The following is a 142,685-nucleotide window of genomic DNA, read 5'->3' on the forward strand; positions in this document are numbered from 1 at the left end:
CTCTCCTGATTAGCACCAGTGATGATCATTAACACTTAAACCAGTTGGATTTAGGCTCTATCTATTGGAATCTTCCAAACCCCTCAGCATGTAGCCAGTGTGAACAAGCAGAGTGCTTCTGTGTTGCAAGTTCTAATAAGTAACATAACATGCGCAGAGTTAAGGTTTTTGTTTTTGTTTTTGTTTTTTTACAAATATTTGTTTATTTTTAAGTAATCTCTAGAGGTCTTAAACTCACAACCCTGAGCTCTACTGACTGAGCCAGACAGGCACCCCAACAAATATATATTTTAAAAAAGAAAAGAGGGGCGCCTAGGTGGCTCAGTCGGCTGAGCGTCCAAGTTCGGCTCAGGTCATGATCTCACGGTTCGTGGGTTCGAGCTCTGCATTGGGCTCTGTGCTGACAGCTCAGAGCCTGGAGCCTGCTTCAAATTCTGTGTCTCCCTCTCTCTCTGCCCCTCTCCTGCTCGAGTTCGGTCTCTCTCCCAAAAATAAATAAACATTAAAAAATAATTAAAAAATAAAAAGGAAAAGAACTTCTCTTTGTGTCAGGTACTCTGCTAGGTACTTTAACAAACATTATCTTACTCAGAAATTCTTCCAGAGAGGTTCTGTGATTCCTTTTTTCATGGTTGAGGAAAGTGAGGCTCAGAGGGATAAATCCTTTGCTCAGGGTCCCACACAGCTATTTGGGACTTGCACCTATGTCAGCCTCAGCCCAAAGTCCAAGTTCTTTTCATATTGTTCTGGGCTCCCAATTCCAGGCTCTCTGCCACGTGCTTGAACGGGGTGCACAGAACTTCAGAAAACGTCATTCTGACCTTGGATTTCATCTAAATGGGGAGAGAAGTCAATCACGCAAGCATACTTGACATGCGGCCTTGCATTGAGCGTTTGGTGTGGTGTCATTGGAGATATTTCTTCAGAGTCAGGGTGAGGGAGGCTCAGCAGAGTCTTCCAGAGAAGGTAGGACTTTAAACCATGCAGGCGAGAATGGTTAGGACCTGGAGAGAGAGGAGAACCTCCCAGGCAGCGATCCCAGGTGGTGGGACCAGTGCAACCGAGGCCAGGAGGCAGCCTCCGCTCAGAGGTTTCCCTCCACTCTTTTCACCGCTGAAATCCAACCTGTTCTTTCCAGTCCCGGTTTAAATAACCGCTTGACTCCTTCCGGCTGAAATATGTGTCCATCCCCGAATCACTCAGGACACCGCGGGATTATTTCTATCACTGCTATCACTGCATTGAAGGCGTATTTTGTGTGTTTCCTTCTTGAGGTCGGGGACCTGGCTTTGTCCACTTGTGGATCCCCAGAGACACCACAGTGCCTGGCACATAATGAGCACTTGATAAAAAATATTTTTGGGCTAACTCAATATTTTTCACCATGATTTTCCTCTCCTCCACGCCTCTTGCTTATTTGGTTTGTACCGTTCTATATCGGTTGGGATACACCTGAAACAGCAAAGGTCAATATGTCCTTGATTTCAGTAACCTTGCTTCCATGGAAGAATGAGAGTAGAAGCAATCCAACCTGATGTGGTGCCTTCATGGTGTGGGGGGTCCAGCTGGGGTCCGGCTAGTGAGTAACTCTGTCGTCCTCTGAGTATGTGGCTTCTATTTGTATGGCTGAAGTTGGCTCACCACCAACCACATCTGCATTCTCGCCAGCAGGAAGGGGTGAAGAGGAAAGGGAAGACACACAGCTCTCTTTTGAAGCGTTAAATACGACGGTAGCAACATCACATCCACCCACATCCCATTTTTTAGGACCTAGTCGCATGGCCAGATCTAGCCACAAGATTGTCTGGGAAAGACAGCTTTTATCTGAGCACCCAGTTAAGACTAAATTTCTGCCCAGAGAAGGAGAGAGCAGATATGGCGCGTGGGGAAGGCAAGGATAGGTAGCAGTGTCTGCCCTTTCCTAGGCTGCCCTGTCGCAGGTGTCCAGACAGTCCGTATGAGATGCTTCATCAATTGTTTTCTTTTCAAGGTACGTTTACTATAGAATTATCGCAATTGTCCCATCATGGGTTCTTCCCTCTGTAGCTTGCACAGCCTTGATCTTTTTAAAAAAGGTTTTAAGTTTATTTATTCATTTTGAGAAAGAGAGAGAGAGAGAGCACGTGCACACAAGTGGGGGAGGGGCAGAGAAAAGGAGAGAGAATCCCAAGAAGGCTCCACGCCATCAGTGCAGAGCCCCACGAGGGGTGAGATCACCACCTGAGCCGAGATCAAGAGTCGGACGCTTAACCGACTGCTCCAACCAGGCGCCCCAGCCTTGATCTTAAAGCATGCCTTACACCTAGTTGCCCAGTCAATAGTACTGAATGAATATACGGGTGCAGAAGAGAAGATCTCCATTATGCCATTACCTAGTCTCGATGGAGTGGGATTTATCAATTGCATTGAGCCAATGGCACAAATAAATCAGCATTGCCCACATTGAGGATTCACAAAATGTTGGAGCGGTGAGGGACATAGTGGGTCACAGTCCTCCTCTTGCCTTCCCTCTCTGGTGGTGCCCTTGAACCAGGGAAGTGTCAGATCTGAGACTAGGTGGCTTTACTCCCAGGACACGTGTCAATATCAACCGTCTATCACCATCTTCTCCCCCTTTCCTCTGACTCTCCTTGGCAAGGAGGACCCACTTCCCCTTTGTAATTTTGTTTTTTTTTTTAATTTTTTTTTTCAACATTTTTTATTTATTTTTGGGACAGAGAGAGACAGAGCATGAATGGGGGAGGGGCAGAGAGAGAGGGAGACACAGAATCGGAAACAGGCTCCAGGCTCCGAGCCATCAGCCCAGAGCCTGACGCGGGGCTCGAACTCACAGACCGCGAGATCGTGACCTGGCTGAAGTCGGACGCTTAACCGACTGCACCACCCAGGCGCCCCATCCCCTTTGTAATTTTGGAAACACTTCTTTTGAGTTAGAATGCCAATATTTGGAGAGAAAAAGAAAACAGTCACGAATATCAACATTTTGTAAGGAGTCCTGAAACTGACCTCCCTGGACGTTTTGGTCATCTGGTTTAGATGTAGAGGTGGAAATTGCTCATTCTTCTTATGAAACTGGGTTACGTTTTGACGATGCCAGGGCCAGCTGGCCCCCCGCGAGGTCTGTTACCATGGCAAACAGTAAGGTCACCTTGTGATTACCCACTTGACCTGAACTTGTTATGGCTAGACACTCACGCCAAGGGCAACATCACCCAGGAAATCAGAAACTCATAGACCCATCCCGATTTCTGGTTTGTCACATTTTCTCCAGCCTCACGGACCCAGACAGGGTTTCCAGCTCTTTTCATATTCATATCTGGCATTTCCTTGTTCTGGCTCTCCTGGGGCAGTGTTGCTTTCAGAGGATGCTCCCCTCCCTCCCCCAGTCCAGGAAGGGCCCTGGCCTCTATGACAGCAAATCCATTGCACCACTTAGGTTTAATTAGAGCACAATGACGGATGATTAGTTTACGCATCAAAGCACTGAAACAACTCAACAAATTGGCTCCATCCCAAAGCCCAGCATAGGAGCTGGCCTTGAACTCTGAGGCTCTGCCCGCGGGGGCTGGGGAGCTGGCCGATGAAAGCTCGGGAGCCCCACGCAGAGGCCCACTGACGGAGTTCTCTCTCTCTAGTGAAGAAACGGATCCCAGCTGTTTCCAACCTTCATTGTGCCGCTGTGCCCTCTCACCTCGGCTTTCCACCTCCAAGTCCTCTCTTGGCTGTCCCTTCCCCCTCCTGGGTCGTCGACTCTCAGTTATCTGGGGACCGACGATCAATCCAGGGGTGAGCCCAGCCCTTGGCTAATTCTCTTTTCTACCCTGTTACCCTCCAGGTGGGATTTTGACTGTTGATTTGGACACCTACCAAGGAGTGAGAGAGAACGCAAGTGAGCTGATCTTCAAACCGGGACACTTGACTACCAGCTGGTGGTGTTTTGATTGAGGTTTGATGGAGGAAAGAGAGAGAAACCACAGATCACAATGAGGGAAGCAAATTCTTCCTGGGTGTCCTTCATGCACACTCTCGCCATTCCTTTGGATGACCAAGAGCCACGTGAGCACGTGACAGCACTCGACCCGAGACTGTCTTTGCCTGCATTACGTATTTCGGAGCCCTTAGTGTCATGCTGGGGCTCCAGAGAGGCTGCTGATACATTGGAAGGCATAGTTTGGCTCCCCTGGCTCAAAAGAACTAACAATCACTCAATTCAGTGAAAAACAAAGCAGACAAAACCCCCCGAAAGGTCCACCCAGTAGTTGAACCGAATTGACCTTCTTGGTCCACACGCAGGCTCATCAAAACAACCGGCGTGTCCTGCCACAAGGTCATGCCGTCAAGTCAGTGGCACAGCGGACACTCGAATCGAGGTCTTCCTTCACAGCCCTTATCCCTCGGGATTATGTGATCCCTGTAATTGTTGGGAGAAAATGGGGCTGTGACCACAGAAAAATCTCATGGAGCACAAAGGCTCAGGCCTCTCCCCTGAACAATTGATGGAGACACAGTGCATGGTAGGAGTCCTGTTTCCTCGCTGGGGGCCTTGGGGGTGAGCGGGCATCAGCTTCAGCGCTGTGATGTGGGCAGACAGATGGATGCTGCCTGCCTCTCGCACAGGACAGTGGGCGGGAGCTGTACTGGGTTCAGAACGCTGTAAGCAAAGCACTTCAGAAGGAGGATTACGCCGCATTATTAGCATAAACCAGGAACCTATTGATCTGGCTGATTAGAAAACCCTTCCAAGGCACTGGGGTAATTAGCACAATTTACGGAGTAGCGGTTATCAGCTTCATTGCTTAATTAACAATGTAAATATCTTCCTAAATGACATTTTATAATCATGATCAGATCCTCCAGCGTTTGCCCCGGTTGCTGCTAATTCCTTCCCAGATGTACGGATAGCTGCCTGTTTTCCCGTGCCTAACCTCACTTTCCTGCAGTACATACGGTAAAGCAATTGCACCCGGCCCGCATCTCCTCTTTTGTATCTTACTGGGGGTCCAGTCTGCCTTCCACTTTCCAGCGCAAAATATACAGTCTGCCAATCGAATTGCCAATTAAAAGTACTTAATTAGACGTGAAAGGGGAGTTCTGTCATGTTCTGGATTCTGAACTATTTTTTATTTATGTGCTTAGCAGGATAAGTCATCTTGAATTAGCATCACATTTTTCCCTCTGAAGAACATGTGAGAAATGAGGCTATTAGGAGGAGAGGTTTAACACAATATTTGTGTATACCAGTCATGGGTGCAGAGAATCAGCCCCAACGCATATGTCGCTTTGGCAAGCAGGGTTACTCTTCGTATTTATTTTACTGCCTTATCATTTCTTGTTGAATTAATGTTTGCAATAGAATATTTGGCCTGTCTAATCAAGCATGTGTGCCGGGAATTTGATTGTTTCATTTATTTATTTATTTATTTATTAGTAGTAGTAGTATTTTTTTTTTTTACTTTAAATTCATCTAGTCTCTCGAACATCAAGGCCATACTGAAAAGATTCTTGTTCGACAACGAAGTTCCAAAATGGCATACACACAAATGCAAATCTTTACGGAGCCCCCGGGCGTGGAAAGGTCAGAGGCTCGCGTAACCTTTGCTTAGAAAGATGCCCCCAAAGCTCTCCATTACTGGAGGCCTGATGATTTCAGTCAGTGGGTTATCATTCACTTCTGATCTTTGTGCTCCCACTAAGCACACGGTGGCCAACGCAGATACACATATACAAAGTATGTGGTGGTTGGGGGGGGGGGTGTGTAGTCCAAACTGATGCCTATTACATTGGTAAAATGGTAGGGCAAAGATGAATTTTGGAGGAATTTGCAGTGGGGTTTAATCAACCCTCTTGCCCTTGCTCCCCATTATCATTGATTTGTGTGATAAGTGCCAATTATATGTGTCATAAGTATACTTCTTTTTGCTGAAGACAAGAGATCTTATGTGTGATGCAAATAAGGGTTCTCAGAATGCTAATTTCGTAATGAGCCCATGCATTCTTCAAGGAGTTTATAGTCTAGAGGGGGAATAAAACATGTGCATAAATAATTATAATGCAAAGTAGGAAACTGGCACGTCCTGAGACGGTACAGAAGGAATTATGGCCAAAAGAGGGTGGAGAAATAAATTATCGTTGAGAGATTCAGGAAGGCCTGCTTGAAGGTTGGGGAGAATTGGCATAAAAGCAAACTGAGAGTACTGGGTGTGGTTTCCAGACGAGGCGGAGAGCAGGAAGAAAACAGAGGTGGGATAGCATGAAATTTAAGCGAGGAACAAGATGTTTACCACAGCCATTGCAGGGCGAATGTGAAGGAGAGCCCCACAGATAAGGCAGTGGAGGCAGGACAGGGCTCTACCATGCAGAACCTGGAATCTGCACCGCTCTCTATAGACCAGAGACTGGCAAACATTTTTTTGCAAACGGCCAGAGAGTAAAGATTTTAGGCTTTGGGGAACGTGTGGGCTCTGCTCCAGCTAACTCAACTCTGCCACTGTAGCACAAAAGCAGCCACGGAGTGCGGCGCCTGGGTGGCTCAGCCAGTTGAGCCACCCACTCTTGGTTTTGGCTCCGCTCCTGATCTCTATCTCGTGGTTTCGAGAGTTTGAGCCCCGCATCGGGCTCGGCGCGCGCTGGCAGCACGGAGCCTGCTTGGGATTCTCTCTCTCTCTCCCTCCCCCACTTGTACGGTCTCCGTCTCTCTCAAATAAATAGACTTTAAAAAAAAAAAAAAAAAAAGCGGCCACAGACAACACGAAAAAGAATGGGCGGTTCCAAGAAAATCCTGGACACTGCAATGTGAGTTTCTTGCCACTTTCCCATGTCACAAAATATTCTGATTTTTTTCCTACTGTCGCCTGCTACTGAGATGGGCAGGGATACGAAGCTATAACGATCTTCTAACCTCTGAGTTTTTCTTTACTCCATAAGCAGAGAGCCAAGCGTTGATGAGCCCGCACCCACCCCGGGGCAGACAGCTATCAAGTCAGGGCGCCAGACCCTGATGGCGCATGCGTGCATCAGCAACGTGCTCTCCTCGCTGCTGTGGGCCAGGACTGAGCTTCAGCTCACAGCACTAGGGCATCTTGAGGGCTGTGGGCTCCCGGTAGGCTTGACAGTATTTGGTAATAAAAAACAAATACTTGGGTCAAGAGTTTTGACAATACGTGTGGGGGAAACACAGTACACAGACCGTCCTCTACTTTTATGAACCCACACTTTGGTATGCTACACACGGACATCCCTGAACCACCTTCCCGGTGCTGCATTAGGTCTTTCCGTACATCAGCAGGCTAATAATAACTTCCATCCATCTCTCGTGTGAGGTTATATAGTTTCCAGCAAGTGGTTTTCCTCCTCCCCAACCTCCTCCTGCCCCCAGTGCCCCTCTACGAACCCGACCTCCGGGACTAGCCTGGAGTGTAGACTGGTGTTCCTTCGAAAAACCCAGAGCCCCTGCCGGCTCTCCTTCCCACCCAGATTCCCCAAGAGCTAATGCAGGGCCCAGGGAAGCAGATCTGGAAGGAATGTTGAACTACCGTTTTCCTTTGTGAGCTGGATCAAAGCAGTGGTCTATCTCATTTCCACATACACCTGATATAACAAAGGGGTCTTAAAAACAGAAAATAAAATGTTTTTTCCCCCCTGATTTAGAATTACATGTTTATGCTGGAATAAAAGGGGTCTCATTTATCTCCTTCTCCTTCTGTTCTCTGCCCTCTCTTCTCTCACCCATAAAAGGATTTCATTTTTTCCCCCCGAACAATAGCTACATTGAACAATATATGGTAAGGAAAAGGTTACTTGGGTGACTCACTTAATTTTACAATGCTTCTAGAAGGTGTGGTCAGCTGACCCAAAGGCTGCTGGGAAGTTAGGGACAGGGAGAGGGCCGTTGCTTATGACAATATGGAAGCCATTGAAAGCCTTGTGAAGAGCAGTATCAGTGGCATGAAGGTGGAGACCAATGGAACATCCTGAAGGATGCATGAATGGGTGAGTGACTGAGGAGGTGAGACAGCCTGTGTAGACAACTCTAATGATGACTTCTCGTCATTTTGACCTCAGTTTAAGTGCCACCTCTTTGGAGTCAGCTAAAGTAGCCATCTGGTGACTATCATGTGCCCATATTTTATTTTTCTACAAAGCATTTACGATCTGATCCTATCTTCTTTCTTTCTTTGTTGTTCTCTGCCCCTAAGACAACACACATATATGATGGTAATGTGGGGTTTTGTTTTTGTTTTTGTTTTTTTGTTTTGTTGTTGTTGTTGTTGTTGTGTGTGTCTCCAGAACCTAAAAGTCTGCTTGGTACCTCATAGATGTTCTATACACATTTGTTGAATGGATGGATAAAAGTTTGGCTATCATGGAGAGCAGAGAAATAGCCCAGTGCTTTTCATATTGTCATACGCCTCCGAACCAAATATTGGGGATCTCGTTAAAATGCAGATTCTGATTCTGCAGCTCTGGGGTGGAAGATTCTGCATTTCCTAAACAAGCTCCCAAGTGAGGCCAGTGCTCCTGGTCCATGAATCACATCTGGAGTGGCAAAGCCCTTAGACCACATTGGGTGTCGCTTGGAATGAACAGGTGAAGCAAAGGACATTAATGGAGCAGGAGAGAGGGGATAACTGTAGAAACAAAGATTTTAGGAAGGCAGAGGGGACAGAATCCAGAGAACCAGCAGAGGGACTGGTTTTTCTTCCTTTTTTTTTTTTTTTTTTAAATTAATGTTTATTTTATTTTTGAAAGACAGAGAGTCAGTGGGGGAGAGGCAGAAAGAGAGGGAAACAAAGGATCCGAAGCAGACTCTGTTCTGACAGCAGACAGCCTGATGCAGGGCTCGAACTCATGGACCATGAGATCATGACCTGAGCCAAAGTTGGACGCTTAACTGACTGAGCCACCCAGGCACCCCGGGACTGGTTTTTCAAAGGCAGAAGGAAACTCCCCAGGAGAGAGGGAGAAGGGGAGAGAAGGAGAGGTAGCTCTCGACTGACGGTGTCTAACTTTTCAGTGAGGTCATCAGCTGAGAGCGAGGGTGGAGGTGGGCTGTGGGAGTTCCGAGAGACCGGCAGCATCCAGTATGCCTTTGCGCTGAGATCATAAATGTAAAGTAAAACCCGTCAACTCTGTGTCATTTTCTCAGCACCAATCTACGTGGGTGCAGGATGGGGAAGGAGGTAACTAACAGGAACTGGAGGAGAAATACCCTGGGTCCCATGCCCTTCGGTGGAGTAACTGAAGTGAGGTTCCACATTGGCTCCCCAGCGAGGGGAAGTTCAGTTGCCCATGGTGATAACTTGCTGGGCAAGCTTCTTTCTATGTATGGGCTGCCTTCCCTTCCCTGTCTCACTTCCCTTCCTGGATGTTTTCTAGGATCACCTTCCAAATAAATTACTTGCTCCCAAACCCTGGCTTCCAAGTCTTCTTCTGGGGGAATCCAAAGTAAGATATATGCCATTATAAGCTGTAACGAATCCCATGGAGCAGGGTACAGGCTACTCTTTAGGGGGGGAAGTGTTGTCTGTCCCAGTGCCAAATGGGAGTAGGGGCATCATGAAGGTTGAGAATGACACCTGTGAGTTGGGATCTAAAAAAGAAGCAGAAAGGAACATGGCGCATTTGAGGGTCAGAAAGGTCACTGTGGGGGGCGCCTGGGTGGCTCAGTTGAATAAGCGTCTGATTCTTGGTTTTGGCTCAGGTCATGATCTCACGGTTTGTGAGACTGAGCCCCGCCTCAGGCTCTGCGCTGACAGCGAGGAGCCTGCTTGGGATTTTCTCTCTTGCTCTCTCTGCCCCTCCCACCCTTGCTCTCTCTCAAAATAAAAAAATAAACTTAAAAAAAAAAAAAAAAGGCCATCGTGGCTGCAGCAGGGGACCGGGGCCATGAAGCGAAGCCTAAGAGGCCAGACCCTGCAGGGTCCTGTAGAACATGATAAGGAGGTTGGCACATCTATGCAGAGAATATAGAGAGGCCATTGAGAGGTCCGAGGCAGCCAGTGACAAGATCAGATCTGCCCCCAGTAAGAAACAGAGAAGGGAAGAAGAGGAGCAGTGGGAGAGAGGAGGTCCAGAGGCCTCTACGGGGACCCAGAGCTTGGCACAGAATTTTGCACATGGTGGAGTCTCAATAAATGTTGGTTGAAGTGGAAGGTAACTATTAACCACATATTTGATTGACCAGAACACCCTATTTCCTGGCCAAAATGAGTAATGGTTTTCCTTAATTAACGGTGCCCCGCTTAACTTTATCAAGCCTTTCTCTTCAGAACAGCATCGATCCAATGACTCCCTTCTACCTTTTCTCATTCTCCACTGTCCTGTGTTTCTCTCCTTTTCTCTCCTACCTTTTCCTCTACACCTCTCCGTCCCTCCTCTTCCCAAATAATCCTATTCAATAAAGTTCATTATATCTTCCACTCTCCATTTCTTCTTCCTTTCTTTTTTTTTAATGTTTATTTATTTTTGAGAAAAAGACAGAGTGCGAGCAGGGGAGGGGAAGAGAGAGAGAGACACAGAATCCGAAGCTGGGGTAGAGCTGTCAGCACAGAGCCCGATGGGGGGGTTTCGAACCCATGAACCGCGAGATCATGACCTGAGCCAAAGTCGGATGCTTAAACGACTGAACCACCCAGGCATTCCCCCCTCCCCCGCGCCCAGTCTCTATTTCTATTAAATGTGGCCTTAACTCTTATCTGTGGCCCTCTTATTCACATGCAGATTCATATTCAGAGATGACAAACATCTGATCATCAATGTGGTCTCACGTGTGGCCACTGTAAATATATTACCCCAGAACACACCAAGAGATATTGAATGATATGTAGCAGTCAGCAAGTTTAGATTTAGGGAGCGGCAGAAAGTAATACAAGATGGATAGAGGTCCAGGAAGGCGAAAGCCTAGGCTGTAAATTACTCTCCTAGTGTATGTTGTAAATAGTCACAATTGTTCTCTTTTCTCTCTTGTGTTCCTTTTTATAAAAACAATCTTGAAATCCTGGCTCATCCTCTTCTTTAACCCAGCAACTAAAGAAAAAAGACACGAGGTGTCTGAGATTTCACATAACATTTTATACCCAATATTTTTATTGTCTTAAAAACAAACCTTCAGTAGTCGGTGGGGGTTATGTTTTACACCAGCCTGGGGTGGAGAAGATGTATTCATTGGGCTTTCCGTTTTCACCCTGAGGTCCCGTTTTGGCACATTCACCAGTCACCCCATGCCCCTCACCCTGTGCTCTGGCAGGATTTGAGACATGCAAATTGCAAACTGGTAAATAGCAACTTTGCATATTTTGAATAGAAGGGAACAACACGGTACCACTCATTCCGTTCACAGGGAAATCTGAGATAATGGGAGTGAGAGCAAGGGCAGACCGAGGGTCCTAAGTGTTTTCTTCAAAGTGTTTATTATGCTTATTAAATCTATTGTACAGTGATGAATTAATTTGAATTATTTACATGGTCAACCTTTGAGACAATAACCTGATTTAACCAGATGATGCAAATGTATCATTTCTCTTTGAAATCTAAAAACAGGTTCAAACTGGAAGAAGCATCAGGACTTGTATCTTTTCCTACAAATATTGGTTACAAACCTGTAGTTGTCAGGTTAAATGACATAATGTCAGGAATCAAGAGAATGTGGGGATGTATTTCTTGGGAAAGTCGATAAACTCCCCTGTGAGAACATGTCCCCTGGACAGCCAACACTTGGGTGACAAATTTCTCAAGGAAGTCTTTCAATTCCATTTATCTGTAAAATATCCTGCACTGTCTGACGTGAGGGTGTTCATCTGCTAACATGTCAACGTAAAGGAAAGCGACATAGTAAGAATAGTTGGGATTTCATTAGATTATGGGCCTGGTGTCATTTTAGTGAGTTTGGACTTTAGTTATTTTACTACTGACTCTGTGAAGAATCTAACGTTGCTGTCAAGTCTAAAGTATTATAATCCAATTATTTTTTTTTAAAAACGAGGTTTTCCATTATGACTTGGACAAACATTGGGGAAAAAAATCGGAAATCATTGTCCAAGCCTATCTTACTTCGGATTATGTTTTTTTTTTTTCTTGTCGTTTGGATGTTTATAAGGCATTTTTGTGAACTGTAAAATCGTGATTCTGAAGGTGGTGTCTTTTGGAGGTAAAGTGAACAGCTTGTATCTTAAATATTTTATGAGATCTAGGTATTAGAACAATGTTTCAGCTGCAGGAACACAGCGATCTAGGAACAAAAGAGAGATGGGGCCAAAGAACGGACTGTGAAATTTCTTCAAAATATTAAGTGATACTGAGGCTGAAAACAGGAATGGATGGTGATACAGCAGATTGTTCCTAATAAGGGCTTTAAAAGCCTAATGATTTATTGATTGGGTCTTCACTTATGATGCGCCCCTGACTCTGCGTAACTCTGAGGGCGGATTTATGAGGGTGTACAATCATCTTTCAGCTATATTGGGTCCAAGGCTAAATATTGAAAATGAATGGAAGGATGGAGGCAATTGTCTGAATATTTCAGGGGAGGAACACCCACACGATTTGTGTGTTAGGTGAAGGCCAGTGTATTAGGTGAAGAGGAAAAACAAACGGGAGAGAGGAAACACTCGAAAGGGAGTTAGCAAAAAACAAGAGAGAAAAAGCCTAACGTCAAAAACCAAACCAAAAAAACCCAAAAAACAAAAAAAACCCCACTACTCCTGTGAAGAAATATCCCCTGCTTCTCTTCTTCTAAAAGGAGAAAAACAGATTCTCAGATGCCACCCGGGAGCAATATTTTCCTCTCAAAAAATAAGAAAGAAGAAGAAGAAGAAGAAAAAAAAGTTGTCCTGTTAAATCAGCTACACACGGAGTCAGTCTGTGTAAGGAAATCAGCCTTTTCATTACAAATGGGTTTAAAAAGCCCTAGAGAAGGGAGACGTGTACAGAAGCAATATCATCCGCTAACAACCCAACTCTCTTTCAGACAGCTTAGAGATCAGCAGCATCATTGAACAGGGGGTTTGTCTTAAGATAAAGACTCATCTTTCTTTCTTTCAGGATATAACACTTGTATTTAAATCAATTCAGAGAAGCACTTTAGCTTTAAACATTAGCGAGCAGGGAGAGCCTATTTAATAAAACAGCATTATTTCATTTTCAAAGAATGATACCGGCAGTAGCTGAGTTTAAATTCTGTATTCTTTTCCTCAATTATAATTACAGATGGGTCTGAAAGGAAGCATGCCTATTACTGTCATATTTATTCTTTTGACAGGTGTTATGGGACTGTAATTTGATGAAATGACTCAAAACGCAGATTCCCTTACAAATACAATGCCCGTCATCAACACGAGGGGTTTAGGGAAAGTCCTCCAGCAAGCCTCCTCGCAAATCTTGAACACCCCTAATGTTTTAGCAGTGATCCATGTTCAGGAATATGGGGGAGAGCCTGCCTTCGGGGCTTATATCCGAGGCAGCAACAGCCAGAAGGAAGAGTGGGTGTTCAAGGCTGTTAGCGAGGCAGCTTTTTTTTTTTTCCACTGGGCGGGGTCGGATCAGGGAAGGGGCACCCAGCGGGTCTTGCCTGTAGGGTTTCCTCACGAACAGACCCCAGCCCCTCCTGCCGGCCGGCAGAGGGCGCTCCGCGAACAGCCGACGGGCGGGGGCGGGGCCGCGCCGGGATCGGGGCGCAGGCGCACTTGGGGGCCGCCGCGTCCGCCGCGTCCGGGGTTGACGTTGCCCAGTGGAGGCGGGTGAGCCGAGCGGCGCCGGCGGAGGGCGGGAGACGAGACGCGGGCGGGCGGGCGCGCGCGCGCGCGCGGGCCGGAGCCGCCCGGCGCGGCGGGGCGGGCTGGGGATGGGAGGCCTCGGGCGTCCTCGGCTTTGCGCGGCCTGTGGCCGACCCGCGGGGACCTCCGCGGTCCCCTTTCGCTCCGCGTCGTCGGTCGTGGCCGCGGAGGGCCGGGTGTCCTGGCGCGCGGCTCGCGGAGGCGCCGGGCCCGTCGCAGGCCTGGCGGGCGGCTCGGAGGAGGGGAGAAGGCCCCAGGACTCGGGGAGGGTCGTGGGGCCACAGGGAGCCCAGGGGACTCCGGGCGCCTGTGCGAAACGCTCACTCTCTGGCACACACGTCCGCGCTCAGCCTCGGCTGGGCTATTTTTCGTAAAGGTTTTATTTCTAATCTCTACACCCAACGTGGGGGTCGAACTGACAGCCCCGAGATCAGGAGTGGCATGGTCCACTGACAGAGCCAGCCAGGCGCCCATTTTTCAAAGCGGGGGGTGGGGGGGGGGGGACTTCTCAGTCCGTCTGCCCCCATCAAACTCCCCCGGAGCTTTGCTTGCCTGCAATAACCTTCAGGTTTTGATGGATGCTTCTGCATAACACATCAAGTCACGCGGAGGCCAAAAGCCCTTGGTCCTCAGGACTATTTTTGTTTTTGTTTTGTTTTTACATAGCATACAACTCGTTTAAGGTGCACAATTGAATGTCTTTTAGCATATTCAAGAGCTGTGCATCCATGCCATAATCAATTTCAGAACATATTCATTGTCCCCAAAAGAAACCTCTCCTTTAGCTGTCACTTTCAATCTCCCATTTCCCCCAGCCCTAGGCAACCCCTCATCGACTTGCCGTCTCTGTGGATTTGCACGTTCTGCACACTTTGTGTAAGTGGGCTCGTATAATATTTGGTCTTCGGTGGTTGGCTTCTTTCACAGAGTGATGTTTTCTAGGTTTGCCCATATTGTAGCTTGTATCAGTTCATTTCTTTTTTTACTACAAAATAATATTCCGTTGTATGAATATTTTATTTATCCATTCATCAGTTGATAGACCTTAGAATTAATCTTAAAATTTTTTTTTAATGTTTATTTATTTCTGAGACAGAGAGAGACAGAGCATGAACAGGGGAGGGCCAGAGAGAGAGGGAGACAGAGAATCGAAGCAGGCTCCAGGCTCCGAGCTGTCAGCTCAGAGCCCGATGTGGGGCTTGAACTCACCGTGAGATCATGACGTGAGCCGAAGTTGGAGGCTCAACTGACTGAGCCACCCAGTCACCCCAACGTTAGAATTAATCTTAACTCCTCCCCTCCTACCAGGCCTTTCTGGATCTGACCCAGCCTTCCTGGACAGCATTCTGTTTGCTCCTGCTCTCCCTCTTGCCTCAGTCCCTGGGCTCCTTTGGGCCTGGCAGTGCCTTTCTCCCTCAGACCTTCATTCAAACTGCTGTCTGCCTTCACCACCCCATCGCCAACTCCTACTCCTCCTTGAGACCTCAGATTTAATGTCCTTGTCTCAAGAAACCTTTGACCCTTGACTGGGTGAGAGATCCCATGAGCCCATCTTTCAGGGACCTGAATTCCACCTCGTAGTAATTAGTTATAATTGAAGAATTAGTTTTCATTTGACGTTAATGTGTAAGTTCCATGGGTTCAGGGTCTTCTGTTTGTTTCTGGAACCCCAGTACCTAGCACCTTGCTGGTGCTCCGTGACTATTTCAGTACTTGCCCACGTGTGCTTACTATGTATCAGGCACTTTACTATACTAGGGACACGGTCATGAACAAAATAAATGGACGCCCTGCTTTCTGGAGTTTACATTCCAGTGGGGGGATACAATGAAATATATGTCAGGTGGTAAAGAGTGCCGTGAAGAAGGATAGCCGGGACTGCACAGTGGTCAGGGAAGTCTTAAGTGAGACCTGGATTCATTTGCGGGGGAGCAACATAAATGCTGGGAGTGGTTGGGTAAGGGAAGGCCGGAGGGAGGGAGAGCATGAGAGGAGAAGGATAAATCCAGAGCCTTCGGCTCAGCCATCCTCCGAGATGAGCCCTGTATGTGGGTAGGAGCTTGTTAGGAGGGTGGAGACCTGGGTACGAAGCCCAGCTGTGCTCTCACCTAGTTCTGTGTGAGCCTGAGCCTCAGTGTTCCTCCTCTGTAAAATGGGAGCAACCGAGTTGTAGATTCAGTAGCCCGTATGGAGTGCCCTGACCTGGCAGATGGATAATCGCTTCCTTCTCTCGCCCTCAAACCACGGTGATGCGTTGTGGCCTGCGTGGGGGAGGCCATGGCCACAGGGCAGCCTAACATCACAATGACTCACTGCAGGTTGCTGCTTGCTCTGCTCCGACACCGGCATGTTTGCCTTTTGTCTGATTTTTCCAGTTTGCTTTGGCCGGGATAGCTCAGCCGGTTCACTTTCAACTGCTAAAGGCTCAGGGGGGTTGAGCTCAAAAAATAGGATGTTCAGGGTGGTTCGCTGGCCTTTGAGACAGCAGGTGTGGGAGAATGAGCTGAGGATCCAGAGCCAGGGATTCAGGGCCTGAGTTTGAGACCTGGCTCTGCCACCTGCTGGCTCTGTGATTTCAGGACAGCCCCTGTCCTGGCTTTAGTTTCCTCCCTGGTAAACGGAGATCAATCAACACCCATGTTTTGAGCTTCTGTTATGTCGTGGGCACCGTTAACCGTGGAGGGATGACTCCTGTAATACAGTCTGTGTCCTCCAGGAGCTTACAGTCAGCAAGGAACAAATAGGCAGCTAGAGTAGGAAAGGGTATGATGTTCAAGCACCTGAGAATATGTGGCACTACCGTGCTGGGCACTGACGTCAGCTCACATGACCTTTACAACCCCCTCCTCCCCATGAGGTACACATCTTGTTCTTCAGTTTACAGAGGAGGCCGCAGAATATAGAGAAGTCAAACAAGTTGTGCAGGATCACGCCGCTCGTGAATGACAGAGGTAGGCTCCTAAATCAGGGTTGTTTGTCATCAAAACCCTCTCTTCCATCACACCGAGATAAGTGTGAGACCTTATTAGAGGAGTATGGGCAGCATGGGGTGTGAGCCTTGAGGGGTGACATGAGAGCTGAATCTGTAAGGGTAAAGAGGAATTCTTGAGGCAGGTGAAGGGGGAAGAGAGGTGTTGACGAGCACAGCACATTTCAGAGATGCTATTACCAATAGTTACTAAGCGCGTTGTATGTGCCGGGCACTGTGCCGGGTGGTTTAGGAGTTATTTAATCCTTACAACGATTCCGTGTAGGAAATACTGCCAGTTGCCCCATCGGCAGATGTGCCACTGCCTCCAGGGTGGAAGCTGAGAAACTTGCCCAGGTCCCACAACTGGCAAGTGGGATTTGCACGCAGACTGCCTGATCCCAAAGCCCGTGAACTTCGCCCCGCAGTTCAGCGTGTGGCTAGAACGCAGGGAGTGTGGGAAGGACAGCAGGAGATGAGCTTGATGAGAGAAGTTGGAACCAGATGTCGGAAGGTCGTGGGTAAAGAACACTCTGCAGAGGTTTCGGAGCAAGGGAACGACATGGTGTGTGTGTGTGTGTGTGTGTTTAGGAAGTATCCTTCAGTTGGACTGGAGAGAGAGATTTGAATAGTCTGAGCAAGGCATTGTTCCAAAGCTGAGAGCCAAGGTACTGCCCAGGTGCAGGACCTTGAAGGAGTGGGGGAGGCACTGAGGACCAGGAGGGTGAGGGGAACAGAGGGTGGGTCTTGAGAGCCTCGACCACGTCCACGTCGGAAAGGGACCAGAGGAGCAAGGACTGCTGCCCCGTTTCTAGCTCCGGAGAATGCGTGTGTGCAAGGCAAAGCCCCTGTGGTGGGGGAGCAGAACCACTCTGCTTCTGTAATTGCGACTTTCCCCATCCAGAGAAATAATTGCATATTTAAACAATGGCCTGTGCAGGCTTAATTTAGCCTTGTATCAGTGCCCAATAGGGCATAATTTCTGGTCATTTTCTGTAGTTCCATTCTTTTCTTTTTTTAAATATATGACTTTCCCCCACTTATTTTTAGGTGCCCTTTGTCAGGGCACAGGGTAGCGAAACCGACAGTGGGGTTAAATGAGGCCATAGGCCTGTTTCTCAGCCTCTGTACCCATGATACCACTTGGCTCCCAGGAAATTCCCTTTGTGGCTTTATTTTTCACTCTTTTCCTTTATTCTGTTATATTCTCCTTTGGGTTTCCTAAGAGCTTTTTTAGCATTTCCTTAGTTGCCCCTTTTCTTTGTCTGTGTAATTGACATCAGCCTTGTGACTTTTTTTTTTTTTCATCTTTGTGCCGCAGGAAGCTATAGATGGTGTCCTTGGGTTTCAGAAAAGCACAGAGCAAAGTTACATGAAGAAGGTTGAAAAAATAAGTAGTGAGTAATAGCACGGTCAAGTGCTTTCATGAATGCAGACCTAGTCCTGAATGAGCCCCAGGAGGGTTCTCTGTGGGGTCCTTAGCCCTGACCCGGGCAGCGTTTTGTGGATGGCTCAGATATGGACATAGCTGGTGTTAGAAGCACGTAGGGGCATGGGCTTTGGAATCAAACAGACGTAGGTTTGATTCCTGACCTTACCATCTAATTAATAGCTATGTGGTCTCTGGCAAGTTGCTTAACCTCTCAGAGCCCCAGTTTCATCATCTATAAAATGGGGCTAATGATATGTACCCCATAAGATCACACATGTAAAGCTCCCAACACCTACCTCGCACATATCGATCACTCCCTGAACGGTAGGTAGTAAGACGTGTCATCAGCTGTGCAGAGAGCTTGAGGTAGGACAACTAGGTAACATGTCAGGCTGTTCATCTCTGGTCCCAGGCCCGAGTCCAGAGCCACACACATGCTAGATGCTCTGAATGACACTGTATGGGTGACTGACACAGCTCACTGGGGCTAAAGTCTCTCTCTGTGTCCCCCGTTTGTGCCTGGTACGTGATTGTTTCTGTGCCTTTATTGTGCCGAATTGAGTTGAGTTGGATAACAGACAGGATCACGTACCCCAGCGATTGTGGCAGATGACGACTCTGGACTGAACTAATAGAATACAAGGTGGGAATTTAAAAACAGTTCATGGAAAAAAGGTTCCTCTGAGCTGAATGCCAGGGGCACATGGGGGCCTGAGCAGAGAATGCAGTCAGCAGCATGCCTTGAACTCCCAAGTAAAGGAGGTGACATTGCCACCTGAGCCCCAGGTGGTCAGAACAGAGCTGGCCAGAACACAGGGAAACTGCAGCTTTTCCACTGGACAGTATATCTAAGAGCGAGATCAGTAATGAGGGTGTGTGTGTGTCCAGAGGAGGCTGAGTGGGAAGGGGAAGCATTGGGAGAGGCTAGAACCTTCAGGGTGGGTATCTTGGAAAAGAATGGCTACAGGGCTGGGGTAATTGGCTGAACAGTGACAGACTGGACTTGGGGGCCAGTTAGGGAGACTTGAGCCCCAAAGGGCAGAGCTCAGACCAATGACTAGAAGTTTACAGAGCAGATTTTAGCTCAGACCCGAAGGGACTTCGTGACAACTCTGGCAGAATGGAAATGGGGAGCTTGGACTTGGGAGGTCATGAGCTCCTTGCCACGAGGGAGCGTAAGGGAGAAAAGCTGGATGACTCCCTGCCAGGGATGTGGAGAAGAGATTTTTTTTTACCCTGGATGGGAAAAGGTTGCCTTCAGAGCTCTGGTTTTGAAAGACTCCCTACTTTGGATGATTTTTCTGCTCGTTCAGTTAACACCTTTTACCGAGCACCTCCCATCAGTCAAGCCATGCCACCTTAGGTATTTTTATAACCCTTAATTCATTGAAGGCTACAGGATGAATAACCAGAACTCGGTTCTGATTTGGGAAAAAGCTAAATACATTTCACCTGCTCTTCAGTTTGATTTCAAAGAGAAAAAAAGATGGTTTTTTTTTTTTTCTCTCTCTCTCTCTCTCTGATGTCGGCAGAGGTAACTAAAATCAATGAAATCCATAAGCCTCTGCCAGTCTCAGTTTGCACGACCAGCTTCCTTCAGCAGGCCATTTTTATCTTGGGTAGAAGCCTCGAACGGCATCATAACATATTGTTTTCCCTTCTGCTTTCCCAGGGGCGGAGAAGGGCCGGGGAAGAGGGCCTCCTGTTTAGTGACAGCATGTGTGCTGTCTTACTTAATCCTCATGTCAGTCTTGCCATGATCTGGGGCCCGTGTTTTCACTGTTCCACCTCAGTCTTCAGGGTGCGGGAAAGTTGACTGAAGGTTGTCGCGGGGGAGGAAGGATTCGACCTGACACCCTTCTGTTGCGTGACCACTGCGTGCCAGGCACTCTGTAACAAAGCCCCTCCAGGAAGAGAGTAGAGGGCATGGGAAATTTGGTTGCAGATGGGATAGAGATTGGCAGTTGACTGGGGAAAGCCTTGAACAACCCCCCCCCAACACCACCACCCTACACACGCATACTGATGAGCTTAGACTTTGTTCTGTGGGTGCCATTAGAGGATATTAAGCAAGACACTCATAGATGAGATTTTTGTTGTTAGTTGCTCCGTTCTGGCTGAGTATAGGGAGGGAATGAAGAAGAGACATGTCAGAAGGGTGTTGGGTTAATCCAGGAGGGAGGCTCCAAGAGCCTAGAAGAGCCAAGGGAAAGGAAGGGCCCCTTTCCTTTAAGAACTCAGGGAGGTTAGGGTACCCGCGTGGCTCAGTTGGTTAAGCATCTGGCTTCAGCTCAGGTTATGATCTCATGGTTGTGGGTTCGAGCCCCACGTCGGGCTCTATGCTGACAGCTCCGAGCCTGGGGCCTGCTTTGGATTCTGTGTTTCCCTCTCACTCTGCCCCTCCCCTGCTCATGCTCTGAATTTCTCTCTCAGAAAATAAACATTAACAACAAAACAGAACCTCTTCAGGGAGGTTGGAGCACTGGAGTTAGGGGCAGAGTCCACATCTCGGCCCCACCATTTCCTAGGTGTATATTCACGATCAGCCTCAGTTTCCACATCTGCACAATGGGATGATAATGTTTTTTCTCAGAGGGTTGTTGTAAAAATGTCTAGCACCACGCTTAGCACATTGGTCAGCTCTCAGGCAAGGATGAATTTCTTGGGGGAAAGGATTTGAGGATATTCTTACCTGGTGGCCTCTCCAGACTGAATGAGGCAGGAGGCAGAAGCTGCCTGCAAGTGAGTTGGAGGGAAGCTGAGGGGACCGGAAAGGCTTGGCACAGATGGGTGGGGAAGGGGGGGGGGAGTGTTGCTGCTGGAGGTGATGGGTAGGAGTACCGGGGGCCTGGAGATGCCGAGGTTGCTCAGCCAGCAAGCATTGGTGGGGGGGGGGTGTGCTTGGTACCGTGCCGGCACAAGAGTTTGTGCCGGGCGAGTTTGATCTGGTTGGGGAGGGTGGGGAGACAAACACTCGGAGCCCCGGGCGATACCTGGTGACCTGAGCCGCCACAACAGGCTGTGGGCAAACAGATAAGGGAGCAGAGAGTCTGTGTGGGCGTGAGAGGGGATTGGAAGACCTAACCCAAAAGAAATTTCCTGGAAGAGTGTTAGGGACTCACACAATCAAGGGAGAAGGCTGAAGAACTGGGCAGGCATCTCGACGTTCCTGGAAGGCCAGGAGGCAGGAGCCACAAGGACAGTTCAGAACAGGAAGCGGCTGATCAGGGCACACCATTGCTGGGATGCATGAACTCATTTTCAGGCTCTGTCTAACCCTGTTCAAGAACCCATCTCCAGAGGTGGGGAGCACTCAGTTGGCCTCGCCTGGGTCTAATGCTCTCCTTGTGGCCAGGAGAGATGTAGCCATGGACAACAGTCTCAGCAGACCAGACTCAATGGGAGGAAGTCATCCCCTAAAAGGAAATTGGTGGGGCAGGTGGGGGGGAAGGGAGGGAAGCTGAGCTTAGGAAGAGTAACACCCACGTGGACCCTGGAGCCAGACCTCCCCGGGTGGAAATCCTGGCTTCTGCACTCATAGCTGTGTGTGACCTTGGACAAATTTCTTAACCTTCTTTTTGCCTCTGTTTCTGTATCTGTAAAAGGAGAGCATAATGGTCCCTTCTTGTAGGATTGTTGTGAAAATTAAGTGAATTCGCGTGCATGGTTTAGAATAGTCTCTATCACGTGATGCATGTTCAGTAAGGCTGTCGTAGGAATAACTGTATGTGCTTCTTATTATTATTTGTTGTCAGCACTAAAGGAACTACGGGGGTGTGTCAAGGTGCCTGGCAGGTGGAGGAGTGATGGGGGATGAACCTGGGCGGGTAAGAAGGCTTCCGGAATTGGTGTCAGCCTAACAAGTTTAAGACATTATCCCCTAGGTAAGGGGAAAGCTGTGGAAGAGTTTTTCTAAAATAACTTTTTGTTTCAAAGAATTTCAAAATATAGAGAAGTCGAAACAAGAGCGCACCGTCCACCCTTATCGCTGCCACCTGAACGCAATCTTAACGTTTTGCCACATTTGCTTTTCCTTTCTCACCCTACCTTTTCTCGTTTTGTGTTGTCTTCTGGGGAACCATGTGAAAGTAAGTTGCAGACATGATGACACGCGTCTGGATGCTTCCTTCCACTTGCTGAGAATGAGGACGTTCTCCCACACAACACATTGTCGTCGTACCTACGAAAATGAATAACCGATAATCAGAATCATGGCGCGTCCAGCTGTGGGAAGATTTTAAGTTAAGCGTTAGACAAGGCACTGTGGCCGCCATGTGGAGGGTGGCTGAAAGGGGGCCGAGGGCTGGTAAATACCCTTCCGGTTATCCAAGTAGCAGATGATGAAGACTGAACTAGAGTGAGGTGGGGTGATGAGGGCTGTTTGAGGTACCCACAGGTCTCCCATTGAACATGGTAGCAAGGATGCTGGGTCAATGAAGGCTTCCGCTGTGAGGTGCCAAACCTTAGAGCTGAGTGTTGAAGGATCCGGAGACCCGCAGGGAGCAGATGGTACGCAAGAGTAGGAGAATTCATTCAACACGTGAATATGGAACATCTACTGTCATGGTTATGTTTATGTGTCAAGTTGACCGGGCCATGGGGTGCCCAGTTGGTTAGCCAAACATTATTCTGGGTGTGTTTGTGAGGGTGTTTTTGGATGAGATTAACGTTTAAATCACCAGACTGAGTAAAGCAGATTGCCCTCCCTAATGTGGGTAGGCCTCATCGGAGCACTTGAAGTCCAGAACAGAACAATAGACTGACCCTCCCCTGAGTGAGAGAGGATTCTCCTGGCTGATGGCCGTCAGCCTGGGACAATAATCACGTGAGCCAATTCCTTATAAATAATATACATATATGAATATATCTGTATATATTCTCTCTCTATATTCTATTGGTTCTGTGTCTCTGGGGAACCCCAGTGCACCTACTAAATGCCAAGCATTCTGTCACGGTGCAAAGACTGTAACACGTGAACACGACACAGGCTGTCATGGAATGTGCCACCCAGAGCTCAATTTGCCTAGACGCTGCAGTGAGTGATAGGAAATGTGATGAGGGGTGGGCAGGGGCCAGATCAAAAGGGGCCTTGGAGGCCATGGGAAGGAGTATGGATTTTGTTCCATAGGCCAGTGCTTTCCAAACTTCAGTAGCACTTTCATGATTTTTTTTTTTAAGTTTATTTGTTGTGAGAGAAAGAGAGGGGCAGAGAGAGAGGGAGAGGGAATCCCAAGCAGGCTTCTCGCTCACAGCATGGAGCCCAGTGTTGGAGTTCCGTCTCCCAAATAGAGAGGTCATGACCTGAGCTGAAATCAAGAGCCGGATGCTTAATAGACTGAGCCACCCAGCCACCCCCACTTTCATGATTTTTGCCATATCCACATTGCAACTGCCTTCTGACTTGCTTGATAATTTTAAAATAGTGTTGCGGGGTGTCTGGGCGGCTCAGTTGGTTAAACATCTGACTCTTGATTTCAGCTCAGGTCATGACCTCACGGTTCACGAGTTTGAGTTGCACGTCGGGCTCCGCACTGACAGTGCGGGGCCTGCTTCGGATCCTCTGTCTCTCTTTCTCTTTCTCTCTCTCAAAATAAATCAGCTTGCATGATTTCTCTCTCAAAAATAAATGAACATTAAAAAACAAAAGCTAAAAAGTAAAAATTAACGAATAAAATCAGTTTTGTGCCCGTTCCTTTTTTAAACTGTCTTAAGCCACAAAACCAATGACATTATGGTATTTTTTGGTCATTACACATGAAAACAAATATAAAATCATCACAATAAAAAGGTATCGGTCCAGGGGCGCCTGGGTGGCGCAGTCGGTTAAGCGTCCGACTTCAGCCAGGTCACGATCTCGCGGTCTGTGAGTTCGAGCCCCGCGTCAGGCTCTGGGCTGATGGCTCAGAGCCTGGAGCCTGTTTCCGATTCTGTGTCTCCCTCTCTCTCTGCCCCTCCCCCGTTCATGCTCTGTCTCTCTCTGTCCCAAAAATAAATAAAAAACGTTGAAAAAAAAAAATTAAAAAAAAAAAAGGTATTGGTCCACATGCTGCTGAAAATAATTTCACATTTGCCATACATTTTGGGAAAGTTGTCATGAGCGGCAAGGGTAGGGGTGAATATCAGATCAAGGGTTTCGGGCAGGAGCATGCCATGTTGAGAGTCATGTTTTGGGAAGATTCACTGGCTGTCAAGTGGTGAATAGATTGGAAGATAGGGAGGCCTGCTGGGAATTCTGGCAGTTGCCCACGGGAGCTCTGATAACAGTCTGAAGCATGGATTATGCAGTGGGAACAGAGGAGGGAGCAGATTGGAGGGGGCATTCAGAGGTGGATTTGGATAAGACTTAGAGACCGTGGCATGGGATTGAGGCAGGAAGACGAGGCTAGGTTGGCTCAGTGCTGGTTTTGGGTTGGTTGCCTGGGAAGACCGAGGTACCGTCACAGAGGCAGGGAGCCTAGGAGAGGCCAAGGTCAAGAGCAAAGAGCAGGATGTGCCAAGCAGCTGTTTGGGGCCCCAGGGTTTGACTAGAGTTTTAGCGGCGATGCTCTGGAGTTCATTGCCCCTTAATAGCCAACCCACGCTTTAAATTAAATTAAAACATTTTTAGTTGAACTCTTCTGAGTGGACCCACACATGCATTCTCTGCTACTTATTACTGAGAATGACTAAGTATTATAATTGAGCTGAAAATAATCTCCCGCCCATACTTGCTGGGTTGGTTTCTAAGTATTGCTGGGGTTTTTAACTACTGAAACAAAGTTGTGCTCTTTCCAAATGTTAATCTGGAAGACTGCAGATGGTAACCATCTGTTCCACGACTAGCATTTTACAATATTTGATTAGCACTTTATATAGTTTGGGGAAGCCTGCCAGTGGAGTCTGCCCATCAGGTGGGCACTTTGGCGTTATGTCCTCCGTGGTGGCCCTCGAAGGTCTTTGCCCCCACTGTGTGGGGTTCCCCTGTTTTTTGGAGACTTTTAAGTGCAACTAGTCAGACTGGTGGGTTGATATTCATGGCAGGAGGATCTTAGGGGCCTTGCACCATTCGCACTCTTCCTTAGAGCTGGAACCATCAGAGCTCATCAGGGGAGCAGGATTTGGGAGGGTGGGATCTGTCCATCAGTTAGGGCTCTGGGTGCCAGGTAACAAAACAATAAATCTAAGCTGCTTTGGTAAAGGGGATCAGTTGGCTAGGACCCTTTTTTTTTTTTTCTTTTTAAGTTCATTTATTTAGAGAGAGAGAGAGTGAGTGGGGAGGGGCAGAGAGAGAGGGAGACCGAGAATCCCACACAGGCTCCGCACTGCCAGCGCGGAGCCCGATGCGGGGCTCCAACTCCCAAACCGTGAGATCATGGCCTGAGCCGAAGTCTGACGCTTAACCCGCTGAACGACTCAGGTGCCCCAGCTCAGATCCTTGGAAAGTCTAGAGGTGGGACTGCCTTCAGGTGGATGGTCTTAGGGTTCAAATGAATTCTTCAGACTTGGCATTTCCGCTCAGCCTGCTGCCGTGTGGCTTCAAGAGGAGGCAAGAGCGAATGCTTCCCGCAGCAAGTCTGGAGGGAAAAAAAGGAGGCCTTTCCACTCACCCCTGCAGAGGTGGTAAGATTCACTCTGACTGGGCCAGCTTCCAACATGTGCCCACATGTGAATGCAGGGCTCTGATTGGTCGGGCCTGGAGTGGAGCCCTGTCCAGGCCTGGGTGCAGAGGCCTGGGGAGGGGTGGATGGCCAGTCACACATCGGGGCCGCTGGCAAAAGGGAGGAAGGGTGGGTGCAGACAAGCACCTGTCCATCCCGGTGTCATGGCAGAAGCCCAGAGGAGCAGGGGGCATTGGCAAACTTAGCTGTGGAGACAGGTGGTTATTGTTGCCAGGAAGATAATATGCTGGAAGTGGAATGAAGGAGCCTCTGAAACTAGCTACTTAATGAATTCCCTTTCTTAGTTTAAGAACCTGTGATAGATTTAGTATTCTGGTTCTCTCTCTTTTTTTTTTTTTTTGAAGGGGAGGGAGTTGTCTCTCTTCTTTCCATGTTACTTTGAAACTAAGGGCAGTCACTTAATCTTGGTCTTTCAGCTCCTTCGTTTGGAACATAGTGAGCTTCCCTCTCGGAGAGGGGAGATCTGTACAGAGGAGATAACAGTTTCCATTCAGTCCAGTTCGACAAGCAGGGCACGAAGCCCCGGGGCCTGGGCTAGGCTGCACAGGCTTGGCAGCAGATGAATCCTCAGCCGTGTGGACAGCACTGTAACAGCTCTAGAGCAGGGCACTGCAGCCCCTCAGGCCGGGACAGTCAGGAAGGGCTTCCCAGAGGAAGGGACACTGAGCTGGACCTAGAAGGATGGACACGAGTTCCTCGCATGGAGGAGGAGGGGAGGGGAGCTTGACGCGAAAGTGACGGCAGGTGCAAAGGCACCAAGAGGGTGCCGATTTGGGGGAGCTGGGAGAAGTTCCATGGGGCTGACTGCGAGATGATCCCAGGACCCTGGTTCCAGAGCACATTCTGGCATCAGGGTGGAGGAGACTGGAGAGTGACAGGCTGAAGGCAGGGACACCTTCAGGGTGAGATGCTGTGGTAGAGGTCGAGGCAGGAGCCTAGCAGGTATGGGCAAGCTCCCGGGTGACGTCGATGCTACTGGTCCAGGACCACACTTTGAGTGGCGAGGCTCAGACCTCTGGACGTTCTCCCCTCTGTTGCCTGTAGTCAGCTCGTTTCTCAGTCTTGCAGTGTGGGGTCTTCCTGCTTGTCACCCCTACCCTGCCCGTTCGTGGCACCTCGTCCCCCACCAGCGGAAGTTGGCTTCCAGAAAGAAGGCACCAGGATGAGGCTGTGCATCTCCCTTCTGGTCCCTGCGGGCCTGCTCCGGGCTGAGACTTCTGTAGGACGGAATGCCCAGCCCGAGCTTGGGGTCTGGGCTCTGTGGAGCATGGCACAAAGGCGACCTGGCCTCCACGTTGTATCAAACCCGCTTCACAGAGCCGTGGAACGTGGGGGGTCAGGGCCAAGTACCGGCTTGATGCCTTAGAAGCGATGCTTTCTGTGTCTTCCAGGGACCGAGGGTCTGGAAGATGGCCCCACTCCCAGGGGCAGAGCTGGTCCAGAGGCCACTGCAGCTCTACAGATACCTGCTGCGCTGTTGCCGACAGCTGCCCACCAAGGGCATCCAGGAGCATTACAGACATGCGGTCAGGCAGGTGGGAGCAGTATGTACTGGGCTTGGGATGGGGGGGGTTCCCATAATAGGGGACCCATCTCAGGGCTGGGGGCAGGGAGCAGGGTGCAGGGATAGTCTCTCGGGTGGCAGTGAGGGGGAGGGGCGGCAGTCTGGTAAGAGCCACCAAAAACCACAGCCCAGCCCCTCTGTCTGATTTTCGCTCAAAAAACAGAAGATGTATCATCCAGCGCCTCAGCTCTGTACCAGGGCTCAAATAAGGCAGCTCAAATGGATACTTAAAATAAAATATGGGACACGACATCATGTTGACGGGCATTCCTGCCAATAATGCACAGCCTGACTTTACTCAGGAGAAAACGTCAGGCAAATCCATAACGGACGGGCCATTTCGCACACAACTGGCCTCTGCTCATCCAACCAATGTGTCAGTGTCATGAAACACAAGGAGAGCTGTGCTTTCAAGGGGACGAAAGAGACACGACCGCTCAATGTAATGAGTGGATTGGATTCTGGACCAGAAAAAAAACAAAAACAAAACAAAAAACACAATGATTCAAAAGGACGTTATTGGAGAAATTCGTGAGATTGGAATTTGGGCTATTGATGAGAGAGTAGTATAATATCAATGTTGAGTTTTTTGGATTTGACTCCCACGGTTATATAAGAGAGAATCTCCTTGTTGAAACACACTGAAGTGTTTAGGGGCTCGGGGCATGATGTCTGCAACTTTTAAATGCTCCCCCCATCCCCCCTCCTCAAATGGAGCACAAACCCATAAAAAAAGAGCATGATAAAGCAAATGTGGGGAGATGTTCACAATTGGTGATTCTGGTAGGGAATTCATTTGTATTCTTGCAGCTTTTCTGTGGGTTAGAAATGATTTCTAAATAAAAAGTTCAGAACTAAACTGAATGCAAATAGCATGTGGAAAGCATAGAAAAAATAGAGGTAGCAACAGACAGGCTGTGGAAACATGGAGGAGGGCGCAGCTGTCTGTCTGAGGGCGCCACGGAGGACTTCCCAGGGGCGAGCGTTTGAGATGCTCCTAAAGACCAATTGGAGGATGTGTGGGGTCGAGGGTGACCGGGCAGAGAGGGTACCAGTTCTTTGTAGAGGGCCCTGAGTGACACACCAATGAACTTGAGCCTCCCGTTCCGTCTCAAGGGTGAACACGTGGCCGGGAGCAAACAGCAGCCCTGCATTGCTCTGCATCGGGCCTGGCTGGATCTTCCAGTCACCCTCACCGCTGCCCTTCCCTCTGCTTGGCCTTGCAGCACGGGCCAGGGGAAGCCTGGCTATTGTGGAGCCTGGTGAAAGCGGCTTCCTGGGAGGAGCAAAGGAAACCGAGGGATGGAAGTTTCCCTTGGGCCCGTGCTGCCTGATAACCTTTGGGCCCAGCTTAATTGGGGGTAACTTGGGGGCCAGTCTTCCATTTTGTAATTGCTCTGCTGGCCGGAGGACAGGCTGTGTAGCTGAATAGACCAGGATTTAAATGCTGGCTCCATTGCATGGTGGCAAGTAGGGGTGTCTGAGCCTCTGTTTCCTCATCTCTGGGTGGGATCGTCATAACGGTCTACGGAGGGGTAAGAGCGATATGAGTGGAAAGGGGCCGCAGCGGGTCTGGCCTGTGACTGGTGCTCTGAAGATGCTGGTCCTGTGAATTTTGCCTCGTCATCTTTTTTTATGCTTCAACTTCCAGAGTTTCCGGGTTCATTCAGATGAAGACAGTCCTGAGAGAATCCAGCAGATTATTAAAAGAGCCATCGAAGATGCTGACTGGATCATGAACAAAGTAAGTGCCCGGCTCCCAGCTCTACCTGCCCAGCCTGCACGTTGATAGCTGTAATCTCTGTGACCACCAGGGGTCGCCCCTGCCCCACGGTTGAACCCCTCCCCGCCGGCCGCTCCCCTCCTCCAGAAGCCCAGAGGTGATGACAGGTGCCTTGCTGGTTGCATCTGTTTTCTGCAAGGAGTGGGGTGTTCTCAATCCTAAAGGCAGACAGTGCTGAATAAGCTGCGATGGCGGGGCAGGAAGAAGGAAGAGAAAGGTCTTTGTGATGCCTCAGATGCGAAAGCTTTCTTGGGGAACCGTGAGTTCCCTGTGTCCGGGGTGCTCACACTGAGGCAGGGCCATTGAGGAAACATCCAAGTGTCGATTGTGGTAGAGGGAGGGAAGGAGTCAGAAATACAGACTAACTTGCTGGTCCTTACACATTGGTGTTAGAACAACCCCCCCTTCCTTCTAAATCACAGTCTCGAGATCCAGGGTCCAGGATTCTGTTTGGAAACTCAGTGATTGGACTAGATGGCTTCTGAGGGTCCTTCTCTAGCTGAGATTAAAAAAAAATTTTTTTAATGTTTATTTATTTTTGAGAGAGACACAGAGACAGAGAGTGAGTGGGGGAGAAGCAGAGAGAGAGAGGGAGGTAAAGAATCTGAAGCAGGCTCCAGGCTCTGAGCTGTCAGCACAGAGCCCGACACGGGGTTTGAACCCCCGAACCGCGAGATCATGACCTGAGCCAAAGTTGGGCGCTTAACTGACTGAGCCGTCCAGGTGCCCCCCGCCTGATATTTTTTTTTTAAAAATATTTATTTATTTTTGCGAGAGAGCATGAACTGGAGCAGAAAGAGAGGGGAACAGAGGATCTGAAGCGGGCTCTGCGCTGACAGCAGTGAGCCTGATGTGGGGCTCGAACTCACCAACCGTGAGATCATGACCTGAGCTGAAGTCAGATGCTAAACCGACTGAGATTTTCTTTTCTTTGAACAAGACTCCGCTTAAAGATTAGGATGGACCTGCCGCACGCTCACTTCTAATGTTCCAGTGTCTTTCTTATGCGCCCCTCCCCCCCCCCCCCCCCCCCCCCCCCCCGCCACCGCTGCCAGCTTCTTCTTCCATTAGAGAGGAAAGGCGGTCCAGGTGCCGACTAGGGATTTCACAGTCTGGTGCCTGCGGTGCCCCCTCCTCTGAGAAGCCCCTGCGGGAGGCGGCTGAGGCCCAGATGGGTCTCAGGATTTCCCGGGTTCTCCCTCACCCACTTCTAATGATCTCTCTGTCTCACAGTATAAAAAACAAAACTGAGACTCTGGGGCCTGAAGAACGAAGCTGTCCTAAAGACACTGAAGTTGAGAGACCGTCTCCTGGAACTAATCAGCGGCGGCAGTTCTGAAACATCCATTGGCCTTGCTGGCTGAGAGCAGGGAATGCGGGGCGGCAGAAGCTGACATTTGCTCAGATGGCTCCTTCTGCCACGTCCTGTGTCCCCAGCATCCTCGATGTTTGCCTTTCCTGCCGGTTACAATGTGAGATTTGGGGAGAATGTGCTTCGTCGCTTTGCTTTGAACGTGGTTCATTTTTTCTGGATGTTGTCCTTCGAGACTCAGAGGGGGCGTCCCCTCCGATGGCAGACATGCAGAGGACAGGGCGTGGGTCTTAGAATCAGTCGGGTCTGGGTTCGAATCTCAGTTCTGCGGCTTGTCAAGGGCGTTGCCCTTGAGCTCAGACTCCTCCTCTGTCAGGATGAAATACGATGAGGCTGAAGCACCGACTGCAGGACCTGGTGCACAGTGGCGCCACTAAATGTCCCCCTGAGGAGGCCATCCTGTGCCGCCCCTTCCTCTGCTCCCACAGTGCTCACACATCTCTCTGGCACACTCCTCTATGGGCCTTAGTTGTTTGCGGGCTTGTCCTGCCCTGCTTGTTGTCCCTGAACCCTCATGGGCCCACCGGGCCTAGCCATCTGCCAAGCGGCTACTCCTCCTGGCCCTGTCCTTCCTTGAAGTCCTGGTCCTTGTCCTCACGGAGTTTCTAGTGTCCCCGAAGTGGTGACACGCAGGCTGCACAGAACAAGGAAGAGTGGCAAGGCAGCGACGGGAGACACCAAAGCGTGCAGGCTCCTGTGAACCTGTGACCTGCCCCAATGGCCCTGCTTTGCCACTGTCTTGGAAGGAAGAAGGGAGGCAGGGAGGACGGGAGGGAGGTGGGGAGCAAGCATTCCTGTGGGTTATGGCGAGCCTGAAATCCATGGAGAGACAGGCTGTTCCCAGTTGGAACACATGGAACGCATCCCAGTTCCACAGACGTTGCTCTTGGGAAACATACTTGGCCTAGTTCAGCCTTGGTTTCCCCATCTCCAGTGGAGGAACGCCCACGCCTACCTGCCAGGGCTGCAGTATGGAGTCCTGAGCTCTGACATGAGCCAGGTGCTTCACACGGAAGCTGGCTCGGGGAGCTGGCTGCCTGCCGTGGCTCGTTACCAGTTAGGGAGCCTTGCTTCGCAGATGGGGAGACGGAAGCACGGACAGGTTGAGCCCCCTTTCCAGGTCACCTGGCGGCTAGGCCAGGTGTGTCTGAATCTACGAAACACCACAGGTTTGGGAGGGAGAGGGGAGCAGCAGAGGGAGGGAAGGCGGCCAGGAAGGACTGAGAGGCCAGGCCAGAGCAGAGAAGCCACGTTGGGACCTGAGTATCGCCCAAAGACTCTCAGCAGAGGGACGAGCTAGCATGTTTGTGACCCTGCTTCGTTTTACGTCTTCAAGTGACTCGGATACATCAGTATGCGCTTGACTGAGCAGCAAATAAGGAAGTAAATATATCCGTTTTTGAAAGCTCCGGTGTCTTGAATGTTATGTTCATTCATTCCCTAAATGCATGCTGTCCCTACCGTGTGCTGTCATACTAAGTATCGAGGACTTAGAGTCAGGCCTATAGAAAGCTGCCCAGGAGGGGATTGTTCTTCAGAGGGGATGACCAGACGCTGGTCCCACTGCCAGACAACAGGTGATGAGAGCAGGGTGAGGAAAGCCGAGGAGTTTCAGGCCAGTGCCACACCCGAGCCGGCCTCCTCCGCCTGTGGTTCAGCCCTTCTGAAATCAGGGGGCCCATCCTTGGTCAGCAGGGGTGTGTCTTGATCACAGGAGTGAGGTTGGTTGTATCCCAGGCCTTTCGCCCGCAGGAGCTGTGTGAGTGAAGTCTGGCCAGGGTTTGGGAGAGGATGAGTGTCCCTTGCCCTTGACTGGCTCCATGGCGGTGGTCCCGTGGCTTTCAGTTCACTAGTTGGTGCTTGATCCAGTTGTGCCGACTCCCCCAGGTGGCAGACAGTGGGTGCCCAGCTGGCCAGGGGCTGGCCTGTCAAGGGGATGGGTCGGCTAACAAGGGGTTGGCCGCTTTCCACCCGCTGAGCAGGTCAACTGACGACACACACCCAGGAAGTGCAGGTAGAGGAAGCAAGATACAGGATGGGATGAACGTGGCAGGGCAGGGAGGCAGCGCAAAGTTGGGAGTGGGGGCACGGTGGGCTGCCTGGGAGAGCCTCTTGTCCTCCCTAGCCTTCCCGTCTTCTGCCCTCAGACTTCCACCCCTGTGATCCCTGCGCGGATGCTGTGTTTGGGTAGGCCTGAAATTACCCAGGGCCCCAGCTCTTAAACGCACACAGCCAAGGGTTTACAGGGCAGCCGCCAAGCAGAAGGAAGAAGGACATGAAGGCTTGTCCCAGAGGCGCAGGTAGTGTGAGCTCCAGAGCCAGACAGATCAGAGTTAGGTCCCAGCTGTGTCACTCCATAGTGCTGGGACCGGGAACGGCCCCTCACTGTTGTCTGCACGTTCCTCGCCTGCAGCGGCCGCACATCCCAGAGGTGGTCAGTTAGGATGGTGCGCGCAGGTGGGCGGCCGGTCCTGTGGCCTCCTTCTCCCATCTTCGGTTCACCCAGTCACGACCCTCCTCTGAGGTGGGTCTGCATGTCGCCCTGTGCCCACTGTACAAGCTCAGCGCCAGCGGGAGGGCGCCTGGTACCTGCTGTCTGCCCCTGGGCTGATGCCTGTTTGCACTTACGCGGCTTGACCGGAGTGCATTTGTATTGTGAAGTTCCGAGGTCTCCGTGAGCAACACAAGGCTGCTGCTGTTAAAGGACATCGGTTCTCCTGGAGGGACGGTCACATCTGGAAGCTGATGCCTGGGGCAGCTTTGCCACCAGCAGTTCCTCCTTCGTACCAAGCCTACCCTGCCCTGTCTGGTTTTATCCCCCCAGCTCCCCCCCCCAACCCTGGCCGTGCCTACCCCCATCTTAACTGAGCACCTGCTTTGTGCACAGCCCTGTGCTAGGCAGGAAGGCACGGTCCAAGGTCTGGACAGATAGGGGTCACCGGGAGGTTGAGTAAATGCGGCTTCTAGAATGTTCTCACAATGCAGATTCTTTTATTCCCTCTCTCATTATTTCCTTGTATGTGTATTTTTCCCTGGAGGTTTCCATGCTTCCCCTGTCTCTGGATGAAAACTGGCCTAGGCCTCAAAATTTAGGGGCCAGTCTTAGGTTAAACCCAAAGTTGCGGTTACTGTTCAATCATAAAACAGTGCCATTTCATTGATTGAAAGATGCAGTTGAAGGTAAAAATAAAATTTCAGAACTTGAATTAAAGTTGAGGCTTCTCTCCTCTTCCAGTTGGGATCTACTACAGATGGGAACCCCGCTGTCAGAGAAGAGGGACGTAGGTGGGTGGTCTTTGCTTACTGGCGGGGGTGGGGGGGGGTGGGGTCAGGGGGTGAGGGGGTAGGGGCATTCCAGGTTGAGGCAGTTTAAGCAAAGGCACAAAACAGAACCCCATGCTCAGGAGCTCCCATGCTGTGTCATGTGGTTGAGACATCATGGACCAAAGAGATAGTTCTGTCATCACCTCTTCATGGAATTCTCTCTCCTACCAGAGGGTAAAGCCCTTGAGGGCAGGGAGCACACACCAGCCACCAGCCCGTGGCGGAATCCTCCCGGCCAGCTGTATGCCTGCTGCCCAGGTGGTAAGTTACGCATATTTGTTCAATGAACGAATGATAATACTGGGCAAATGGAGGTCTCTTATGCTTAGATTTTTATTGCTTTCTAATAATGGGGAGGCGGGGAGGTGGTGATTATTTCTTGGCCAAGTACTGGTCGTGTGTGCGGGAGGGGTGGCAATACCTATCACGGGCGCTCAGGAGCTGATTTGGAGGTGGGAGCATTTACCGCCGCTGCATGAGGGGCTGGCATGAGTGCCTCCCATGAACATCCTCAAGGAAGTTTGGAGGCAGAGAAAAGATTTCTCACGAAGCAAAGATTGTCAGGAGTTGAGACCCAAACTTCCTCCCAGCTTCCTGAAACGAACCTGTCCCTCTGTCCGTCTTGCTTCCCTAGGGGGTGGGGATTAATATGAGCACTCGGGGCAAACAAAGCAAACTACCTTTGTTGAATGACTGGGAGGAACTTGGTGCTGTTCGGTTGAGGGAATGACCTTGTTAACAATGGGATGGGTGATTGCAGTTCAAGGGAAAGACCAGAAGTTCAGGAATCAGGCCTTAAGAGGTTGAGAGCTACCTCTAGCTCCACCTCCTGACTGCTCTCGCTGCCAATAGCATGGAGACATAGCATCTCTGGAGACCGTGGATCTCTTCCCACCAGTGTCTGGGGAGGTACCTTATTCTCTCTGGGCTTTGAGCAATGAGTGCACAAGAGGGGTTTCGTTAGACCCCTGAGGCTGACTACGGCTCACACCCTTGAGATTGGGTAAGCCCGCCCACCCCCGTGCCTGTCGATTTCAGATGCTAACCCAAAGCAGGCATCTGTTGTTGTTTTTTTAAAAATTTTTAAGTTTGTTTATTTATTTTGAGAGAGAAAGAAACAGAGCACACGGGTAGGGGAGGGTCAGAGAGGGGGCAGGGTGGAGAGAGAGTATCCCAAGCAGGCTCCGTGCTGTCAGTGCAGAGCCCGATGTGGGGCTCGGACTCAGGAACTGTGAGGTCATGACGTGAGCTGAAGTCAAGAGCCAGACACTTAACCAACTGAGCCACCCAGGGACCCGAAAAGCAGGCACCTCTAATCACCAGTCCCACATACTGCCGTTCCCAAATTGACGTGGTTTTCTTACCCCCAGTGCTGACCTCCCTCTGACCCTGTCCATGACGTTCTCAGGCACCCTTGCACTTTACAGATGGATCCCTTGCTCTCCCAGCACTCCAGCCTTTTCATTCCATGTGTATTTGCCCACAGTCTCCTGCCCGCAGTGCCCTTCTTGCCTCACCTTATTCACCCGAAAAACATCTTTTCTCTATCAAGACTGAGCTCAGGCATTATTTCTATGAAGATATTCCCTGCTCCCCCCTGGCATCACATCTTCCAAGATTTATTTCATGTTAACTGCTGAGTGCAATCCAGATGACACTGGCTCCTTGAAAAATGAATGCAGTCTTGGGCCAAATTAAGAAAGACATGGGATCAAGAAGAAGGGAGGTGAAAATCCTCCTTATATTCTGCTTCATTCAGGTTACATCTAGAACAGCGATGGTCAAGTATGGTCCGTGGCCTCCTGGGAATCCCCCAAACCCTTTTGTGGGATTCTCAAAGTCAAAACTACTTTCGTAGTAATACTAAGACTTTGTCTTTCCCACTCTGTGAACTTTTGCACGGATGGGACGAAAGCAGCGATGGGCAAAGCTGCTGGTGCCTAAGCATGAATCCAGATCGGGATTATCACCGCCAGCTTCCTCATGACTGTCCCTGACGAAACAGCAAAAATTATTAATTTTGTTAAATCTCAACCCTTGAGTGCACTTGTGAAAATATTCTGTGTGGTGAGATGAATAGCACACATGAGGCACTCGTACCGCATACGTAAGGATGCGGTCTGGAGGAGAAGCACACGATTATTCCAGGTCTGAGCAAAAAGAAGTGCTTTATTCATGGAACACCCATTTTTTATTTTTTGTTGGAACAGTGACTGACCAACTGATTTTTCAGACTTCCTTTTTTTGGAAGACATGTTCTCAAAAGTCAATGAGGCGAGCCTGTCATTTCAAGGACACCAGCCGACAAGATTGGTTGCCAGTGGCCAAAATTGAGCTTGTCCGTCACAGGCCAATGGGTGTTAATGTAAAACCGTCTGCATAAAGCCCGTGGATATGGTTTCGATTTCTACAGTGCAACTGACTTTTAAAAAAAAATTTTTTTTAATGCTTATTTATTTTTGAGAGACAGACAGCACGAGCAGGGAGGGGCAGAGGGAGACAGACAGACAGACAGAATCCCAAGCAGGCTCCAGGCTCTGAGCTGTCAGCACAGAGCCTGATGGGGGGCTCGACACCCAGGCACCCTGAGTGCAACTAACTTTTAAGAAATGACCACTTGTCAAGTTTTGGCGTAGTATCAAAAAGAATATCTGGGGGCACCTGGGTGGCTTGGTCGGTTAAGTGTCTGACTTCGGCTCAGGTCATGATCTCACGGTCCGTGAGTTCGAGCCCCCCATCGGGCTCTGTGCTGACAGCTCAGAGCCTGAAGCCTGTTTCAGATTCTGTGTCTCCCTCTCTCTCTGCCCCTCCCCCGTTCATGCTCTGTCTCTCTCTGTCTCAAAAATAAATAAACATTAAAAAAAAAAAAAAAAAAAAAAAGAATATCTGAACAAAATTAAAAATGCCTCTGTTTTCCAAATACACAGCTGTGGGAAGCTGGATTTTCTTCATGTACTTCAACCAAGACAACATTTTGACAGGCCAAGTGTTGAAGCAGCTGCCTCCAAGAGATTTTCAAAACTGTAAAGTAATGCCAGTCCTCTGTAATTAAAAAAAATTTTTTTTTCATAAATGTTAATATATAATAGGCTTATCATTTCTCTAAAACAATAAACACCAACATATAACCCACAGTCACAAAAACTGTGGGGTCCTTAGTAATTACTGAGGATGTAAAGGAGCCTGAGGGTAAAAAGTTTGAGAACTGTTTTGTAAGCATGGTTTAGTCAGGTCTTTCCCCTTCTGTCACAGCATAGAGTCGTCAGACCCTAAATTTAGGGCTTTGATCTGGATCCCGGTTACATATTCCTATTGACTTTGGCCCCGAAGGCCAGCATATCAGAATTACTGGAATGTGGACCCGTCCTCTATCATGTTAATTGTCCTTCATGGCTTCATCTCCCCTGAAGTTGTTGCCATTCATTCATTATTCATTAATTAATTCAGACACTGAGTGCCTCTTATGTATCAAAATTCCATTTATCTCCATCTGAGTTGGATTGTGGGTGGTTTATTATTTTATTATTTTTTAAATTTATTTTGAGAGAGAGAGAGAGAAAGAAAGTACAAGCAGGGCAGGGGGAAAGAGCTTGGTGGGGGGGGGGGGTGGGTAGGGAAAGAACCCCAAGCGGGCTCCACGCTCTCAGTGCAAAGCCTGATGTGGGGCTTGAACTCACAAACTGTGAGATCATGGCCTGAGCCGAAATCAAGAGTCGGATATTTAACCCACTGAGTCACCCAGGCGCCCCAGATTATGAATGATTTCATTCGCTCCCCCTACCGATCTGTATGGTTTCTGGAAATGTGTGGAGAGATTTAGTTTTAGGCACCCATGATGAACCATAGGAATCTAGAAACCTCTTTCATAACTCAAATTTAACAAGTTTTTTTTCCCCTAAAATTTTCCAATACACACACATAGAAAACATTTGTTGCTAACAAGTGTGGCTGAAACATGGTGAGTCACTTTGAGAACTTATTATTATTATTTTTTCTGACATTGTCACCTTTCTATTCCCATAAATCTTTCAAATTCTTGAATGGGAGAGAGAAGAGGAATTGTCCAAGGGGCCAACTTGCCAGGTCAGCCTCAGGCTCCAGCCCTCAGGAATGAACATTCTTGTCCTTTCCCTCATCTTTGCTGCAATGTTGGTTTCATGCTGTCCCTGCCTCAGGACGCTCCGTCTTTCCCTTGCGTACTTGGCTATGTCACCAACCACCGCTGGAGGAGCTTACGACCCTTATACACTGCTGGCGGGAATGAAAATGGCACAGCTGCTTTGGAAAACAGTTTGGAAGTTTCTCAAAATGTTAAGCGTAGAGCTATCATATGACCCAGCAATTCTATGTATATACCCAAGGGGAATGCCTCATGTTCACACAAAAAAACTTATACACAGATGTTGCTGACTCCATTTATAATAGCTGACCAACAAACAAACAAGCAAGCGACCCAATGTCCATCAACTGATGAACGGATGAATAAAGCATAGCGTAGTCATACGGTAGAATATTGTTTGATAATGATAATTTAAAAAGTGAAGTCTGATATGCCCTGCAGCATGGATGAACCTTGAAAACACTGCTAAGTGTAAGAAGCCAGTTGCCAAAGACAATGATATATTGCATGATTCCATTTATGTGAACTATCTGTAATAGGCAAATCTGTGGAGAGAAGAGGTAGATTAGCCTAGGGTCGAGGGCAGCAGGGCTTGGTTGGAATGGGAGTGACTGCTGATTGGTATGGGGTTTCTTCTTGGAGTGATGTAAACAGTTTAGCATGAGATTGGGGTGATGGTGTACAACTCTGTGAATGTGTTAAAAGCCAATGAACTGTACACTTTATTTCTTTAATGTTTCTCTTGTGGAGGGGAGGGTGAGCAGGGGAGAGGGGCAGAGAGAGAGAGGAGAGAGAGAATCCTAAGCAGGCTGCATACCCAGCGCAGAGCCTGATGTGGGAGTTGTATGGTGTATACACTTTAAATCGTACACTTTAAATGAAGGAGTTGTATGGTGTGTGAATTCTGTCTCAATAAGACTGCCAACAAGAAATCAAATGCCAGGAGGAAACCAAATAAATCTCAACGTATCTGGAAGTTACCAGTTAAACTATCACTAATTTCTAGAAAATTCTCACCTTCTTGATTAGTTTCAGTTGAAAGGAATCGAACCGTCCTCTCCCTTTAGTGTATCTGAAGTTGAATTTCCCTATTGCGCCTCTCCTGATGCCTTCTTCGACCTCCTGCGCTCAGCTTGTGATCCTGTGGGGAGGTTCTCACCTTTCTTCAGAGAACTCTTTGGGTCCAAGAGAGGCTATGACATTTGTCCAAGGTCATATCTCAAAAACATACAAGTCCCAAGTTAGGTCCTTTCTAGAGGTTGAAGGCTGTTCCTCCAAAGGCACAAAGAGATGATAACCTATCTCTGTTAAGTTATACTTTTAAAAAATTATATTCTCATCCCCTCTTCAAAATCTCAGAGGCACAAAAGGACTTGGGGAAACGACTTTGGTCTACAAGTAGTTTAGCTGAGTTTTTAACTGGCGTGCCCTCAGCTTGTCACTTCTGCTTAAAGTAACCCCAACCCATCATCCCAGTGTGCCCTACTTATGGTGCCACTTCAAACAAATTTTTTAAAATATAATTTATTGTCAAATTGGCTAACATACAGTGTGTAAAGTGTGCTCTTGGTTTTGGGATTAGATTTCCGTGATTCATCGCTTACATACAACACCCAGTGCTCATCCCAACAAGTGCCCTCCTCCATGCCCATCACCCATTTTCCCCTCTCCCCCACCCCTCCATCCACCCTCAGTTTATTCTCTGTATTTAAGAGTCTCTTACGGTTTGCCTCCCTCCCTCTCGAGAAACTTAACAGAACACCATGGGGGAAGGGAAGGAGAAAAAAAAATAGTTAAAAAAATTTTTTTTAATGTTTATTTATTTTTGAGACAGAGAGAGCACGAGTTGGGGAGGGGCAGAGAGAGAGAGAGACAGAGACAGAGACAGAGACAGAGTCTGAAGCTGGCTCCAGGCTCCGAGCTGTCAGCACAGAGCCCAATGCGGGGCTTGAACTCAGGAACTGCGAGAACACAACCTGAGCTGAAGTCAGACGCTTAACCAACTGAGCCACCCAGGTGTCCCTTTGTTGTCATTTTTTAAGTGTGGCAAGGAATGAAAAGGATTGGAAAGCCCTGGAGTCTTCTTGGTGTTTTCTGTGGCTGAAAGCACTGAACAGAGGTGTCCCTCTGACTTGTATATGGCCATCACAACCCAGAAAAAGAGGTATGATACTGTTAGGGGATTGGCTAATAGCTGTGTGACTTTGGGGAAATTACTTAACCTTGCTAAGCCTAAATTTTGTCATTTGTGTAGATAAAAATAATAGCTGTCTCCCAGTGTAGTGGTGAGGATCCAATGTAACATGCTTAGCTAGAGCCTGGTACACAGCTAGCACTCAATACGTGTAGCTGGTGTGCTTGTTAATTGTATATCATCTCCCTGCACTGGTGGTTGTCTGGGATCAATTTGGGCTTGCAGACTGACTTCCCTCTGCATGTTATTTCACTGATCAGGGAGGACAAACTCATTTTAATATTTCCCTTAAAACTTCCATCATAACTGAGAAGAGAAATCTGAGGAGAGAAACCAGGAACACGTCCAAGTGGTCTCCGATGTAGCCATGTGAACAATGTCATGAGGCTCTTAAAGGATGATAATTAAAAATAAAATTTTTTAAGTAAGCTCTATACCCAACATGAGGCTTGAACTCACAACCTTGAGATCAAGAGTCACATGCTTTACCGACTAAGCCAGCTAGGCTCCCAAAATAACTTGTCTTTTAATTTTAGAAAGAGAGAGAGCAGGTGCATGAACTGGGGAGAGATGAAGAGGGGGAGAGAGAAAATCTTAAGCAGGCTCCATGCTCAGTGCAGAGCCTGACATGGGGCTTGATCCCATGACCTGGGATCATGACCTGAGCCAAAATCAAGAGTTAGATGCTCAACTGGGTGAGCCACCCAGGTGCCCCAATAATTTTTAATGAAAAGAAAAACACCTAAACAACTATGATATGATGCTCCCAAGAGAAAGCAGTATACAAAATTGCATGTACAATGTGCCCATTTGACAAGGAAACCATCAGACAAACTTGCCTGTGGAGAGAAAAGGAACCTGGAGAGAGAGCCATCAAAATGTGAGCCGTGATAGTGCAGTTGTGGGTAGTTTTTCTTCTTCCTTCTATTTTTCCGAATGTGTCACATTTTCCTTCATGGGGAAAACCCCCATGTTTGTTTATTTAAAAGACAGCCACCCCAGAACAGACAAGGTGAATCATGGGTCAAATATAGTAACAGGAAAACCCTTTAGGCATTGAGATAGTGGAGAAAAGGAGTCCCTAGGTCCCATGCTCCTCTCCTCCTCCAAGAGTGTGGTTACCTACCTTAGGGTTTTCCAGAGCCTGGCCCACCCTCAGCTGACCTCTCCCCAGCTTTTAGCACTCCCTGTGGATACCAGTCTGGAGTGAGCCCTGAGGCTGTGTTCCTGGGGACAGAGATTGACTGTGTCCTCTTCGTCTTTGTGCCCCCAAGGCCAAAAGCAATGCCTTGTGTGTGGTAAGAACACAGTAAGGGTTGGATAGAGAGAATCTCCAAGGTTGTTTTTTATGACTTGTGACTTGACTTGAGACCTGACCTGCCAACCAAGCCTCTGGGACCAGATGGTATCGGAATTCACAGCACCATACTCGTGAAATGGATACACCAGTATGGAAAGAGGCATCTGGGGGACTCCGTTCTTCTAAACCAGCCTCATCATTATTCCCCAGTATTCTCATTGTTCTGCCATCTTCTCTGATTAGCAACCTCTTCTCAGAGGTGTAAAGATCTCCATTAGCTCAAAGACCGTTATGTCTTGGAGTTTGAATACGTGATATTCAAGTTTACATTTTCCAATCACTATTGTAATTAACTTATCCCGACAAAGCTGTTACTGACAAGCATCTGGCTATGTTGTGGACCAAACTACATCCTCCACAACTTAACAATGCAACCCCACAAGGCCCTGCTTATCCAGGTCCTTCTTGGCCCCGGTCTCCTACCCCAGGACTCCCTCCCTCTTCATACTCTGATCCAGCTGCATCATGTTTCCTGCCCAAATGGGCCCAGTGTTTTGGGCTCTAATCCCAGCCTTTGTTCACCCTATTCCCCTGTCTATTGTGCCCTGCCCTTGGTCCATCTGCCAAACACTTCCCCTCTCTTTCAAGGCTACTTCAAGGCTCCTTTACAAAGCCTTTCTTGACTTCTATCCATGGGTAACACTGATTACTCCCTAAGAATACCACCATCCCTAGAACATTTCTTGCACTTATTCCATATTCACCCTTTCTCCATTTATTTACTGGACACTTAATAAGGAACTAGGTGCTTGGTATACATTGTCTCGAATTCTGGCAGTAACCAAGTGAGGAGGCATTGTCGTTACCCTTTGCTAATGAGGACACTGGGGCTCAGAGAAGTGAGGGACTGGTCCGGGTTCTCACAGATGTTAATGGTAGAGCCAGGATGGACACTGGGTCTGTGTGATTCCAACACTCAGTCCGGTTTTGCCAGCGTGAACTGGATTACCCAGCCACATGGTGGTTGCTACAGGTAGTGGTGGCTATGCATTGTCAGTAGTCCCCAGATAGGAGGGGCTTAGAGCAGCAGTCTGGTTACAAAGGGAGCAGCTAAGAGATGGTCTGAAGTGGCATTTGGGCAATAATCATACTGCTTTTTATGGACTGCATGTTTATATAAGGCAGTTTTAGAGGGGCTTGATGGAGATTCTGGGGTGCTGAAACCCTCCCTTGCATGACCACTGTGGATGGACTCAGGGAAAAGTTGGAGGTAGCGGGCTTGGTCAAGGAAGCAGAAGGCAGAAATGCAGTTATAGGAAATCACGTGTCCATATCAGGATGATCAGTCACTCAACTTCATCATCCACACTGAGTCATACCAAGACGGGCGTTCCATCAGGAGTAGATGATGCCATCCAGTCCCTAGAGGAATCTCCAATCCAAAAAATATGTGTGAAAGAAGAAATTTGAAATTTGTGGGGTATTAATAATAATTAATAATAGCCCTTTAAAAAAGTTCTCACTAAATGACATCTCCATTCTCCTGAGAAGGGAGCAGCAATTATTTTTTTTTCTAAAACAAGAAAGAAAAAATTAATTGGGAAGAGCAAGAAACAATTGCTATTATTAACAATAAAATCATGACACTTGGGTGTAAAAGTTTCAACTTAAAAAAATCTTTTAAGTCTACTTATTTTGAGAAAGACAGAGACAGCTCAAGCAGGGGAGGGGCAGAGAGAGAGAATCCCAAGCAGGCTCTGTGCTGCCAGCGCAAAGCCAGATGTGGGGGGTTCAAACTCACAAAACTGTGAGATCATGACCTGAGCTAAAACCAAGAGTCAGACGCTTAACCAACTGAGCCACCCAGACGCCCCAAATTTTCAACTTTTCCAAAGAGCTATCATTGATCATTATCTCATTTGGTTCTCACTTCCATTAAGTGAGGTTTCAGGAGAGCCTCTTACCCCTAATCCACAGGGTGAGACAAAGCTCTCTGTGATGGAAACTGGGAGGAATGATGAAGCCCTAATGGGTCCTGTGAGGCAGGTGCTCCAGTGCTCATCATGGAAATTGAAGTTACTCAGTGAGCTGTTGTGGGCAGAGAGAGGGACCGGGTACATCCTTATTGACTGGAAGTGAGTTGAACTCAGGTCCTGGTAGACAGAAACTGTCCCTATGAGAAGGCAGGTGAGCTGTTACTACCTTTACGTTTCCTTGGTGATCAGATTCGTTTGGGTTGGCAAGGACATTCTCAAAAGTCCTCAGATGGCATCACCAATAGTGCCAGGCAATATCCTTGCACACAGGGCAAAGTTCAGCACCCTCTGAGTTGACCACTCAGGGATGAGTAACTTGTTTGTTGACATTCGACCCCTGATGCCTGCGACCCTCCTCTCTTCCTTTCAGCTTTAATTACTGCCTTCTTTTAGGATAGCACTAGTTATAGATGCTGTTGTACCAAGAAGCACTGATGATATCATCTGTTTCTTCTATTCTTCATCCTTTTATTATTGATTTGATTCTAGGTTCTGGTTTTGAATAGGTCACAGCACATATAGTAGATAAATACTATCATATTAAGCTTTAAAGTCATCCTTTTCACTGGCATCGATGTCAACGTATTTCAACCCATTTTGATTCAGTTCAAAACAGTTCAGTAGGTTTTTGAACGCCTACTCATTCAGAGCATTGTGTTGGGCACTAAGGATACAGATGTGCCTCCTTATGGCTCCATTTCTCATGAGGCTTACCGTCTAGTGAGAAGACAGACATTAAAGAAGTAATTATATGCCATTAGGATAATCACCAACGCTACAGGATAGTGTAGTAGGAAGACTCAACCTAATCTTTCTTTTCTTTTCTTTTTTTCTTTTTTAAGACTCAGCCTAATCTTGATGGGTAGAGCAGGAAATGGGCACAAGGAAGGAAGAAGGGGAAGATTCCAGCTGAGAATTGAAGGATGAATTTGTTGGAGGTGGGTGGGTGTTGGAGGGTGATGGGGACAGGAAGCAAAGAGCACTTCAGTGGAGAATATAGCAATGCCAAGGTCTAGAGAGCTTGGCATATTTGTAAGCTTAAGGGAAGACCAGTTGTTTCCTACTACAAGGGGAGAGTCATAGGGGATGACCTAGGACAACCTCGCCAGAGCTACGCTATGGATCTGGGACTTTATCCCAAGGGATTGGGAAGGCTGGATTAAGTGGTTGGGATGTATTATACTAAGCAGGTAGCAGATGATGATTATGACGATGGGGTTGAAGATGATTGTACTCACAAACACATTGTGCTTACTACGTGCCAATCACTGTTCTAAGCACCTTACAAACATGAATTAATTTACATAAAGACCCTTCTAATCTACCTCCATTTTCTGGTACCAGGAGGCAAGACCAAGCCAAAGTATATGAGAGAAACCTGAGTCGGGTGCTGGGGAGACCAGAGACCAGAGGCAAACCCTACGAGAGTGTTCTGGAACCAAGTTTTCAGGGTCTGGCAGAGAAGGACCTGAAGGAGAGCAGGTTGGGGATAATCCAAGAGGGCCAGGTGACTGGCACAGACAGCTTTGGGGTTTCTCAGCTCGGCTTAAATGGCAGAAGGCACATCACACAGAGCTTGGTGTGCCGAGGTGGTCTATCTCCTGCTCTTGGTGTGAACTTCAGAAGATAATGGAGGTGACCCAGATACTCCTGTATAGGGTACGTGGACATTAGAATTGCAAATGCTAGGCTAAGACATGAGTAAAAAGTAGGAGAACTTCTATGTTATGATCAGAACCTGAAAATGTTTTTTGAAATTTTGTATTGCTTATTTATTCTTGAGAGACAGAGCATGAGCATGGGAGGGGCAGAGACAGGAGGAGACAAAGAATCCAAAACAGGACAGAGCCCGACACGGGGCTCGAACTCCCAAACTGCAAGATCATGATCTGAGATGAAGTCAGACGCTTAACCGACTGAGCCACCCAGGTGCCCTGATCAGAGTCTCAATTTTAACCGGTACTGGCATTGACTGGCTAAGTCATCTGTCAGCTGACAATATGGGTGATGTCCACTGCGCGTACGTCGCAGTAATTTGGAGTGGGGCACGGGTATTCGTACCGTGCATGGTATCGAGAAAGCTACCCTGGCCCAGAGTCTGAGAGGTTTGCCTCTAATGCCAGTGTTGCTATCATCCAGCCACGCGAGCTGCTGCAAACCACTCGCCCTGCCCAAGTCTCAGTTTTCTCATCTGTGAAACGGGCTCTATGCAATTGTTATGACGATGGAATGAAATTTTATGTGTGAGCGCATCCCTCCTAGGGGCGACAGACACATCACTGGATTAGGGGCGAGCAGATGCTGAGGAAACTGGCTGTGCTCTAAATCAGCATAAAACTGGCTTGTCCCAGAGCGTCAACTTTATAAATTGGTGTCATTCGGGAGATGCAGTTGGCGGGTATCTGCGTGTGTGCTTTCAGGGCATCCTTTCCCTGGGAAAGGGGCCCACAGAATACAAATGAGGGTCTGAGGGTTGCACGGCAGGCTCTCAGCAGAATGGGCAGTTGCCATGTGATCGGCGTGGCAGGCTCACAGCAGGGTGGACAGCTGTGACAGTAGCCGCTTCTGCTTCCCATCATCCTTTCTCTCTCTCCCACCTGACTTTGCAGGGACCAGCTATCCTCCACGCAGATGGTTGTGACTAAGTTCCGGAGTATCTAGAATTCCAAGAAGGGGTAGAGGCAGATGGCCTGGAGTGGTCAGAGAAAGCTTTAAGCAGACCCAGGGACTTGAGCTAGACGTTGAAAGGTAAACCGAAGTGGGGCAGTCGTGGAGAAGGAAAGGCATTTCAGGTGGAAGGATCAGCAAGAGCAAAGGCTCAGAGGCATAAGTGAATGCGGGGCTGTGACCAGGTGGCAGGGCATTCTCAGGAGATGGTGAGAGATAACCAACAAATCAAATCAACCACCATCCCGCGTCTGGATTATGTCTGGCACCTTGCCGATCAATTTATTGCTAGCCTGGCCTTTCCTGGTCACCTGTTTTATGAGCCAACATCCATCACTCATTGTCAGAAAGTTCTTGCTCATGTCTAACCTAAGTCCACACTGCTAACATGAGGTTGTTTTTTCCGGGTTTGGTCTTCAGAAGAGATAAAAGGCACAGTTTATGGGAAGGCCCAGCTTGGAAAATATCCAGGTCTTGACTCCAAATATCCCCGTGGAAAGCTTCTGCTGTCTGGAATGGCCCAAGGAACTGGAGCAGAGGGATCCTGCTTCCAGAGAGGGGTTCTTGGCTGTTCTGGGGCTTCCGAGTATTTCCTCCTTGTCTTTTTTTTTTTTTTTTAATTTTTTAAAAATGTTTTTATTTATTTTTGAGACAGAGAGAGACAGAGCATGAGCAGAGAAGGGGCAGAGAGAGAGGGAGACACAGAATCTGAAGCAGGCTCCAGGCTCTGAGCTGTCAGCACAGGGCCCGACGCAGGGCTCGAACTCACACACTGCGAGATCATGACCTGAGCCGAACTTGGACGCTCAACCGACTGAGCCACCCAGGCGCCCCTTGTTTTTTTTTTTTTTTAACTAAAACAGTTGACAATTTTATTTTCACATTTCACAATAGAAATGAAAATTGCCCCCCCCTTTTTTTTTTTTTGGTCCCACTACTCCTCTGCCAAAACTATTCTCTCTCTTGATAGGAAGGGGGAGCAAGTCTTCCCTGTCATGCTGTTAGAAAACACCCAGAGTCACAGCACCATGATCTCCTGGTGAAGCAGAACAAGTCATAGAAAATGGATATAAAGAGGTTCCCGTCTCTGCTTATCTGCCTGGTCGGGTCATTCCAGGCCGGGTGGGCGCCATCATGGGATGGGCGGGGCTCTCACCACTGGGGGCCCAGGCGTCCTTGGCATGTGGGCTCCCCTAGATGGTCTCATTCCAGAAGCAGGTCCCACTGGCATCATCCCAGGAGAGGGAGGGCCCATCCTTGGCATCATGGCAGGGCCCCCCCTTAAGGGTCCTGGCATCATACCAGGGCGAGGAGGACTCGGGAGCCTGGGGGGAGGTGGGATCATGGCCCAGGCAGGAGGAGGAGCAGAGAATGGAGGAGGAGGGATCTTGCTGAAATGCCGCGGTGGTTTTGTGGGTCAGGCTCTGAGCCTGCTCTCTATCCATTTCTGATAGTCTTTTACATTCTCTTTGTGTTTCCTACCGCTGTGGTGTTGTCTTTCTCACAGATGGAGAGTCATGGGTCAGGGATGTGTCACAGGGGTCACAGTACAACCCAGCCATGCTGTTCTGCGGGCCAGTGACCGCCCCCCCCCCCCTTTGTCTTTTCGGCTGATAAAAGGGCTTGAGATTCCCCCATTCAGCTCATGTTGAGAAGGAAAAAAAAAAAAAAAGGAAGAATTCCTCGTCTTTGTTTTTGGAATAAAAATAATGTGCAGATGCCAAAGATCATATTGGGATGCAGCATTTAAGAGAAAAATAGCACAGGTTTTTAAAGGTAGTTTATTTCTGGGCGCCTGGGTGCCTCAGCCGGTAAGTGTCCGACTTTGGCTCAGGTCACCATCTCACAGTTTGTGAGTTTGAGCCCCACATTGGGCTCTCTGCGGTCAGCACAGAGCCTGCTTTGGATCCTCTGTCCCCCTCTCTCTCTCTGCATGTCTCGCCCCCCTCCCCCGCTCTCAAAAATAAATAAACATTAAAAAAATAAACTATATTTCTGATTTTTAAAATGGGTGCTTCTGGTATGTTAAAATTGCCCCCAAAAGCAAGGGAATGGCATCAGAGAGACCAGGGCTCCTGTTCTGACCCGGGCACTTGCTAGTTGCGAGAACCTAGGCAAGTTATTACACTTTTCTGAGCCTCAGTTTCCTCATCTGTAGAGTGGGGTAGGGCAGAGGAATCCTTTCTCCATAGGGTTGTTAGAGAAATTACCACATTATAGCACAGACGGACACTGGGAGTTCAAGCTCCCCGGTCTACCTTGTTCTCATTCTTTTCTGTTGCCTCTCCCATTTCTTCCTCCCCTTCCCGATCCACTAGTCTGGTCCAAGTCTTAACCTGCCTGAGGGGCCTCCAGGGCAGAGCTCACAGCTGCTTTCCTCTGTTGGCACCTGGAGCCCAGCTCCCCTGCCCAGAGAAACAGGGAACTCCTTCTGGAGGTGAACCTGTTGGTCTCCCTTTCATCTTCCTTATCAAGCTGGGGTGATGAAATCGAGCGGCCCAAGACAATTACCTGTGCTGTCAAGCACTGGAATTTAATCAGAACTCACAGACCAGCTCTTTGGCTTGTGGCAGTTGGGGAGCTCGAGACATTCTGGCCTTCCCCACTTTGTGCTGCTTTTTCTGATACTGCGAATACTTTTGGATGCTTATTGGTATGCAGGAAAGCACTGAATATCTGGCTTTTTAATAAGAGTTCCCGTGGAGGGGTGATTGATTGCATCTCTGGAGGCCAGTTGCCACTTCAGAGACTAATGGTGCAGCTTTTCAGCAAAGAACCTAATTAAACAAGCTCGAGAAAGCTCCAAACTGATGTGTCTCTGTGGGGCCACAAGACCATGGTTTCAGGGACAAAGAGGGAGGCTCCGATGCCAGCCGCGTGAAATAAACATTTTCATCCCACAGCCCTTTCCAAAGGCCCCGAGGACTCCTGTTGGTGGGTTCCCCTTGGGGACCCTGCCAGGAATCAGGGAGTGAGGCAGGGACCAGGACTCCCTAAATCTTTTTCCTCTAATAGTACAGGGGAGTACCGGCTGGAAACCATTTGTTTAACAAATTAATTTCCTATTTCATTTAATCAATGAATAATTGTCATATGCATTTTTTTTAACTTACAGAATAGGTAAGATATTTTCATGCTTCAAAATTCAGAAGATATGAGGTAAAAGTCCCCCTCCGATGCACTCCCCAACCCAAGGTCTGGAGGCAAGCAAGGATTCCAGTTTCTTATACCCCCTTCCAGAGATATACTGTGTACAGAAAAACTATACATATTTTATTCCTTTACCTGTTTTTTTTTAATCATATAAATGTTAGTCATTTATAAACTTTGTCCCAAACCTTGATTTTTAAAAACTTAATAAGGGGCACCTGGGTGGCTCAGTCGGTTAAGTGTCTGACTTCGGCTCAGGTCATGATCCCGCAGTTTCTGAGTTCGAGCCTTGCATCAGACTCTGTGCTGACGGCTCAGAGCCTGGAGCCTGCTTCATATTCTGTGTCTTCCCCTCTCTCTGCCCCTCCCATGCTCATGCTCTCTCTCTCTTTGTCTCTCAATAATAAATAAACATTAAAAAAATTTTTAAAAACCTTAATAATAAATCTTGGAATTTTTTCAAAAATTGCATAAAAACCTCATTATTCTTTTTTGTGGTTGGTTTTAGTCCACTGTGTGGAGACATCCCAACTTTTTTGTGATCTCCTCTTGAGAGATATCTGGTTTGCTTCCATTCTTCTGCTATTCACTGCAGTGAATAACTGGGGACAAATGTCGTTTGGTACATGGGCAAGTCAGTCTGTAGGATAAGTTCCTAGAAAGGGGTTGTTGGGTGGAAAGGTATATACCTTTGTAATTTTGAACAGTGTGGTGAAATTGCCCTGTTGAAAAGTTGAACCAATTTACACAACCATCAGCAAAGTATACGTGTGTTTTCAACATGCAAGTGTGTTTAATTGAGTGTCTATTATGTTCCCCATATATCAGGTGGTTAAAAAGGTAGAGCCAACCTCTAATGGCTTCCCTTTGCCCTTAGGTAAAGAGCAGCCTCCTACCGGCTGCCTTGTATGACCCCCAGCTTCCCTGCCTTCCTCTCTCCTTGCCCAACTCACCACCCTCAGGCACACCGACCCTTCTTTAGTTCCTCAAACATGCCAACCTCTTTCCCCCCGTGTGACCTTTGTATATGAAGTGCCAGACGCTTAGAAGGCCCTTTCTTCCCTCTCCTCACCTTGTTTTTTAAATGTTTATTTCTTTTTGAGAGAGCGAGAGAGACAGAGTGTGGGCAGGGGAGGGGCAAAGAGAGAGGGAGACACAGAATCCGAAGCAGACTCCAGGCTCTGAGCAGTCAGCGCAGAGCCCGACGTGGGGCTCGAACTCACAGATCACGAGATCATGACCTGAGCTGAAGTCAGAGGCTTAACCGACTGAGCCACCCAGGCGCCCTGCCCCTCTCCTCACCTTGTTAACCATTTTTAATCCTTAGCACTCAACTCAGGCACCATGACTAATTCTCTATAGCTAAGTTATAAGCTCCCCAGCACCATGGACTCCTCCTCAAGGCCCAGAAGCTATTATCCATTTCATTTCTGACGTTATTCAGTTAATGTCTGTCTTTCCTGCTGATCTGTGAGCTCCATGGAGGCAGGGATCATGTCTGTTTTGCTCCCCATTGTAGCTCCAGAGCTTAGCACTCTCCCTGGTGCCCAACAGGCACTCAGTAAATATTTATTTGGATTTATTCAAGAAGATCAATGCCTATTAAGTATCAACCATGTGCAGGAACTATTCTAGGTACTGGGAACCTATTTGTGAATAAAACAGACAAAATTCCTGCGTGGTGCTCAACATTCTGACAGTGGTTGGGGAGAGGAATATGCAGTCAATAAATACATAAACTGAACATAGAATATGTCAGGTTGTGGTACATGCTATGAAAAGAAATGAAGTGTGGTAAAGAAGTGCAAGATAGGATCGGGAGAGCCATTTAACAGAGTCTTCAGGGGCACCTGGGTGGCTCAGTCGGTTGAGATTGGACTTTGGCTCAGGTCACGATCTCACGGTTTGTGAGTTTGAGCCCCGCATCGGGCTCTGTGCTGTGCTCCAGTTTGGATCCTCTGTCCCCCTCTCTCTCTGCCCCTCCCCCACTCATGCTCTCTCAAAAATAAATAAATATTAAAATGAATAAATAAATAAAGTAGAGTCTTCAGGAAGTTCTTTTAAATAAGGCGATATTTGAGCAGAGACTTGTATGAAATGAGGGAGTGAGCTGTGTGGATATTTGGAAGATGAGCATTCCAGACTAAGGGAATGGCAAAGACCTTGAGGCTGGTCCATCATAGGCATGTTAGAGGAACAACAAGAAGACCAGCATGGTTGGAATCAAGAAAGCAAGGGGAAGTGAATGAGGATGGACGGATGAATGAATGACCCATTGACGTGTGGTGGGAAAGGTGAAATTTGCAAGGGGAAAAACTGTAGTGTTAGACCAGAATCGACAAGGGTCTTCAACAAGTGGTACCAGGGCAAACGGACATCTACATACAAGTAGTTGACCTTGATCTACACTTCCCACCATCTACAAAAATTAAAATGGAGCAGAAACCAAAATGCAAAACTTAGAACTATAAAGCTCCTAGAAAAAAAAAAAGAGAACATCTTTGTGATCTCAAGCTAGTAAAGAATTGTATCTAAGAATAGACACAACACCAAAAGTATGATCTGTAAAAGAAAACAAATTGTAAATTGGACTTCTTCAAAGACATTAAGAAAATGGGGAGACAAGTCATAAACTTGGGAAAAATCATTGCAGAGTGCGTAACTGATAAATGACTTGTATATAAAGGACTTTTAATACTCAAAAAAGCAAACAACACAATTTAGAAAGGGCAAAAGACTGGAACAGGTACTTCAAAGAAGATACAGGAGTGGCAAAAAATATGGATAGCAAGTTACATGGAGAAGTATGTGAAAAGCTGCTCGACGTTGTTAGTAATTAATGAAATGCGGATCAAAACCACAGTGTTATATCATTATCCATCTTTTAGAATGTCTAAAGTAAAAAGTATTGATGCTATCAACTGCTGACTAGGTTGCAGAGTACCTGGAACTCTTTTTCATTTCATTTCATTTCATTTCATTTCATTTCATTTCATTTCATTTCAATTTATTTTATTTTATTTTATTTTATTTTATTTTATTTTATTTTATTTTATTTTATTTTGAGAGAGAGAGAGAAAGAGCACCTGCATGCATGAGCAGGGAAAGGGCAGAGGGAGAGAGAGAGTGTGGGACCCAACCCGGGGCTTGATCCCACAAACCTGGGATCATGACTTGAGCCGAAATCAAGAGTCGGATGCCCAAACAACTGAGTCACCCAGGCACCCAGATTATCTGGAACTCTTTTTTTTTTTTTATTTTTTAATTTATTTTTTAGAGAGAGAGAGAGAGAGAGAGAGAGAGAATGAGTGGGGGAGGGGCAGAGGGAGAAGGGGAGAGGATCCAAAGCAGGCTCTGCACTAACAGCAGAGAACCGGTGCGGGGCTCGAACTCATGAACCATGAGATCGTGACCTGAGCTGGGACACTCAGCCAACTGAGCCACCCCGGCGCCACCTGGAACACTTACACCTTGCTGGTGGCAGTGCAAAAATGCTGCAGCCACTTTAGAAATCACCCTGGCGGTTTCTTACAAAGTTAACATATATCCACCGTATGACCCAGAAATCTCACTCACCCCGAAAGGAAAACAATGATCACACAAAACCTGTATGTGAATGATTACATCGGTTATTTGTAATTGCCCAAACTTGGAAACAACCTAAGTCATCCTTCATTGAGGAATATATAGATAAACTGTGGCACATCCATACAAGGAAGTAATACTTCTCCATTAAAAAAAAAAAAAAAAAAGTGGACTCCAGATATGTATAGCAACATGAATGGATATCAGATGCCTTATGCTAAGTGAAAGAAGCCAGACTCCGGTCTGCATACTTGGACATTTTGGAAACGGCCAAACTATGGGGACAGAAAATTGATCAGGGCTTGCCAAGCATCTGAGATCAAAACCTGAGCCACATGATCTCTCTGAGCTTCTGTTTCTTCATCTGTAAAGTGAGGGTGATTATACCCATCTCCTCAGGTGTTGTGAGCACTCAATGCCAAACTATACGAAATAGCTGGAAAACTGCCAGGGCTCAAGAAATGCTCGTTTTCTCCCCTTTTTCTTCTCCTACTTTGGGAAGACCCCTTTTACAGTTGGCTGATCTCTTCTATTAAGTGTTGATTGGACTAGTTTGCCTCTTGGAGGGGCCTCGTATCTTTAGATTCTGGAGGCACCTTCTTGCCCTCTAGGCGTCAACAGCTTCTACTGACATATGTTGACTATGACTTGGGTGGTGATACCATCTAGAATCCAACCCAGGATTCAGATAGGTCTGAAGCCCCAGTGGGATGGCTTTCTAGAACCCTATTTGCATAAAGGATAGAACCTCCCTGAGAACTCGTTCTAAGAAGGTGATACAGCCAAGGATGATGAATGGCTAGGAAGGAGCCCTTAGGAATGACCGAGGCGGGGAGAGAGGGCAAGGACTCCGATGGTCTCTCAGATTGGCACACCTGCCCAGCCTCCCTTGGACTGTTTAGGGACCCCCCTCTCAAAGGAGTGTAGCACCAAGAGGGATTACTGCGAAGAGGGATTCTCTTCCTCTTTGCACCAGCAAATCCCACAACTGTAATATTTCAAGGGCTCCTGGGTCTTGGCTATGACAGGAGATGGTGGTGTTTCGTGGCCATGGTAGTACCCTGAAACAGCTCTGTGAAGAAACCAGGGCTCAGCAGGAGAGGACTCAACCATGGGCACATGGGGGGAAGTCTCCAGGGAACTCCCAGAAGTGCATGAGCATATGGAACAAGGGGAAGGGGGTTTTGAGTCATTACTCTTCTTGGAGCACCTTCTGTGTCCATAGGCTGGGAGGATCTTCTCCCTATTTCTCCCCACCTTTCCTTCTGATGATTGTCACGTAGTGTCTACAGATGATTATGATCCTTCCAGTATGGCCAGGTATTTGAAGACAAGCCCAAAGGAGGTCTTCGTTAACAGAAATTTGGTCAGCAGACATCCATTAAGCATCTACTGAGCACACATCATAGACAGAGCCCTGGTATGTTCTAACGGGAGGCTCCAGTCTCCCTGGTGAGTGCCTCTTATTGGGGGTAGTCATGCATGAAACAACTTTAGAATTGTGGTCTTAATAATATATGTTCTCATACAGACACAAGGGTGGTGGGCTCTAGGCGTGGGAAGAAGAAGGAGCTTCTAGGCTCCTTCCAGAAGAAGGAGCTTTAAAAACTCTGAGGCCTGAGGGGCGCCTGGGTGGCTCAGCCGGTTAAGCATCCAACTTCCGCTCAGAGCGTGATCTCGTGACTCGTGAGTTTGAGCCCCACATGGGGCTGCTCAGAGCCTGGAGCCTGCTTCAGATTCTGTGTCTCCCCCTCTTCCTGCCCCTCCCCTGCTCATGCTCTCGCTCTCTCTCAACGAGTAAATAAATATTAAAAAATAAAAAACAAAAACTCTGAGGCCTGGGTCCCACCCAAGACCAATCCCATGGGAACCTGTAGGTAGAGGCCTGCTGCTGACGTTTTTCAAAGTTAACAGGTAGTTTATTTTCCTTACCTCATATTTTTAGGACCATTTTCCAGTTAATTAAGACTGAATATTAAACAGGACACAAATAGAGGCTGATCGAAGAACATTCCGCATTTCTAAGCTTTGTAAAAATTCAAAAATGGGACTCTCGCCTTTTGAAGTACTATGTGTTTTCAACAGCAAACTGCTTTAAATATACTGTGCAAAAAATGAATCAAAAAATAAATTTTATAAATACGCAGGTAGATATTTTTAAGATTAGAATTGACATAGTGTTGAGACAATTGGGCTCAATTTATCTCACTGTCTTAGTTATGAGGTTGGAAGATTGCAGGGATAACTTAAGATTGAGAAAAAAACAAATTTGATAGTGAAAATATTACTTTCTCCTGAGACCACAGGCCAAAAATAAAACCAGGATCTTCTTTCTAGAAACATCTTGTTCTTTGTGTAATTAGGGCCAACCGCCTTACTTCAAAATATGTAATTCATTTTGTCTCAGCTTCTTTAAGCCAACAAGACAATACAGTGAAAATTCTTTTTAGCAATAAATAGCCACATTAGGATAAATAAAACCTCCTGAATATTTTAAATGATGTCAAAAATTTCAATTTATTTAATATTTATGTAACTTTTCAATATAAACATATGTAAAATTACTTATTTTTTTTGAAGAGATTATCAATGAAGGAGTTTATCTCTACTTATAATCTTTTAAAGATTATTATCAACATTCTACTCAGTTCAATGTAATAAGTCAATATAATATTGATGATTCTATTTTTGCAAGTGCTAGTCAAAAAAGGGGCAGTGAGATGAGATGCCAGTTAAAAGAATTGTTTTTACTGAAAGAATTCCATGTGCAGATTTGGTCTCCTGAGAACCGGGCAGGATTCACAAAATTGCCCTCAGTGTCATTACCTCCTCAAAAGATTCATCGTAGGTATTTACAAGCACCGTAGATCAAATACTGTGACACCCGCCATGTCAAAATTGGGCCCCCCAATAGCAGATGTCACCGTGGTGTACTGAGGCAAGCTCACACTGGGCTTCCAGGGCTGATGGTCAAATATTTAAGAACTTTGCAACCAGGCTGTTCAACTATTAGTAACTTGAAATCTTCCATCGTGAGAGGAATTTCATCGCAGAAATCAGCAAATGCTACACAATCAGGCCACCCCCAAAAGCCAGCTTACCAGAACCTGCTGTCTAGGACAGTATTTGTGATTTTACCTACATTTGCCATATTTGGAAAGGCAGTTCCCCCAGGACTTTCAGGGAAGATGGCACAGTAGAAGGAAAAGCAGTTCCTCCCAAGCCCTAACCTGCCTTATCTTTTGCCTGGGGACACATCGAACTAGGATTTAATGGCCACAATACTGAGCCCACTGCAGGCCCATGTGACACAGGCCCGGGTGTCCCTCTTCTTCCATAGTTGAGTTATGCTAAGTCCCCCTAGTCCTGGAATGACACCCCGTGCTTGCATTAGCGGAGTTTCTTTGGTAACATGTATGCCCGTTTACTTTGAGCCTGGCTATTTAACTTGCATGCGTACATGTCGACATATTTGTCCTCGCCATGGGTGAACAGAAGATGTATAAAGTACTTCCCATCAGGAGTGGATTTGGGTAGGGAAAAGAAACATGAACAGGGAAACTGCCTTATAAGAAAGTCTCCAAATCTCATCAGTATGACTCACAGATGCAGAGAGTCCCATATTTCTACCTGTAAAGTGACAGAAGTCTGTGTTTTATTGGTAATGATTATTCCCAGTAAGAGCACTGTTCTGCCCAAGACTCACGTTTGAGTGGTATCTCCCGTGAACAACTTTGTGATCTCGCCAAGTTACCTGGCTACTCGAGTTTACTCCACTGCTCTGTTGTAGACTGGGAAGATACTGAAATAGAGCAGTTTCTCAACTTTTCCAACTTGAGGGCATCTGGGATCGCCTGGAGGACTCTCGGAAACAGATGGCTGGGCCCCACCCCCAGAGGTTCTGATGCAGTAGGTGTGGGCAGGGCCTGAGAATTTGCATTCCTAACAAGTTCCCCGGAGATGCTCCTGAGCAGGGAAAACACTTTGAAAACCACTGAAGCAAAGCATAGAAACAGTAATTACATGGAAACAATAATTCTCTGGGTGCTTGGATGGCTCAGGCGTCGCGCTTTGGCTCAGGTCGTTATCCCAGGGTTGTGGGATCCAGCCCTGCGTCGGTCTGTCTGTCTCTGCACTGAGCACAGAGCCTGCTTGGGATTCTCTCTCTCTCTCTCTCTCTCTCTCTCTCTCTCTCTTCCTCTTTGCCTCTGCCCCTCTCCCCTGCTCACACTCTCTCTCTCCGTCTCTCTCAAAAATAAAAAATAAAGGGGTGACTGGGTGGCTCAGTTGGTTAAGCATCCGACTCGATCTCAGCTCGGGTCACGATCACGGTTTGTGCGTTCAAGCTCCACATGGGGCTCTGTGCTGATAGCGTAGAGCCCACTTGGGATTCTGTCTTTTCCCCTCTCTGCCTCTTTCCTGCTTGCACTCTCTCTTGCTCTCTCAAAATAAATAAACTTTAAAATAAATAAATATTTAAAAATTTAAAAAAAAAAACAATAATTCTGTCTCCCCTATTGCCTTGACTGGTAGGTTAAGGGAACAGAGATAGCATTTATTGTGGATCTGCAATTACACAAATCGTCTCGTTTGATTTAATTCTACACCCTCCAAGTAGTTATCATTACTTCATTTTACAGATGAGGAAATTGAAGCTCAAAAAAAGGTAAATGCCCTGAGTTTTACAATGAGGAAATGGTGAATGTGGGCCAAATACAAACGTATCCTACTCCAAAATCTGTGTTCTCGTTCTTACACCTTACCGCCTTCTCCCCGTGTTCGGCCACCGCAATTGCGTAAGCTTAAGGGTTTAATTTTATTGTACTTCTTCCCGCGTGACAGTTTGTCATCCACTTTAATGGTCTTATTATATTTTTTCCAGGTACTCGGATGTACAGCCCGAGTTCAGTGCCCTGGTCTGGGATAAGTTATGTTGGCTCACTCAGCCTCGTTTTCCTCATCTGTAGGATGGGGAATCATATCCACCTTGGAGCGTTGTTGGGGGAGCTACCTGGCAATGTGCCTGGCAGACGTTAGGTGCACAACCCTTGATAGGTGTTATCATCCCTCCAGAGCCTCCTGCCTGTCTTCTGTACCACCGTCGCTAACTTCAGAACAAATTAGATGGTATGTTCTCCTCCTCTGTGTTAGCTTCATTAGCCAGAACTTGCTCTGCCCATGTGCTTGAATGGTCTTTTGGTATGTCTTCTGCTGGCACCATAATGTTGTGTTGCCGGGTGTTGGGATTATAAATGAGATAACGTGCAAGATGCGTGGCAGCCGGTGAGCGAGCAGATATTTACTGCGCGTCTGCTCTGTGATAGGCGTAGGGGGAGTCGTGGAGCAGAGAGGCCCTGCCCTTAAGGAACTTACATAATGATTCGTATTGCTTCTTTCTGGAAGTGGCAGGGATTGGATCTCTGACACTTTCATGAAGTCACTCCTTCTGCTTCTCCGCTACTGTTTTGCTTTGTTTCTGAGCTATTTTGGTTGGTTTTGGTTGGTTGGTGGGTTGGTGTTCAGTATGCGTTCTGGGAGCCAGTGACTTGGCTGGGAACTCGGAATCCTGCTTTTGAACTCCCACGGCTACCTGTCTGCTTTCCCACAGATGGGCTTATTGGTGTCAGCAGTGTGATGCTCAGTATCTACGATGTTGCAGGTGTGGGTGAAGCCTTCTGCTGTGACCCTCAAGACAGCAGCAGAAGCTGCAGTTAGGAGCTTGCTTTTCCTTCCAGCATCTTCCATGCTCTTGTACAGAACCTGAATTTCCGTGCTTGGTGCGGTACCTGTGACCTTCAGTATTTAGGGGTGCTCTTGTCAAGGTCGCCAATGATTTTCATGTTGCTTAAATCCCATGCCCAGTTCTTGGTCCCCATCTTAGCTGACCCATGGCAGCATTTGGCAGAATTAATCCCTCCCTCCCTCCCTCCTACCTCTAACATATCCTTCACTTGGCTTTGAGGACATGGTACTCTCCTGGATGGTAGTTTCCTCCTTGCCCCTAAGGAGGTGTTCAAATTCGATCTCCTTGCCTCCCCACCCCTGATCTGCCTACCATGTTCTCCTTCTCAGCTAAAAGTGCCTTCACCCTTTTAGTTGCTTAGGCAAAACCTTTGGGGTCACTCTTTATTCCTCCTTCTCTCATACCCCACATCTAATCAACCCAGTAGCAAATCTTGTTAGCTCTACTTTCAACATATATCTAGAATCTCACCACTTCTCATCATCTCCGCTGCTGCACCTTGGTCCCAGCCACAACCATCCCTCACCTGGTTGACTTTAGTAGCCTCCCAACTGGTCTCCTCACTTTGCTCCTTGTACCCCTCCTAATAATTTATTCTTGACCACAGTGTCCAGGTTAATTCTTTCCTTTTTAAGTTTATTTTGAAAGAAAGACAGCATGCAAGTGGGGGAGGGGCAGAGAGAGAGGGAGATAGAGAGAATCCCATGCAGGCTCCATGCTGACAGCACGGAGCCCTATGCAGGGCTCAAACTCACAAACTGCGAGACCATGACCTGAGCTGAGGTTGGATGTTTAACCGACTCAGCCACCCAGGTGCCCCCAGATTGAGTCTTTTCTTTTCTTTTTATTATTTTTTTAATGTTTATTTACTTTTGAGAAAGAGGGACAGTCAGGGTGCGAATGGGGGAGGGGCTTAGAGAGAAGGAGACACAAAATCTGAAGCAGGCTCCAGGCTCTGAGCTGTCAGCACAGAGCCCGATGCAGGGCTCGAACTCACGAACTCATGAACTCACGAACCATGAGATCATGACCTGAGCCGAAGTCAAGTGCACAGTGCCTGGCCCACAGTGAGTACTTAATAAATACTTGTCACATTCAGGACTACCTGATGTTTACAGGTTCTCCCTGTGTCCTGGGCACTGTGCCGACTGCCTTTGTGGATTCTGAAGTTTCACCCTCTAGCAGCACTGTGAGGTGGGCACCGTTATTTTTTTTTTATGGGTGAAGAAATGAAAACTTAGGCTAAGTAACACGCCCAAGGTCACATGGTTAGAAAGCGGTAGACGTAGGCTTTGAACCTGCCTCGCCTGCCTCCACAGCCTGCGTGCCTCAGCTCTTTGCTGTGCTGCGTTTAAGTCTCAGTCCAGAGTCTCTGCCTCCAACAGGCCTTCCTGACCCTCCACGCAGGCCGGGCGGGAGGACCGCCCCACACAGTTGGTGCTCACACCACATCAGGACCATCTTGGTCATGTAGCACTTTCCTGTTATGCTAGGAGTCTGTTTGTATGTCTGTCTGTCCCTTTAGACTGTGCCCTCTGCTACAACGACGCCCTGTGCATGTTTTCCCAGCCTGGCACACAGTAGGTTCCCGGTGAACATTGGTGTAGGAGGTTGGAACTACTTGTGACTTCTGGGCACCGTGGATTAGACAGAGGCTGCCGGGAGCTGTACAGGAACCCACATGCGTCCTGTGCTGGGATGAAGAACAGCGTTACGAGTACCTGTCTGCCCTTCTCCAAACACGGAGTGGATAACTTTTATGTAACTTTTGTGACTTGAAGGACAGAATGACTTCCTTAAGGAACTGAACGCTTCAGGCCACACGGGGGGTTTTTGGTTTTGGTTTTTGTTGTCCTTGCCCTTTCTGGTTTAACCAAAGGGAAACCCACTCTATTTGACATGCTTTTGAAACTTTGTTAAAATTCTACTGAAAGAAAATGCTTTTGCCTCCAGTGACTGAGGATGCGATAGCATCTATAGGTTAGTACAGCAATGATGCTTGCTGAGTGGGTCCAGGCAGTCACGTAAGGACTTGGGTTAAATCAAGGACATTCCCTGGGTATTGGTCCTTTTGTTACCTCTCAGACATAAACGTAACTTCGTGTAATTTGGCTCTTTATGTTAAAAATGGAGCACCTATGCTTAGGAATGGGATGGATAAGATTCCAATGAGCTGAGGGTTTTATTCGAATGAATTTCCACTGGTTGACTTTGCACATAAGGCGGCCCCAAGACAAGTTTGGGAACATGTCCCATGTTTACTCATTCCGTGAACCAGAAACAGCCACACCTCCCTGAAGCCAAACTTGAGCTCAGTCCAAAAGTTTCAGCTGTTCTGTAACTTTGTGGGTTGACAATTGTTTTAATAAGTGGACCTCTTTTCATTCCCAGGGCTTGGACACCTTTTGTTCTATTGAGATTTCTGCTGGTTGTTGTAGCAAGGTTTGGCTGAGAGATAAGAACATGGATATGTGTGGCTGAGGGAAGTGCTTTGCCGAGAGCAGAAAAGATTGTTTTGAGCCACTGCACCTGCCTGTCTCCCTGGGCTGTGAGGCAAAACACAATCCTTTCAAACAAAAGAGTGTAGGAAGTGACTGTCCCTTAGCCTCGCCAATCAATTCAAATCAGCTCCCAGAAAACAGATTCAAATCAGTTAACCCAGACCCCACCCAGAGCCAATTCTTTCTGAACAACAGTAGTCACCAAGCCTCACTGAACATTAGGTGTTCAATTCTATTTTAAGTGGCATGGGAGCTTAGCCCCAAAGTCAGGTTTAATTAGCTAATTAATTTTATTCTGACTCTCTCTCACTCTCTCTCCCTACATATATATGTATGTATATGTACATATGTACACATGTATATGTACATATATATGTGTGTGTATATATATATATATATATATATATATAGACACAAAGGGTTTTATAATTTTAAAGATGGTGAAAATGAAGAATTTCAAGAGAGAGACTAGAAGCCGGTTATGGTGGGAAGTAGTCTATCAGGAAATGTGGATAAAATAGTTTGAGCATCAAAGTTAACTCTGAGCTTCCTAGCACCCAAGGCAAAAATAAAAATGGCAGGTAGGCCATGTGAGTTTTCATCCTCATTTGAAGACGGAGAAAGAAAGCAGCTAAAAATGGTTTTGTTTGGGGGAGCAAACATTCATCTGGCATTACATGGTTGAAAAATTAGATTTTGTAGAACCTCACATAAGGGACTTGAGATCACTTGCTCAAAGACATCCTCAACCATGATTTTGCAGGAGCAAAATACCCAGGTCTGGGTATTCCCACGAAATCACGAAGGCACCTATCAATGATGGCTCCTCTGAGGAGAGCAGTTGACTCATATTTATGTTCCCACATCAATGCCCGATCCCACGTCACATTTATATTTTACTTTGGTTCAGGGATGCGAGATGGTTGCTCATAATGAGTTGACTTCCAGAAAGGTGGAGTTTAGAGACATGGCCGATAAAGTAATACAAACAAACCAGCTTGAGCAAACCACCAGAAAACCCCCATGCCTTCTCTTTCCACTGGTTGCTCAATACTGTATTTACCCCTGGGTGATTCTTTCAAAAAAGAAAGTGAAATAACCAGGAGAGGCTTGATCAAAGGAGGCACGAAGCACTGACTTCATGGACTGAGCAGAACCTTTGGTGATTGGAAATGCCCAAAATACGTGCACATTCTGGCATTTCCACCTAGAGCGTGGACTTCCCGGGGTGGTGGAAGAAAGCCAGGCTTGGCATCTGCAGTAAGAGTGGTTCCTGCCCAAGGGCAAATATCCTTGCCCTGAGCTCTCCCTCCTCAACCAGCAGGCGAACTGGCGCAGTTCCAGGGTTTGGCTTTGTACACAAAGGTGGCTTTTCTGATGCATGTTTGCAAGAGATTCAATTAGCTAGTTTCCTTGTCTTCTCTCAGCTAGCTCTTTTACAACCAACCTCAAACGTCTGCGTTGCAAGTGAAGGGTTTAGCATGGCCGTGACCCCTATCACTCCTGTAGGCCATCCGCAGGGGGGCTTCCAACTTCTCTGGATTAATAGCCAACATGTCGCACAGGAGGCAGGTACAGGGTTAAATGCAGACCTTCTGTCTCCTACTTCCATCCCTTTTCATGAGGAAGTGTCCACCTGAGAGACAGCTCAGTGATGGATGCTTTCCAGCTACGTGCTCTTTGAGAGGTTAGGTTCCTGCCAGGGTGCAAGTGAATGGCAGCGGCGATGACGAAGTCTTCTCTCTAGAACAGTGTGCTGTTTTATGACCAGTAGAGGGCATGAGTTGGCATTATGAAACAGGGGGCTGGGTTGTCTGTCCCCTTACTGGAGGGACAGTAAGCCACTGTCAAGTCAAAGGACAGGAAGAGAGCTCCCCACCTTCCCCGGTGTAGTAAGCCAATATGTTCTGGGGCACCTGGTTCAGTTCTGAGCATGGCAGCCATGGGGTTTCCCCTGTCTGGGTAAGACAAGTGATTCAGCTCTTTGGCTAATTTTCTTTTCTCAGTTCTTGGCTGTAAGTATTGGCTTTGCTCTAGAAAAAACACTTCTCGGAAATGGGCAGCACTTAGTTGAGCCACTTATAAGGGAGCCAGACATCCATGCAGAAATTCTCTGGGCTCCCCCAAAGGTCCAACAAATAACACTAGGAAAAATAATAAGAACGACCATGCCTTATGTAGCAATTACTATGTACCAGCTTCTGTCCTAAGCACTTCCCGTACTACTGTCATGTTCAGAAGAGCCCTATGAGGCAGGTGGGGTTGTTATCCTCTTTACAAATCAGGGACTTTAGGAACAGAGAAGTTTAGTAACTTGTGCAAGGCCACACAGCGGTGGGAAGATGTCTGCCGAACACAGGCTACTAAGAAAGCGTCATCAGAAAGAGTGACTTGAGGTAACGGTGGCCAGCCTGGTGAGGTCCTCGTGCTGTTGAATCTTCTTTGGGTCCAGGGACCCTTTGAAAATATGCTGACAGTGTATAACCTCTCTCCAGGAAAATGTATATGTGCTTTATCCCAGAAAAAAAATTCCAGTGTAGCTGCTTTACCTGAGGAATTGCAACTCGCTGTTTAACAAGGAATAGTGTGGTTTTTCTGTTTGCTACCGATAGTGCTTGTCAGCCCTCTTTTCTGCAGGTAAGCCCGCTGATGAACAGCCTGAAGGATGTCTCAGTCTGTCCCCATGACATCTTAGTCAAGTGTATTTATTAAAGTAGTCTCGTTTTGTGCACTTTGAATATATACAGTTGTATCCGTCAGGAATACCTCATAAAGCCAAGGGGGAAATCAGTCTTAAGGTATGAAATCTTTTTAAAAATTTTTTTTAAAAATGTTTTTATTTATTTTTGAGAGAGAGACAGAACACAAGTGGGGGAGGGGCAGAGAGAAAGGGAGAAACAGAATCCAAAGAAGGCTCCAGGCTCAGAGCCTGACTCGGGGCTCAAACCCACAAACCACGAGATCATGACCTGAGCCGAAGTCAAGAGCCCAATGCTCAACCGTCTGAGGCACCCAGGTGCCCCGATACCATAGAGAATTTAAAAAGCAATGATAAGACTGACCGAAGTCAGTTTGCGTTTATCATCACTACACCCAGATAACACTAAACAACGTCAGTGATACAGCAGTTTTTCCTGCCTAAGCAGACCACCAGCCCTTGGTGTTGCCATGAGGTCGCGGGACTTTGGCAGGCCTTGACAGTCCCTTGAGACCTGGAATCTTCAGGCCGACTTCCAGCCGGATGCACCTGTCGCTCACACCTCTGTGCCCAGCGCTGCCTGCCTCTTTGGCCCTCCAGCTAACCTGTAACCCCTCCCAGCTCATCTAACTCTCCACAGCCCCAGCTCTGCCTGCAGAGAACCTGGCAGGGATCTGGGGTTGGAGGGGGTGACCCCTGCCCTTTCTTGACCATCCCACACATCACTCCAACAGCCCCATGGCATCCTGGTGGCTCTGCAGACATCCAAATAAGCAACGAGACGTCAGTCTCCCCATCGTGCACATACCCACAGGTTTTTACTGATCCTTGTCCTTGTTGAAACTAGTCAAAAGTCCCACTCTCCCCCTACCCCCACCAGGGAGAGGAAGGATGGACTAACTTCTTTTCACAAACACTCTGCTTCCCCAGGAGACCTCTCCCGACTCCCACAGCCCTCCAGCTTTATATAGACCAGGGTGGTGGGGAGAAGGGGGTGTTGCTCTGGTCGTTCCAAGGGTTACCTCTCGGCGGGCCTGGAGGGAAGGAGGCTTGCCTCCAAGCCCTGTGCTCACGGACCTTGCTATGCAGTATACCTAGTCCCTGTGGTTCTCTGCTCCAGTCTTGGTTTTGGGAAAAGAGACAATTCTTCTCAGCATCTCAGGCCACCATGCAATAGCTGTATGAAATTCCAGACCCACTTAAGCCCAGGCCCCGGCCTCAGGTCAACAACCTCTGTGACAGTGTCATCACCTCTGAGGCTGGCTCTCACTGGGGGACAGTGCTGGCTCTCACTGTCGGCACAGCCAGTGTCTTAGTCACCAGGGCCCTTTCCTCACCTTCGTTTTACTTGTGAAACCTGGTGCAAGCTTCGTGTACCCCAAGGAAGGAGTGGCCTCTTCCCTATTGACACACGGCGTTCCCTGGGTCACTTGTTGCCTGGGCACAAAGACCCTTTAACAACCCCCTACCCCCACCCCGAGTCCCCCGGGTCCTCACTAGCTCCCAAAGTTACCCAGTCCCCTACTTGCTTTGATCTGGGCTATCTTCTTGCCTTGTAACTTCCGGGCTTTTCTCCCTGCATCTCTGGCCTCTTTCTGCATTTGGGCCCATTTTGTTTGACCCTGGCTCCTTAACAGGACCTCTTCCTCAACCTGCTATCCCTTGTTCCAGTCTGATCCTTCACCTAGAGCATGGTCAGCTCCATGCTGGGACTTTCCAGGTCTGCTTTATGATAATGGAACTTTGAAGGCCATATTTGTCATCAAAGGATCCCAGGATCCTTGTAAAATACTGCTCTTGAAGTTAATTAGTTAAGAAAGAACCCGGGGTGCCTGGGTGGCTCAGACGGTTAAGCATCAGACTTCGGCTCAGGTCATGATCTCGCGGTCTGTGGGTTCGAGCTCCACATCGGGCTCTGTGCTGACAGCTCAGACCCTGGAGCCTGCTTTGGATTCTGTGTCTCCTTCTCTCTCTTCCCTTCCCTTGCTTGTCCTCTGTCTCGCCCTCTCAAAAATAAATAAACCATTAAAAAAAATAAAGTGATGCTAGGTTTCTACTAGACAAGATGAAGTAGACACACTTTTCCCTATTCCTCCCACTTTAAACACACCTAAATATCCTGGACATTACATATAAAGCAAATATAACAAGGCCCATAGTGGTAGAGAGAACAAGACAGACCAGCTAGGGACCCTGGGACTCTAGGATTTTCTTTTGGTCTCCTGCACCAGCACTGGGTGCTGGGTGCAGCAGCCTAGAAACACCCAGTGGGCACAGAAAAAAGACCTAAGAAGTCTGCTCTCTCTAGCCAAAGTACAAGGAAAGGGATAACCTAGCAAGACAGAAAACTTTTAGAGAATAATTGGTCTTATCTACCCAATACTATAGAAAGACCTGTGGCCCCACTTCTGCCTCCATCATCAAAGGCTGCATGAGGAGTCTAGAGCCCCACATTTGGTGTCTATAATGAGGATCCCTTCCATCTCCTCACTGAGGTAGTGTCAGAGGAGGCCTAGTGGAGAGTCAGGACTTTCACTGCCACTCAGCGATAACAACACTTCCCCACCATGATGTCAACGGAAACCACATTTTGAGCAAGGCACTCTTGTCTCTTCCTCCTGGAGTATCAGCGGAAGCCAAGTGAGGAAGCTGGATTTTTACCCTCACCAGGAAGCAGTGAGGCAGTGTCAGAGGAGACCTGCTAAACAGATAGAAATAAAATTCAGAATTTCATAATATAATATCCAAAATGTCCAGAATTCAACTGGAACTCACTTATCACACCATGAACCTTCATACCAGGAACATCTCAACTTGAACGAGAAAAGACAGTTGACAGAGACCAATACCGAGGTGACACGGATGTTAGAATTAACTGACAAAGACTTTGAAGCCATCATGAAAGTGCTTGAACAAACAATGACAAACATACTTGGAACAAATAAAAAAAGACAAAATCTCAGCAAAGAAATGGAAGATCAAAGAAGAATCAAACATATGTTAGAACAGAAAATACAATAACCAAAATTTTAAAACTCAGTTGATAGCCTTAATAGAAGAATAGAGGTTATGGGAGAAAGAATCAGTGAACTGGAAGTTAGAACAATAGAAATTCCCAAATCTGAACAATAGGGAAAAATAGACTGAAAAAAACAAACAAACAAACAAACAACCCACGGGGACCTAGGAAACTATAACAAAAGATAGAACATTTGTGTCATTGGAATCCCAGGAGAGGAGAAGGAGAGTGAAATTAAAATGAATTTGAAGAAATGATGGATGAAAACATCCTAAATTTGGCAAAAGACCAATTCAAGAAGCTGAGAAAATATGAAACAAGATAATCCCAAAGAAATGCGTGCCAAGACACATTATACTCACACTTATAAAAAGTAAAGACAGAGAAGAAAATCTTGAAAGTAGCAAGAAATGACACCTTAACCTATAAGAAGAAAGCAGTTTGAATGACAATATATTTCTCAACAGAAGCCATGGAGCCCAGAAGGAAGTGGTGTAACATTTTCAAATCCCGGAAGAAAAGAACCAGAATTCTATATTCAGTGACATAGAAAATATCCTCCAGGATTGAACAACAAATCAAGACATTTTCAGAGGAAGGAAAACTAAGAGAAGTTGCCTCCAGAATTTGTCTACCCTGAAAACTGGCTAAAGGAAGTTCTAGAAACAAAAAGGAAATGGTAAAAGGAGGAATATCAGAGCATCAGAAAGGAAGAAAGAGCAAAGGAAGGAATAAAACTATTGGGAAATACAAGAGTTTCCTTCTCCTTTTGAGTTTTCCAAATTATGTTTGATGGTTGAATAAAAACCACTATTTGATGTGGTTCTCAATGTATGTAGAGGAACTATTTAAGACAATTATATTATAAATGTGAAAGAATAAGAGACACTGAGAAGAACACAACATCATGTCTGTGTTGTTCTTGCCCAAAATGCTTGACTTCAATCTAATGAGAAAACACCAGACAAACTAAAATTGAAGAACATTAACTGACCGGTACTCTTCAAAAGTATCAAGGTCATGAAAGACAGAAACATGATCTTGGATTGGAAGAGTCTCAAAGAGATATCACAACTGAATGCAATGTAGGATCCTAAACTGGATTTTTAAAATTTGTCCTCCTTTTAAAAAACACTGCTTAAAGAAATTAATATTAACAGAGTGCATAAATACACTAATTTTAAGTATGATGATTTTTTTACATATAGACACAACTATGTAGCCAATACCCAAGTTAAGACATATAATATTTATTTTTTTAATTTTTTTAAACATTTATTCATTTTTGAGAGACGAAGCATGAGAGGGGGAGAAACAGAGAGAGAGGGAGACACAGAATCCGAAGCAGGCTCCAGGATCTGAGCTGTCAGCACAGAGCCTGACGCGGGGCTCAAATTCGTGAACCACAAGATCATGACCTGAGCCAAAGTCAGATGTCCAACTTACTGAGCCACCCAGGAGCCCCAAGACATAGAATATTTCCATAAGGTAAGACAGGGCATACCCATAGTTTCCTTTGTGCCCATTCCCTACCTATTCCCTCCTCCAGAGGTAACCATTCCTCTGAGTTCTGTCATCACTAGTTAGTTCTGCCTGTTTTTGAACTTCATGTAAATGGAATCACATACCATGTTCTGTCTTGTGTCTGATTTCTTTCATTCAGCATATCTGTGAGATTCATTTATGTTGTTTTGCAAATAACATATGGTGTGTCGTATTCCATTGTGCACATTTACTTACTTATTTTCCTATCGATGGGCATTTAGCTTGTTTCCAGTGTTTACTATAGACAAAATCTATAAACATTTTGGTATGTCTGTTTTTGTCCTCACATGAGCTCATTTCTTTGGGTAAATATATGGCAATTGCTAGGTCATAGTTTTAGCCTTATAGATTTCCCAATTTATATTCCCACCAGCAATGTATGAGAACCTGTTGTTCTGTGTCCTTGCTCACACTTGGTATTCTTAGTCTTTTTTTTCTTTTTTTTCTTTAGCTATTCTGGTGGTTGAGATGCTCCTTTTATTTTCATGCCATTTATTTGTTGAAGCATCTGGGTCAATTTTCCCATAAATCTTCCCATAATCTGGATTTGGCTAATTAATTGTTCTTTGCAGTAGCATTTAATTAATATGTTTCCTTTCTCCCCAGTATTTCCCTTAAACTAATGATTATCTCTAGAGACTTGATTATATGAAAGGTTTTTTTTTTTAAATACTTCATAGGCTGTTCTTCCTTTATTGCATCAAATCAGAAAGAACATAATGTCTGTTGTCTCGCTTCAATTTATATTAAGAGATCACTGGACTCAGGTGATATCAGCATGTTTCATCTGCTATCAAGTTTCCCATCAACCTTCCACTTGATGATTTTATTATTATTTTTTTAATTTTATTTTTTATTTTTTAAAGTTTACATCCAAATTATTTAGCATATAGTGCAACAATGATTTCAGGAGTAGATTCCTTAGTGCCCCTTACCCATTTAGCCCATCCCCCTCCCAAAACCCCTCCAGTAACCCTCAGTTTGTTCTCCATATTTATGAGCCTCTTCTGTTTTGTCTCCCTCCCTGTTTTTGTTTCCCTTATGTTCATCTGTTTTGTCTCTTAAAGTCCTCATATGAATGAAGTCATATGATTTTTGTCTTTCTCTGGCTAATTTCGCTTAGCAGAATACCCTCTAGTTCCATCCACGTAGTTGCAAATGGCAAGATTTCATTCTTTTTGATTGCCAAGTAAATACTCCATTGTATATATATACCACATCTTCTTCATCCATTCATCCATCGATGGACATTTGGGCTCTTTCCATACTTTGGCTATTGTTGATAGCGCTAGTATAAACATGGGGGTGCATGTGTCCCTTCAAAACAGTATACCGGTATCCCTTGGATAAATGCCTAGTAGTGCAATTACTGAGTCATAGGGTAGTTCTATTTTTAGTTTTTTGAGGAACCTCCACACTGTTTTCCAGAGTGGCTGCACCAGTTTGCATTCCCACCAACAATGCAGAAGAGATCTTCTTTCTCCACATCCTCGCCAACATCTGTTGTTGCCTGAATTGTTAATGTTAGCCATTCTGACAGGTGTAAGGTGGTATCTTATTGTGGTTTTGATTTGGATTTCCCTGATGATGAGTGATGTTGAGCATTTTTTCATGTGTCAGTTGGCCATCTGGATGTCTTCTCTGGAGAAGTGTCTATTCATGTCTTTTGCCCATTTCTTCACTGGATTATTTGTTTTTTGGGTATTGACTTTGATAAGTTCTTTATAGATTTTGGACACTAACCCTTTATCTGATATGTCATTTGCAAATATCTTCTCCCATTCTGTCTGTTGCCTTTTAGTTTTGCTGATTGTTTCCTTTGCCGTGCAGAGGCTTTTTATTTTGATGAGGTCCCAGTAGTTCATTTTTGCTTTTGTTTCCCTTGCCTCTGGAGACATGTTGAGTAAGAAATTGCTGCGGCCAAGATCAAAGAGGTTTTTGCCTGCTTTCTCCTTGAGGATTTTGATGGCTTTCCTGTCTTACATTTAGGTCTTTCCTCCATTTTGAGTTTATTTTTGTGTATGGTGTAAGAAAGTGGTCCAGGTTCATTCTTCTGCATGTTGCTGTCCAGTCTTCCCAGCACCACTTGCTGGAGACTGTCTTTATTCCGTTGGATAGTCTTTCCTGCTTTGTCAAAGATTAGTTGACCATACGTTTGTGGGTCAATTTCTGCGTTCTCTATTCTGTTCCATTGATCTGAGTGTCTGTTCTTGTGCCAGTACTATACTGTCTTGTTGGTTACAACTTTGTAGTATAGCTTGAAGTCTGGGATTGTGATGCCTCCTGCTTTGGTTTTCTTTTTCAAGATCGCTTCGGCTATTCGGGGTCTTTTCTGGTTCCATACAAATTTTAGGATTTGTGAAGAATGCTAAAGAATTCTCTGTGAAGAATGCTGGTGTTATTTTGATAGGGATTGCATTGAATATGTAGATTGTTTTGGGTAGTATCGACATTTTAACAATATTTGTTCTTCCTATCCAGGAGCATGGAATTTTTCATTTTTTAATGTCTTCTTCAATTTCTTTCATAAGCTTTCTATAGTTTTCAGCATAGCGTGTAGATTTTTCACCTCTTTGGTTAAATTTATTCCTAGGTATTTTATGGTTTTTTTATGCAACTGTAAATGGGATCGATTCCTTGATTTCTCTTTCTGTCGCTTCATTGTTGGTGTATAAGAATGCAACCGATTTCTGTGTGTTGATTTTATATCCTGCAACTTTGCTGAATTCATGGATCAGTTCTAGCAGTTTTTTGGTGGAAACTTTTGGGTTTTCCATATACAGTATCATGTCATCTGCGAAGAGTGAAAGTTTGATCTCCTCCTGGCCGATTTGGGTGCCTTTTATTTCTTTGTATTGTCTGATTGCAGAGGGTAAGACTTCCAATACTATGTTGAATAACAGTGGCAAGAATGGACATCCCTGTCTTGTTCCTGACCTTAGGGGGAAAGCTCTCAGTTTTTCCCCATTAAGGATGATATTAGAGTTGGGTCATTCATATATGGCTTTTATGATCTCGAGGTATGCTCCTTCTATCCCTACTTTCTTGAGGGTTTTTATCAAGAAAGGATGCTGTATTTTGTCAAATGCTTTCTCTGCATCTATTGAGAAGATCGTATGGTTCTTGCCCTTTCTTTTATTGATGTGATGAATCACGTTAATTGTTTTGCGGATATTGAACCAGCCCTGCATCCCAGGTATAAATCCCACTTGGTCGTGGTGAATAATTTTCTTAATGTATTGTTGGAACCGGTTGGCTAATATCTTGTTGAGGATTTTTGCATCCATGTTCATCAGGGAAATTGGTCTATAGTTCTCCTTTTTAGTGGGGTCTCTGTCTTGTTTTGGAATCAAGGTAATGCTGGCTTCATAAAAAGAGTTTGGAAGTTTTCCTTCCATTTCTATTTTTCGAAACAGCTTCAAGAGAATAGGTGTTAACTCTTCCTTAAATGTTTGGTAGAATTCCCCTGGAAAGCCATCTGGCCCTGGACTCTTGTTTTTTGGCCAATTTTTGACTACTAATTCGATTTCCTTACTGGTTATGGGTCTGTTCAAATTTTCTATTTATTCCTGTTTCAGTTTTGGTAGTGTATATGTTTCTAGGAATTTGTCCATTTCTTCCAGATTGCCCATTTTATTGGCATATAATTGCTCATAATATTCTCTTATTATTGTTTTTATTTCTGCTGTGTTGGTTGTGATCTCTCCTCTTTCATTCTTGATTTTATTTATTTGGGTCCTTTCCTTTTTCTTTTTGATCAAATTGGCTAGTGGTTTATCAATTTTGTTAATTCTTTCAAACAACCAGTTTCTGGTGTCACTGATCTGTTCTACTGTTTTTTGTTTTTGTTTTTGTTTTGTTTTTTTGGTTTCGATAACATTAATTTCTGCTCTAATCTTTATTATTTCCTGTCTTCTGCTGTTTTTGGGTTTTATTGGCTGTTCTTTTTCCAGCTCCTTAAGGCGTAAGCTTAGGTTGTGTATCTGAGGTCTTTCTTCCTTCTTTAGGAAGGACTGGATTGCTACATACTTTCCTCTTATAACCGCCTTTGCTGCCTCCCAGAGGTTTTGGGTTGTGGTGTTAACATTTTCATTGACTTCCATATACTTTTTAGTTTCCTCTTTATCTTCTTGGTTAGCCCATTCATTCTTTAGTAGAATGTTCTTCAGTCTCCAAGTATTTGTTACCTTTCCAAATGTTTTCTTGTGGTTGATTTCGAGTTTCATAGCTTTGTGGTCTGAAAATACGCATGGTATGATCTCGATCTTTTTGTACTTACTTAGGGCTGATTTGTGTCTTGGTATATGGTCTATGCTGGAGAACATTCCATGTGCACTGGAGAAGAATGTATATTCTGCTGCTTTAGGATGAAATGTTGTGAATATATCTGTTAAGTCCATCTGGTCCAGTGTGTCATTCAAAGCCATTGTTTCCTTGTTGATTTTTTGATTAGATGATCTGTCCATTGCTGTGAGTGGGGTGTTGAAGTCTCCTACTATTATGGGATTACTACCAATGAGTTTCTTTATGTTTGTGATTAATTGATTTATATATTTGGGTGCTTTCACATTTGGTGCATGAATGTTTACAATTGTTAGGTCTTCTTGGAGGATAGACCTCTTGATTATGATTAATGCCCTTCTGCATCTCTTAATACAGTCTTTACTTTAAAGTCTAGATTGTCTGATATAAGTATGGCTACTCCGGCTTTCTTTTGTTGACCATTAGCATGATAGATGATTCTCCATCCCCTTATTTTCAATCTGAAGGTGTCTTTAGGTCTAAAGTGGGTCTCCTGTAAACAGCATGTAGATGGATCTTGTTTTCTTATCCATTCTGTTACCCTATGTCTTTTGATTAGAGCATTGAGTCCATTGACATTTAGAGTGAGCACTGAAAGATATGAATTTATTGCCATTGTGATACTTGTAGAGTTGGAGTTTCTGGTGGTATTCTCTGGTCCTTTCTAATCTTTGTTGCTTTTGGTATTTATTTATTTATTTCTATATATATATATATATATATATATATATATATATATATATTTTTTTTTTTTTTTTCATCTTTTCTCCCCTCAGAGAGTCCCTCTTAAAATTTCTTGCAGGGCTGGTTTAGTGGTCACAAACTCCTTTAATTTTTGTTTGTCTGGGAAACTTTTTCTCTTTCCTTCTATTTTGAATGACAGCCTTGCTAGATAAAGAATTCTTGGCTGCATATTTTTCTAATTCAGCACACTGAATATATCCTGCCACTCCTTTCTGGCCTGCCAAGTTTCTGTGGATAGGTCTGCTGCAAACCTGATCTGTCTTCCCTTGTAGGTTAGGGACTTTTTTACCCTTGCTGCTTTCATGATTCTCTCCTTGCCTGAGTATTTTGTGAATTTGAGTATGATATGCCTTGTTGATGGTTGGTTTTTGTTGAATCTACTGGGGGTCTTCTGTGCTTCCTGGATTTTGAGGTCTGTGTCTTTCCCCAGGTTAGGAAAGTTTTCCGCTATGATTGGCTCACATAACCCTTCTACCCCTATTTCTCTCTCTCTTCCTCTTCTGGGACCCCTATGATTCTGATGTTGTTCCTTTTTAAAGAGTCACTGATTTCTCTAATTCTTAAATCGTGCTCTTTTGCCTTCATCTCCCTCTTTTTTTCTGCTTCATTATTCTCTATAAGTTTGTCCTCTATACCACTGATTCTCTGTTCTGCCTCATCCATCGTTGCCGCCGCTGCATCCATCTGTGATTGCAGCTCAGTTACAACATTTTTAAATTCATTCTGGCTATTTTTTACTTCTTTTATCTCTGCAAAAGGGATTCTAATCTATTTTCAACTCCAGCTAGTATTCTTATTGTCGTGATTCTAAATTCTGGTTCAGACATCTTGCTTGTATCTGTGTTGGTTAAATCCCTGGCTGTCGTATCTTCGTGCTCTTTCTTTTGGGGTGAATTCCTTCATTTTGTCATTTTGAAGGGAGAAAAGGAATTAATGAGGTAGAAAAATTAAAATTAAAATAAATTAAAATAAAAAATACTAAAATTAAAAAATTAAACACACACACACACACACAAATCAAATAAATGATGCTAGATCTTAGGTGTGTTTTGGTCTGGGTGTTGAAAATGGTTTGACAGATTAGAGAAAAAAAGGGGGGAAGGGAAGGAAATCGTTTGAGAATTTGAAAAAATGAATACACTGAAGTAGACTAAAATGAGATGATGGGAGTAAAATAGGATTTGAAAAAATATACGCAAAAGTAAAGAATATGGTAGAAAAAAATTAAAGAAAAATATTTTTAATAAAAATTAAAAATAAATATGAATGTTTTCTTTTTCTGTATTCAAGAAAAAGAAAAGAAATCAAAAAGAGAAAAAAAGATTAAAAAAAGAAGAAAAAGGAAATTGTTTGAAAATTTGAAAAAGTGAATAGACTGTAGTAGACTAAAATAAAATGATGGAAGTAAAATAGAATTTGAAAAAAATTACATAAAAGCAAAAAATATAGGAAAAAATTTTAAAGAAAAATATTTTAAATAGAAATTGAAAGTAAAAATGCAGTTTTTCTCTTTTTGCATTCAAGAAACAGAAAAGAAATGAAAAAGAAAAAAAGGAAATCGTTTGAATTTGACAAGGTGAATACAGTGAAGTAGACTAAAATAAAATGATGGAAGTAAAATAGAATTTGAAAAAATTTACGTAAAAGCAAAAGATATAGGAAAAAAATTTAGAGAAAAATATTTTTAATAGAAATTGAAAGTAAAAATGAAGTTTTTCTGCATTCAAGAAAAAAGAAACAAAAAAGAGAAAAAAAAGACAAAAAAGAAATCGTTTGAAAATTTGAAAAGGTGAAAACACTGAAGTGGACTAAAATAAAATGATGGAAGTAAAATAGAATTTGAAAAAATTTACACGAAAGTAAAAAATATAGTAATAAAAACTAAAAAATATTTTTAATAAAAATTGAAAATAAAAATGAATTTTTTCCTTCTGTATTCGAGAAAAAGAAGGGTAAAAGAAAAAAAAAAAAGAAAGAAAATTGAGTAGATGGACCTGCTACCAGATTGAAGCAGGACTGAAATTACTTCATTTTCCCCTAGCAGTCAGTCTATGTAGCTCTTTATAGACCATAAACTAAGCCAGCAGTGAGACTTGTGTTCTTGAAAAGCGAAATTGGCCCAGTTGGGCGGGGCTCAGTGTAACACCTCTGCTCTCCACTACATGGCGCTGCTAGCCCATTGGGGTGGAGTGTTGCAGTGCTCGTAGGTGCGTATGCGCATGCGCGGGAGCGGCAAAAATGGCGCCCCCAGCCACCCAGTCTGTTCTCCCGGATCAGCAATCGCGCACCGGTTCTCTGTCTTCGGCTCTCATCCACTCCCCGCCTTTTCACTCTCCGTGACCAGGCCCCAGGCAGTACCTCTCTCCTGAGTTTTGTCTCAGATGCAGCTGTTTTCCCGGCCCCTTACTTCCAAAGGACTCCGGCTTTGACCCATTCCGCCCCTCTGCGGGAGGGTCTCACGGAGCAATGGCCGAATGGGCAATGGCCGAATGTCGGCTACACCCAGGAACGTCCGCTGGACCCTGCTGCTGCTGGTGCCCCGAGACCGTGGCCAGGTGCCAGCCCGCCCAGAAAACGTTCGCGAGATAGTGTAGCAGCAGCTTTTCAGGGATTCTGGAAAATCACAACACACAGCTGGCACCGGACTTCACCCTTAATGACCTTGTTCCAGCACCAGCGAATGTGGCCGTTTCCTGGGGTCTGCTGGGACCAGGTGGCTTCAACAGTCTCTACCAAATGTCCTTCCAACAGTGGAACCGCTTTTCCCCGTGTGGCCTGAGAACCTCCTGGACCCCACCCTGTTCCTGGGGATTCGCCCTTCCCACCAGAGCACCGCCAGGTGTCGAGCTGCAGAGTTGCAGACTTTGCGCTCCCCTTGTTTACAGTCTTAATGGAACTTAAACCCTCTTTTTCCTTCTTTCTCCCTTTTTAGTTTAGTCCCTACAGCTGTTTCCAATTTTCCACTTTCTCTCCAGCTGCTTTTGGGAAGGGGTGCTTTTCCCGTTTTCTCCCTGCCCCCACCCAGTCTCTGTCCTCTCTCCACTCGCAAAAGCACCTCCCTTCCTGCACCTTCTTGCTCCCCAAGTTTACTTCTCCGCGCTGCGTACCTGCTGAATTCTGTGGTTCAGGTTGTGCAGATTGTTGTGTTAATCGTCCAGTCAGTTTTCTAGGTGTGTAGGATGGTTTGGTGTTGGTCTGGCTGTATTTCATGGACGTGAGACACACAAAAAACCTCCATGCTGTTCCACCATCTTGGCTCCTCCTTATTTTATTATTTTTAAAATATTTATTTATTTTGAGAAAGAGAGAGCTTGTGCATATGAGTGGGGGAAGGGCAGAGCGAGAGAGAGAGAGAATCCCAAGCAGGCTCTGCACTGAGCTCATTCCCACAAATGGTGAGATCATGACCTGAGCAGAAATCAGGAGTCGGGTGCTTAACTGACTGAGCCACCTAGGCTCCCCCACTTGATGATTTTAATGGAGATTGATGATTATTGCTTAGATCCATCATTTCATTGGAGTTGCAAAATGATAACTTTCTTATTATAACATTCCTTTGCATTTGTTATCTCTGATTATTGGTATTCTTCCTTATCAATTATTTGCTTGTCTTGTGGACATTTCCTACCAAAAAGGCAAGATAACTGCCTGATTATCAACTGTCAGAATACTGGGTTTTTGCTCATTATTGTTGTTGCTTCAACCTCCAAGATAATGAATGATTTTTATTTAAATATCATTATCCACTTAGGGATTTATAAAAAATATCGAAAGGTTTTCAATTCACTGGAGTTGTTCTTTTTGATGTTCAAACTGTCCCATCTTTGGCCAGCAAGAGTAGCTTCAAGTTAGCTCTAAGTGTATGGTCGTTTTTAAGGCATTTGATACATACCACCATATTGCTCTCCAAGAGACCTATGTGACTATATACCCACAAGTGGTGTGTGACAATGTCACTTTTCTGTTGTCACTTACAATGGGTTCCGTAATATATTTTAAGTAAATAACTGCCCATGTGACAGATTAAAAATAGTATCACATTAAACATTTTTTATTGTGGGGGCACCTGGTTTGTTCACTTGGTTAAATGTCTGACTCTTGATCTCAGCTCAAGTCTTGATCTCAGGGACATGAGTTCAAGACCCACGTTGGGCTCTGAGCTGGGCTTGGAGCCTACTTTTAAAAAAAGAGAGATAAACTTTTATTGTGATAAAATGTACAGAACATAAAATGTACCATTTTAACCATTTTTAAGTGTACAATTCAGTGGCATGAAGTACATTTTATTGTCGTGTAACCATCACCACTAACCCTCTCTAGAACTTTTTCATCATCCCAAACTGAAATTCAGTCCCCACTAAATAATAACTCCCCATTCCTCTCTGCTCCTTGCTCCTAACAATCACTATTCTACTTTCTGTCTCTATGAGTTTTTAAAATTTAAATCCAAGTTAGTTAACATATGGTGTAATGATGATTTCAGGAATAGAATTGTGACTCATCACTTACTTATAACACCCACTGCTCATCCCAACAAGTGCCCTCCTTAATGCCCATCGCCCGTTTTTTTCCATTCCCCCCCACACAACAACCCTCCAGTAACCCTCAGTTTGTGTTCTGTATTTAAGAGTCTCATGTTTTGTCCCCCTCCCTGTTTTTATATTATTTTTGCTTCCCTCCCCTTATGTTTGTCTGTTTTGCATCTTAAATGCCACAAATGAGCAAAATCATATATTTGTCTTTCTCTGACTTATTTTGCTTAACATAATACATTCCAGTTCCATCCACGTAGTTGCAAATGGCAAGATTTCATTCTTTTTGATTGGTGAGTAATAGTCCATTTTATAATGGAGTATACACACACACACACACACACACACACACACACACACACCACGTCTTCTTTATCCATTCATCTGTTGATGGACATTTGGGCTCTCTCCATACTTTGGCTATTGTTGATGGTGCTGCTATAAACTTGGGGGTGCATGTGTCCTTTCGAAACAGCACACCTGTATCCTGTGGATAAATGCCTAGTAGTGCAATTGCTGGGTCGTAGGGTAGTTCTATTTTTAATTTTTTAAGGAACCGCCATACTGTTTTCCAGAGTGACTGCACCTGTTTGCATTCCCATCTACAAAATTTTTTTAATTTAAATTTTGTTTTTGAAATTGTGATAACATAACATAACAAAATTTATCATTTATCATTTTAACCATGAGTGAGTGTACATGTCAGTGGCATTAAATACATACACATTGTTGCGCAACCATCACGGACATGTATCTTCAGAACTTTTCATTTTCCCAAACTGAAATTCTGTGCCCATTAAACAGTAACCCCCGTTTCCCTCCTCCCCTTGGCCCTAGCAACCACTATTCTACTGTTTGTCCCTATGAATTTGACTACTCTAGATACCCCCATATAAGTGAAATCCTACAATATTTGTCCTTTTGCAACTGGCTTATTTCACGTAGCTTAATGTCTTCAAGTTTCATCCATGTTGTAAGCATGAGTCAGAATTTCCTTTCTTTTAAAGACTGAATAATATTCCATTATAGTATACACCACATTTTGTTTATCCATTCATCTGTACTTGTGAATAAGTTTAAGACTCTGTGCTTTCAATTCTCTTGGGTATATACCCAGAAGTCAAGTTGCTGGATCATATGAAAATTGATGTTAACTTTTTGAGACATTGCCGTACTCTCTTCCACAGTGGCTGCACCATTTTACATTCCCACCAGCAATACACAAGGGTGCTAATTTCTCCACATCCTCACCAACACTTATTATTTTCTGTTTGTTTGTTTTTTAATAGTCATCATCCTAATGGATGTGAGTGGTATTTCTTTGTTGTTTTGATTTGCATTTCTCTAATGATTAGTGATATTGAGCATCTTTTCATTTCCTTATTGGCCATTGTATATCTTCTTTGGGGAAATGTAAATTCAAGTCCTTTGCCCTTTTGTTATTCATTTATTTTTTTTAATATTAATTTATTTGAGAGAGACAAGGAGAAAGTGCACACGCCCGAGTGGGGGAAAGGGACAGTGAGAGAGGGAGAGAGAATCTCTAGCAGGCTCCATGTTCAGCATGGGGCTCAATCCCACGACCATGAGATCATGAGCTGAGCTGAAATCAAGAGTTGGACACTTAACCGACTGAGCCACCCAGGCCCTCCAAATCCTTTGCCCTCTTTAAAATTGGGTTGTGTGTTTTTTGTTGTTGTTGAGTTATTGGAGTTACATGTATTCTAGATATTAACTTTTAAAATTGGTCAGGAAAAATTTGGAGGTACAAGTACCTATATTATCTATCATCATCTTCATAAAGATCAGATATAGGATTTGCACATATTTTCTTCCATTCCATAGGTTGCCTTTCAACTCTGGTTGATAGAGTCCTTTGGTGCACAAATATTTTTAATTTTGATGAATTCCAGTCTTTGGTCTTTTGTTGCTTGTGCTTTTGCTGTCATATCCAAAAACTTATTGTCAAAGACAATGTCATGAAGCTTTCCCCCATCTTTTCTTCTAAGAATTTTATGGTTTTAGTTCTTTGGTCCATTTTTTTTTTGTTTTGTTAAAAAAATTTTTCTTTAAACATTTATTTTTGAGAGACAGAGCATGAGCAGGGGAGGGCCAGAGAGAGAAGGAGACACAGAATCTGAAGCAGGCTCCAGGCTCTGAGCTGTCAGCACAGAGCCAGACACAGGGCTAAAACCCCACGAACTGTGAGATCATGAACTGAGCCGAAGTCAGAAGCTCAACCGACTGAGCCACCCAGGTGTCCCTCTTTGGTCCATTTCTAGTCAATTTTTAAAGTAAAATTAGGGCCAAACTTCAATTATTTTGCATGGGGATATCCAGTTTTACCAACATGTATAGAAAAGACTGCCCTTTCCCCATTGAATGGTCTTGGCACCCTTGTAGAAAATCGTTTGACTATTTATGCCTTCCTGGGATGGCTTGAACCTTTATATCCCCAGGTCCTTTTTCTACACAACAGGCCTTTAAATATTGTACACAGCCATTGTGGTCCCCCATATGGATCCTTAGGTACATCAACCATCTTTTGATACAATTCTTCCCTTTCATTTGCAGTGCCTAGGAGGTATTTGTAGGTTGAATTGATGAACTCATAAATGAATAAATATGCATGGTATAAATCTTCCTCATGACCTTGGTCGTTCTTCTTTGGACATCCCCCGGTGTTCCAATGTTCTTAAAAAATGTGATTTCCCAAACTGGACCCAAGGCTCCATATGAGGATGAGCCATCTGTAGACCAAAAGTTGTCACCTCCTATTTTCAGGACACTCTGCTCTCTTCACATGGCTGAGAGTTGTGTTAGTTTTTTTTTGGCAGATGTGTCTGTCTCACTGTTGACTAATCCTGGGCTTATGATCAGCAAAAACACCCAAGGATATGTTAAAAGAGTTTTTATTGCCATTTCCTCAACTTAACTATAAAAGAGAGAGAGATTTTGGGAAATGTAGAAAGGTAAAATGAAAACAAATCCATCGTTAACATGTTTAGTATTCAGTCTACCTTCTTGTCTATTTGTACGTTTTAACTTTTTTAAAACAAAATTCAGATTATATATTTTATGACATTAAGTGTTCTTTAAAACCTCATTTCATAATGAGACTCTCTAAGATCATAATGACTATATAAAATTCCTTCATTTAGAGTGTATTGTACCTTAATATTCTATTTTATAATTTATTAAACCATTTTGCTATTGTTGGACATTTCAATTGTTTTCACTATCTGTTATAAATAATACCATAGGAACATCCTAGTACGCAACTCTTTTTTAATCTCTCTGAATCTAAGTTGGATTTCACAATTTATCCACTAAATTTTACTTTTTCCAACATTTAACTTGTTTTTGGTTGGTTTTACTTGATTCTTTCATCCTTATCAATGTCTCTATGAACCTCAATTTTCTTTCCTAATATATTAGACATTCTTCTCCCATTTGGGTCAATATAAGCAAGTATTATATCTTCACTTGAGTCTTTACTAAAAATATTGAAGAGTGCAAGGTCATGTGCAGAGCTGTGTAGCTTCCTATTAGAACTTTCTGTTGATGTTAACCACTTAGGGGGAAGAGAAGTTACATCTTATTACTATTATATTCTTGACACTTTGGAAACTGACATTAAGAGAGGTTATCTCACACAAACTGAGTGTGACTGGAACTAAAGCCCACGTTAGTCATATGCCACATTTAGTTTTATAGTTAGTCTTAGTAAGTCTTGATATCTGGTAAGATTAGTCTCCGACTTTCTTTTCTTCTTTTTCATGATTATCTTGGCCAGAGGTCAGAAAACTATGACTCACAGAACAAATTTGGCCCACTGCCTGTTTTTGTACATAAATCTTTAATGGAACACAGCCATATCCATTTGTCTAAGTATTGTTTATGTTTGCTTTTGTGTTACAAACAGAAATGAGTAGTTGTGACAAAGATTGAATGGTTTATAAGTCTGAAATATTTACTATCCGGGCCTTTACACAGTTTCCCCAACCCCCAGTCTTAGTTATTCTAGGTCCTTTGTATATCTGTATTTTAAAAATCCTGCAGGGACTTTAACTGAGATTGCACTGAACTTTTAGGTCAATGCCGTCTTGCAGTATTGAGTTTCCCAATGCATCAATATGGTATCTCTTGCCACTTATTTGTGTCTTCTTTAATTTCTCCCAGCAATGTTTTATGGTGTTAGTATAGCTCTTGCACGTCTTTTAATAGATTTATTCCTAGGTGTCTCATGTTTTTAATACTATTATAAATGCATTTTTAGACTTTTTATTTTAAAATTATTTCAGACCTAAAGAAAAGTTGCAAAATTAGTACAAAGAATTCTGGGTAGTCTTCTTCCAGATTCCCTACATGGTAACATTTTATTGCATTTGCTTCATCATTCCCCCCCTCCTCTCTCATACACACACACACACACACACACCCACACACGGACACACACACACACACACACACACACACATTATTGGTAAGTGATATTTTTAAAATCTTATTTTTCAATGTTGCTAATATATAGAAATAAAATTGATATTTTATATTGACCTTGTAGCTAGTGACTTTGCTAAACTCACTTGTTAATTCCAGTAATAGACTCTTTGGCTTATCTACATACATAATCATGCAATCTGCAAAAAAAAAAAAAAAAAATGACAGCTTTACAGCTTCCTTTCCAATCTTTTTTATTTCTTTTTCCTGACTTATTGCATTAGCTAGCACTTCTGGTAAGGTGTTGAATATAAGTGGTGACAGTGGATATTTTTGTTCTCAAATCCAGAAGAAAAGTGTTCAATATTTTACCATTAAACTGGTTATTAACAGTAAACATTTTGTTGCTATTATAATAGAGTATCAACAAAATTCCAACAAAACCCAAAATTCCATAAAATAAATTCATACGACAATGAAAAAGAATGAATTACTGATACATTCAACAATATGGTGAATCCTCATAGATACAGCAATGAACTAAGAAAGCCAGAAATGAAAGAATTCATTCTGTATCACTCCACTTATATCAAATTCAAGAACAGACAAAACTAATCAGAATAGTGGTTTCTGAAGCAGGAGACTGACAAGACAGGGGCATGAGTAAGCCTTCCGGGGAAGAAGTAGTATATCTTGATCTGAGTGATGGGCACGTAGGCATGGATCATCGACCCTGCTGTCTAAACTTTATGAAGTCTATTTATCTAAACTTTGGTATATCCAAGTAAAATAGGCCAATAATCTCTTCCTGCCTTACAGAATACTATTAAAATTCAAATAAGATAAGAGCCATGATAGCTAACACATGCTGGGTGTTTTTTCTGTGCCAAGCATCACTTAAACACTATATACATCAATTCATTTGATTCTCACTATACCCTGGATGGTAGAGTCTGTTGTTGTACATGTGAGAAATGATGCTTCTGAGGGTCTCACAGTCTCTAAGTGGAAAAGCCAGGATTTGATCCCTGTTAGCCCAGGCCTAGAGCTGTAACGACTACCCCATCCTGCCTCTGAGCCCTTCCGCTCTGACAGTGACCAGAATGCCCTTTTACAGCCCTTAGTGTGTTTTCCAAGTTTCTGCTTCTTTTGCTCTTCAGCCTTCCTGCCTCTGCCTTTGAGTTCTCTGGGCTGCCACACCATGCTGGAGGAGCTGTTGGAAATTCCATGCTGGCACGGCATAGCATTTCCACCCAGGCTGTGGGCACAGCCTCAAGACAACACGTTCTTACCTCAGCCTGTGAGTGAAGCAGTGGGGGGAGGCAACCCCAGGCATGGTGAACAGACTTGGCTTGCTGCCTGCGGGCATCATGGTGTAGCCAGCAAGAATGCTTTAGCGTCTGGGCTTGCTTCTTGCTGGAGGACAACTCTGAACTCTGAACTGGCTTTTCAAGAACCAGTGTTCACCTAGTGATACTGTTCCCTCCTCCTCTCTCTTTTTTCCTTTCTTCCTTCTTGCTTTTCTTAATTCAAGATTTTTTAATGGGTAATATTTATGCCAGGTAAAAAAAAAAAAATCAAACTGTACCAAAGAGTACAGAATAAAAATGTTCTTACCCTCAACCTCGATTCTCTCCCACATTAGTTGCCCCTCCCAGAGGCAGCTATTGAACCAGTTTCCTGTATTCCTGAGATATTATTATTATTAATTTTAATGTTTGCTTATTTTTGAGAGACAGAGTGCAAGCAGGGGAGGGGCCGAGAGAGAGGAAAGCACAAAATCCAAAGCAGGCTCCAGGCTCTGAGCCATCAGTACAGAGCCCGATGTGGGGCTCTAACGCATGGACCTCGAGATCATGACCCAAGCTGAAATTGCTTGCTTAATCGACTGAGCCACCCAGGTGCCTCTCTTCCTGAGATATTTAATGTATCAAAGCATATATAGATGTATTACTCCCCCTTGGCTTTTAACAAGTCATGTGATACTATTACATCTTGGTTTTTACACTTAAAAATCTACGTTGGAGGCTATTACATATCACTATATGAAGACCTGGTTCATTCTTTGTAACAGCTGCAGAGAACTTCCATCAATTCATTTAATGTAATCTATTTAATGCTGCCTCTTCTGGCCATACCATCTGGTCTTGCCCGTGAGAGGCGGGTAGGGGTCTACGCAGGTGTCTACACACACACCTACACACAGACACCTAACTGAATGCAGGGAGAAGCAGCTTTAATCCTGGACATTATGAAGGAAACCAGAGAGTCTAATGGGAATGACAGACCCACGTGCTGGAAGGAGGGTGATATACATATTATTGTATGGTTATCAAATCTAGATGTGACTGAGTCTCTGTGGAGAGTCTCTTTCCTCCTCCTGGAAAGCTGGGCTCGGCACTTCAACATATGTTGCAGATGGCCATGTCACAGCATGTTACTAAGAAATGGGTACTTGACAACACTCTGGGGGAGAGATGGGGAAGAGGCTCTCCCTCCGTCACTGCCAAACTTCATGAAGGCCCCCAAACCCCCTTTCTCATACTCCCCGCCTCATCTCCCTGCTCCCCCAGTCTCACTCACTGCCTCTTTGGCTGCGTGCTCCTCTCGGACTCTCCTTCTTCCCTCTCTGGGCTGGAGCCATTTAGCTCTCTCGCCTTCCCCCTTGGCATCCCCTCATCCATTTCTTAGAGTGTGGTCTCTCTCTGGATCTTCTGTGTCAGCTTCACTGACAGGGTTTGTTGACAATGCCCTAGAGGACCTGAAAGAACTGGAAACTGGGGGGAGAGAGGTTTAGCATAAGCATCACTAGCAATTAGTATTTAGTAGCTAGCATACTGGTAATTAGCATCAGCATTACTAGCAAGCTCCTGGGTGATCTGTAGCTGTATTCAGGGTTGAGGCCCAGGTGTGGAGGCTGCCTTTGGGACCATCAGTTGGATCCAGGTATTTGGAGCCAACTTGATGGGATCAAGTTGTACTGAGCACGGTGGTCTGTCTGTGGGTACAAATGGCCCATTCAGAAAGGGGCCATGGTGTGGCCGGACCAATACCAACGCCAGTCTCTGGGATGAAGGAAGAAATACCCCACCGGTGTGCTTTGCACATGGCAGGTCCTATTTGGAGGCCAGTATTTTTTCCCTTTTAAAAACTGAGGTAGAAGGAACATGCAGCAAGGTGCACAAAATCTAATTGTGCAGCTGGATGGGTTTTTGCATAATCACACACCTGTGGAACACCACCTCCATCAAGAGATAGAGCAGAAGCTCCTTCGCTCCCCCCTTCCTCCTACCTCCCTGCCCGGAGGAAACCACTACTTTGACCTCCATCACCGTAGATGAATTTTGCCTGTTTTTGGACTTCACCTGAAATAGAATCATACCGGATGCACTCTGTGTTTGGCTTCTTTCGCTCGGCAGTATGTCTGTGAGATTCCTCCACGTTTTTGTGTGGTGGAACCTCAGTCTTTTTTCATTGCTGTGAGCAAAGAATCAGCAAACCATTTTTATAAAGGGCCAGATACAATATTTTCGGCTATGCAGACCATACATTGTCTGCTGTAACTACTCCGCTCTGCCATTGTAGCTCAAATGCAGCCACAGGGGACACACACACACAAAATAGGCCACAGGCTGGCCTGTGGGACATAGCGTGCTGACCCCTGCTGTAGGAAATTCCCTTCTGTGAATACATCCCAGTGTACTTAGTTATCCGCCTTCCTGTTACCGGCACTTGGGTGATCCGCTTTTGGGTACAAAGATAATGCGCTGCCATATGCACTCATTTTACGGCTTGGAAGGAGTGGAATTGTCAGCTCCTGAGATTAGCCCACGTGCTGCTTTCGTAGATACCGCCCAGTATGGTCATACCAGTTTGCGCTCACCAGTGACATTTCTTCCCGCCCTTGATGCCTCTTGGTATTGCCAGTGTTTTTACTTCCAGCCATTTGCGTAGAGGTGTTGTGGATTTTAATTTGCATTTCCCCGATGACCAGTGATGTCCAGCACCTTCTCAAATGCTTCTGGGCCACTGGGATATTCTCTTTGGTGAAGTAAAAATTGTCTACTGTTTCTGAAAATTGAATTGTGTGTCTTTTTCTCGTTGGATTGTAGAGGTTTGTTACACATTTTGGAGACAAATCCTTTGTGAGATAAAAATATGGCAGGTGTCTTCTTTTAGTCTATGGCTTGCCCTTTTACTTTCTTAATAATGTCTATTGATAAACAGAAAGTTTTAATTTCGATGAGGTCCGGTGTATCAACTTTTTCTTTTCTGGTTAGTGCTTTTTGTGTTCTGTTTAAGCAATCTCTGCCTGCCCCAAGGTCGTGAAGATATTCTCTTATGTTTTGTTTTAGCAGCTTTTTTGTTTTCTACCTTCCCAGCGGGGTCTGGAATCCGTTTTGAATTAATTTTTGTGTTTGATGTGAGGGAGGGGTCAAAGTTCATAATATTCCATAAGGAAATCTATTTTTCCAGTACCAATTAGTGAAAACACCATAATTTCCACCCATGATAGGAAGGCTGCATTTAAGGTTGGGCTCTAGTCTTTATAAGTGTTCTGGGGGTGCCTGGGTGGCTCAGTGGGTCGAGCATCCAACTTTGGCTCAGGTCATGATCTCATGGTTCGTGAGTTTGAGCCCCATGTCGGGCTGTCTGTGGTCAGCACAGAGGCTGCTTTTGGATCCTGTCTCCCTCTCTCTCTGCCCCTCCCCTGCTCATACTCTCGCTCTCTCTCAAAAAATTTTTTTAATTAATTAACTAATTAATTAAAATAAATCAAAGGGTTCTGGACACCTGTAGGGTGTTCAAAGCTGAGGGGGGTCTCTAGACTATGCCCCAGGAGGAAGAGATGAAGGGGCAGGGGGTCCGGATGCTCTGGGCTGGCTATGGCGTCACCAGCTCTAAGATGGATAAGGAACATAGGCAAAGGGGGTTGATTCTCTTTATCTGGGAAATTCCCTGTCTCCATAACACTTAAAAGGATGCCACACCAGGCCAAGATTTTTCAGCTGTTGCTGGAAAAATGAGATTTCCAAGAAACTACCCTTTGAAAAAAAAAAAAAAAAAGCACGCAGTTTTGCATTTTTAGATGTTTTCACTACTCTTCATATTGCCCAGGTCAAATTATTGCTTCCAGAAGAAAACAGCCTTCAAACTGTGAATAGCTAAGTAAGCCAGAACTGGCAGTACCAAAACGAAGGAAAGTCCTGAATATTTTGAGACCCAACATTATTTATTTCTGTAAGTGAAAGAGAAAGAGTGTCCCAGGCTTAGGTTCTGCAGACATCAGACTGTGGACTAATATTTTCCAGACAGATGACTGCTGTCCAGAGCTTTCTTGACTACTCCTCACAGCCTTCTCTCTGGCTACGTGAACCCTGGCAGCCACTCTGTCATCTGCAAGGGACAAGAAAGCCACTTTTCTGTACACTGCTCTGATACCCTGAGGATAGGGCAGAAAGGTGCTCGTTATTTCTGACCATTTCTGGAGTGTGTGGGGTTTGGACTTGGCTGGTGGGCATGGAGCCAGGGAGTGGGCATGGGGATCAGGGTCTTGGCTCTTGAATCGATGCTGGAAGAGTGACTTGTGGTTTATTCCTGAGGACCCGGAGTCTGCAGGGGCAGCCTCACCTGAGGATAAACACTTTTGGCTCAGTGGGTTCCACTAACCCAGGACCATCCTGGAGGTCCGCTCTCCTTGGAAATTGATAGAAATTATCCTCTGCCATATTAATCGATGCATTCACCCAACAGATTTGTATTGAGGCAGGCACTATGCGGGGCACTGGATATACATCAATGAACAAAACAAAGATTCCTGCTCTCATGGGGCCCCCTTTCCAGTGGGGAAAAACAATGAATAAACAATGAGTAAATATAGGATGTGAAGTTAAGGTCTAGGGCAGGATAAGGGGGATCAGGAGGGCCAGGGGAAGGAAGGGCTGTAATTTTAAGTAAGGGTGATAAGGCTGGCCTCAATGAGGAGGTAACATATGAGCAAAGCTGTCAAGGAGGAGCAGAAGTGAGTCATGGGGCTACCTGGAGGAAAGATTGTCCATGCAAGGCTTTGGTTTGCTCCTAAATTAGGCAGATTCCAAAGTTTCCTCCCTCCCTCCCTTCCTCTTCTCTTCCTCTATTTCTTTTCTTTTCTTTTCTTTTCTTTTCTTTTCTTTTCTTCTTTCCTTTCTTCTTTCCTTCCTTCTTTCCTTCTTCCCTTCCTTCCTTCCTTTCTTCTTCCCTTCCCACCATACCCCAGACACTCTCACCCCCTATAATTCTCCTCTCACCGAGAAACCAAGGACAGATGCATTCAGCTGCTGAGAACTCTCCAGGCCTCTCAAAACAGGACTTGGACATCTTCAGAAATGCCCCCGATATCACAGTACAGATGGGAATTTAGTGATGGATTGTCTCTCTAATATTAGAACCTCATAGATGCCCCCAGATGAAATTAAATTTTAAGATGTTCACTCCAACTATTTTCGCTTCATCCCAACTAACCCCTATCTTCTGAGGCCTTTGATGGACATTTTAATTAAATCATGAAGAGCCCTTTGTCCCCTAAAAAGGAGGATTGAATCCTCCCCATCCCTCCGTCTCTCTCCACTTCCCCCTTGCCCTGACTGCTGAGGAATGTGCTTTGTCCCCAGCAGGGTGTTGGGATGGCAGGACCCTGTCCTGGATGTGGTCTCCACCCCCAATCCCCCTCCTAGATTCAGAGGAGGCTTTCCGGTAAAGGGACGCACGCACGCATTCATGCATTTCCAGTTTCATGTCCCACTGGGGCATTTCAACCTAAACACGTCTGACTTCGAGCTTCTGATCTAACCCTGCCCTTAAAGCAGCTCCTCCTTCTGTCTTTACTGCCTTAGTAAGTAGCATCCATGCCTCTCGGTCCCAGCACCCAGAAGCCTGAGCATCACCAGGATACTTCCCTCATTCTCCACATTCATCCATCAGCAAGTCTCATGGGTCTCGTCTCCAAAGCATAAACTGGTCAGCCACTCTGCACCTTTCCCCATAGTAACATGGAGATGATAGTATCGCTACCTCAGAGGTTTGTTTAAAGGGGATAGGAGTACCCGTATGTAAAGAACCATGTCTGGCACATAGTAAGAACTAAATACGTGTTGGGCAACAGAGAGCATGGTGTTGGCTGTGTCCCTATCCTTTAGCCAGGGAGTAGCTCATGATATTATTATGCTTTTAATGCTACATGTTTTAATTTGAGTGCAGGAAATACTACATAAAAATACAATAAAGGAAAAATGTTATCTTTACCAAAGAAAAGAATAAATGATATGGAAAATAATAATGATATGGAAAAAGTGTTCATTCACATCTATGATTGTTAAGCAAAACCAAAAAGCATGCTAGAAAACAGTATGTAGGGGTGCCTGGGTGGCTCACTGGTTAAGCGTCCCATGTCGGTTCAGGTTGTCATCTCACAATTCGTGGGTTTGAGTCCCGCATCGGGCTCTGTGCTGATAGCTCGGAGCTTGCAGTTTGCTTTGGATTCTGTATCTCTTTCTCTCTCCCTTTCTGCCTCTGCCCCACTCACGCTCAGTTTCTCTCTCTCTCTCTCTCTCTCTCTCTCTCTCAAAAATAAATAAGCATTAAAAAAATTTAAAAGCCAGTATTATGCCATTGACCTCATTTTTGTAAAAAAAAAAAAAAATGTGTGTGTATGTGTTACCAAATATTAATAGTGTAACTATTAAGTTACACTCTAGGTGGATTACATAGGGTTTTAATTGTCCTTTTGTTGCTCTATAAATTCTATATAACTCTTTTTCTTTAAGTTTATTGATTCTTGAGTGAGAGAGAGAGCGCGCACATGTGTGAGCGGGGGAGGGGCAGAGAGCTAGGGGCCAGAGGATCTGAACTGGGCTCTGCGCTGACAGCAGACAGCCCGATGCAGGGCTCGAACTCACGAACCTCGAGATCATGACCTGAGCTAAAGTGGGACGCTCACCAACTAAACCTCCCAGGTGCCCCAATTCTATATAACTCTTATAGTAAAAGGAAAAGTCAACCAAATAAAAGTAAGCATTGCCATACCATTTGGTAGTTCTCATACAACTACATGATGAGGGATCCACACTCCTTGGCATAGCATCTGAGAGCCCCGTGATCTGATTCCTTGTGTGGTCTAGTCCCTCCCGATCCCTGCCCCCCGGTCTCCTCTTCAGCCATACAGAACGACTTAGAATTCCCAGCCCCAGCCTGACTTTTCAGGCCTCCATGGCTTTGCACATGCTATGCCCTTTGCCTTGAACTTCCTTTGTAAGCCTTGTCAGCTTGGTGAATATGTTCTTCAAACATGTAACAACATGTAAGACTTTGCTTTGCAAGAAGCACTTTTAAGAGGCTAAAAGACTGGGAGAACATACTCGCAAATCACACGTGGGACAAAGGATTCCTACCCAGAGCGTATGAAGAATTCACGAAACTCAGCAGTAAGAAAACAATTAGCAAATTTTAAAAAATGAGCCAAAGACTTGAACAGACACTTCACCAACGATATGCAGATGGTAAATAAGTGCATGGAAAGATACGCAGCATCATTAGTCAATAGGGGAAATGCAAAACCACAATGAGATACCTCCACGCAGCTATTAGAACAGCTAAATCAACAAAAACCTGACAGTACCAAGTGCTGGCTGGTGTGTGGTTACCGGAGCGGTCATACTTTGTTGGCGGAAATGTGAGTAGTATGGCCGCCCTTGAAAACAGCCTAGAGGTTTCTCATACACGTACCACGTGACCCAGCAGTTTCACTCTCAGGTATTCAACCCAGAGAAACTAAACTTACGTTCACACAAAAGCCTGCACACAAAGGTTTATAGCAGCTCTTCTCATAATTGTCAAAAACGGGAAACCACCCAAATGCTTTCAGTGGGTGAATAGACTGTGATTCATCCACACAGTAGATTACTCTTTAGCAACGAAACAGAGCAAACTATCCATACCCGACGATGTGGATGATTCTCAAAGGCATTATGCTGGGTGGAGAAAATCAGCCTCAAAAGGGCACGATTCCATTTACATGACAGTTTAGGAAAAGCAAAACTATAGGGACAGAGAACATATCAGTGGTTACCCGGGGGTGAGGGTTGGGGTAGGGTGTGACTACCAAGGGCAGCATGATGTCCGAGTTCCCCAGGGGCCGATTTTGGGGGGTGACGGAACCGTTCTGCATCCTGAGTATAGTGGTGGTGATGGGAACCTACATAAGCATTAAAACTCATAGACCTGTACCCCCAGAGGAAAAAAATGTCAATGCTAATTTGAAAAGCAAAACAAAACCCAACCTGACGCAGACACTTGTCACTCGGGTTAGGACAGGGAGAGCATTTTCACACAGCCTGCACACCTAGCGTGCGGAAAATGGAGTGGAAGCTGAGAAGCTCTCTGGAGCTTCCAACAGGTCAGGTGGTAAACGCCGTGTAACTTCATGCCCACGTGGGACCTTCTCAATTGTGGGGAGAGAAAGCCCCAGTCTCTGGGTTCCCCAGGGGGACAGATGGCTCCGCCAACCAATCATGAAACTTGAGTTTGCTCGAGCCACTACGAGTCCGTGAAAGCAGATTGCCTTTTCAACAGGAATTTCAGCAAAGCGCTCTGCTTCCTCCAAGCCCCAGAAAATGTGCTATCGGGGTACTTTCTGGCATGACAGCTTATCATAGTCTCCTTCTTCCTCAATCATCCATCAAACAGCTGCTCACGTTTTTTACCACGAAATAGGAGACTCCCTCAATAAAGCAGCAGTATCTGTGTGAGGCTCCCTTAGGGAGCCGGGGAAATGCAAACCCCTCCCAGGTTCCTTCGGGGAATAAGAGCTTATTGTAGAATTCTCTGGGCAATAAGGAAGCTGGGCAGCTGGACCATGGCCAGGTGTCACGCAGCCCGAGGGGAGTTTGGCACCCTGAGTGCTGTCCTGCTCAAGGCCTGGGCTTTCTCCACACTGCCTGGCTGGGAGTCCTGCCCTCCACTCCCCACCTCAGGGTGCTGCTTACTTGTGGCTTCTTCTGCCCCTGGCTCCCCTTCTCCATCTTCTGTCTGGGTGGGGGGGGGGTGTCTTTTGGACACCTGCCTGCTATCAACCGCTTCTCCCCCATCTCCAGTTCAAACCCTCGGAGGCAGAGGGCCCACCAGGGCCACTGGCTGCCCCAGGGAGACAGGCACACCCTTGTCCAATCAACTGGGAAGGGTCACATGACCCCCAGTGGGGAGACTGAGGCCCAGGAAACCTCTCAGAAGTGACTGGGCCAGGGCAGTTGTCCTGATGCTTCTAGAAGAAGTCTCTCTGGATAGAAGTTAAGGTTTTTTTTTTTTTTTTTTTTTTAAGTTTATTTATTTTGAGACAGAGGAAAAGAGTGCAGGGGAGGGGCACAGAAAGAGAGAGAGAGAGAGAGAGAGAGAGAGAATCCCAAGCAGGCTTCTTGCTGTCAGCGCCAAGCCCGACATGAATCTTGATCCCACGGACCTAGAGATCATGACCTGAGCCAAAATCAAGAAGAGTTGGACGTTTAACCAAATGAGCCACCCAGGCGCCCCAGGAGTTAAGTGTTAACGACAAAAACAATTCATACAGAATTACAGACACAACAAGAGCCTGGGACAAAGTTGCAATCACAAAGCTGCCCATGTTTTGTGGGACCCAAGGAATTTAACAAAAATCCCCTACCCCTGGACAAGCAGGCAAGACTAACTCCATTTTGTGCTACACCCACCATGTCATGTATAACCCCCACATGACCTACTTATTGCTTAAGACACTCCCCCACCCTAGTCAAGCCGCTGAGCACACCCTTACTGGAAACCGGCTCATATAGGAATGCAGAACCCCTAACCGCCAAGAATGTAAACAGCGCCTTTTGCCTGCCAAACTTGTGCGCCAATTCTGACCAGAGTGATAGGCTAGTTCAAACAGTTACTATAGGGTAAATTGTAATTCAATTGGCCATCTGCGTGTGGACTGACATGACTATGCAACTTTCTGTGTGTGTTACAATCTCATTGGCCATTGGCTCCTATAAAACTGCTACGCCTCTTAACCTAGGGGTCCAAGTCCCTGCTCCGCTGTGTCGGGTATACTGGGGCCCAAGTTTGAGCTTGCAAATAAACCCTCGTGCGTTTGCATCGGTATTGGCTCCTTGGTGGTCTCTCGGATTCGAAATCGGGGGCATTACAGTTTGTCTTTATTTTCTCCACCTCTCTCAGTCCACTGCCTGCTTGGGCTAAAAGAGAGAACATGTATTCCCCCTCTGCCCCAACACACATTCTGTTCCCTTTTTACAAAAAAAACATTTTTTTTAATGTTTGTGTATTTTTTTTTTTTAATGTTTTATTTATTTTTTGAGACAGAGAGAGACAGAGCATGAGCAGGGGAGGGGCAGGGAGACAGGGAGACACAGAATCGGAAGCAGGCTCCGGGCTCTGAGATATCAGCATAGAGCCTGATGCAGGGCTCGAACTCACAGACCGTGAGATCGTGACCTGAGCTGAAGTCGGACGCTTAACCGACTGAGCCACCCAGACGCCCCTGTTTGTGTATTCTTGAGAGAGAGACAGAGTGTGAGCAGAGGAGGGGCAGACAGAAAAGGAGACACAGAATCCGAAGCAGGCTCTAGGCTCTGAGCTGTCAGCACAGAGCCCGATGCAGGGCTTGAATCACGAGACCATAACCTGAGCCGAAGTCAGATGCTTAACTGACTGAGCCACCCAGGTGCCCCTCCTTTCCTTCTTGATGAGGGCCCCTGAGGTCACCTGGCAACTTACACAGCAACCTCATGAGGTGTGTGTCACCACTGTCCCCATGTTACATGCATCAGGGAACGCGCTCACCTGGAGTCACTCAGATGAGCCAAGAATCTCCCCTTTAAAGGGGCTCATGGCATCTTGGAGTGGCAGTGGCTGCCTCTCCCGGGCCCCCCATAATTCTAGGGTCTCCCGGGATGGGGGCAGAGCCAATGGCTGCCACCACCCCAGCCATTTCAGCAATTTATTTTGTCCTTGTCCTCTTTCTCTCCTGACATTTTAACTGTCCCAACCAACAGATTACTTAGGTGACACAGAAACTATCCAACAGACAGCTCACCTCACAGGGTGAATATAGGTCATTGCTCTTACAGTCCTCATGCCTGAGCCTGGGCGCAGATGCGACTATTTTCTCTACTGAGCCTTAAAATCCTCCACGCTGTGAGGCTCTGAGTAGCCTTGGCTGTTTAGGTTGGTCCTGGAATCTGGAAAACCCTTCTGTGAGGTTTGCCCGTGGAGCTGTGGTTGAGTCCCTATGGGCTCTTCTCAGGTGCGCCCCCCCCAAATCCCTACCCCCTCCAAGGCCCTAAATGAGAGGCTCAGGAATCCGGAAAGTGGGAGTACTAAAGGATACAAATGGCTGGGAAGAAATCCCCTCCGGGGGCCAGTGCTAATCTTCCCAGGAATGTCTGCAACTCCCACCCACTCAGTGACCCTCCACTGCCCGGCAGCAGCTTCCTGCCGTATAGGAATCTCTCTTGCCTGTCTTTCTCCCTCCGCCCTTCCACTGCCCCACCCCCCACGCCTTCTCCAGCCCTTTTCCAGTAGTTAATTAATGCATCAACATTTGTGCACATATTGGACAGACCTCTGAGAAAACAGACTGGAAAAAGGAAACGCCCACCACACTGCTCCCTGTGCAGGCAATGTATGCGCATTCCCGTATTCTGTCATCCCACAGTCTGGGCTTATTATTTCCACTTCCTGGAAGAGGAAACTGAGGCTTACAGGGGTTCCAGAGCTTGCCCCATCCAGAAAAGGGTCCTGTACACGCCTCTCCATGGCTCTCGGGGAGTCCAAGTCATCTGCACACTCTGAAGTGCCCAGGAGTGAGGCAAACTGGGTGTCTGGAACCACAGTTTAGGATGGGCTGCAGATTACTGTGTGTCCACCCAGTGCAGGCCCCCAGCAACGGGGGAGCGGTCTCTCCCACCAAAACCAGAGCTCATAGATCAGGGACTGGCATTCCTTCTACATGTCCATCCATCCATCCATCCAACCACCCATCCAACCATCCATCCAACCATCCAAAGGCCATTGACCACTGCACAACCACTTGGAAGCTATTATAAAAAAGACAGGCAGGGCACCTGGGCAGCTCATTCAGTTAAGCGTCTGACTTCAGCTCAGGTCATGATCTCGCGGTTCATGCGTTCAAGCCCGGCGGCAGGCTCTGTGCTGACAGCTCAGAGCCTGGAGCCTGCTTCAGATTCTGTGTCTCCCTCACTTTCTCTGCTCCTCCCCCACTCATTCTCTCTCTCTCTCTCTCTCTCTCTCTCTCTCTCTCTCTCAGAAATAAACATTAAAAAATTTTTTTAATTAAAACAGTTTTAAAAAGACAGGCAATAATAAGTGTTGGTGAGGATATGGAGAAATCATAACCCTCACCCACTGCTGGTGGGAGTGTAAAATGGAGCAGCTACTTTGGAAAACAGTCTGGCAGGTCCTCAAAAGGTTAAAGCTTAAGAAACAAGCGAAACATAAAGTTACCCCATGACCCGACAATTCCACTCCTAAGAATGTACCCAAGAGAACTGAAAATATTTGTTCACACAAAAACCTGTATGCAAATTTTTATAGCAGCATTATTCATAATATCCAAACAGTAGAAATGGCCCAAATGACCATCCACTGATGAATGGATAAAAAAAACTGGTATGTCCATGCAATGGAGTATTATTTGGTTGTAAAAAGAAACAAAGTGCTGATACATCCTGCAACATGCCTAAACCTTGACAACATTATGCTAAGTGAAAGAAGCCAGACAGGAAAAGACCTATTTCATGACTCCATTTATATAAAATGCCCAGAATAGGCAAAACCAGAGACAAAGGCAGATTAGTGGTTGCCTAGGGCTGGGGGTTGGAGAAAATGAGGAGTGACTGCTAATGGGTATAAGGTTTCTTTTTGGGGTGATGGAAATGTTCTGGAATTGGATAGAGGTGATGGTTGCACAACCTTGTGAAAATACGAAAAACCACTGACTTGTACACTTGTAAAAGGTGGATTTTATGGCATGTGATTTATATCTTAATTTAAAAAATTTTTATTGAGTATCTACTATATGCCAGGCACGGTGCTGGTACCATGGAGATGTGTGAGACACGGCCTTGGCCTTGGGGAACTTGTGTCTAGGAAAGGAGACAGATGAATGAGCCACAATGCAAAGAGTGGGATCACTCTTGGGATCAATGGAAAGTGCTGGGCTAGAGGGGGACCCCAGGGAGCTTGGGGTGGAGAGTCAGGGGACCCTTCTAGAGAGGACAATACCATGAAGTAAAACAGACTCTGGAGGGGATTAGAGTTAGCCAGGGCAAGTGTGTGGGGTTGGGGAGCTGTCTGGAAGGTCAGTCCAGGCAGAGAGAAGAGTGCCTGTAAAGGTATGGCTTGCTGGGGAGTTTCTGGAGAGGCTGGAAGAGCCCTGAGGTGCCCAGATGAGGTAGCAGAGGCACACATATCAGATGCTGAAGGCCCAGTTTCCCTTTTAGAGGAAAGCAGGTGCCTCCCTTGTAAGCTCAGCAGCCAGCCGGGCAGAAGGCCTATCACCCTTCTCTGAGGGCTCTCCGGCAGGTCCTGATCTGTATACACAGCAAGAAAACTTCCTGCTCCCCCCTGCCCCACCCCCAGGCCCACAAGGAAAGTGCAGAGATGGATAAAGAAGAAAATAACTATTGCACATATATCCACCACTCTTCATATTTTAGTATTTTTTTTTTTCTGTTTTTCCCCCCTGTGCCTTTATTTTATGTGGTGGGGATCATTGTGTGCTACAATCTGACGTTTTTCTAGCTGATATCATAAGCATTGTTCCTTGTCATAAAAAAATTCTTAATAGACTTCACTTCTTTGACTATATTATGGCCCGCCCTAAAGCTGGACTCCAAAGCTGGACCAGCATGACTTTATTTTATTATTATTATTTTTTTAATGTTTATTTAGTTTTGGGAGAGAAGGAGAGACAGAGCACAAGCAGGGGAGGGGCAGAGACAGAGGGAGACACAGAATCCAAAGCAGGCTCCAGGCTCTGAGCTGTCAGCACAGAGCCCCACGCAGAGCTCGAACTCATGAGCTGTGAGATTGTGACCTGAGCTGAAGTCGGACGCTTAACCGACTGAGCCACCCAGGCGCTCCTGGACCAGGCTGACTTTCTTAAATGATGACCATTGAGGTTGTTTTGGACTCTCATCCGCAATGATGCCCTGAACATCTTTGTGCACCACGTGGCCAGAATCTGGAGTTGGAAGTGCCCGTTACCGTTCTGCTTTTTGGAGGGCGCTCTGGTCAGGAAGGGGGCTCTCCCCAGAGCACCAGAGACAAGACATCCATGAGGCAGGGCAACTCAGGGAAACCCAGATATCAGAGCTGGAAGGGCTCCAGAGAACCATAACTGAAAACACAGAGGCCCAGAGGGCTCATGTGGCCCAACCAAAGATGGACAGCTTTTTACGGAAGGACCCAAGGGGCTGTGTTAAGCTGGTGGGAAGGCCTTTAGAACTTCTTCTGGGATTAGCATCCAGCATCCTCAGAGGCTGAAGCTGGGGAGAAAGTGACCACACACTTGTCTTCCTCCTCCGTTTGGCCTAGCCCTCACCCACCTGTCCCATGCAGCCTGTGTTTTGCCCACATCTCTCATTCCAGGGCACCCTGTGAGTTCCAGCTACCAGCAGCTACATCTCTGGGCCTATGGGCTTTTCCAGAACCAAGGAAGGCCACACTGCCACAATCCCCCTGGGAGCAGCCTCAACCAGTGATTCTCTGGCTGCGAACAGCCAGCAGTCTTGTCCCTCCGATGGTGCTCTCTACTGTATCCTATGTTTCCCTGTGGAATTGAACTCCAGTTGCCCGTTGTGGCAACTGGCTTAATGTTACAACCCTTGATGGCTGCCTGCCCTTCCCCATTTCCCTACTGATGTCCCCTGCATGTCCCAAATATACTACTTGTAACTGAATCCTTGTACCTTGAAGTTACCTTGCCTCGGGGGCTGCCCGGATGCCACTCTATGTATTAATCCTCAATCCAGGAAGCAGCATAGAAGGGCAGAGAAAAGAAAATGCTCTGGGGAGCGTCAAAAATAAAGCTGACCCTTAAAGAAAATTCCTGGCTGGAATGCCCCTGTGAGCTGGTCAGGTCCTTACGCACTGGGCCGGCCCGGCCAGTGAAGTCACAGGCCTGTGCCAGCCACCATGAGTCACACTCCAGGGATTCAGGGAGTAAAGCCGCCCATCTTCTGGGCCACCTTAGGTCTGTCCACCCCCAGGTGACCACCTGGGCATTTCCAACAAAAATCCCTCTGCTTCTGTCATCTCCAAGTCATTCAAGGGGTCCACAGTCAGGGAGACCTTGTCTACCCAGTGGCTGGAATTTTGTGTGACTCACACCCTCCAGTGGTCAGTCGGCAAATGACGTGGGGCTCAGGGGCTGGGGGCTTGCTTGAGACCCGATGCCTTTAGGGTATCCCAGCTGGGAGGATCCTTAGAAAGCCTCTTCCCTGGTGCCTTCCTCTGTCAGGTGAGGGGAGGGAAACCTTACTAGGACGCGTGACTTGCCCTGAGTCCCACACGAGCATGTGTGTGCACGCGTAGTTGCTGACAAGTCAGACTTGCATACACGCGAGTGTATGTTCCTTGCAGGTGTGTGTGTGTTCCACCTTCAGGAATTCTTGTCACACCTGCATGCCACATATACTATCATTTGCTTAAATATTTTTTTCCTTAAAACGACTCTTTTTTTTGAACTTAAAAAAATGTATTTCTTTTTTTTTTTTTTATGTTTATTTTTGAGAGAGACAGAGTGTGAGTTGGGGAGGGGGCACAGAGAGGGAGACACAGAATCTGAAGCAGGCTCCAGGCTCTGAGCTGTCAGCATAGATCCCGTCACAGGGCTCGAACTCACAAGCTGTGAGATCATAACCTGAGCTGAAGTCAGCCACCCAACCGACTGAGCCACCCAGGCGCCCCCAAAAAATGTAATCTAAAATAAATGTTTATCATTTTCTGCAAGTTGAAAAACCAGTAAATGGTCACAGACAGCAATCACATCCATGAAAACTTTAACTGTAAAAATAAAAATAAGGCGATTCCAGGTATGACCCCTAAGGAGTGCCCTAAATACATTGACCACACTTTGGGAGACATGTCATTTGACCCGGGTTACCCAGATCACCTTGCCTGTCGCATCATCTGTAAGGACATCTCCTGAGCGCCTACTGTGTGCTGAGTGCTGAGGTTATAAGACACTCAGGGGAGAGACCAGATATATAAGCAACCACGTCACCATCTGAAAGGGGGTTGGTATCGGTGAACCTTGGGGAGGAGAAAGAAGCAGGAGGATGGACCAGATGAGTGCAAGGGAGGTTGGGGACCTTCTGGACTGGAAGAAGGGGAGACTTGGGAATGAGACACTCTCAGCTTCCCCATCTCCTAGGAAAGGAACTGTTAGTATCTCTTGGGTGCCTGGCACTTTGAAGACAGGATCTCATTTTATCCTGGGGAAAACCATACAAAGGAGCTCTCACTGCAGCTAAAGAGCCTGAGGCTGGGGACTTGGCCAAGTTCACCTGGCTGAGCCAGGAGTGAAACACAGTCCAGTCTGGCTTCACAGCCACATGCGTACAGGGTGGGGATGGTAAACCCGAGTGTTGGAGACCCTGCAGAAATGCCACCGCCCAGCAGTCAGCCATGGCAGTGCTTGCCTGAAGGACTGCAGTCCCCATGAGCCCTGCTCACCTGGAGGCCAGGCGCCCTCAGCATCTGAGCAGCACAGCCACGCACTTTGTGCGGTACTGTCCCCTAGGGGGCAGCTCCTTTGCTTCAGCACAGGAAGACGCAGGACTGCATTTCTGGCTGTCCAGTTCTGATGGATGGTCCTTGAGACAGTGGGCCACCTCCTTGAGCCTCAGTGCCTCATCTGTAAGACGGGAAATGTGGCCCCTTCATTGCAGGGTTGTGGTGAGGTTGGGTAAAGTGCTGTGCACATAGTAAGTACAAAATCCTCCATGCAATCAATGTTTGACCACCTACCGTATAGCACAGAAATGCAGAGATAAATGTGACAGAGTCCTCCTGTCCTTGTGGAGCTTAGCATACAGAGAAGGGTGGCCCTCTTTCCCTTATTATAACACATATTCTGAGAGTGAGGAAGACAAGGGCTGTGTCTTTGGGATTACCCCTTTGTCCACCATCATGCTGAGTCCTACCTAATGGGCACCCCATGAGTACATGGCATAGGAACAACCCGCCTTTAGAGTCTGAGAGTTCTGGGTTCAAATCCCAACTCAGCCCCTTCCTGGGTAACTCAGGCAAGTCACTTTCCCTCTTTAAACTGCAGCTTCCTCCTCTGTACAGTAACTCCCTCAAAGAGCCATTGAGAGGATCCCATGGGGGCTTCTGTGAAGCAGGGGCATGGGGCAGGGACCCCTCTGCCCCTTCCTGGGGGGCCCCTGCACCTGCCTTGTATTGCACAGCACTGGCAACAGACACTGGTATGGGGAGAGAACGTTCAACCCAAGGTAATCCTCCGCTCTTCCCTCGGCCTCAGTTTCCCACCCCCTTCCTGCTACTTGTCCTCTTTGCCCCCGGGGTATGCTCACTTGCAGTGAAATGGGCAGGTACACAGGGCACACGAGGTGGGGAGTCATCTGGATTCAGTGAGACCTTGGTCTCAGACCTGGGCCGAGCCTCAGCTCTGCCTTTTATCAGCTGAGTGACACTGGGCTGGTTGCTCAACCTTCCTGTGCCTCAGTTTCCCTACTTGTGAAATTGGCTAGATAATAGTGCCTTCCTCGCCAAGGGCTGCTGGAGCTATTGACTAAGACGAGCAGTAAGCTCAGGGCTTGGCTGTAGTTACGTGGTTCGTGGTGGCTGTAATTCTCATGCTGGGGAATTCTTATTACAGGACAGTGGCGGGGGGGGGGGGGGTGGGAAGAGTCCAAGAAAGGCAGTGGGGTGTGGTGCGGGAGACTTGCTCCCCTGGAACCCTGTCCTGATTGTCCCCTTTGCAGGGCTTGACAGGCTGGAGGAGGTGTGGAAGGGGGACTCCAGCCTGCGAGCTGGAACTCTAGGGTTTTAGCCTCGCCGCTGCTGAACTGTGTGATCCTGGACAAATTCAACTTCGCTGGGCCTCCATTTCCCCGTCTACAAAACGAGGCTAGTAATAACACCCACCTCACGGGCTGTTGTGCGGATCGGGTGGCTGATCCATGAAAGCGCCTTGCTTGGTCACCGTGCCCTCTGAGCATTATTTTTGTAGAAAGAGCTTCAACGTGGCTACCTGCCGAGGCCCCAGTGGAGCTGAGGCACCTCCACAGCCTGGCGCAGGAGCAGATTAATTTTATTTGATGGAAAATCAGTCCCAGGATGATGAGACTGAGGAATGCCAGTGGGGCTTGCTATAGGCGTGGTGTCCCAGATGCCCTGGTAATAAAAGGAGGAGGTGCTCTCTGTGGAGGCCTCAGAACCTCTACCTCCCCCCACCTTGCCAGGGGCCCACCTGTCCCTGCCTGCTCTTCAAGGTGCTCTCTGATTTCTCCTTGGCAGCATTCACTGGCCACATCCATCATCAGAAGAGGCCCAGGAATGTGGCCCGTTGGGTGAGCAGGGCCAAGGGCAGGCCCAGAGAGCCAGCCCTGGACCCTGCGTGCAGATGAGCTCAGGGGGGTGGAGGGGATCAGGGCCACGGCTTGTTCCAGCTCCAAGGCTTCCTGCTGTGTGACCCTGGGGGGTCTCTTAACCTCTCTGTGTGTCACCATCCTCACAGTTACAGTCACTCGCTTTCTTACTGTTGGGACTAAGTATTGGGATAGTGGTGATTATGACTATACTAAAGATCATGAATATGCTAAAAACCATGGACATGTGCACTTGAGAATAATTAAAATGGTGAGTTTTTTTCCCCTGGTGAGTTTTCCCCCAATAAAAAAAAATAAATGAGTGCCATGTGACAGAAAGAAAACTGGGGATTCATGTTCGTGATGGGGTGCTAACACTCTGGAAGAGAGAGTTGTGTCCCCCACTTGCTCTTTGTCAAAAGGCGAATTGTTATTCTCTGACCCACAGCAGGGCCCAAACATTCTTGCTTGGCTGCCTTTTTGCTCCGTAGCTCAAAGCATTTTCATGGTTCTCATCCACTCGCTTTGATCTTGGCCACCGTGGGTTGTGTGAGAAGTCAGGCCTGGAGAGGAGGGCTGTCTATTCTGAGGTCACACAGCAGCTCACTAGTGGGGCTGCCCCTCGAATCGAAGACCTTTCAGATTAAAAAAAAATTTTTTTTTTCACGCTTATTTATTTCTGAGAGACAGAAAGAGACAGAGCACGAGCAGGATAGAGGCAGAGAGAGAGGGAGACAGAATCCAAAGCGGGCTCTCGGTTCTGAGCTATCAGCACAGAGCCCAACGCAGGGCTTGATCCCATGAACCGCAGGATCATGATCTGAGCCGAAGTCGGATGCTTAACCGACTGAGTCACCCAGTCACCCCTCAAACCCAGGACCTCTCAGACCCATCGCAGCCACGTCTGCAAAGCCTGGTGCTCAGGTTGGGCAGTGACTGCTGACCTGAACCCTGCCAGGGACCAAGAACACCGCGGGTTGACACACGCTGTGTTAGAGCAGGCCCCAAGGTGACGGGGCAGCCTTGACGCTCAGGCTGGCGATGGGAGCAGAACACAAAGGAACAGGGAAAGGAAACAAATGGTCCCGCTGTCACCCTGCACCAGGCACTCCAGAGGCCCGTTGCTTGGTACCTCTCACCACTCTTTTAGCTAATGCCTCCCGAGGGCCCAGTCTGTGCCGATCGGTGGGTGTTTGGGATACTGGGTGGTGAGAATGCCTACCCCCAGCAGCTCATGATTTACTGGGGAGACAGGAGACCTGGGTTCTGTCCTGACCCTGCCACGGATTTGCTGAGACTTCAGATGCATCAGCTTCCATACCTATCCAGAGGGATGGAATCAAAGAAGGCCAACTGGGCAGTCTGGACAGTCTACCAGGCAGCTGGACAGTCATAAACGCCATGCACTTCAAGGGGTCATGTAAAGGGAGGCCTCTTGCACAGGAAAGCCTACAGCAAGGTAAGGAGGACACGGAGACACTCCCAGGAGCTGCAAGCAGGAGAGTTCCTCTTCACTAGGGATGGGAGCATCTGGGATCAAGCCAGGGCACCAACCTCAAGTGAAGGGCAACGCACACACATTCTGGGTGTGACCGTGCATCCAAGGCCCGACTGTCACATGTTTAATAGCTCAAATAACTGAATATCTGCATTTCCTGAGGCAAAACCAACCGGGTGCTCTGATGCTGAGTCCATGGGATTCTAGAGGATTCCACGAATGGCAAATAGTAGTACCCATCTCATGAGACTGCTAGAGGTGTTAAAGGAATTAGCACACGTATTTGCAGCAAGAATAGCCAAATATGTGGAAGCAGTTACAGGGAATAGGGATTAGAGTGAGGCAAACTCCTAATCATCCCTTAAGACCCTGTCCTGGTGCCCTCTCCCTTTTGAACCATCCCTGAGTAATGTAGATTCAGCTACTTCAGCCACGCCATCCCTCCATCAGTGCCTGTATCACTCTGTACCATAATTATCCATCATTCTTTTCTCTAAGCTTTGCACTCGCTGAGCCCAGGGAAACAGTGTCTTTCCTCAAGCAGATTGGTGTCCCTAAACTGAACTTGCTAAAGCCTGAATGAAGGATGGCTTTGGCATGTTGAAACTCATTGCAGCCTACTCCTGTTTTTCATTCATCCATTCCACAAAGATCTTTGAGCTTCTCTTCGTGGTTTTTTTGGGACTCAGTTTATCTTAAACGAGTTCCATCCATCATAATGCTGCATTTAATTTGGGATGGGAAGGAAGGAGACAAATGGAGGGTGACAGTGATGTGTTAGGATGATGAAACATTTCCAGGATGGTGGAAACAATCCATACCATACAGGAATACCGGATTGGAAGTATTATAATAAATGGAAGTATAAGAAATGATAATTTTCCACAGAAGAACGTATAAGAGAATTTCTGTTACAAAAAAGGAATTTTTTTTCCCTGTAGAAAATTATTCTACCAATTATTCTCTGAGGGTGAGACATAGTGACTCCAACATCTGAGAGATCTCTGTGCCACTGACTCCCCTTCCTTTCCCCCAAACGCAAGCTGAATATTTCAGTGACCTGTTTGGAACACTGGCATCATCCAGCATCACTGGACTTCTGTAACCTGGGCATTTTCCAGTGTGTTCCATGCTGTCAACATTCCCCAGCTTCCTGGACCCCTGCCACCAACTGGAAAACTAAGAGGCCAGACGGGAATTAACCAGAGCGCTCCCTGCTGAGGAAAAAAAGTACCCAGATGCTGAAATCCAGGCAATATGGCTTAGCTAAATAAAATCTGGCTCCACGATGACTCCTGTATCAGACCCCACCCCCACCCCACCCTGCTGATCAGCTGCCACCAAGGACCTGGGACCAGGAAGCAGTCGGTTTACGGAGGATGCACTACATAGGGTGATGTAACAGCAGGAGCAGGTCACCCACAGACCAGGAGCCCCAGTCATAAATTAGCAAACTGTATGTCCAGCTGGGGACACTCCCTTTGGAAACAAAAAAAAAAACAGACCTTTATGCAAAAACGGCTCCCTGGATGACACTGGGTGGGTATAAATATAACTTAGCTGCCGGTGTGCTCATAACTTTGCAGTCAGTTGAGCCTGAGACTTTCTGGCCCCAAAGAACTCAGCATCGCTGGTCTGAGATCTCTCAGTCACCCTCGGTGAGGCGCCCGGGCAATTTGAAGTGGTTCCCAAGGCCTCAGGCACAGGTCTCCCCGGCGTGCTTGTCCGTACCCTGCTGAGGCAGCGTGGCCAGCGGCGAGGTGAGGTGAGCTGTCTTCATTTCTGGGGAAGCTACTGTTTTGAGGGGGTTTTGCTTCTTCCGGTTTGGGAAGGTCCAGAAAACTGTGGGAATTTTCTGCCTACAGAGATAAACTGGTGGAAATCTAAGAAACGCCCACGTGAGGTTCGGCCGTTTGGAAAGGGCATCTTGTTTAGATTTTTTTCCCTGCAAAATTTGCTACAGTTCCAGGAAAACCTTTTTGGCAAATTCAGATTGGAGAGCGGGGAGAAATCTGCTAGGAATCTTTACACAGGTGATCCTACTCAATCCTTATAATGTGCGCCTCTCCCCTCGCAAACGAATTCTGTTGAGTATTATTAAGCCCATTTTACAGATGAAGAAATGAGTCTCAGGTAAATAACTCAATCCAGGTCATGCAACTAGTAGACCCAGGACTTGAACCCAGGTTTGGGGGCCTCTAAGATTCCTACATGGGCCACATCACCACACTGCCTTCCAACGCAGAGGGTTTTGCCATTGAGAAGGCGTGCTGGGGGCTAGCCTGGACCAGACCTGGCTCTCCACTTAGGTGTCCCTTTTTTGCCCTTTAAAAAAAATTTTTTTTTAGCATTTATTCATTTTTGAGGGACAGAGAGAGACAGAGCAGGAGTGGGGTAGGGGCAGAGAGCAAGGGAGACACAGAATCCGAAGCAGGCTCCAGGCTCTGAGCTGTCAGCCCAGAGCCCAACGCGGGGCTCAAACCCACAAACTGTGAGATTATGACCCGAACCAAAGCTGGATGCTCAACCAACTGAGCCACCCAGGCACCCAGCCCTTTTTTATTTTTATTTTTTTTATTTTTTTTTATTTTTTATTTTTTTATTTTTATTTTTTAATATATGAAATTTACTGTCAAATTGGTTTCCATACAACACCCAGTGCTCATCCCAAAAGGTGCCCTCCTCAATACCCATCACCCACCCTGCCCTCCCTCCCACCCCCCATCAGCCCTCAGTTTGTTCTCAGTTTTTAACAGTCTCTTATGCTTTGGCTCTCTCCCACTCTAACCTCTTTTTTTTTTTTTTCCTTCCCCTCCACCCAGCCCTTTTTTTTAAAGGAGGTGATCTCCAGTGTTGAGGGGTGAGTGCATTTTTTCACAAACAGTTCTACAAATGATCTCACAAACAATGATTCTCTCCCCTCCTCTGCCCGTGCTTTCTCCAATGGCAGGTGTAACATGACAGTTGCTAGTTAGACTCCTGGGAGTGACCTTGCAGGACCAGGCAAAGGCACCCATGTTTCAGTGCACATGGGCTCCTCCCCACCTTGCCCCAGGGTCAGGCGGGCCAGCAGGTCCTATGAAGGAGGCTCACAGGGTATATGTGCTTTGCGATTGCTATGCTATGGATTCAGTGTTTCTCCTTCAGATTGTCATGCGGCTTTGTAGAACTAAAATCTATGTCCATGGATCCCCAGATCCAACCTCAAAATAGGAACGGAGATTGCAAGCATGGATGAAGTGGTTGTTTGTGTCAGCTTCTGTCCCGATTCCGGAGCAAACTCACCGTATCGGGAAGGCTCAGTTCCGTAAACTCTTCCTAACCTTCTGTCACTATCTCCTTCCCCTTCCTCAGCCCCGTCGGTGAAGAGCCTCTGAGTTTCAATCCAGATAAGTGACCTGCTTTGCAAAGCATAGAGATGGCCTGTCCCTGGCAGTTTCTGTTCAAGGCCAAATCCCACCAGTACAACTTGACTGAGGAAACAGACATCAACAACAATGTGGGGAAGGCCGTCTGGGCCCCCTCTGGGTAAGCTCTTCCCTGTTACCACCTGCTGCTCGTCTTCCCCGGGGCTTCCATTCCCTGCCCTGTGCGCCAACTCAGAATTCCTCTCCCTGCCTCTGGCGTTTCACTGGAGGTCTCAGATGTCCCCGTAGGAATTCAGCGCAGGCACTGTTTAGTGGACACCTCATCGCGCCTGACGCTATGTCAGGAAGGGACATGGCACAATCCTGGCCCTCAAGGATTCTGGAATCTCTGGGGGAGGAATATGGGAAGGGAGTATGGAATATCTGACTTGAGAGGAAGAGGCAGTGGGGCCCAGTGGTTAGAACAAGCAACATCCCAGCTGACGTTTGATCCCATTCTCTCTGGTGTGCAGGCTTCACGAACTGGTAGATATTTTGAGTATCAGCCTGAAGGGTAGCAGGACATTAGACAAACCGTATCCAAGCCTTCTGCTGGGCTGTACTACCTGGCCCCGTGCTGTCTCTTCACCTGCTGTGTGACCTAGGGCAAGCGAACCTCTCTGATGCTCAGACACAGCAGGAAGACACCAGTGGGACCCACCTCGTAGCCGGTTGAGGATGACACAAGAGTGTGCATATAAAACACTTAGCAGTGTGCCCATACGTAGACACACTTGATTAAGGGTAGGGTCTCTTATCATCTATTGGGCAACCCGAGTTACTCAGTAACTCTGTGCCAGGGTCATACAGGGCACTTCACGTGCGTTGCATCTCAACTGATCTCCACAGCCGCTCCGTGGAGTGTGGGTCATTGTCTCATTTTACAGATGAGGAAATAGAAGCTCCAAGAGGGAAGTGACTCCCCCCAGGTCACACGACTGGTAATTGATCCCCACCCACGCCCCCACCCGACCCCCAGCCGCCTGTACGAGAAGCAAGCCAGAGACAGAACTGAGAGAATTAGCCAGCCAACCAGCCAGTCAGTGAACAGGCTTCCAGAGCATGCTAGAAGAGTTCAAAGCCTCGAACTGGAGGAAGTAGAAAGACAAGTTAATCTGCATTAACATGATCTTATGAATCAGAACAAAGCCCCAGTCCACACGGAGCTGCCACATAGCCCCGCAGCCCCCAGAGAAGGTTTCCCGTGGACATCAGTGGGCAGGATGGCAACCTTGAGTGCACCTGCCAGAGGCCGCAGAAGAGTGGCAAGGTTAAGAGCACGGGCTAGGAGAGAAGCAGGTGGCTTTGCCACTTAATAGTCCTGAGGCCTTTGGCAAGTCCCCTAGCCTCTGAGCCTCCATTTCCTCACCTGTAAGAAGGGGTGGTAGTGTTGCTTATCCCCTGGGGTCGTGGTAAGCATGAAATGAGTTTTCAACTCAGCCCCGTGCCTGGCAGAGAGGAAATGCTCCGTAAATGGCATCTGTTGTGGTTGTCTCTGTTATCGCGGATGGCAGCTAGGACGAGGTCGAGCAATGTTGAACAGGGTCCCCTCCAAGGGCTTCGCAGAAGCGAGGTGGGCTCGGCGGGCTCAGCGGACTCGCAGAGAGGGTAGAATGTGGGGAGGTCAAGACAAGTAGCGAAGACATTGCAGGAAGTGGGTAGCGTGGGCAAAGATTCAGACAGAAGCCAGCATGACTGTGTTGGGGGCTGCCATAGGAGAGGCAGGGAGCCGCTGCAGGCTCTTGAACAAGACAGTCCCCGTGTGGGGTGTGGTTGAACTGGAGGAGAGCAAATTGGAAACCAGGCAGTCTGCGCTGTGGTGGCCAAGAGACCGAGAGATGAGAGTGCAGGGTTGGACAGCCTCTAGATGTCCTCCTGGCACTTCAAGACTCAAATGCTGCAGACCGACAGCAGCAGCATCCTCCCGGGATCTCAGGAGGTCACCAAATCATGTGTCCCTTCCTTCTCTTCAGTCCCAGCTGCAGCACCCCCCTCTCACCACCCCAGCTCCAACCCCTCTTACTCCATGACTTCTAGCAAGCCCTGCTTCTGCTCTAGAGTCTACAGTGGCTCCCCATGGCCTGGCATCACGCTGACGCTTGACTGTGGCTGTTCCATATGACCCCAATCCACCCCCCATCTTTTGAGATCATCCTGAATGCCCCTCCTCTCCTAGCCCATCAGTGTGGCCTACTGCCTTGAGCCCCAGATCCCACACCTTCTAATAGCACTGACAGTCCTGATTGGTGTTTTGGGACCACTCAGGAAACCTGAGTTGTAGGTTGACTTGAGGCAAACTAGCTCACTTTACTCATCTTTTTAAGCCGGGGTGAGCTGATGGAAGTACTGACATAGGTATCAGAGGCGATGGAGAGAAAATACCACATTTAATTCATTTAACCCTCTTAACACTTCACAAGGAAGGAGCGTTCGTTATCCTCCCACTGTAGCCATGAGGACACGAGAGCCTAGGAGATTTAAGTAAAGTTTTTTAAGATTTATTTATTTTTAAGAGAGAGAGAGAGAGAGAGAGAGAGCGCGCAAGCAGGGAAGGGGCAGAGAAAGAGGGGGTCAGAAGATCCCAAGCGGGCTCTGTGTTATCAGCGCAGAGCCTGGTGTGGGGCTCGAACTCACAAACCGCGAGATCACGACCTGAACCGAAGTCGGATGCTCAACCGACTGAGCCACCCAAGCACCCCTTAAGTAATTTTTAAGATCTCAGAGCTGGAAAATGATAGAGCCAGCAGTCAAACCCAGCAGTCTGGCTCATAACCCCTACCCTGAGCCGCCACTCGGGCCTGGGCATGTCCTAGTCCACAAACAGTGATTTGCTGAGGGCTACCTACCTGGCTCTGTGCTGGGGCGTTTTGGAGATGTCAGTGAAGCCCTTCTGTTTATCAATTAAATAAGCAACAAATTGAGCCATTTAGTAACCGCATACACAGCATCTAAAAATAGCAATGTTTATAAAGTCCTAATTATGGTGTCAGTGTTGAGGCAGGAACTATTATTACCCTTATTTTACAAGGTTGGGTGACTTACTCAAGGTCAGCATCTGGGAAGTCATAGAGCTGAGGTTTGAACCAAGCCCCAAATCATAACCTCTACACTCTATGGACTCTCCTTACGGGCCTACTATGGGCCAAGAAAGGGACCAAGAGAAGAGTTCCTGCTGTCAAGGAAGGAATAGGGAAATGATGTCTTACTAGTTCTGGGAGGAAGGAATGGGGAAATGGTGTCTTACTAGTTCTGGGAGGGATACATGCAGAATGGGATGTTAAAGCGCTTTATATATTAGGGCAGAGGTGGGGCAGGCAGAGAGGTAGACAGCAGGTTATAGGACAAGGTAGGTGCACTAGGATCTCTTCTGGGGAGACTGGAGGGAGCCTGGTCTGGCCGTCGCTGTGGGCAGGAGTGGGGTGGGAGAAGGCTTTGGGGAGGAGGTAGGCCCAGCTGGACAGCTAGCCTACACTGAGGGGGGATGGGGAGGATGTTCCTGTAAGAGGAAGCGGCTGTACAAAGGGGATTTTATCCTGAAGGCAACGGGAGCCAATTAATGTATTTTGATTTTAAAAAGCAATTTTCAAATCCATTCAGATGTAATGAGACCAAGAACCCATTATAGGTGACTAATGATTCTATATTTTATGTAAACAAACGATTAGGAAGTGAGCACGGTGCCTGCACGTGCGCATGTGTGCCTGTGTGTGTGGGGTGTGTGTGGGGGGGGGGGGGGCGGGGAGAGAGAGAGAGACACGGGGAGAGAGAGAGAGAGAAAGGCAACTGTGGGAACACCTAGGTGAAAATACATGGAATTTGGAACAAAGTTGAGCTCAGTGTTGCTAGGTGGGCTCAGAAAAAATAGGTACCCTCTTTCATTCCACTTTAATTCGGCTTTGGGATTAAATACACTGTCCTACATGCAGGAGGGCCCCCTGTTCCCTGAGGTTGAGGGCTACTGTCCTGTCCCTGTCTGGACCCTAGAAGTTACCCTGCTTCCAATGTAGGGAGCTACTCACAGATGGAGGAAAGTCAGGAGGCACTGCGACTTTCAGGTAGCAAGGACCAGGCCCCTGGAGGGGACCTGAGGGGTCTTCTCCACCACCAGCCGCCCACCCTGTCTCTCACGGTGTCACCCCCCGCCCTGCGCTTCCTTTGGCTTCCCTTCCTGGAATCACACAGAACTCGCCAAAGAGAAATAGCGCTTCTTTGAGACAGCCTTGTGAGTTAAGGGAGCTTAAGCCGTGGCCTGAGGCTGCTGTGTGCTCTAGGGCAAGATCCTCAACCTCTCTGAGCCCCCAGCTTCCTTCTCAATAAAGAGGAAACCATATAGAACTGTCTTCTCGACTGGATTAGGTAAGGGATAGATGAAATAACAGACAGGAAAGTTTGCTTTCTAAACCATAAAGCGCCAGATGGTGGGAATCGTTACGATAACATACACTGTTTCATGAGGGATAAACCAACCCGAGGCCGGCCGTGCATGTCCAGGCTCCTGGCCCGAAGAAAGTCCAGTGGCGTCCAGCAGAAGGCCGACTTCCCTGCGGACGCCGGGTGGGTGTAGGGCGCCCGGGGCCACGGCCGGAGAACCGAGAACGGAGGCTCCGGCGACCCCCGCCCGGTCCCCGGGCCCCGCGCGGGGCGAAACACGGGCTGGGCCGGCCTCCGGCTCGCTCCGCCCTGGGGCGGGGGCTGCGGGGGTCGCGGCCATAAAGGGGCCGGGGCGGGGCGGAGCGGGGCGCCCTCAGAGCTGCGCCCGCGCCGGGGCCATGCGCGAGGGGCTGGGCGCCGCGTGTGAGGCCGCCCGGCCCCGGCTCTGCCGGCTCCTCCGCAGGATCTTGCGGCCGCAGCCCGCCTTCGGTCCCCGCCGAGCCAGGTACCCCCCGCCGGGCCGGGTCCGCCCTGGGAGGGTGGCGGGCGGCTCCACGCCGGGACCCGGCTCGAGCCCGGGCGCGGCCCCGGCCCGTTCACAGCCTCGGTTTTCCGTGAGAGTTTGAGGGTTGGGACGTTGGCTCCGTAGGATGCCGACGAGGATGTAAAGTGTTTTCTCGTTGAGAACACAAAAGAGGTTGCGGTTTAGTAGCCGCAGACGACCCACAGAAGCCCCGCGCGCACCCACGAGAGGCGTCTATGCGGGCTGGAGTCGGAATTGTGGATGTTTCCGCGCTTGGGACCTTTGTAGATGTTTCAGCGCTGGGGCTGCTGCACACTAGGACGGATATGATTAAGAGAGCAAAGAGGTTCTTGTTTTACAAATCAGACCCGTTTCCCAGAGCGTCCCTCCGCCGCCGCCCACCCCCCCACCCCCCCACCCCCCACCCCCGTGCGTGCAGCGGTGGGCGGTGGGCAGGAGTGGTAACTGCAAGGGAAATCATGACCCCCGTTACCCCAAACAAGCTACAAACTGCTGCTCTGACCTCAGCCATCCGCAGTCACCCCGGCGCTTGTGGATAGGTCCAGGTCTAAGCACCACACTCCAGCACTCCTGACGGCAGGCTCTTCAAGGGTCCGCTGCTCCCATGAAGGACCAGACGGTACTGAGCATAGCTGTGGGTTTAGCCAAATTCAGGAGTGTCTGGATGGACTGTGTGGTAATTTGGCAATAAGTATCCAGATCCTTAGTATGCTCACCTGACTTACGGCCACCCTGGCTCCCAGCAGCTAGCCCAAAGAAATTAGCTAGCTACCTGAGGCAGAAGGTAGCTAGGTACCTGTGCCTAGCTTTGCTTATTCGCCTTTTAAATTAAAATAAAAAGATTCCTAATTTATGAAGGAATTGATGGTCACACAGTAAAAGTTGGAAAATGCAGAAGCCTATAAAGGAAAATTGAGAGTGTCATCATCTCAGTGAGACTGTCATCACTGTTATTACTGGCATTTCCCCCAGGTGTTTTTTTGTGCTTGTACACACACACACACACACACACACACACACACACACACATCATCATCATCATCATCATCATCACCATCACCATCAGACCATGTATACAGTAGTGTGAGGCATTATTTATAATAGTGCAGAAACTGGACACAACCTAATTATCCAACCATAGGCAATGAGGTCATCTGGACCACCTGTATAGTAGATGTTCAGGTGGTTTTTCATATTTGGTGGCAGTAGTTATGTGCAGTGTACAAAGACATTGTTTTTCCATCTAAACGTTACTTCTCAAATCCTCCAGTCCTATGGCCACAAGTAAGTGACAGGAAGCAAGAACAAGCAGGGTGGAGGTTGGAGTTAGAGGTGACCGCGAAAGATTAAGAGCAGTAAGTCATTGCCTCACTGAGAACCCCAGCCTAAAAACTCTTCCGATTTAAGGAGCCCTCTGAAGATTGTTCAGCCATGGCTCACCTGTTCCAAATGCACAGATTACCCTATTCTGGCTTTTTTCTGGTGGGGCCCGCCAGTCCGCGTCAGAGGAGTGATGATAGCAGGTCGCACGGAAAGCCTGTTGGGTCACTTGATTTAGATAGAAGTTGCTTCCTGATACGTATTTATGTTCTCGTAAAAGGAAACCATCTCTTCATAGTTATAAATCAGGTAACTACTATATAATGTATGTAGTTGATCATATAATGTTAATTTAAATATACAGTCATTACTTTTCCCAATAACTAAAGTAATACATGCTCATTCTTCACATGCCAACATTACAAATACGTATAAAGTGGAAAATGAGAGACCTTTGAAATACTTTCTAACTTCCTTTCCCCTTGGATGTGTGTGCACACGCATGCCCGCCCCAGAAAATACCCAGAAGAACATGGAACACAGCTTTCGTACTGAAACCCCCCTATAGTGTGATTCGTCCCAGGAGGAGGCACGTGTGGGGTATGACTGTTGGGGGGTGCTCACCTGTAAGGGGCCTGGGGAGGTCACAGGCTTTCTTTTCTCTGTAGCATTCGCCAGAAAAGCGAACCTGAAATCCCAAACCAGAGGCAGTGGTTTCTTTGCCTTTTTTTTTCCCCTTAAGTTTATTTATTTATTTTGAGAGAGAGCACGCAAGCGGGGGAAGGGCAGAGAGAGAGAATCCCAGGCAGGCTCCATGCTGTCAGTGCAGAACCGGACTCGGGGCTTCATCTCACAAACCATGAGATCATGACCTGAGCCGAAATCAAGAGTCAGACGTTTAACCGACTGAGCCACCCAGGTGCCCCGGGGCAGTGGCTTCTGAGTGATTTCAGACTGTTAGGGCTTTTTCCTCTTCAAAGGACAGGCAAAGTTCTTTACATCTCCTGTTTTAAAATAAATATAAGCAATATATATTTTTAAAAAAAAAATTTTTTTTTTTAACGTTTATTTATTTTTGAGACAGAGAGAGACAGAGCATGAACGGGGGAGGGTCAGAGAGAGGGAGACACAGAATCCGAAACAGGCTCCAGGCTCTGAGCTGTCAGCACAGAGCCCGACATGGGGCTCGAACTCACGGACCGCGAGATCATGACCTGAGCCGAAGTCGGCCGCTTAACCGACTGAGCCACCCAGGCGCCCAGCAATATATTTTTTAAGAGTCCTTGACTTCCAGATACACTTACTGAGATATTTACGAATGATGTGATGTCCCATATTTGCTTTGAAATGATAGCAGAGGCTGGGAGAATAGAGTTCAAACAAGATTGGCCATGGGGTGATACTTGTTGAAGTGGGGCTGAATCTGGGCGAGGGGCCCGTGGGGATTTATTACACCATCCCTTCTACGTGCATATGCTTAACATTCCCCCTAATACAAATTTAGGATAAATAACGAAACCAAGATATATCGAGGGCTTGAAATAAAAAAGCTTAAACAAGTGGGTAGTGGGCAATGCTGCTGGCCTGGGAGGGCGGGCCTGAAGGAGCCATTCTCTGTGCACTCATAGGATGACTATATTTGTACCTGGCTTTGGGAGGGGCATCTGTGGACCCAGAGCTTCTGTGGGTCATTTGGGCAGCTAGCTTTGACTCAGCTCCTCTCTTGTCTTTTTGGCTTTGTGGGTGGGTGGGTGGGGGGAGGCAAGAAAAGAAGAGGAGGAGGGAGGGTGGTGTTGGTGGGGAGATCGGGTCTGTCTGGCTGGCTGCCTTTCCCACCACATACACACATCCTTCTCGACCGGCAGCTGTGACATTCACTCCTACTGTCTGGGCCTCGGTTCCCCCTCCATCAAATGAGGGGTTGGCAGAGGGGACTCCAAGATCGCTCTTTGTCCTGAGATGCTCTACCTCATGATGGTTATTTTCTTTTGCAGTCTAGTGACACAGGATGACCCCAAGTGTCACAGCCTCAGCAAACACCGGAATGAGCCCCCCCAGTCCCTCACGGGGACAGTAAAGGTCAGTGAGTCATACGGGTGTGGGAAGCCCCCTTCCTCCCTCGCGTAGGCAGATGCAGGAGGAGCAGCCTGGTGGAAGCTAGGGCCTGGGCAGTGCGTGGGGACCCCCAGGGGCACGGGTGGGGGTGAGGAAGGGCCTTGGGAGAGCGGGCGTAGTGGCCCCTGTGATGCTATGGCCCCCAGATGATTTGCCTGTGCGGGCTGACAGGCACGGATGAGAGGAGGCCATTCATGGAGCCAGGGGTAGGACACCCCAACATAAAGCAAGCTCAGCAGCTGAGCCTCAGTCCCAGCGCCCAGCCTCTAGCCCACAGATTCCATCTTTCCTAAGAGCTTTGGACCTCAGCGTTCCAGAGAGGTGGGCAAGAGAAATGGGCGAGAGGTAGGAGAGAAGATGGTTTCCATAGTCTTAAATGCCTGCACGGGAGGCAGTGGTCCATTCTTCCTTGTGCTGAGATTTCTGTTCTCTGCAGTATTGGCTGTGACCGTAGTCTCCCTTACAGCTAACCTTAATCCCTCCTGTTGCAGTTCCTCTGAGGGAGCGTTTGGCAGGGTCCTGGGTGAGGAGAGAAGCCTGGCCAGTGGCCCAGGCACCTGGAGCTCTTAGCAGGCACTGGCCCAGGTGGCCAAGCTGCTGGGAAAGGAGGAGGGACACAGACCGACATCCTGACCTGTGTCCCCAATCATGGTTCCCCGCTCCAAGCCAGAGTAGGGCTCAGGGGAGACCTGTGGGGTCCTGGAGTGAAGGCGTTTGTAAATCCTTGGTGTTTTCCCCCCCTTAGACAGTTCCAGAATCCCTGGGGAAGCTGGATATGCCCCCGTCGGCCTGCCCACGGCACGTGAGGATCAAAAACTGGGGCAGTGGGATGACTTTCCAAGACACACTTCACCACAAGGCCAAAGGGGTGAGAGGTCTGGGGCTCAGGGAGAATGACCCTTGTCCCAAGCTTGTGAAGCCGTTAGGGCCCTTATTAGCTCAAATGGACATCCTCCTGGGCAAACCAGACAGTCATCTGCTTGGGCACAGGGTGCTGGGAACAGAAACCAGTGTTCTTCACAAATAACAGAAGAAGTAAATGATGCCCACTCCCTATTAATCCCCCTAATGGGTAATGGGTAATCTGAAGGTGAGATCAATGATTACAGAAAGAAACTCAATCTTTCTTAGACAATGCAGTATTGGGGACCTTTCTTTCTTTTTTCTTTCTCTCTCTCTCTCTCTCTTTTTTTTTAATCAGAGAGAATTTTCTAATAGAACTGTCCAAAACTGAACTGAACTACATCAGGAGATAGTGAGATCCCTGTCACTGGAAGGATTCAAGTGCTATTTGATAGGGAGATTGGAGAGGGGTTCAAGCATCTAGTGAGTAGTTGGGAGTAAGTGCCTTTAAGGCTTCTTCTGCTAAGTGTCTTATTCTAACTATAGAATGCATTCTGGGAGTGCCTGGGTGGCTCAGTTGGTTAAGCGTCGGACTTTGGCTCAGGTCATGATCTCATGGTTCGTGAGTTTGAGCCCCGCATCGGGCTCTTCTGACATCATAGAGCCTGCTTCTGATCCTCTGTCCCTTTCTCTCTCTGCCCCTCCCCAGATCACATGCTTGCTCTCTCTCAAAAATAAGCATTATTTTTTTTAATTAAAAAAACCATTTTTTTAATCTTTATTTATTTTGAGAGAGAGAGCACGAGCGAGAAGAGTGCAAGCGGGAGAGGAACAGATAGAGAGGGAGACGCAGAATCCAAAGCAAGCTCCAGGCACCGAGCCATCAGCACAGAGTCCGACGCAGGGCTTGAACTCATGAACCGTGACATCATGACTTGAGCCAAAGCCGGACACTTAACTGACTGAGCCACCAGGTGCCCCCAAAATAAACATTATTAAAAAAAAAAAAAAAAAAAAGAACGCACTCTGATTGTAAAGTGGAAAAGAATTGAAAATTCCAAGACCATGAAAACAGAATGATTTTCTATACCTGCCAGAAATTACCACAGTTAACATTTAGGTGTACTTCTTTCCAGTATTTTTTCTGTGCCATCCTCTGACTTTAGGATTTATATCCTCTCCTTGCAATTCATTTTGGCTGAATACTAATAGTGTGTACCCAGGAACCGTATCAGCCTCTTTAAATGAGAAGGTAGTTGACATGTCCCAGGGATCGAGCTGTTGACTTTGCCAAGTCTGAGTCTGGCTGGGGAGCAGAGCCAGAGACTGAGCCCAAGGTGGTGGGAATAACCCCAGCTCACACCCACTTGGGTGAGCCAGTAGAGGAAAGGAGATGTGAGTGGGGAGAAAGCTTGGTGGACCCCAAGGAGGAGGTGCCACAGGGGTGGAGAGGGGCAACAAGGAGCTGGAGCAGCTGGAGTGGAAGGAAACGGCCAGGAGAGATGGCCCTGAAGGAGGACTTGTGTCAACACCTTCCCAAAGGGCCAAGCAGCCCCCTTACCACCTGCTTCTCTCTTTCCAGGATCTTGCTTGCAGGTCTAAGTCTTGTCTGGGAGCCATCATGAACCCCAAAAGTTTGACCAGAGGACCCAGGGACAAGCCTACCCCCCCAGACGAGCTTCTACCTCAAGCTATCGAATTTGTCAACCAGTATTACAGCTCCTTCAAAGAGTAAGTCTCACTTGGGCAGGGTTGCTGCCTCCCCCTTCCCCTGAGCTCCTCCGTCTCTAATCATTTCCCTCTGACCCCAGGCTCTTTTCCTTCCCAGATTCACAGTGAGCCCGGGGCTAAAGGATAGTTCTCCAAGGGGAAAGACCCCAGAGTAGGTTCTCATAATCATAAGAAAAAGACACATAGTTGGGGCGTCTGCGTGGCTCCGTCGGTTGAGCGTCCGACTTCGTCTCAGGTCATGATCTTGCGGTTCATGGGTTTGAGCCCCGCATCGGGCTCTGCACTGACAGCTCAGAACCTGGAGCCTGCTTCGGATTCTGTGTTTCCCTCTCTCTTTGCCCCTCCCCTGCTGGCACTCTGTTTCTCTGTCTCTCAAAAATAAATAAACGTAAAAAAAAAGAAAGAAAGAAAAAGACACATAGCAGTAGTGGTTGATGGCATAGGTGTAGGAAAGTGACGGAGTGTACCGTTTGGATTTGAATCCTGGCTGCACCAGTAGCCAACCAGTCCTGTACCCTTGGGAAATCTCTTTACCCTCTCTGTGAGTCAACTTCCTCATCGGTAAAAGTGTGGTGAGATTAGAACCTGGCTCAGAAGATTGTTGCGAGCCTTTAAGTTTGTGCCAAATTCCCTTTCATTATGAAGTGTCTCGGATAGAAAGGACTTTCGAGACCACCTGGTCCAGCCTACCTCCAGCGGGTGTGAACAGGGAAGCCCAGTCCCAGCTGGAGTCCATGCCATTTGACCTGGAGAGAGCTAGTCATGCTCTTCGCACTGAACTCTGTATTCCTGGGTCTCATGAAATATACGATTATCAACTTAGGCCCACTTACAACTTTAAAATGAAATACACAAAGGGGTCGTAAGACAAGAATGACTGAGGGAAGGCACTTGCTGTTTTATGGGCTGGGAGGGGAGTGTGGCTTTTATGGTATACGTCACGCGGCACTTTGCTGCATGAAGTGAGTCCTAGAAGTGCGCCTGGGACCCCCATGGTGGAAAGAGTGGTTCCCGGTGATGCCGTGTCCCCTCTACTATGACCCTACAGTGTCTGAGCTGGAGGGGGCCTTGAGTTTATGCAAAGGGCCCTTACTTTCCGGGGTCTCTGATCCTCAACCCTGGCTGTGCATCGAGTCACCTGAGGACTTTGCAAAGTCCTGATGCCAGGGTACGCTGGGCCAAGGGCATCGGGATCTCAGGAAGTGCGGAGGAGGAAGACATCTCTGTTCTTTAGAAGCTCCTCCGGCTATTCTAATAACTGGATTGAGAAATCTGTTGGGGGTTGCCTGCTGTGTGTGCCGTGCAACCACACCTCTGTAGAAGTGCTTTGTGACCAGGCTCATAAAGGCTCAAGATCCTTGGGCTGTCAGCTCTGTCAATGACTAATGAGCCTTTCAGAGTCTGGGAATTCTCCTGATGGGCCTCATCGGGCCACGCTCTCAACACTAACATTTACTGAGCACTAAGTATGTTCTGGGCCTTGCATAAGTGCCTTCTAAGTAATGCTCACCACAACTCTATGAAATAAGTATCATTATTACCCTCCCCATTCTACAGACAAGGAAACTGAAGCCCCTGGGTGAAATAATTTGCTTGAAGTCAGATGTTCGGCAGTCCCGCAGCTGGGGTTTGAACCCAGGCAGCTTGGCATCAGAGCCTCTGCTTTTAACCTATGTTGTAGCCTCCAGCTCTTTGACCTTGAAGGTCCCAACTTCTGTGCAGCCAGAGGCACAGACAGCTGGCGAGTTAGGTCTTGCTTGTGAATGAAGGAGTATAGTTAGAAATGGTAACTTGCTGAACGTTCTGTTCAAATCCGTTGGCTTATGCCAAAAGCTAGACTCTTTTTTCGGGACGAATAGGCATCATAGCATCTGGAGTGCCTCAGAAATGGGACTGTATGAAAACGGTGATAGAATATGAAACTTGAAGGGGATCAGACAAAAATGTGAAAAAATCATCCTTTCTTACATAGTCCCATAGTAACACCACGCAGGGTGCTCCAGGCATGGGTGTCCTGGAGATGGCTACTGTTTCCGTGCTTGGATGTATCTACGAGTCTCACCAGATGCTTTGCTGGGGAGGGAGGGCTTCCATTGTGGCGGCCTTAACCTCACCCAGCAGGTCCTTAATGCCAGGAGTATCCTTGAAGATAAGGAGCCCCAAATGTTTTGCCTTTGAGCTTTTGTTCTTTAATCAAGCAAGAGTTGTCAAGACACTCTTCATCCACAGAAAGGCCATTTTGTTCTGAGTTGTCCACTGTCCTTAATCAGCAGTTCATTCCTTAAATAGCTTTGTTTGGTGCCATTTCAAATAGTCTTTGGTGTTGATTGGAAATCTCAAGGTTGCTGTGTGTATGTGTGTGTGTATGTGTTTCAAAGCCTTTCTGACTGAATCCCTCCCTGGGGGATATTTTTGCAGCCTGGGAGGGGAGGGAAGGAACAGTTTGGAAATCTCTCCTGGAATTGCTGGCTGAACAGTGTGGGGGTTGAGAAACGACACACTGTAAGGAGCCTGTGCTGTTGGACCGGGCTGCGGAGGGCTCCTCCCTGAGTAGGCCCTGGGGCCCTGCAGGCTGAGTCCTGAGAGCCCAGCGCGGTCCAGGGAAGCGTGGGCAGGCCCTCAGCGCTTTGCACTTGCAATTCCCCCCTAGGGTGGAGGGTGGAAGGTTAAGGGCCTGGGCTTGGCATCAGGGCAACCTGCTTCTGAGTCCTGACTTTGCTGTTTATCACACTTGCGTTTCTGGGCTGCTACTGTTAAGTAGCACTGGAGCCTTCCTACCCCACGCTACAAAACGGACACAAAAATGCCTCCCCCAGAGACTCGGTGAGACCCCAGCTGTGAGTGGCTTCACCCAGTGCCCTGCTCATAATGAGTACTCGGCACACGGGAGCTGCCGTCGCACGGGCTGCTCCTCTCCTGGTCACAGGATGGTGGCCAAGAGGCAGGGTGTGGCTGTGGCTTGGTGAGTACTTCCCCGGGTGTTGCAGGCATCTGAGAAGGATTTTGCACTCCTGGGTGATACTTGCCAAGTTGAGGTGAATGTAATTGGAGAAAAAGCGCCTGGAAACAACTAGGGTGCCCACAGAATCAGGACCAGCCATGTAACTGGCAGGACCCAGGGGAGAAATGAAAACGTGGGCTCCCTGTTCACACTGACTGAGAATTTCGAGACCGTGACAGCAGAGCATTAAGCCAAGCGGGGGGCCCTTCCAAGCTGGGGGCCGGTGTCACACACTTGTGAAACTGGCCCTGAGGGAACAGCCTCTGTGAGGGCCATCTTGCCCTCCTGGTGTCCTAGTTCAGTTCCTGCTTCTGTGGCTGGAATTAGTCTCCATCTAAGGCCATCTCATTGTTGATCTTCCTGATGTCTTCCTGTCCCCCAGAACAAAAATAGAGGAACATCTGGCCAGGGTGGAAGCAGTAACAAAGGAGATAGAAACAACAGGAACCTATCAGCTGACGGGAGATGAGCTCATCTTCGCCACCAAGCAGGCTTGGCGCAATGCCCCCCGCTGCATCGGGAGGATCCAGTGGTCCAACCTACAGGTGGGCGTCCTTAGACCTGAGCAGGAGAGGACCTGGGTGGTGGGCAGGCCCCCAGCAGGTGGCTCTGAACAGCCGGGTGGAGCTGTGCCCGAGACTCCCCACTCTGGTTTTCTCTTCACATTTGTGACCGTGAGATGGGGACTCGTAGGGCTCCCCCCTCGAAGTCTAGAATGTGGTTTCAACACAGGATTTCTAGCTGGCCTTTTCTCACACAGACATAAAACCAACGACCTTGTTCTTATTACTGTTGAGGCCCTGGTGCCACAACAGAGGTTGTCAACCTCGACTGTTTGAATCCTTGGCTCCTAGAAAACATTTTCTTTATCCTAGCCTCATAGGCATCTTTACGTGGGGGGGATCATTTATTGCTGGACAATATAGGAAGTGCTTGGACAGAGAAATTGATGAGAAATACCGGTGAAACCAACGCTGGCTGAAATAAAATGTGCTGAGAGCCCTGTGAAAAATGGGCTGATGTTGGGGCACCTGGTGGGTCAGTTGGTTAAGCGTCCGACTCTTGATTTCAGCTCAGGATCTCAGGGTTCATGGGATCGAGCCCCATGTCGGGCTCTGTGCTGACAATGCAGAACCTGCTTGGGATTCTCTCTTTCTCCCTTTCTCTCTGGCCCTCCCCCACTCATTGCTCTCTATCTCTATCTCAAAATTAAATAAAACTTAATGAAATGTGCTGATGTTATCAAGGCACTAGGCTAGGGCTGTGATAGGGTTTTGATGGCGTCTTCCAAGAAGGGTTGCCTGGGCCCCTCAGGTTGGGGCAGCCCTGAGATGGGAGGTGTCAATGCAGAGAGGAGAACGTTCTCCTCCGCTTGGGGTTTGGGTGGTGGGGGTTTTGGACCATTCCCCCCTTCCCTCATTAACTTAGCTTCTGATCAACCCCGAGGCCTCTGTCCTCACAGTCTTTGATGGTGTGGGCTGGGTGGGCTGTGTGCAGGTCTTCGATGCCCGGAGCTGTTCCACTGCCCAGGAAATGTTCGAGCACATCTGCAGACACGTGCGTTATGCTACCAACAATGGCAACATCAGGTGGGTGCACCTTTCCCAGGGGTATGGCTAGGGCCCACCCTACCCCCCCACCCCGAGTCTGAGCCAAAGGACACAGATGGGTTTAGGGCAGGTATCTCTGGCTCCAGGAGAAACCAGGGAGATAGAGAAAGGAGAAAGACTCAGGCTTCTTTGTCGAGCCCCAGTAGTGAGAGTAGCCTCCATGAGCTTAGCCCCCCTCACCAGCCCATGACCTTGGTTTCCTTCCGACTTGAAACCATTTGGAAGGGATGGGGGGATCTTTAAGCAGCCACTTCTTCACTGCTTGGTCAGGCTTTCCACTTTTTAGAAGGGATGAGAGGTTGGCTTTGCAGCTCAAGGCTCTAGTGTGTCGTTTTTCTTAGAGCCAGGAGAATCACTCTTCATCAGTAGCCCCTCCTGCCCTTACCTTCTCCTATTCAACCTTCTCCAACCAAAGAGGTCAAGGCCACAAGGACTGGATGGCTCATTCGGCCATTCATTCATTTTTCTGTTCAGCAAACACTCAGCGCCCACGTAATGGGGACCCAACCCACGACTAGACATGGCAGTGGGGTGGGGGCAATGCAGAGGTGACTAAGACCTAGGACACTGCTCCAGCCCACTGTCCCTGGTACTAGACAAACATCCAACTAACTAGACTGCAAGAGAAATGTGGTGCAGCCAGGGAGGAGGCTGGGAGAGCTAACCCTGCCTGAGGGATGGGGAATGCTCCCCGGAGGCGTGGTCCCTGTATTGGTCTTGGAGGAAGGGGCAGAGGTGGGAGGAGAACAAGGGAGAGGGTATGTCAGGAAGGGGGGCGGGTTGCACAGAGGCAGCGAGAGGAGTTTGGTTTGACCAGGTCAGGTGCAGAGCCCTGGGGAGTGGGAAGACAGGAGGCAGGGGGAGCACTGTGGAGGCTGGCTGGGAGCGCCTACCAAAGCCGAGGGGTAAATGGCGCTGTCTTTGTCTTGGGAAGGTCGGCCATCACCGTGTTCCCCCAGCGGAGTGATGGGAAGCATGACTTCCGGATCTGGAACGCTCAGCTCATCCGGTATGCTGGCTACCAGATGCCTGATGGCACCATCCTGGGGGACCCTGCCAGCGTGGAGTTCACCCAGGTATGGGATCCAGCCTTGGTGGCCGACAGAGTGGAGCCAGAGGGGCCGAGGGGTCTGGGTGTGTAGACTCACCGGGCCTGTCTTGCCCCCAGCTGTGCATCGACCTGGGCTGGAAGCCCAAGTACGGCCGCTTTGATGTGGTGCCTCTGGTCCTGCAGGCTGATGGCGGAGACCCTGAGCTCTTTGAAATCCCGCCTGACCTCGTGCTCGAGGTGCCCATGGAACATCCCAAGTAAGCAGGGTGTATGTTATGGGTGCTGAGGGTGTATGTTAACATGTATGCTCCATTCTTTTCCTTAGGGAGATCCCAATCCTCAGGCCCCCCTCCCACTCCCGTAAAGCCCAGCCAGCAGCAGCTGGTGTCCAGAAGGGCTGGCTTTCAAGTCATGCCTCGTCAACGCTTGTGAAGCAACCATGGACTTGGGTCTTGGGCCTCAGATTTATGAGGATATGTTGATAATGAGGGAGAAGCAGAGGCTTAGACGGATGGGGCCCTAAGAACTTGGGAAGCAGTGACCTTGGGAGAAGGACCCCCAAAAGGCTCTAATATCCTCACACTGAGCAGCCCAGGCCTCTTGCTTCCTGCCAACTCTCTTAGCTGGCCCTCATCTAACTGTGGTGAAAGTATAGGGCTATGGTGACTTCTGGAGCAGTCCCGGCTCTGGGCAGCTCTCATAATCACAAAAATACCTCCATATATTTGGGACTCACTATGTGGCCGGCATTGAGCTATATACCTTTCTTTTTGTCTCTTGAATATACTGAAGTCAATCTCACCTCAGGGCCTTTGCATTTGCTGTTCCCTCTGCCTGACATGCCTTTTCCTCAGAAAGTTAAAGGATTCATTTCTTCTTGACAATGAGATATTTCCAGAATGTCACCCCCTCTGAGAAGCCTATCCTGAACACTCTATCAAGAGCAGATACCCTCACCCTCCATCTACCACATCACCTTCCTTTTGTTTTTCTGTTTATTTGTCTGTTTACTTGTGTATCATCTAGAGTCTAGACTGTAGCCTGTAAGCTCTTTGAGAATGGGGATCTTGCCTTTCTTGTTCAGCCGTAGATCCCTAACACCTGGAAGGGTGCCTGGTACATGGTAGGTGTTCAATTATAAATATTTCTGAAATAAATGAATTTCCAAATGAGTGATAATGTTATCTTCACAGTAATCCCATGAATGGGATGCTGTTGTCTCTATTTTACTGGTGGGGTTACTGAGGCTCGGAGAGGCTAAATAACACCCCAAGGTCACACAGCTGGTAAGCAGTAAGGCAGAACCTGAACCTGGGCTTTCTGACACTGGAGTCCTTAACTGCTATGTTATGTTGGGCTCTCAGTGTTTAGCATGGTGCCTGTCACACACGTGTTGCTTCAATATATGTTTGCATGAACGGATGAGTAAATGAATGCTTAATTAATGACTCATACCTACTGTGCCCAGTTCACCTCTCCAGGTTGCATAAACTCAGAGAACAACACTTGGAAAGGAGTTTTCTTAGTTGAGTCTTTCTCTGAAGGCTTTTTTGTGTGCTGGTGGGGGTGGTGGTGAGGATGGGCAGAAGCACAGGCCTCAGTTCTCACTGGCTCTGCCTCCCTGCCAGGTATGAGTGGTTCCGTGAACTGGAGCTAAAGTGGTATGCCCTGCCTGCCGTGGCCAACATGCTGCTCGAGGTGGGTGGCCTGGAGTTCCCAGGGTGCCCCTTCAATGGCTGGTACATGGGCACGGAGATCGGGGTCCGGGACTTCTGTGACGTTCAGCGCTACAACATCCTGGAGGTAATGAGGCCCGTCCGGCGGGGCCAACCGTGGACGTGGGCTTGTGCAGGAGGAGTCCCGGGCACCAGCTCACCCTATCGCTCTGCCTCCGCAGGAAGTGGGCAGAAGGATGGGCCTGGAAACACACAAACTGGCCTCACTCTGGAAGGACCGGGCTGTCATTGAGATCAACGTCGCCGTGCTGCACAGTTTCCAGGTATGTCGTGTTTTGTGGGTCTGGAGACTTTCTGATTAGGTCGTCTCCGGTCATCTTATGCTTGGCTCTCCCCTTGACAGCATTGTCCATTTCCTCACGCCTCAAACAAGTAGCGAGCACCCGGTCTGTGCCAGGCGCTGTGGTAGGTGCTGGGGGTGCACAGACCTATAAGCCCTCCTACTCGCTCTCGCGCTTCTTGTGTAAACTGAATGCTCCCAGCAACAGGCAGCTCCTTACCTTTCAAGACCTGGCAGTCGTTGTCAATTTCAGGGCTTGAGCACTGAATCCTGTTCCCTGTCAGTTGCTCAAGGACTTTCCTCCTGAAAACTCTGACCCCCTTCTTCTGTATCATTGGTGTCTTCCTGTCTGCTGGATCATTTTCAGCAATGACCAACAGGCTATAATGGTTCCCGTCTCAGAGAAATAACTGACCAGCTAGCCAAATAAGTCCCCCAGCTACCACCTTGTTTTCTTGCTTTCCTCTGTAGCCAAACCACTGTAAGGTCTCACTATACCTCCTCATCCTCTAGCCACTCCAGTGAGGCTTGCATCCTCTGCCACTCTTCTGGTCCCTCTGGAATTCTTGCTGTTTTCCAAACTTCACCAAGACGGTTCCTACCTCAGGGCCTTTGCACTCGCTTTCCCCTCTGCTTAGAATACTCCTCCCACAAATCATCCCATGACTGGGTCCTTCCCTTCATCCAGGTGTCTATTCACTTCCTTGGAGTAGCCCTTCCTGACCATGCCGTGTAGATGGCACCCTTCCCACACCTCCATCTTGTCCCTCTCTCTTCTTCCTTTACCTCTGTCTTTATTTTTCTTCAGAATTCTTATTAGCTCCTGACGTGACAGAGTACATCTACTTCTTGCCTTTCTGTTGGGGCTGGGCATTCCCTCTCTTGTTCATTGCTCTACCTGTAGAGTCTAGAAGAGTGGCCATGGTAGATACTGAAAAAACTATGAACTTGAGTGAGTAAATGAGAGCCCACGTCCCCATGGGCAGGCGCTGCTCTTGCTTCCCTATACTGAGTGAATGTACCCACCCCTTGGGCCCATGCACAGATCAGTTCTCATGTGGGACTGAGCCCTCTGGTCTGTCTGCTGCTCTTACTCATATGATCGCTCTCCTTCCTTTTGGGAAGGAGGCAGGGGATGTGTGAATATTTTACTTTAGAGGCTGAAACCATCTCCACAAAGCTGGCAGATACCCTGGGGCCAGATTGCTAGGAAGATACTCGTTCATTCATTCAGCCAAGTACTTTGAGCCTTTTGCATCAATCAGGCACTGGGCTTGGCCCAGGATGTGAGTGGTGAACAAAATAGACAAAAACCTTTTCCTTGTGGAGTGGGAAGGGGAGTTGACATTAAACAAACATCCAGTAAATATTTACAATCACACTGTTTCCCAGGGCTGGTCACCCCATGGGCAGGTCAAGCTTGTGCTTGCTTGTTCTGAGGGTTGTGGGTGGGCGGGGGTTCAGAGGCAGAACAGGAAGAGCACCACCCCCCCAGGGCTGGCCCAGCTCAGAAGGACCCCGCTGGCCGTGGACCACACATCCTGACTCCTGGGGGCTCTGCGCACCAGGCCTGATACTGCAGGATGCAGATACGTCCCAGAGAATCTGCCGATCCTCAACTGTCTCCCGACCATTGCTGACCACGTCCCCCCCCCCCCCCCCACTGCTTGAGAGTCTCCAGGACTTCCTTGTCACCCTCCTTCAGGATAAACTTCCTCATCTGTACACCGAGGATAAATAATAGGTCCTCCCTCACTGGGTTATTGTGAGAATTAAATGAAAATGCATGCAAAACATTTAGCTGTGCTGCCTGGCGCATAGTGAACACTCAGTAAGTATTTGTTTTATTGTTGCTTTATTTATTATTATCAACGTTGTCAGCTTCTCAGCTCAAAAGTGGCCTGGAACCCAGGAGCTGCTTGTACATGTGTAAGATTTTAGAAGGCGTGTTGCGTCCTCCATCCGGAGGCTCCTTCCTCTTGTGCTTCTGGCCTTGACTCAGGCAGTGTCCTCCTCCAGGAATGCCCATCCATCGCCTAACTTGTGCCTATCTCTCAAGACTTGCCTACTCTTAGATGCAGTCTCTGGAGTCCCCTATTTCTCCTCCAGGCCTCTGTCTGGGCTCCGCACCTCTGCCCTCCAGCAGCACCTGTCTTCACCTCCCTTGTACCTTGTATCAGACCACATGAAAATGGCCTCCCCTCCTTAGAGCATAATCTAATGCAGAAAAGGGGCCATGTTTTCACCTCTGTAATGCCAGTGCTTTATGCAGTGCCTGGCATTAATAGATAAAGATAGATAGAAATAATAATAGCAGCTAACATTTATTGCACACGTTCTGTGCTTTACTTATGTTAACTTTTTTTTAGAGTTTTTAAATTATTTATTTATTTATATTTATTTACTTAGAGTGTGAGCAGGGGAGAGGAGCAGAGGGGGAGAGAGAGAGAAGGAGGGAGGGAGAGAATCTTAAGCAGGCTCCACACTCAGCTTGCAGCCCAATGCAGGGTTCGATTGCACGACCCTGGGGTCATGACCTGAGCTGAAATCAAGAGTCAGGCTCAACCAACTGAGCCACCCAAGTGCCCCTACTTGTGTTAACTTATTGCCTCCTTTCAGCAACGTTATAATGTAGAAACTGTTATCAACCCCATTTTACATTTGAGGAAACTGAGGCTTAGTGAGGTTCAGGAACTAATAGCTCAAGGTCACATGGCTAATAAGAGACCAAAGTTTGAATCATGACATTAAACAAATGTCTCCTGACTGAGTTGCCCCAGACATTGAGGGGTGTGGCTGCCTTTGTTGGATCATTTCAGGAAGGCTCAGACCCCTTGGCTTCTAACTTTAGGATGTGGGACATTGTGCTGACTTGTTTTCCATATGCTGCCGTTTCCCCAACACTTAGTTCTCTTCAGAGATGTCTAGTTCCTTCTTGGCTGAGAGAGCCCCATCCTCAGGGAAGTGACTCCTGGAACTCCCAGTACCAACAGGTGGCAAAAAGACACTATGGTTGGAGGTGTTTGTCCACATCCAGAGGGAGCCATTTGTGGGGAGTTTGGGGAGACTTGTAGGCGTGGCCTGAGAAGCTGACTCTGTCCCTAGAGGGCCAAGGTGGGGGGGGCCCACCATGTGACCTCTGGGCCGACTATGACTATGGTGATTTCTGGGGCTCCTTTGGAGGCTCTGAAAGTGCCTTCCATTTGGGTATTTACTTTCAGCAGCAAGGAGGTGGCCAGGAGGAACTGTTGTCACATTTTACTGACCTTGGGAGCCCTGCTGACAGACCATGCTCCTGAGTCCCTTCCCTTGCCTCAACCCCCCCCTCTTTGCCTCCTCCTACTTTAGAAGCAAAACGTGACCATCATGGACCACCACTCGGCTGCGGAGTCCTTCATGAAGTACATGCAGAACGAGTACCGGTCCCGAGGGGGCTGTCCTGCCGACTGGATTTGGCTGGTGCCCCCAATTTCTGGCAGCATCACTCCCGTGTTCCACCAGGAGATGTTAAACTATGTCCTGTCCCCTTTCTTCTACTACCAGGTGAGGGAGGGCCTTCCTCCCCTCTCTGTCTTGGGAGCTCAGGGGTGGAGAATGTATGTGTGTGTGTGTGTGTGTGTGTGTGTGTAGGTGTGCATGCGTGTGCGTGCACGTGCTCGTGTGTGTGTGCAGGTGCGTGTGTGTACACGTATGCATGCACGTTCACGCTCACTCATGCAGGACACACGGGGCAGGGCCGGGGACACAGGGGCCTATTTGTAATGCTTGTCAGGATGCTGAACAGCAATCGTCCATTTCCGCAGAGAGTGGGACTTAAGGAAAGACCTTTTATTTCACCTTCAGGGGTCCAGTGCTCTGATGGGGCTTAAGCTTGAGGGTGACCGCCACTGCCCCCACCTCAACCAGTCACATCCCATAAGGGTGAAGAGTTTGGCTCGAGGGTCAGACACACCTGTGGGCGACTCTGCCACTTCCTAGCGGCATGGTCGTGGGTGGGTCATTTCACCCATGGGAGCCCTGATGTTCTCGTTGTGTGGATCCCGTGAGCTGGTCTCTGCCCAGCCCAGAATGCACTCTGTAACCATCCCCTATTGAAACCCGTTCACTTTTTGTCATAAAGGGCTTCGGCTAGATTCGGGGAGGAGCCTCCTTACTTTAAGATGCCAGGTAGAGGGACTGACTGCCGGGGACAGCGTGTGCCTGTCGTCATAGTGCCTTATTTCACTCAAAGCTGTCCGGTTTGAACTGTACATCACATGGTCTGCCTAGTGGCACTAAAAACGAAAGAGAAGTGGGGCCTCTTCCTCCTGGGGGGACACTAATGGAGAATAAAATCAACTGGCCACCCGGTATGTGCAAGTTCCAAGCTGGACCCTGGAGCTGCAATTCTGAGGGAGACAGAGCCCCAGCCCTCCCTGCCGGGGCACCCAGGGACCCCCACCTCACAAAGCGCACAAAGGGTTCTCTGGCTCCCTCGCATCCCCAAGCCCCGGCCGAGCCAGGGCCCACCTTGCCCTCACAGGTGCCTTCTTTTCTGCAGGTGGAGGCCTGGAAAACCCACATCTGGCAGGATGAGAAGCGGAGACCCCGGAGAAGAAAGATTCCGTTCAAAGTCTTGGTTCAGTAAGTGGGAGCGGCCAGTGCTGGCATCTCACCTGCAGCCCTTTCTTCTAGCCAGCCTGCCCTTCTAGGCCTTGAAGGGCGGGGAACAAAGAGAAACGATGGTCTTTGTGGAGTTGGGCTCACAGAGGTCCAGACGCCAGTGGGGACCGCCTGCCACCATCGTCCCAACCTTCCCTGTCCTCTGTTTTCCCACGGGGTTGAGTCATGGGTTGAGTGGGTGAGGGGAGGAGAAGGGCCGTGAGTCCAGGTCGATACCTGGTAAGAAACATGAGTTCTTTTCCCACAAACTGCAACCCCTTAGACACTGTCCCTCTTCCATTCTCTATGACCCGTGCGTTCCTCTGGAAGGGTGAGTCAGCACAGTGTCTGTCTGTCTGTCTACACAGAGCTGTGCTCTTCGCCTCCATGCTGATGCGCAAGACCATGGCGTCCCGAGTGAGAGCCACAATCCTCTTTGCGACGGAGACAGGAAAGTCAGAAACACTGGCCCGGGACCTAGGGGCCTTGTTCAGCTGTGCCTTCAACCCCAAGGTGAGCAACTCAGCTGGACGCATGCCTCCTTCTCTGCCTGTGTGCAGACAAGTTGGTAAAAGTTAAAACGGTTACTCTGCTCCTGAATGTCCCAGAGCCTTGGGGGTGCTGATGCACATTATAAATCTGTGATAGGACAGATCGGTGTCCAAGGGCTCCCAAACTTACACAGCAAATAGAATTTTCGTGGTGTTCCAGGGCACACAGTTTGAGAAACACTTTCCTAATGCAAGTGTCAAAATCCACGAGCTGCTGTAGATGAACTTTAGTCACTCAACACCTTCACTACGGGCTGTAGTGCTCAAGGTGAGGGGGCAAAGGACGAATAAGATGCAGACGAATGAAACAGCCCCACAGGGGGACTCCCTCATTCCCTCAGTGTCGGAGTTCATCCTTCATTGGAAGCCTCCTGCATCAGGTGGGCTGGGCCCCGGGTAGAACAGCGAGGCTGTGACACATTTCACCTGAGATTCACTGAAGTGTTGGCCGTGGGGCTTGAGCGGGGGGAGGAGGATGGGGAGCGATGTGTGCGTGCAGGTTTATTCGACGGGCATTCGTGAAGCATTCCCCTCCTCTGTGCCGCGCCTGTGCTGGGCGTGGGCGGGGTAGGGGGACAGGTGACGCAGGGGGCTCCCGGGAGGGGGGAAGGGAGGCACAGGGCTTCCGGGGACGGCGTGGAAGGCCGCAGCCCGGGAACCGAGGGCTCATGTCCACCCTTGGTGCCGCACAGATTCTCTGCATGGACCAGTACAGGCTGAGCAACCTGGAGGAAGAGCAGCTACTACTGGTGGTGACCAGCACGTTTGGGAACGGAGACTCCCCCGGCAACGGAGAGGTGGGTGGCCCAGGTCCCGGTGGTCTGGGGGGCGGGGTAGGGTCCGAGAGGGACAGGGAAAGGATCTGGGAGATTCAGCATGTCCTAAGGAGGGCGCTTGGAAGTGAGCGCTTGGATCCCTGTGGGCTGCCCGAGTGCCAGCCATTTGCCTGCCTCCTTTATAACTGTCACCATATGTATGTGACGCCTTTCCTGTGACATGATCTATACTTTTAAGTAAATTGACCCACCTTTTTAAACTCAAAAATTCATGCTAATTTTTTAAAATGTTTATTTACTTATTTTTGAGAGAGAGAGAGTGAGAGAACACAGGGGAGGCGCAGAGAGAGAGACAGACATACGTACAGAATCTGAAGCGGGCTCCAGACTCTGAGCTGTCAGCCTAGAGCCCGATGCGGGGCTCAAACTGGTGAACCGTGAGATCGTGACCTGAGCTGAAATCAGACGCCTAACCTACTGGGCCACCCTGGCACCCCTCAAAAATTCATGTTTAAAGGAAACTTTCTATCACTCCCACGAATGGAAGGCCAACAAAAAGTAAACCCAATGAAAGCCAAACAAAGTTCTTGAACTTTAACTGGGTACTGTTGCCTGACCGTGGCTTGCTTTGTTTTTTAAAATGAGTAATAGGCAAAGATTAGAGGACTTCGGGCTCCCATAGCCCCAAGCGAAGACACTCCCTGGTTTTCATAAAGATAAGAATAGTAACTGAAACAGGAATAATTTTTTTAAATTTACAGAAAAGAGTACTTTCTTACCATGTGATTTGATGCCATTGCTGCTGGGTCACATTCTGCCTAAAATAATCTTCAGTCCCTTGGAAATCAGGGTAATCTTAGAGAGTATGGGACCGGTTGTCATTATTACCAGGTTCCAAAAAGGAAGAGAGGCTCGTGCCCCATGAGGAGACCCTCTGGAGATGCCGTGCTGTAAGGGAGGTCCTCCTCTACCAGAGCTGGATGGGGCTGGGCTGTTCTAGGTCCCCCACCAAGGGTCAAGCCCACATGAGTTGCTAAGACTGAACTTGTCCCTGAGCCCCAGCCAGCTGGCCCCACACTTCCATTTGTGGATCTTGAACCACATGTGGCCAGATATGGCCAGTACTTATACTAATCTCATCCTGAGAAGTCTGTGGTTCTTTCTCTTTCTAGAAACTGAAAAAATCCCTCTTCATGCTGAAAGAGCTTACCAACAAGTTCAGGTAAGGCTTTTCCCCACACCCACTTGTCCAAGCCCTACCTTATGAACCTAGAGTCTGGGTGCCAGGGAGGAAACTGGTTGTGTATAAGGGGGTCTTCTCCAAGATATCCAGGCACAGAGAGATCCTTGTCCTCAGCATATGTCGAGGGTCAAGTCAGGGAAACCAAGTCCCTCTCATAGGTCTGCCTCTCATAGGTCCCTCAAGCGTGGGATTGGTCACAGGAGTTGGTGACAAGGCTTGGGAGCTAGGGAGGACCAGAAGGGGGCGTGCGCTGGCCGGTCCTGTGCCCAGCTGCAGGGGGAGTGTCTGAGGCTGGCCTTATGGGGCCACTAATGCTACGTGATGCTTGCGTGGCTGCGCTCACCCCAGTCTCCACGTGTGTGTCCTCCTCGGGCAGGTATGCCGTGTTCGGCCTCGGCTCCAGTATGTACCCTCAGTTCTGTGCCTTTGCTCATGACATCGACCAGAAGCTGTCCCATCTGGGGGCCTCTCAGCTTGCCCCAACAGGGGAAGGGGACGAGCTCAGTGGACAGGAGGAAGCCTTCCGCAGCTGGGCCGTGCAAACCTTCAAGGTCAGTTCTTAGCTGGAGCTGCCCCCCGGCCCGGACAGGGATGCCACAGCCCACTCATGTCCAGGACACCTCACGCCGGCCATCCTGGATGGTGTGACTCCTGCCTGGTCCTGTAGGCATGGTCCTAGGTGTGGCCTGAAGGCTCAGGTCACTGCTGCTTTCCCTCTACCCCTCAGAACTCCACTTTAAGCATGTGCCCCCAGATGGGGGAAGATGGCTGAGACACACCCCTGCCCTTAGGGAGCTTCGGTTTAAGATCTTTCCCCCTCTAATTATTCAGGTCACCTCTTGACGACTTTGTCTTGTTTCAGTCTCCCAGCCACAGAGAGCCTGGGGACAGGTTGAGTCCTCTGGACCTGTGTCAGAATCTCAGTAGGGCTTTGCTGCCTGTGGCCGCACCCCCCCCCCACCCCCACCCCCGATTTTAGAGAACTCCACATTCGAACAGTGTTTCACCCAGCGGTGGCACTTAGAGCACCTGGTTCCCAGGCCCACGCCACCTCCACGTGACCCCACACCAGGAACAGGGGGGTAATCAAATCTCATGGTGTGGGCATGAGGATAATATGAAAACAATAGCAACGACGTGCCAAGCCTGGCTGCCTCTTCGAGTGCACACAGCAGCCCAGTCAGATCTGTGTACTTAGTAATTACTGGAAGCACTTAACTGATCTGTAAGGACCTACAAAATGGTGGCCCCGATGGTGGTGACGATGTCGAAGAGGAGGACCATGATGATGGTCTGCCCCATCTTCTTCCAGGCAGCCTGTGAGACGTTCGATGTGCGAGGCAAGCACCGCATTCAGATCCCCAAGCTCTACACCTCCAATGTGACCTGGGACCCGCACCACTACAGGCTCGTGCGGGACTCACAGCCTCTGGACCTCAACAAAGGTACCTGCTGGGCTTGTGGCCCTTCCTGCTGGGATGGCGGTCTCTGACGCCAGAGTCTGTGCTCGAGGAGGCCACTAGGACCCTCTGAACGGAGGCAGCTGGCCTAGGGATTCCAGGCCTCTCCCTCTTGTTGCAGCCGAGAGCCTGCTGGGGTGCAGGACTGGAGAGCTTGCTTCATCTCTGAGGAAGCCTATTCCGGGAGGAATCCCTGGGAGGGTGACAGAAAGGGGAGTCAGCGCCAACTGAGGGCCTCCTGTGTGCCAGGCACTGTGCTGGGCTTCTCACCCACGCCACTCTAAGTGACCCTGACACTCATCTTGTAAGAAGGGCATAAAGACCAGGGCTCCTGGCTGGCTCAGTTGGTAGGGCATCTGATGCTTGATCTCTGGGTTGTGAGTTCGAGCCCCATGTTAGGTGTGGAGGTGACTTAAAAAACAAAATACGACGGGCACAAAGACACTGAAGTTTGGGGAGGTGAAGCAAGTTGCTAGCATGTGGCCAGGCTGGGATTTGAGCCCCAGCCGTCCAGTTCTGACAGAAGCCAATTATTGTATTATAAACCACATCTTGTAGAAGTAGTCCCAAGGCTGCCGTCCGTGAACTCTTGATGGTGCCTTCTTGACACTGTGCCTCCGTGATTCCTCTTTTCTTGTACCATGAGTACAGTAGCCCTGTAGGTTCCTGCATGTTTAGGACACCCCTGGCTTCAGCTATGCTCTCCTGCAGATACCAGGCTATGGGGATGGCCTAGAAATCCCCACCTTTGGGCACCTCATGCACTTCCCAGCGCTTAGCAGCACAGCTACCCTCTGTCAAACCAAGGGTCTTTATTTGTGATTCAGAAACAACAGGGAAAAAGAAAGGACAGAAAACCCCCCTGCCATCACAGTGGGACACCCCAAGGGTAGTGTCCAGGGATAACTGACTCAAATACATGGAGGCTGCCCCCACCAACACTTAAGAGACACTTTGCCATTTTTTCCTCTCTGTCCCCCACAGCTCTCGGCAGTATGCACGCCAAGAACGTGTTCACCATGAGGCTCAAATCACAGCGGAATCTCCAGAGTGCGAAATCCAGGTAAGGGAGACTGCAGGCCTGCTTGAGTGATGACCCACAAATTTAATTTAATGAAGGGAAGACCAGAGCAAGTCAGTCTTTGAAAGGAGAGAAGTGTCCACTGGTAATAGCAATGATGACTTTGTCGGGACCAGCTTGACCGGTAACGCCTGTGACCTCCATCGCCTCTCGGTCTGGTCTCCATTAACCATGGGCCAGTTTCCCAGCTTGACAACTAGGCACCTGCTCTACCAACCTGTCCTTTGTCACTAAAGCCTTTCACCAAAGGTGCAGGGCAAGAGAAACTCAAACCATTTGGCTCTTTCTTAAGAACTTTCAGGAAAACTTTTGGCAGGGAAGGACATTTCCCTGCCAGGAGAAACCAGTATTCTGGATTCCCTGTAGGTTGTCTGTGCTGTCCTCCCTCCCCCTCCCCATTCATTAGGAAAACCAGGCTTTGTTCCGATAAGAACCAGATTTGTGCTGGGGACAAGAAGGATTTTTTTCCTAATGCTGACTATCTCCCAAGGGGATGCATTCTTTAGGCGGAGGGTGTGGTCAAGCCTGTGCGGCTCAGGACTGTCATGTGGGGAGGGTGCAGCCCACCCTCTCCCCACAGAGAAGCCCCAGGCCCTCCTGAGCACCCCAGCCTCAGGGGCTGTGGGTGACCCATGCTCATGGAACTGGGCAGGAAAATGAAAGAAGGGCACATTTCCTAGGGAAGCTGGCCCGGCCATCAGGACCTCTGGAGGAAATCCTGGTGGCGTCACCAGAGGCTTCTCTTTCCCTTTTCCAGCCGCACCACCCTCCTGGTGGAGCTCTCCTGTGAGGACAGCCACCGGCTGAGCTACCTGCCTGGAGAGCACCTCGGGGTTTTCCCAGGCAACCAGCTGGCTCTGGTAAAAGGCATCTTGGAGCGAGTGGTGGACGGCCCTGCACCCCACCAACCGGTGCACCTGGAGACCCTCAGCGAGAGCGGTGAGCACTTGCACGGTGGCCCCAGCATCCCCCCAGCAACCTCCCCGACTCTGCTGGTGGGCTGGTCCCACGCCCGCGCTGTGGGCAGTTAGCCCTGTCCTCCCTGCTGAGTGGGTGGGCCGCCCAAGCCCTTACTCGAGCAGCTTTGCCAATGGAAGGGACGCTTCTTTGGGACTATCTGTCCAACCCCAGAGACTGGGGAGTCTTTTTCCCTTCGTTCTTTTGCTCACCCAGCCACTTTTTTTGTTCATTGATGGGTTCATTTATTTTTCCATTGAGATTTCAACCGGTCACATCCATATACCAGGCAGGCCCTGGGCTACAAAAATGAATGAGGCTCAATGTCTGCATTCAGAAAGCTCACTACCGAGTACAGGAGGCAGATAGGCAAGAATATTCATCACCATCATCATCCTCATCCTCATCCTCATCCTCATCATAACAGTAGCAGCTGGCATTTGTTGGGTAATTACTAGATGCCAGCATTTTACATGCCCTGTCTCTTCAGTCCCCACAGTAGACATGTGTCTGCAGTTTGCCTGATGACGTAATGGAGAAATGTGGGAACAGTGTAAAAATGCTGCGCTTTGAAGGTTCAAGTCCCTGATCCATCACTTCCTAGCTATGTGACCTTGAGCATAGCAGTTAACCTCTCGAGGCTTTATTTCTTGTCTCTAAAATGAAGACAAAGGAGCTGCCCTTGTAAGGTTGTAGTAAGACCAGATGATTAGGTGCAAATGCCCCCTTCACCACAGTTCCTGGCACCGAATAAATGCAGAAGCAGAGGGATGTCCATTCCCTACAGGCTGTGAACATCTGTCCAGAGCTCAGAGAAGGAGTTTAATGTGCCCTGAGAGTGTCCCTGGACCCCAAAGTTCATAACCTCCTTGCATGTTCATGGCATTCTGATTTCACACTGCTTACCCATCGAAGGCCTCACTTATCCCCACCGTACCCGGATGATGGGCAGCGGCAGACTGTGGGTGGCAGGGAGAGTGAGTCTCCTCCTGGTCATCCTCACCTGGGAGAGGACGCTGTCCTAGGGAGGGTCGGGAGCACCCCCTTCCCCTGCTAGGGTGAGGCCCAGTCTGTGTGGTCAGCACAGCACGGGGTGGGGGACAGGTACTAGGAGAGATAAACTAATGAAATCAACACTTGCAAGCCTCCTAGCCCATAGGAATGGCCCTCTGGCCTGAGTGACAATCAGACCTCCAAAGAACGTGTGCCCCTAAAGAGAGTGGCTACAATAGGAAAAGGAGGGGCAGAGAAGCAAAGTGTGGCATTGTCCCCCACTGTCCAGGAGAATGTCTTGTGATGCAGGAAGACAGATGTGTAGTTCTTCAGGCCTTGGGTCTAGATGAAATAACATAGTACGAATATTTTTACCTAATATTTATTGAACATGTATGTGCCCAACACCATACTATTACACGTACAGTATACCATTCAATGGTCATACAAATCCAGCGAGACAGGTTTTGTTATTGCATTCGTTTTATAGAGACAGAACCCAAGGTTGTGTTCAGTCACCTCGCTAGTAAGTGGGGAGCCAGAGTTTGAACCCATGTGTACTGGCTCCAGGGTCCACACTATGACGGCCCTGCATACTGCCTCTTGGGACTCCTTGGGACTTGCCACTTTACTTTGATTTGCTGCTCACCCAGTACCTCTTGGTATAGCCCCAGGGGACTGAAGTCATGGGCTTTTCTGTAAATGCATAACTGGCCTCAGGGGTGTACATCAGTCTTTGGTGAATTTAGTTACTGTGAGTCTGTAGTTCACCTATGGTTGTTTTGCTAAAGTGCAGATCTGAACCAGAGAGGGACTGAACTCTGGTGCATAGTTAAGTTTTCAGGATTGTGCTAACTTGGGTACCCTTTAGAGAGCTGTTGATCAGCCTTCCATGGCAGCCCTAACTCTGAGCACCACTTTCTTGCATGTGAATTGGGCACGTGAGCACTTTCGCTGTTCCTGAAGGCAGAAATTCAGTGTCTTCTCTCCCTGCAGCTGGAGGGTGGAGGGTGTTTTCCCCAGAGGCCTCATCACCCTTCAGGAAACCTAAACGGGGCGTTTTTGCCATCCTGACTCCTACTTTCCCTATCCAGGAAGCTACTGGGTCAGAGACAAGCGGCTGCCCCCGTGCTCGCTCAGCCAGGCCCTCACCTACTTCCTGGATATCACCACCCCCCCCAACCCAGCTGCTGCTCCGCAAATTGGCACAGCTGGCCACAGAAGAGGCAGAGAGGCAGAGGCTGGAGATCCTGTGCCAGGTGAAGGTTGGGGCTGGTGGGTGAAGGAAGGGCAGGGCGGATGAGGGGAGCCACAACCCAGAGCTAGTGTTTAACCTCCAAGGGGAAATCCTACCTAGCTTCCCAGAGTGAGACTTGTCAAAAGCTGGTGTGAAGTATGTACCCCCTCCATCCCATCACTAGGACACAGTTGCTTTGAGTGATCTTAATTTTTCTTAGTGTCTGCAGGACACCACCTAAGATAAGATAAGATAAGATAAGATAAGATAAGATAAGATAAGATAAGATAAGATAAGATAAGAGGCTAGAAAAGGGGAGCCATTATTGTCTTAGCTTTGTATATTCCCAAAACCTGGAATAAGTCTGAAACTTAGGAAGTGCTGGAGGACGGATGGTGAGGATGAATGGATAAATAGACACAGTAACGGGTAGTTGAGTTAATAAATTAATGAGAGGATGCATTAACTCACTGACAACTTTCTAGGCCCATGCCTTTGCAAAGGCACCGGATAGCATTATTACCATCATGTTTATCACTAATTATCTTGATTCCCAGCACCTCCACTGCACTGTACTAACTTGGCACATGTTCTTGCATTTAAGTCTCTCGATATCCCCATGAAATAGATGATGCCATCCTTGTTTCACAAAGGTTAAGTGATTGGGACAAGATCCCACAGCTGGTAAGGGCGTCCAGTCAAGATTTGAACCCAGGTGTGTATGATTCCAGAGCTCTGTCCACAATTAGATTACAATAAAAATTTGACTCCTGCCCACCAGGAGCCGACGGTGGAGTTCTAAGCACACAAATCAGGTTAATGCTACTTACTGACCTGAGTTCTTCCAGGAAGGAACGATTTTCTCTCCAGCTTGGTAGTCTCAGCACCCTGGACAGCGCCTGGCACTTGGAAATGTTTGTTGAGGGTGTGAATGAGTGAATGAATGAATGCTGGATTGTGACAGCCTTCTGCCTCCGGGTGGGGCAAGTGCCAGAAGTCACTCACACTGCCCTTGGCTTTCAGCCCTCAGAGTACAACAAATGGAAGTTCACCAATAGCCCCACATTCCTGGAGGTACTGGAGGAGTTCCCATCCCTGCGGGTGTCTGCTGGCTTCCTGCTCTCCCAGCTGCCTATTCTGAAACCCCGGTACTACTCCATCAGCTCCTCCAGGGCCTGTGCACCCACGGAGGTCCACCTCACTGTGGCTGTGCTCACCTACCGCACCCGAGGTAAGGCTGGGCAGGGGCTTTGGAGCAGTCCAGCTCTGCTGTTTACTGGGCAGTCGTCCAACATCTCTGAACTGTGGTCTCCTCGGCAGTTAAAAACCCACTCCCCAGGGGAGCCTGGGTGGCTCAGTCAGTTGAGCGTCTGGCTCTTGATTTCGGCTCAGGTCATGATCTCACAGTTTGTGGGTTCAAGCCCGACATTAAGGTGCCGGCGTGGAGCCTGTTTAGGATTCTCTCTCCCTCCTTCTCTCTCTCTCTCTCTCTCTCTCTCTCTCTGCCTCTCCCCCACTCATGCTTTCGCTGTCTCTCAAAATAAGTAAACTTTCAAAAAACCCCTACCTCCCAGAGTGTTAATAGCAATAGGAGGTGTGTGGGAGAGATTACTACGAACCAGGCACTGAACTCACCCTTTTGTATATGTATTATCGGTAACCGTATGAGATGGGGACTATTTGCATTTTACAGGTGAGGAAACTGAGGCACAGAGAGGTTAAGCCACAAAGTCATACTGTTAGCAAATAGAGAACTGAGGTTCAAACCCAAGCAGTCTGACTGCTGAGTCTTCCCTTCTTCACTCTACTGCCCTACTACTGTTGGGACAACTTAATGAGATCAAATGTAGAAAGCACCCAATACTGCCCAGTGATTCTTCATTTCCTGATAGTCTAGCCTGGGTACAGGGGTGATTATGCCTTGATTGTTCACTCAGTCATTCACTTATTCAGCGATGGTTATTTCATATCCATCTATGCTTGGCATGGTGGTGGATGTGGAAACACAACACGTAGCTTCTTCCCTCATGGAGCGTCCCATCTAGAGGGGGCAGTGAAGAGAGACTCATAGTGATGGACAGTTGTCATTATGCAGGGTGCTCTGAGGGCAGAGGGTAGAGGATGGGCTAACATAGACTGGAAGGTCCAAAACCTTGTCTACTTGGACTTGGGCCTCTGTGCTGGGTAAACTGTACCCTGTAACTGAGCATTGCCTGGGTTGGTAAAGCCAGGTAAAAAGCATAGTCACACGGTTTCTAAACACTGGGCAGAGACTCTGTCTGCTCTGTTCGAGAACATCTACACAGGCCAAGTCTCAGTCCTCAGGCAGGGAGAGGGAAGGTGGGGACACCTTGTGAGAGCAAGATTCCATCCAGAGGAAAAAAGGGACTTTTCAAGTTGGTTGGAATAGCTTTAAATGCTGGGCCTTTGGGAAGGGAATGTAAACCAGAGAAAGTAGGGGTTTCCACAGGCCCAGGAGGGGCCGCTTGGGAAGACAGTGAGATATCACAGCAGAGCAGAATGCTCAGGGGGCTGTCTGTCACCCAGGGTTCCTACCAGCAAGGGGTTTACCTCATGAAGACACTGTGGGGCAGTGACTGTGGCCACCCTTCAGGGTCACTTTGTGCTATATCATCGGAGCTGAGTGATGGGCTGGGAGGGTCCCTGGAGAAACTCTTGGAAGGAGCATTGGAGTAGGAGTCAGGAAACCTGAGCTGTGGCCTCATTTTACTGCTACCTGAGTGACCTTGTACAAGTCACTTTCCTTCTCTGAGACTCTTTCTGCAGTGGCAAAGGGGAGAGTCTTGCAAACTCTCTAAGTGCGTTTCAGTTTTCCCCAGCTCTGGCTGCATAGAGGGCAGACCGCAGGACCGGGAGAACTGCCCCCTCACTAAAGCCCACAGAGTGCCTCAGCAGACACTTCCAGGAGGCTCGTTGGTGTGGGAAGAGCCTCTGGGACAATTCACCCCTAGGGTGTGGGGAATGATGTTGGTCATGTCTGTGTTGTCCTTGCAGATGGCCAAGGTCCCTTGCACCACGGCGTCTGCAGCACATGGCTCAGCAGCCTGAAGCCCCAAGACCCAGTACCCTGCTTTGTGAGAAGGTAAACAGGCCCTCCACTCTGTCCCTGGTGGGACCACTGGCCCCTGGGAGTTCTGGTTTGAAGGGGAGTGATCTGGGACTTAGGTACCATGCTGGGCCCCATGGCCCATGAAGAAGGCATTGGGGTCCCCCTGGGCCTCTCCATTCTATCCCTGGCAATAAAGCGTAGCCAGATCTCCAGCAGAGACAGAGATGACAGCAGTCGGGGTGGGGATCTAGAGAACAATGAGTTTCAGGCCTTTTTCAAAAGGAGCTCAGGGCGAGGAGATGGTGTGCCAAGGCAGGGGAAATGAGGCAGCCTACAGGACTTGGGAAATCACATTTGAGCTCATTGTCTCCTCCACCCTCACAACACCACCGCCCCCAGCTGCACCCCCAGTTCCCCAGCCCCGGTCCAGTGTGTGCATCCATCTCAGGGTGTCTGAGGACTGGGCCTCTTGATCTGTTCCCTTTAGTGCCGGCGGCTTCCAGCTCCCTGAGGACCCTTCCCAACCTTGCATCCTCATTGGGCCTGGCACAGGCATCGCCCCCTTCCGCAGCTTCTGGCAGCAGCGGCTCCATGATGCCGAGCACAAAGGTACAGTTAGAGGGTTTCCGGCAGGCGGGGAGGGGACACCAGGTGGCCTGGCATCTCTCCAGGAGTAGGGCGGCAGTGACTGGAGAGTTGTGCCACCGCCCACAGACATTTCCTTGCCCTTCTCCCATTTGCCTCAGCCTGTGTGGACAAGTGATCTGAATGCCCTGGGCCTCATTTTCCTCATCTGTAAAGTGGGGATAATACTAGCTAGGATAGCTGTGGGCGTGAAATGAGAATTCAGGTCGGTTGCCGGGCTCCGCGGGCCCTCTGGTGGCCACCCTGGTAACTGGAGCCTGCTGGGTTTCACAGGGCTCCGGGGCAGCCGCATGACCCTGGTGTTCGGGTGCCGCCGCCCGGATGAGGACCACCTCTATCGGGAGGAGATGTTGGAGATGGCCCAGAAGGGGGTGCTGCATGAGGTTCACACAGCCTACTCTCGCCTGCCTGGCCAGCCCAAGGTAA

At 47.7% G+C, this 142,685-nt stretch overlaps 2 protein-coding genes, 1 non-coding gene and 1 pseudogene across 5 annotated transcripts in view; 2 read left to right on the plus strand and 2 right to left on the minus strand.

Moving 5' to 3' along the window:
* Positions 1-7,901: 7,901 nt before the first annotated feature.
* LYRM9 (LYR motif containing 9) lies at positions 7,902-31,955 on the plus strand. 3 transcript variants are annotated; one of them, XM_019423821.2, is made up of 4 exons: positions 7,902-7,989; positions 27,219-27,362; positions 29,043-29,135; positions 30,408-31,955. In XM_019423821.2, exons 1-4 carry the CDS (start codon positions 7,978-7,980, stop codon positions 30,423-30,425), a joined length of 267 nt encoding a protein of 88 aa, XP_019279366.1. In that variant the 5' UTR covers positions 7,902-7,977; the 3' UTR covers positions 30,426-31,955. The 3 variants fall into 3 exon arrangements, with proteins under 3 accessions (XP_019279366.1, XP_019279367.1, XP_019279368.1); XM_019423822.2 differs by lacking the exon at positions 7,902-7,989 and adding an exon at positions 13,661-13,733; XM_019423823.2 differs by lacking the exon at positions 7,902-7,989 and adding an exon at positions 26,206-26,571.
* An 8,663-nt stretch (positions 31,956-40,618) lies between these two features.
* TRNAK-CUU (transfer RNA lysine (anticodon CUU)) lies at positions 40,619-40,691 on the minus strand. Its single transcript has one exon. It is a non-coding gene; the product is annotated as a tRNA-Lys (tRNA).
* Positions 40,692-47,278: 6,587 nt separating this feature from the next.
* On the minus strand, positions 47,279-47,749 carry LOC109251809 (U1 small nuclear ribonucleoprotein C-like; annotated as a pseudogene).
* A 28,139-nt stretch (positions 47,750-75,888) lies between these two features.
* Positions 75,889-142,685, plus strand: part of NOS2 (nitric oxide synthase 2) — a 69,077-nt gene continuing 2,280 nt past the window's right edge. The window contains 26 exon segments of the mRNA XM_019423824.2: positions 75,889-76,313; positions 106,951-107,124; positions 115,233-115,317; positions 116,099-116,221; positions 117,779-117,927; positions 121,311-121,473; positions 122,426-122,517; positions 123,473-123,614; positions 123,707-123,846; positions 125,218-125,392; positions 125,487-125,588; positions 128,954-129,148; positions 130,146-130,228; positions 130,615-130,759; positions 131,490-131,594; positions 132,746-132,795; positions 133,193-133,367; positions 134,129-134,261; positions 135,261-135,339; positions 136,115-136,296; positions 138,402-138,481; positions 138,483-138,566; positions 139,568-139,775; positions 141,560-141,647; positions 142,102-142,223; positions 142,533-142,681. Coding sequence (XP_019279369.2) covers positions 107,015-107,124; positions 115,233-115,317; positions 116,099-116,221; positions 117,779-117,927; positions 121,311-121,473; positions 122,426-122,517; positions 123,473-123,614; positions 123,707-123,846; positions 125,218-125,392; positions 125,487-125,588; positions 128,954-129,148; positions 130,146-130,228; positions 130,615-130,759; positions 131,490-131,594; positions 132,746-132,795; positions 133,193-133,367; positions 134,129-134,261; positions 135,261-135,339; positions 136,115-136,296; positions 138,402-138,481; positions 138,483-138,566; positions 139,568-139,775; positions 141,560-141,647; positions 142,102-142,223; positions 142,533-142,681 — 3,159 coding nt within the window. The 5' untranslated portion in view covers positions 75,889-76,313; positions 106,951-107,014.

This window comes from Panthera pardus, unplaced genomic scaffold, assembly GCF_024362965.1.
Source record: "Panthera pardus isolate Hobbes unplaced genomic scaffold, ASM2436296v1 HiC_scaffold_3, whole genome shotgun sequence".
Taxonomy (NCBI): Eukaryota; Metazoa; Chordata; class Mammalia; order Carnivora; family Felidae; genus Panthera; species Panthera pardus.

Bases quoted from the DNA above. Each gene is read 5' to 3' on its own strand.
- LYRM9 (XM_019423821.2), top strand. The intron at 27,363-29,042 runs GTGGGAGCAGTA...TTCAACTTCCAG, and splicing joins ACAGACATGCGGTCAGGCAG to AGTTTCCGGGTTCATTCAGA.